General features: G+C 43.6%; 1 protein-coding gene across 1 annotated transcript; it reads right to left on the reverse strand.

Moving 5' to 3' along the window:
• Positions 1-7,536: 7,536 nt before the first annotated feature.
• LOC148534453 (alpha-1,4-N-acetylglucosaminyltransferase-like) lies at positions 7,537-87,572 on the reverse strand. Its single transcript, XM_088466871.1, has 3 exons — positions 87,487-87,572; positions 57,808-58,295; positions 7,537-10,414 (listed from the first exon to the last, which is right to left on the reverse strand). The coding sequence occupies exons 2-3, from the start codon at positions 58,273-58,275 to the stop codon at positions 9,824-9,826; spliced, it is 1,059 nt and encodes a 352-aa protein (XP_088322997.1). The 5' UTR covers positions 58,276-58,295; positions 87,487-87,572; the 3' UTR covers positions 7,537-9,823.
• Between the last annotated feature and the right edge of the window lie 56,607 nt (positions 87,573-144,179).

A 144,179-nucleotide genomic window follows, 5' to 3' on the forward strand; every position in this document is an offset into this window, starting at 1 on the left:
ACTTTGTTGATGCACGTGCGGCTACTGCGCACACAATTCACAAACACAGAAAATAATTTTTTTTTTTGTTTGGACTGGAGTGTACTTTGGGGGTAACAGCACCCTTTAACGGTCAAGCCAGCCGGCCCTTTACTTATGAGACAGGCGCACGCTTGGCACTACTTTGTTGATGCACGTGCGGCTACTCCGCACACAATTCACAAACACAGAAAATATTTTTTTTTTTTATTTGGACTGGAGTGTACTTTGGGGGTTACAGCACCCTTTAACGGTCAAGCCAGCCGGCCCTTTACTTATGACACAGGCGCACGCTTGGCACTACTTTGTTGATGCACGTGCAGCTACTGCGCACACAATTCACAAACACAGAAAATTATTTTTTTTTTGGTTTGGACTGGAGTGTACTTTGGGGGTTACAGCACCCTTTAATGGTCAAGCCAGCCGGCCCTTTACTTATGACACAGGCGCACGCTTGGCACTACTTTGTTGATGCACGTGCGGCTACTGCGCACACAATTCACAAACACAGAAAATAATTTTTTTTTTGGTTTGGACTGGAGTGTACTTTGGGGGTTACAGCACCCTTTAACGGTCGAGCCAGCCGGCCCTTTACTTATGACACAGGCGCACGCTTGGCACTACTTTGTTGATGCACGTGCGGCTACTGCGCACACAATTCACAAACACAGAAAATATATTATTTTTTTAGCACTTGGGGGGAGCACCCCCGATGGACAAAGCACCCCCTGGACAACACTACAGCACCCCTTTAGGACTGGGACACTGCACAGGACTTTGGAGTGGACACAGCCCCTATGGAGAACTGACTGCACAACACAGTCCAGCCAGCCCCTATGGACTTTGAAGTAGTGGACACAGCCCCTATTAACAACAGCAGCACAGCACAACACAGCCAGCCCCTATGGACTTTGAAGTAGTGGACAACAGCAGCACTACACTACACTACACAGCCCAGCCAGCCCTAACTCCCACCCTCCCTCTTCACTGTCCACAGCCGAGTGAGAAAATTGCGCCGACGCGGGTACCTTATATAGGATCCAAAACCCGCGAGACTCGGAAGGCGGGATGATGACGTTTTGCCTCGATTTCAGATCCGAGTCAGGCGGGAAAAGTCGAGCCTGACTCGGATCGGACTCGGATCGGGGGGGCTCGGAGGGGTTCGGATTTCAGAAATCCGAACCTGCTCACCCCTAATACACACACATATATATATATATACACACAAATATACACACACACACTGACATATACACACTGACATATATTCACAATGACACATATACACACACTGACATATACACATACATACACACTGACATATACACATACAGTACATACTGACACATAAACACACACTCAGGGCCGTAGGGAGGGTGGTGCGGCCGGTGCCTCCGCACAGGGCGGAATCCTCTAGCGGCACTGGCAATGAACTGCCCGACTCCAGAGAGGTCTGCAGAAAGTGACCTGCAGTGCTGCGTGGCGCACACCAGTGATGTCGGCAAAGATCCCCGTCCTCCACCCACCTCCGAGAGGAAAAGGTAAGCGCTCAGGGGGAGGATGGGGGTGGGGGTGAGCGAGAGGGACAGAAGTGCAGCACAGGGCGCACTGCCGTCCTGCTACAGCGCTGTACACACTGACATATACACATACACACACTGACATATATTCACACTGACACATATACACACACACTGACATACACACACTGACATATATTCACACTGACTCATATACGCACACACACTGACATATACACATACAGTACATACTGACACATATATACACACTGACATATACACATACAGCACATACTGACACATATACACACACTGACACATATACGCACACACACTGACATATACACAATGACATATACACATACAGCACATACTGACACATACACACACTGACACATATATACACACACACACTGACATATACACAAACATACACACTGACATATACACATACATATACACACTGACATATACACATACAGTACATACTGACACATATACACATACTGACATATACACAGACACACACAGACACATGCTGACACAGACGCATACAAACACACACAGACACACACACACACTGACACAGATACACACTAACACAGATACACACGCTGACACAGATACACACATGCTGACACAGATACATACATGCTGACAGTAACAGAAACACACATGCTGACACAGTTACACACATGTTGACACAGATACACACATGCTGACACAGATACACACATGCTGACACCGATACACACATGCTGACACATATATACACACGCTGATGCATATACACACATGCAAACACATATATACACACGCTCACATATATACACACACTGATGCATATACACACATGCTTACACATATATACACACACTGATGCATATACACACATGCTTACACAGATACACACACGCTGACAGTAACACAGATACACACATGCTGACACAGATACACACATGCTTACACAGATACATACATGCTGACAGTAACACAGATACACACATGCTGACACAGATACACACATGCTGACACAGATACACACATGCTGACACATATATACACACGCTGATGCATATACACACATGCTGACACAGATACACACATGCTGGCAGTAACACAGATACACACATTGTGACACAGATACACACATGCTGACACAGATACACACATGCTGACACATACATACACACGCTGATGCATATACACACATGCTGACACAGATACATACATGCTGGCAGTAACACAGATACACACATGCTGACACAGATACACACATGCTGACACAGATACATACATGCTGACACTGATACACACATGCACATGCTGAAACAGATACACACGCTGACACATATATACACATGCTGATGCATATATTTATATGCATATATAATTATATATATGATGCATCAGCACCCCCACCCCCCAATACTTACCAGTGGTGAAGCTGCAGAGAAGGAGAACTTTCACTATCCGTGTCACCCGGCGCCGGCAGCAGCTCTCAGCCTCTCAGGATCAGCAGCGTGCTGTAGAATACCAGGAGGACTGCCTTGGAGGGGCTGCGCGTCTCTGCTGCAGCTCCCCCTACAGTCAGCACCAGCAGCTTGCTGCTGTAGTAACTCACTACAGTGCACTGTGTAGTAGATTTCGTCGGGGAAAGCGCAGGGGGGAGCGGAGAGCGGGCGGTGCGGATAACAATGCCCTGGCTGGCGCCCCCCTCTGCTGGGCCTGCCACGTCGCCCAGGGCACAAACCCCGCTCGACCCCCCATAGTTACGCCACTGGCAGCTGCAAAAGATCTGTCAGAAAACTGGACCATGGAGGAGACCCCAGACCATGATTGACCACAGTGGATGCCCTTGCACTAGGCTGAACCCAGTAAGCATAACCATTATCCAACATGTGACAGTACTGCCTACTTTTAAAGGTGACCACTGGATACCCAATATGAGGTTTCTGGAGAGAATGAAAATGGAATTTTAAAATAGAATAAGAGAATAAACATTAGCAGCATCATTCCGAGGTCTTTCCCTTGTGCCATAACTTCTCCAGTCAGTTTAATATATTAGTTTTCCTTGAGAGACTCGTAAATCCAGAATTTGTAGGACTTTGAATTCCTCCACATGCTGAGTATGGATTTCTGGATAACTATTGTTTAAAGTGTAGAACCAATTAATAACCAAAGGAAATATGAAAACACTTAGGTGTCAGCCAAAGTTTGTAAGAAAGTGGATTAAGCCCTCAAGGGGTCCAATGTAGCATAGAGTAAATGTTATAGATGGAACTTTAGCCATATATAGCAAGTAGAGATCCATATTTTTTCTCCAGGTCTCAAGTTGGGGATTGATTTTTGTGTTTTTATCAGCATAGAACTTGTACCAAGGCTTTTTAAAGATTGCATTTGAAGTCTCAGAGTAAGGAATTTCTGAATGGAATGGCAAAAGTAGGTAGAGAGGGAGAAAAAGGGCATGATGATGAAGAACATAAACAATGTAGAATGAAATACAAGAGGAGGATTTTTGGTAATGATGTTTATGAGCAAACTCAGCACAGGGAAGAATTTAAACCCAATTGTTAAAGAGCTCCGTATTGAGAGGAAGAAGATACCATTTTTAATGTTTAATTGCCCCCTCTATTCAATACGGAGACAAAGTCCCCCATCCTTTATATTAAATAAAAAAATCCAGCACCAGCAAGGAAGGGGATGCAATCGGGAAACTGGCTAACGTGATCCCGACAGCCGGCTTCCCGACTGCTTTAACCGGGGCGTGGGTTAAATGACAGGCGTCTATATCTAGACGCCTGTCATTTTCCAGATGCCGTGAGCGGATAGCCGCGCGGGGGGGTTAGGTTTAGCGCACCCGGGGTTTAGGACCCATGGGTTAGGCACCCCCCCGGGAGGGTTAGGGTTAGGCTATGGGGAGAGAGGGTTAGGGTTAGGCACCCCCAGGGGGGACTTAGGGTTAGGCACCCCCCCGGGGACTTAGGTTTAGGCAGCGGAGAAGGGGGGGTTAGGGTTAGGCACTTACAGGGGGGATTAGGGTTAGGCACTTGAGGGGGAGGTTAGGGTTAGGCACACCTAAGAAGGGTTAGGGGGGTTAGGTTAGTATATACTTACCTGAGGACGATCTGGATTTCCAGTGCTGTCAGGCTGCCGGGATCTGTCCATCTGTCAGGCTGCCACTGCTGGGAATTGATTCCACAAGGAAGGTAGATGAGCAGATGAAGCCTTGCTGTAGATTTTCTTTAAACTATTCAGAATGACTTTAGTCTCCAAATGAGAGAGTGGATACATCCCTTTACCAAGGGGGAGCTTTTCTGTGAAGCAAATCGATGGTGCAGTCTAATTCCCGATGAGCAGCAAACCAAAAAGCATCCATACATACTGTAAGGATAAATCTTGCAGCGAGAGAATCAATTTCGCTTGGGTTGTCTCATGTTTTTCCAAATTTCTCACCAGGAACTGGACCTGATTAATATTTGATGTTAGTTTAGCAGCAAGATTAATTTCTAGGCCAGGACTTATTGTTATGCTGTACAGTGAATTCAAGGACCCTTATCCAATCTACCCTGAGTTAACACTACAGACCTGGAGGTGACAGAGTCTAATAAACTACCTGGTTTTCACCAAAAACCGACAAAAAATTAATACATTTTCTTAATTCACTGCTGTCACAAAAACACCTGCGGCTCCCCACCGCAGGCTCCTTTATCATCCGCTTCGGGTGTTCAGCTGCTGAGCAGGGGTCTCTCTGGGGATTTCCTTCCGCCAGCTATGGCCTCTGCTGCTTCTTCCTTTTCTCTCCAGTGTTTGTGCGCAGGGTTTGCTGCTTCCTCCAGGATTCTTTGTGTGACAGTTCTCACCGGCTTCTGGTACTGGGCGCCGTCATGTTCCTCTAACAGACTGTCCAATTGGAACCCAGATCCCAGCCACCTGACTCCAGCAACCAATCACCAGCCTGCAGCTGCTATTAAAGGATTTTCTGGAACTGCAGCAGTTTGCCAATGCAATGTCATTCACAGCCTGCACTGTGTGAAGATGTTCTGTGCTTCTCGGAGTATGCTCTTAGCTCCTGCTGATAGCTATCCTGATCTGCCTTCTATAACAGTTAGCAATTCTGGTTCCAGCCCGGATTCAGCCAATACCGGTCCCAGTCCGATTTCCTGCAGTCCCGGTTCTAGCCTGGATTCAGCCAATACCAGTCCCCATCTGTTTTCTTGCAGTTCCGGTTTCAGCTCAGATTCAGCTAATACCAGCCTCCGTCCAGTTTCCTGCAATTCTGGCTCCAGCTCGGATTCAGCCAATACCATTCCAAGTCCACTTTCCTGCAATTCATGTTCCAGCCTGGTTTCAGTCATTACTAGTCCCAGTCTGGTTCCCTGTAATTCTGGTTCCAGCCCAGATTCAGCCAGTACCGGTTCCAGTCCGGTTTTCTGCAATACCGGTTCCAGCCCAGATTCCAAAAGTCTCAGTACCAGCTCCTAACCCAAATCCTGTGGATCCAGGTTCTAAGACAGTCCTAGTTCTTCTCATTGCTCTCATTGCTACTCCCAGCATCTTTAACAAGTTGTTCCTTCTGTGTGCTACTCTTCTACCCTATCCAGCAATGCATGAGTAGAAACTTTATTAAGCCACCCAGCTTTGTTCACTTCACCTCCAACCCATCTGCAACCTCAGATTCCAGTCCAGGTACTGTACATCAAATTCTCAAGCCCTGACAATTGCAGACTGTGTCTATACATTCTACATTCTGCTGCAGCCACAGGTAATCCTGCAAGCATGCATATATTATCTATAGCATTCTCTAGCATCAATTTTTTGCTGCTAGTATATTTGCTTGAGGAACAGCATTATTAAACCACATAGCATCATCCACACTCCAGCTCATACAGCTAGCCCAAGGGTCCCCAACCCGAAACACCCCTAGTGCTGTGACAGGCATGACATAGGATGCACTGTGGACATGAGCTGCCACTAGAGCATTGGAGGTGAAGCTGGAACTTTGAGGAGTCACAAAGAGAATGGATATTCTCAAATGCTGAATAGATCAGCAATGCATGAGTCATAAGGCAATAGATCAGCAATGCATGAGTTATGGGCAGCACAGACGGTGTAATGGTAGCATTACTGCCTCACAGCACTGAGGTCGTTGGTTCGATACCCACTACGGCCCTAACTGTGTGGAGTTTGTATATTCTCCCTGTGCTTGCGTGGGTTTCCTCCGGGTACTCCGGTTTCCTCCCACACTCCAAAAATATACTGGTAGGTTAATTGACTCCTAACAAAATTACCCCTAGTGTGTGTATGTGTGTGTGTGCGCATGTGGTAGGGAATATAGATTGTAAGCTCCACTGGGCAGGGACGGATGTGAATGGCCGAATATTCTCTGTAAAGCGCTGCGGAATATGTGTGCGCTATATAAATAACTGGTAATAATAATAATAATAATAATAATAAGGCACCACAGAGAAGGACTAAAGCTGAATACACTCAGGGGCAGAACTATGGGAGACAATGGAGGCTCCAGCTCTGAAGGAGCACTTCCTCCATTTTCCACAGCATATTCACCCCACTTAGGGCTGTATCCGGAGTGTACCGTCATGGGTGCCAATACATGGCACCCCTTCCCGACACCTGAGAAGCCACCATACATTAGTGTAGAGCTCCATGTCCGACCATCAGCTGCTGCCTTCATCTATCTATAGCTTGTCTGCATGCGAATTGCTACATTACAGTGTCTGCAGCTGTGACTGGGGAGGCACCAAATTATAACTTGCCTCCAGGATGAACTTATGCCACTGAATACACTGAAACACATGGGACACATAGGCATCAGGTGTCTAAATATTATCTGATTTTTTTACACATCCTCTGTGATGGGAATATGTGGAAATCTTACAGTACTTGAGATATATATGGAACAAACCAGCCACACTACATATAGTAAACATTTTAATGAGCACAAATTCTAATGTGATGACAACATCAATATGCAAAATTGTGATACATGCAATATCGACAGTCCCAATAGGACCTTACTCTCCTGATTTAAATAATTTAGAAAAACGGGCCTAATGCACAGTATTTTAGTGTAAACATGGAAAAGCAGATGCCAGAAGCCCGACAGAGGAGAATATCGACGGAGCATGTAAGTACCCTAACCTTACCCTTCTTCACTCCTAACCCTCTCTTAGGGGTGCCTAACCCTAAAACTCCCGGGGTGGTGCCTAACCCTAAGTCCCCCCCACGGGTGCCTAAACCTAACCCTCCCCCCGCACCCTAAATATAACCCTCCCGGGGGGGTGCCTAAACCTAATCCCCCTCTTCCCTCGCGGCCAAGTGCTAAGGATGATCAGACTTACCTTGATCGTTCCGGCGTCCTTCGGCATTCCGGCGTCGGGATTAAGATAAGCATCGGTATTTCGATGCCTACCTTAAGCCCCTTGTCGGGCTTCTGCTGTCAGGATATAGGGCCTGATTCAGACTTGGGAATAGAGAGAGATATCTCTCTCAACTGTCAACCTGAACAAACCATATTGCAATGCAAGGGGTGTAAATACATACATTTTACATATGGGGTAAATACTGGCTGCTTTTGCATGTAGCCCACAAATACTGCACAGCTTTATTATTACTCTACAATTTAGATGATAGTTTGGAAACACTCCTCCAAAATCTAAATCTCTCTGCACATTTTAAATCTGTCCCACCTGCAGGTCAGCATGGTTTCACCAAGATGATCAGTTGAGAGAGATATTCCAAGTCTGAATCAGGCCCATAGACAGGTGGCATTTAGTTCATCAGTCTATAAACTACAGTACATCCTGTTATAAAAGTGAAAGCAGACAGGATGTTTACATTTCTAAGCATTTCTTTTGGACCCACAACCCGGAAGATAATCACACAAAGCCTGTGCCAATGGTTGAATGTTGACATGGCTTGTGCATGTTTTCTGCAGATAAATAGGCACATTAGCATATTATTGTCTTCTTGATGCCAACATCCAGTGTGGGACTGGGGCATGAAGGGCCCATCAGGGAAATGCAGTGGTAGGAGCCCATGCTTTAGGAGTGTGGCCAGCCACTAGAAGGGGTGTGGCCATCCACCGCATACGTTGGTTAACTATTAGAGAGTGCATGGTCTGGGCCCTTTAATAAATACATATATAGTATATACTGATGGTGCATGCATGATAATGTACCAAACTGATAACAGCAATGCACTATAGTGTATACACCAAAAGGTCTGGGAATGCAGTATAATATAACATGTGTATAGTAATTAAGTACTATAGAGTAACAATGTATAATTTTATTACACAGGGCCTGATTCAGCATGCTGCATAATCGCACGCAATTAAGCTACAAAAATATGATAATGTCTGCCACCGCGCAGCCAGCATAAAGACGCCCACTACTGCTTTCTCACATCCATAATACCTCGCAGTCCTGCGTATACACCTGTACCATTGGAGAACATCGGCCCCTCATGCACATTTACAGCAGGTCTGACCTGTCTCAGAATTTGCAAGTCTCGTCGCATGCAGTGAGTACTCACGCTGCGTAGGCAATCGCAGCAGCTAGTTTATGCATGCCCATGCAATGGCATTCAAATGGACAGGCATCCCTGCGTTTCTGTAACCACACCCCCGTCACCACCCCCAAAGGCTCACGACCTGTCACTCACTCTGTGATGGATTGCACAGTGCATCTGGAATCAAAGTGCAATTTTCACACACGCGCAGTGCGGTGCATACACATGCGCAGTAAGCAACAATCAGCCGATCTGCGTCTGTGGTTGCAATTGCGATCCATGCCAAATCAGGCTCACAGTCTGGATCCTGTACCCTAAGGCAGTGGGGCCCACCTGGGATTTCCCCTGTGGGCCAGTCCAACCCTGCCAACATCTCACAGGATTGATGGTGAGAGTTTGTCCTCAGTTAAAAGGAAAAAACAAGCTCGCTAGGATCATTTTGTAGGTAGGTAAATATAGACAGAAGAATGTAAGTAAGAGAATAATGCTTAGTGTAAGATTATATATGTATATTTGTACAATTAAGCCTGTATCAATCAAACTACAGTGAGAGACACAGTAAAGCCTTTAGTTATTTGCATGAATTCACTATATGGTTACTGTTACTGTTGCCAAATGAGCTTTATGTACAGTAAGTGACCATACAGTAATCGCTGTGACCAAGATCTATAGTTTCCTGTGCTGCCTCAGGGATATGTCCAAAAGGCTAACACGTGTCTAACATAAATTGGTAGCTGCTAAACGTGGTCTGTTTAAAGAGGATTTGTCTCATTCCTTAAAACAGCAGCATATATAGAAGGACAGTACTGTTGGTAGAGATGCTCCACCAATGTGTTACTGCCAGGAACCATTGTTTTTTTATGATTTGAATTCATGTAATTCCACAGGTGCAAACCGTAAGAGTTATTGAAGTTTGGCAATGTTTTCCACACCCTGTAATACATTTCCCAAGCTGGGTATGGAATTGGATAAAACCGCTGAGGATGAACGTAAGTGATGTTTCCACATATGTGATCGTTTTTGTCCATAAACTCAGTTGTGTTACAGAGTTGTTTTACAGCACGGGTAAAGAGAATCGGCCCTTGTTGTCCAAACACTTTGCTTTTATAGTACCGAACAAAATCTTCCAAACATTTCCTGGGAAAATAATGATGGGAAGAGAATCCAAAGGCACCATTGCTGGAGGACCCAGAATGCTCTGCAGCCAGAAAGATCTGATGTGGGATGGTCCGCACTGAGATGATGTCAGTATCCATATAAATGCCACCAAATTTCCATATCAGAGCCAACCTACAGCCATCAGATGCGACATGGACCCAATAGATTTCTTCTTTTAGATTGACCTGCAGGTAAAATAAAAACAAGAAAAGTGTCAGTATTTATTATATAAAGGTAAATGGAAATCAGGTGTTCTCTTGTTATGTATATAAGTGGATGTTAATCCATGTTATCATGGTTTAAAGAGAAGAACCATTTAATAACCAAAGGGAATATGAAAACATTTAGTAAGGTGTTATCAGAAGTTTTGTAAGAAAGTGGATTAAGGACTCAAAAGGTCCAATGTAGCAAGGAGTACATTTTATGGATGGAACTTTAGCTACAGATTGCAAGTAGAGATCCATATTTTATATCCAGGTCTCAAGTTCGAAATTGCTGCCTGTGTTTTTTTCTCAGCATAGAACTTGTACCAAGGCTTTTTTAAGTTTTTGTGGCTGGAATAGCAGGAGTAGGTAGAGAGGGAGAAGAAGGACATGATGATGAAGACCATAAACAATATAGAATGAAATAGAAGAGGAGGATTTTTGGAAATGATTAATATGAGCAAACTCAGCACAGAAGAAAAAATCAAATGGGATGCGCTGTCACAGAAGCTGCTGGTGCAAGAGGTAGACCCATCGCTTAAATAAATAAATTAAATACAGTGATGGACGGTTATATTCAAACAATAAAATTAATTAATATATTAATAAGTATATATTGCACCATATGATAAAAAATGGCATATTCCAAATAAGTAGATCCTGAGCAAAATGAATAAATAAAGTTTCTGTTCCTGTATAGAAATGGTATGAATAGGACCTAGGACTCCTTCCACTGTATCCATTAAGTGAGATTGAATGAGCAGCAAAGATAATTAAGCATAGGTATCAACACAGTCTATAGCATCCGAAGAGCAAAGATAAGGCTGTATATATTGTAATCCACCTGTATTGGTCTCCAACGCCGCACTCAATTAGATGAGGATAAGGAAGTCCAAATATCAGTCCAGTGCAAAACAGGAATGTTCAGTTAGAGGTCTCAACATGTTTTGCTGGGTAATTGTACACCCAGCTTCTTCAGGAGTATAGGATCTATGGGGCAAGAGGTGCTTTAAATACACTAAGGTAATTAGTCGATTGACAACACTTGTGATACATATTAATATAAAAATCGTCCATCAAACATGATTAAAAAACATATATAATAACAAGAAGGCAATCCTATTAATCCTCAACAAATAAAAATATTTTATTAGTAACAGTTTTAGAGCAATTCTACAGTCTTGAGGGAGAAATAATATGATACGTAGAGTCCGGATGTGATGTGACCCTATACCGATATCTAATTTCACAGAAAAGATCCCAATATCAACAGTTGTGTCACATGGTCCTCTATCACGTGACACCACAATGTTACCTGGCCATGACAGTTTGGAGTCTCTGTGTGCACCGTAATATGTCAGCAGTCACTACAGGTCACGTGTTTAACCATCCACACATGACGGAATGTGTTCCGATCACCTGACTGTATAGAGGCTGGTGAAAGGTCTCATGGGGGGTACAATATAGACTACAGTTACCGACAATCATCACTCATAGTCATGTGATGCTACAGTATGTCATATGGCTTTCAGCCGGATTGATCAAATTACTATGAAAAACACTACAGTACCCAGCATTCAACGTTCCGGTCATGTGACAAGAGTTTTATTATCACAAGTTAGATAATAAAAAGTTAATTAATAAACTTTATATCCAAAACAATTAATTTAAGGGTAATAAATTTCACAATTAGGAAAATAAATATAATATCCATATGAAAGTGTATTCAGATCAATAGATCTATATATCCCTATTGATATCCATTATGCTGGTTAAACTTAACTATGTACAAAAGCTCATGTTTATAATAATAATAATTATATCAGTATATTATAATATTGATCATATTTTGATTAACATTATTATATTTTTATTATTATTAAATGTTCATATATCAGAAAAATAAAGTAAAAAAATTCTCTCATAGTTGTAAAAAACGAGAAAGATATTATACAATCATACCATTAAATGTCTCAATATTAATATCCACAAAATAGACCCCTCCTAAGTTTAAACACAATTCCGAATAAAGGAAAGTGTATCTGTTTAAATGAGTCAGATTCTTTCAATCCTAACATATCAAAGCAGATAAAAGGTGACGTTCCCTACACAACATATGGACATAGTATACTGTGATCCATATTGGAAGATACCTATCTTAAGGATTATGGGCTCTATTTATTAACATTATTTTTACTAAAATAAAGTGAAAAAAGGTGTTTTCACACCCCTTTTCAAATTATTTTAGTTTCACCTAAAGTTACTAAAGGGCAATTGGAGTAGAATTCATAAAATTCTACTCCAACCCCTAAGTATCACTTATTTTTAGCAAGCAGATCGCACTTCCCATAATTTTAATGGGAAATGTGATCCAACCAAAGTTACTAAAAATAAATTGTAAAAAAATACTGGAGATTGCGATTGTGGGGGGCGGGGCTTAACAACGGGGGCTTAGCGCCGGGGGGTAGCAGCGGCAGCTGGTCGGCGCATGTGTGGGGCACTAGTCACGGTATTTTTTTGTGACAATCCCGTGACTAGTGTGCAGAGGGGATTCGCAGCGACAGAGCTTTCTCGCAAGCTCTGTCCCTGCAAGGGATTTGTAGTAATTCCCTGTGATATTGCCTGAATTCGCAATGCAAATTCAGTCGGTAATATCACACTACAATCTGCATTACAAATGCAGATTGTAGTAAATACAGCCCTATATGAGACATTAATTAATCACAGAGTTAAGTTTGATGGCCTCATTGAGACATCGGGGTAAAGGGAATTAAATCTAAGCATCCAATAGACTTCCCTAGTGCAAAGTCTATTGAATCTGTTCCCTCCTCTAGCAGTAGGTAAAATGGTTTCTAAACCTATGTTTTTAAGTCGAGAAGGGTCACTATTCTGTTTGTCAATAAAATGTTGTGAAACACTGTGTTTAATATTTTTGTTAATGATGTTACAGCGGTGTTCCATAAACCTAATTTCTAGAGATCTTATTGTGCATCCCACATAAAAGAGAGCACAGTCACATATCAGTAAATAAATAATAAATTTGGAGTAGCAGTTTATAAAAGAACTAATTTGTATTTTTCATTAGAAATTGGTATATCTATTTCAGTGGTACATCTTGCCATGTGGGAACACATGGTACACCTAGATTTTCCACATCTATAGAACCCATTAGGACTTTAAAAATAACCAACTGGTGTTTATCTCATTTGTTGAATTTTTATTTATGGTATTTATATTTTTCAAGTGACTTGGTGCGAGAATAGTTTTTAGTGATGTATTTTTTTGGATAGGTAATTATAGGTTTTGATGGTAGGATATCCCGTAAGATGTTGTCTTGTTTTAACACCCTATAATTTTTCACTATAATGTCTCTAATCTGCTGAAAGCTGTTTTTGTATTTACAAACAAAGGATATATCTCAGTTTTGATCTATCTCCTTTTGAGAGTGCTTAAACATATCTCTAGGTTTCAATAATTTTGTCTATCCATTTGAAGTACTTCTTGGAAAGATCTATCTAATAAGGTTTCTGGATAACCTCGCTGTTTAAAGGTATGTATCATGTCAGAAGCCTGTTTTGAAAAAGTCTCTACATCTGTACAGTTACGAAGCAAGTGCATAAACTGGCCTTTCAGTATGTTATATTTCCAAGGTGCATAGTGTGCACTATCGAAATGTAGATAAGCATTTGTGTTTATTGGTTTCATAAAATTAGATGTTATAATTAAATTATTTCTAATTTCGAGGGTCACATCCAGAAAGTCCATCTGGCTCTTGTGAAAGGTATGTGTAAAGTGAAGGTTGTGAGTATTAGTATTAAGAAAAGTGATGAAAAATGAAGCTCATAGTAAATCCCCATCGCAAATCATAAAAAGATCATCTATATAATGGCCATAGAAGACTAGGTTCACAGCCCAGTCACTCCTTCAAATATGGGTTTCCTCAAGGTCCTCTATATAGAGGTTAACATAACTAGGTGCGAACCTGGTCCTCATGGCCATTCCCATTACCTGTAAATAATAAGTGTCAAGAAAAAGAAAATAATTGTGAGAGAGAATAAATGAAATACAGTCCAGAAGTAATAATTTGTATTTTTCCCCCAGGTCATCATCAGGGTCCAACCATCTAGATATAGTGTCCCTACCGAGAGGGTGAGGGATATGTGTATATAATGCAGTTAAATCCAAGGTGAGAAATGCATATGAAGGTTTCCACTGTATCAACTGAATCTGATTAAGGAAGTGGGTTGTATCTTTGAGGTGTGACCTGAGGGAACTAACACAAGGTTGCAGATAGAAGTCAACATAAAATGAAAGATTAAAGGTAAGAGAGTTAACCACAGCACAGGGAAGAATTTCAACCCAATTGTTAAAGAGCTCTGTGATGAGAAAAAAAGAATATAATATTTTTAATGTTTAATTACCCCTTCTAATCAATACAGGGACAGAGTCTACCATCCTTATTAACTTAACAGAACCCAGCACCAGCAGGAAAGGTAGTTGGGCAGATACAGCCTTACTGTAGATTTTCTGTAAACTATTCCTAAATGACTTAAGTCTCTGAGAGAGACAGTGGATACTTCCATTTACCTAGTGGAAGTTTGTCTGTGAAGCAAATTCATGGGGCAGTCCAATTCCTGATGAGCAGGAAACCTGAAAAGCATCTATACATAAAGATAAATCTTGCAGGTAATGCATCAACTGTGCTAGGGTTGCCTCACATATTTTCCAATTTTTAATTGGACCCAATAAAAATTTGGAGTTGATTTAGAAGCAGGATTAATTTCTAGCCAGGATTTATTGTTATGCTGCACAGTGAATTCAAGGACCCTCATCCAATCTACCCTGATTTAACACTACTAACCTGGAGGTGATGGAGTCTCCTAGTTTTCACCAAAAACTGACAAAAAGTGACCACTGGATATCCAACATGCGGTTTCTGTGGTAACTGACAATGGATTTTTTAACTAGAATAGGAGAATGAACATTAGCAGCATTAATCCAGTGTCTTGCTGGATTTTCAGTGCTGGGAGTCTACAAGTTATCACAGGGTGAGACCAGTGAGGTACAAAGGGTAAAAGAAGGCTCCCTGAGATTGAATGGAGCAATGAGGTGTGAGGCATTGTTAAACATTGGAGGCCAGGTCCTTGTTACTGGGTCTGGCAGTGTCACCTTACTAGCATCTGTATTCCCACTGGTTGCCTGTGGCATCCCTAAGACTTGTGGTCACTCATCTTTAATGTTGAGTACCTGCTGTTATGCAAAATGGGTGCCACCATCTTGTAAAGTATCACATGATCCTCTCTTAACAGGGTCATTAAGAGCCAGTCTATGCCCGGGGGAAGGTGCGTGGCCTAATCATGGGAGGCATGGTCTCACCCCTTTGAAAAATTAGAATAAAAAAAATCTGATAGCTGGGGAGGGGGTGCTGTGAGCCCCTCAACCCTGTTCAAGTCCAGGGGGGGCATGATCAGTGTGATTGCTCCCCCCACAGGCAGGAGAAATTTCTGCTCAGCAGCGAGTAGTTTCCCACTGCAGCCGAGCACACAGCAGCATGTCCTGGGCTGCTGACAGGAAAGAGGAAGGGGAGGCGATATTGGACCTGGACCCTCGGTAATTAGTACCCACTCCCCCCCTCTCTGCACTCCTGTCTTTTATAAACTAATCTCCATCAACTCTGCTCACATGATTCATCCAGCCTATCAGTTCTAAGGGTACCCTGTTTAAACCAGGAACCTGCTGACTGCTCATTGCCTGAAAAACATCTCTCTGAAGATCAGCACCCTGACTCCTGGTTCAGTATCTGCACCAGTATTGCTTAACAGTATTCTATGCCAGACCTATTCAGAAAACCTGTTCCAGTATTGCTTCACAGCATTCATCTCCAGTGCTATCCAAAAAAACTCCAATATTGCTTTACTGTTTTCTGCTCCAGTGCTATCGAGAAAACCTGCTCCAATACCTCTTCAAAGCCTATTTCATTGCAGCCTGACTCAATTGTGCTTTTGGCACCCGGTTCCAATTAATTGCTATCACAAGATCACCTGTGGCTCCCCGCTGCAGGCTCCGTCAGCTGCAGAGCAGGAGTCTTTCTGGGGATTCCCTTCCTACAGCTATGGCTGTGGTCTCTGCTGCTTGTCCCTCTTCTCTCAAGTGTCTGTGTGCAGGGCTTGCTGCTTCCTCTGGCGTTCTATGTGTGGCAGTTCCCGCTGGCTTCTGGTACTGGGCACTACCATGTTTCTCACACAGCCTGTCCAATCATAACCCAGATCCCAGCCACCTGACTCCAGCAGCCTGCAGCTGCTATGAAAGGTTTTCCTGGAACTGCAGCAGTTTGCCAGGGTACTGTCAGTCACAGCCTGTGCTTTATGAAGATGTTCTGTGCTTCTCAGAGTATGCTCTTAGCTTCTGATGACAGTGATCCTGCTATGCCTTCTATACCAGTCAGCAATTCTGGTTTCAGCCAAGATTCAGACAATACTGGTCCCAGACCAGTTTCCTGCAATTCCGGTTCTAGCTCGGGTACAGCCAATACCGGATCCAGTCCGATTCCCTGCAATTTCTAATCGAGCCTGGATTCAGTCATTACCGGTCACAGTCTGGTTCCCTGCAATTCCAGTTCCAGCTTGGATTCAACCAATATCAGTTCTAGTCTGGGGCCCTGCAATTCTGGTTCCAGCCAGGTTTCAGTTATTACCGGTCCCAGTCTCGTGCCCTGCCATTCCTGTTCCAGCCTGGATTCAAGCAATAACGGTTGCAGTCCAGTTTCCTGCAATTCCAGTTCCAGCCCAGATTCCAAAAGTCTCAGTACCAGCTCCTAACCCAAATTCTGTGAAATCAAGGTTCTAAGACAGTCCTAGTTCTCCTCAGTGCTCTCACTGCTACTCCCAGCAGCTTTAACAAGTTCCTACTTTGTGCTACTCTTCCGCCCTATCCAGCATGAGTAGAAACTTTATTAAGCCATCAGCTTTGTTTACTTTACCTCCAATCCATCTTCAACCTCAGATTCCAGTCAGGGTACATCAAATTCTCAAGTCGTGACAATTGCAGACTGCCTCTGAATATTCTACATTCAGCTGCAGCCACAGGTAATCCTGCTAGTCTGCATATGTTCTCAATACCATTCTCCAGCATCAGTTTTCTGCTGCTAGTATATTTGCATGGGAAACAGAATTATTAACCCAATTAGCTTCATCCACACTCCAGCTCACACAGCTAGCCCAAGGGTCACAGACCCAAATAAACACACTCCTAGTGCTGTAACAAGCATGACATAGGATGCACTGCAGACAGGAGCTGACACTAGAGCATTCGAGGTGAAGTTGGAACATTGAGAAGTTACAAAGAGAATGGATATTCTCAAACACTGAATAGATCAGCAGTGCATGAGGCATAAGTCACCACAGAGAAGGACTGAAGCTGGATACACTGGAACACCTGGGACACACTGAAGATACTCAAAAACTAGGATTCAGCTTAAGACACCTGGGGGCCTATTCATCGAAACATAATTATCACATGTGATAATTATGGTTTGAACTCGCTGCGAGTTGAAACACAGTTTAGGAGGCACTCATCACGCCTCCTACCCCAACTATCACTTCCGAATAACTGCTATTTCTACGAAGCAGTTTTTCAGAAATGATAAACTTTTCTCCTGCAACTGGTCATTTTTCACTGCCTGTCTTCAAGCTGTTCATGCACAGCTTGAAGACAGGCTGCAAAGACTGAGCTGCAGCAGAAGAGACCTCCTTCTCCCTGCGTGTCTGCCTGCCCACCAACCCCACCAGTGTCTGTCTGTACTGTTTCCTACATCTTTGCTGTACCCACCACCGCTAAAGACTGTGCCCCCCCACCTACCTCAGACCTACAGCTCTGGTTCCCCATGTGGCTGTGCAGTGTCTGACACCCCTCTTCATCCTCTGCAATGCTCCTGCATCATTCGCCGCCACCTCTGGAGACTTGGGCCGCCCCCCTCCTCCCTCCGGTCAGACCTGCAGACCCATGCAGATCCATGGCTGCCACTGCTGTGCCCTCTCCTGGCTCCGGCTCACTGAAGGACTGTTCTGGGAGCCGGGAGGGAATTTGTTGAAGTAAGAGGACACAGCAGGGAGGAATCTTTTCAGATCCCTCTGCTGTATCAGATTCTGTGGGCCATCTTGGGGTAGTATACAGCATCACTGTCATGTTCTGAAAAAAATGCCTTTTCGGAACTTGATGAATTTCATAATTTCCACATCCACGTTTAGTATGGGTGCTGATATCTCCTGGACAATTGTAACCAGGAGATATCAGTGATATCTCCTGTGTTACATTAATGATGAATAGGGCGGACACTTAATTTAAAAATCTTAATTTTCACCAACTTTTGTAGAAATTGATGAATAGACCCCCTGAACACCAGAAAAAAACTAGAGACACAGGAAAACCAGAAGCCAGGGAACTGTATTTACAGAGGCTAAGAAAATGTTCTGAAAAAAAACAAATGCCAGAACTAAGGGCTGCCTACAGCAATGTACACCGGTGATCAGCCTGATTCAGTCACATAATTGGAGTTTACAAGGAAGAGAGGCAGCAGCTTCCTTGGGGATCAACAATATGGTGACCTGTATGTAAAGTAGCAATCCCACGGTGAGGGAGTAGAAGACCCACCATGCAGACCGGACCGCGATGGAGGCCCCCAGACCCCAATGGTCCACAGAGAAAGCCCTCACACTATGCCAGACCTAGTAAGAAGCACCTGCAGTCTGCCTTGTGACAGGTGACAAAGCAGCCAAATGTGTGCATGATACTTTGTGTTATCAGGCACCTATTTTTGTGGATTTGTATCTGTTTAAGTCAGAGGTGGGAAGCCTTTTTTCTGCAGAGGGCCATTTTGATTTTATATAACATTATTCACGGGCACGGTGCAGGCCATGTCCTATCCTTGTGATGTCATACGGGGACAGGGGTCAAAATTGCCAGTGATTACAGCAATGCCTGGAGCATCCTGTGGATGCTTCGGGGAGCTGTAAGGACAGCGGTGTGACCATCTGAAGCATCATGAGGATGCTCCAGATTGAACTGCTGCATAAATTCTGCCCGCAGGGTGCCATTATAGGCAACTTGCTATCCAGATGAGGAAGCAGAAAAAAGCTCTGAGGGCCAGACCGAATGATTCCGGAGGCCCCCGGCTCCCCATCCCTAGTTTAAATAAATGCAGTAAGTGATTGACTAAATGCATTACTATGGTGATATGTGGAGGATAAAAATCTTGTTTGTGAAACAATTTGTGTTTTTCTTTCTGAATTCAGACTATCTTCCTCAATTCCACTCTCTCCTTCACTCCTCGTGTAAAGCCATCCATCGTACTTGCTGCTCCCAACTCTGCAACATCAGCAGAATTTGTCCCTTATTTATCCCCAATGCCAACAAAACTCTTATTCACACTGTCATCATTTTCCACCTAGAATTTTGTAATTTCCTCCCTCTCTCGCATCACCACACTTTAATATATTCTTACCACCACTGGTCATCTCGCTTTCACCTCCTGCCATATGACTTCTGCCTCCCCCCCTGCAACTTACTTCTCTGGCTCACTATCTCAATAAAAAAAACTCACTTACTCCTCCACACCCTACAGCACTATCCTACTCTCTCTCTACACTCCCTCCCAACCATTCCATTCTTCTATGAACAATGCCTCTCATCCTCCCTGGTCAATTCTTCTCACACTCTCCTCCATTATTGTGATTGAGGTGCCACCATCTTCTGGAATTCATTCCCTTACCCAGTCATACTCTCACCAGTCTCCCCAGCTTTAACACACCCTTAAAATATACTTGTTTATTAAATCCCACTAACACCCATCATAATTATTATTATTCTCCACCCCCCACAATTTATGCTCAAGTTCACCCTCCAACTGTTCCCACCTCACCCTAAGTACTGTATGTAAGCTCTTAAGGGCAAGGCCCTCCTCTTTCTTGTTCTTTTCTAGCAAACTCCACTAGTGCTCTTCTTCCTTGTCTCCTTCTCCCCTTTCAGTGACCCACACTTTGCTCTACATTAAATTGAGTAAAGTACTGAATTGATCCCACCTGCGACTTGCCTCTGGGTATGATTCAAACCCGCTCGCAATCGCTATGCTCTCCCAAGCAGGTCGATGTTTGCCCCCTGTGCATGCGCCGCCTCCAACGCTATAGGTCTTGCACCAAAACGGGGTGGCTGTCGATGGTGATTGACAGCTCGCCGCATTTTGGAGTTGGGCTGGGGGGGTGGCTGGACAAACAGAGGTGTTCGTGAAGGAACGCTTCCCATTTGTGGGCGGCCCTACTGACATCACCAGTGATGTCAGTAGTGAACTTCCGGCTCTATTAGAGCCGGAAGCTTACTGGGGCTTGCGGCAGACGAGACCCTACCACAAGGGTCTCGTCGCAAGCCTGATGGTTGCGACCATCGTGACCAACATCTGGCCACTTTCAAAAGTTGTGGGTGGTCATCCAAAGCTTAGCAAGCGGCCAGGAGGCCAAGCAAAAAAAAAAGGCCGCCCAGATTCAGAGCAAGTGCTCTTAAAGAGCGTGCGGCTCTGAATCAGGCCCAGTGTACAGTATGTTCCTACTAGCTTCAGTGATCTGTCCTACCCATGCCCCAGTATCTATCCTATATGATATGTGGTGTGAAACTAATGTTTGGTACTTATGCTATGTTCTGCCAAAGTGTATTTTACTGTTGTTCTGATGGAATTGGTAGGTAATGCTGCTGGATTTATTCCCAGTAGATAAAATATAGATGCCGGAAGGCCGAAGCATGAAGATCCCGACTGGGGCAGGTAAGTACCTTAACCCTCCCTTAGTGGTGCCTAACCCTAAAACTCCCGGGCTGGTGCCTAACCTTAAGACTACCCAGTGGTGCTTAAACCAAACCCCACCTCCCCGCACCCTAAACCTTACCCTCCCGGGTGATTGCCTAACCCTAAGTTTGCCCAGGGGTGCCTAAACCTAACCCTCCTCCCCGTGGCTTCATGCTACGATACCCCGCTTACCTTCATTCGGGATGCTGGCCATTGGGATTTTGGCGTCTGGCTAAAGATAGGCATCAGGATTTAGATGCCTATCTTTAGTACCATGTCGGTCTTCCAGCTTCGGGATTCCAACAACCAACATTCCCGGACGCCGGTAATCGAACTGCATCCTGTTTTGATACCATTACTGTTTTTTATGTTTATTCTGTGCAACGCTGGATATACTTTATTAATAGCAATATAAATACAGTAGGATATTTCCTAACTTTTGAGTTCTGGTTTAAGATATTTAAATGCATTACCTGGGGCAAAGTTTGGCTTTTAGAAGGAATCTCCCACTTTCTCAGGTGTCTAACAATTATCTGATTATTTTTACACATCCTCTGTGATGGGAAGATGTGGAAATCCTATTGTACTTAAGATATACAGTATATGTAACAAATCAGCCACACTACATATAGTAAAGTACTGTATATTTTAATGAGCACAAATTCTAGTGTGATGACAACATCAATATGTAAAATTGTTATACATGCAATATCGACAGTCCCAATAGGACCTTACTCTCCTGATTTAGATCATTTAGAAAAAAGGCCCTAATGAGAAGTATTTTGGGAACATTTTTATTATGTTACAAAAGTGGTAGAAGGCAGGATGTTTACATTTCTGTGCATTTACTTTTGGGCCCACAACCCTGAACGTAGTCACACAAAGCCTCTGCACTTCCCAATGGTTGAATGTGGACATGGCTTTTGCATGTTGTCTTCTTATTATTGACTTCTTGATGCCACATCTCAGAGGATGGTCAGAGTTTGTCCCCAGTTAAAATGAAAATAAAATAGCTAGCTCGAAGCACTTTGTATGTTCCCCGTATTTTGGTTTTAGTTCTAATTCGTCGTCGAGTTTTGGTTTTGCCAAAATCGCCTTCACGTTTTGGTTTTGGATCTGTATTTTTTTTCAAAATCACTTAATTTGGATCCGCTTTTGCTTTTACAGTATAATTAACCTCAATAAAATTAATTTCCGATAATTTTCAGTCAATTTTGACCACCTCACAGCATGTTTGCAGAAGCCTGCACTGATCAGTGTGATCTGTGTAGTGCTTCTGTATTTAAAGAATTGAAAAACAAATGCACAGAGTCCTTCCCCCCCAAAGCTCAACCTGCACCGGGACTTTTTTGAGCTGGTCCTGGCTGTAAAATTACGGGGGGGGGAATGTAGGGATCCCATGTATTTTACACAACTAGCACCAGACTCCTGTGCCGGTACTGGTTGTGAAAATATGGGTAAAAATTACGTAGGGGTTCCCCGTATTTTACACAAACATCACCAGGCTCCTGAGCCAGTCCTGTTTCTGAAAATACAGGGGGAGTATTACTTAGGGGTCTCCTGTATTTTACACAACCAACACTGGACTCTTTCTATCAGGTGTGTAATGCCACAGCAGGAAGACACACTTCACTGGATTCCTCTGCCAAAGTGTTCAGCATCCCCTACTAGTCAGTGGAGGATAAGATTTCCTTGGGAAGTGTGGAACCCCCACTGAAGGGGTCCCCCAACCCGGGAACACCCCAGGCCCAGGCTGATAGCCTGGGGTTAAACTTGGAACCCCTGGTGGTGATGGGTGGCTAAGTTCATGGTGTAATAGAAAAAATACTTGTTTTTTACAGTGGACTACATGTCCCAGCAAGCCTGCCCAACTTGCCGGTACTTGGAGAACCACAAGTACCAGCATGTGGGACATTAAGGACCCACTGGTGTCTGTATTCCTCCTGTAAAAGAAATAGTCAAAAAAAGATAAGACACACACACCAAATATTGTATTATTTTATTAAACATTCACACACACACACACAATCACTCACTCACACACACTTGTGGTTCTCCAAGTAATGGCAAGCAGGGAATGCTTGCTAGGAACTATAGTCCCATGTAAAAGATGATAGAAAAAAAAAATCTTTTACACCATGAACTCAGCACCTACCACCACCAGGGGTGCCAAACATAGCTCTGGGCTATCGGCCTGGGCCTGGGGTGTCCCTGGGAGGGGGACCCCTTTATTGGTGGAAGTTCCTCACATCTTGAGGAATTCCTGGCCTAAGCTGACTAGTAGGGGGTGCTGAATGCTTTGCAAGGGGACCCAGTGAATCGTGACCTCCTGATATGGCATTACACCCCTAATAGAAAGAGCCCAGTGCTGCTTGTGTAAAATACGGGTGACCCCTAAGTCTTTTTTCCCCCATATTTTCACAACCAGGACTGGCTCAGGAGCCTGGTGCTGGTTGTGTAAAATACGGGTGACCCCTACATAATCTTCCCCCCTGTAATTTCACAACCAGGACTGGCTCAAAAAAGCACAGTGCTGGTTATGATTAGGATAGGGGGACCCCATGCCAATTAAAAAATATATATTTTGTGCAGGCTTGTGTGTCTGATGCAACCAGCAGTCGCTACCATGGTAACAGCCCACTGGTTGGCTGAGATGGGCCCATTGAAGTCTATGGGGACATGTTGATTTGCTGAGAGATTAGCCATTCTCAGCCAACCAGCGGCCTGTTGCCATGGTAGCGGCCGCTGGTTGGATCTGGCAGTCTGCACTCTGGGTCCATAAAATGGGAGATCCAACACCGTGAGAATGGTGCTTTGCCCCATTTTTGTTTCTGGAACTGGGGAGAAGATTCAAGCTGGGACCCGGAAGTATTTGGAACAGGTAAGTTTGGGTGTGTTCAGTTTCCAGGAAACTGAACCCACTCATCTCTACTGTGTAGGTAGGAAAATATAGATAAAAGAATGTACTTTGTACAATTATGCCTGCATCAATCAAACTACAGTGAGAGACATGGTAAAGCCTTTAGTTACTTGCATAATTTCACTATATAGTTACTGTTGCCAAATCAGCTTTATGTACAGTAAGTGACCATAAAGTAATCACTGTGACCAAGATCCATATTTTCCTGTGCTTCCTCAGGGATATGTCCAAAAGGCTAACACGTGTCTAACATAACTTGGTAGCTGCTAAATGTGGTCTCTTTGAAGAGGATTTGTGTCATTCCTTAAAACAGCAGCATATGTAGAAGGACAGTCCTGTAGGTAGAGATGCTCCACCAATGTGTTACTGCCAGGAACCATTGTTTTTTTATGATAAGAATTCATGTAATTCCACAGGTGCAAACCGTAAGAGTTATTGAAGGTTGGCAATGTTTTCCACACCTGGTAATACTTTTCCCAAGCTGTGTAAAATATAGGATAAAGCGGCTGAGGATGAAATTAAGTGATGTTTCCACATATGCGATCGTTTTTGGCCATAAACTTAGTTGTGTTACAGAGCTGTTTGACAGCACGGGTAAAGAGAATCGGCCCTTGTTGTCCATACACTTTGCTTTTATAGTACCAAACAAAATCTTCCAAACATTTCCTGGGAAAATAATGATGGGAAGAGAATCCAAAGGCAGCATTGCTGGAGGACCCAGAATGCTCTGCAGCCAGAAAGATCTGATATGGGATGGTCCGCACTGAGATGATGTCAGTAAACATATAAAGTAGGGATGTGCGCCGGACCATTTTTGCCGGATTTGGATTTGGTTCTAATTCGTCGTCCGGCTTTGGATTTGGATTTGCCAAACTGCGGTGACTGGCTTGGGATTTAGATTTTTTTACAAAAATTGACAAAAAAAGCTAAATTCACATAAATTGGTCCTTTTTTTCTTCTTAGAGTATCATTAACCTCAATAACATTAATTTCCAGTCATTTACAGTCAATTTAGACCACCTCACAGCTTATAATATTGTATTCAACATTATTGGCCAAAGGTTGCAGTGAGCTGACTGGTTACTAAGCGACAAAGTAGCGGCACAGACACCACAATTTAAAGCACATCTATTAAACATTGCCACACAGTGGCAGAAATGAAAAGTAGTGCACCCACCCAGTGGGGTATGGCCAGCAGAATCACAGTACTTGTTTACAAAGTGGGCTACAGCCCAAGGAGTTACAGTGCACAATCTTATTCACTTTACACCGCATATGGTGCCCCTGATTCACATTACACCATAAAGTAGTATCTCTTATTTATGTTATGACACACAGTAGTGCCCCTTTTACACAATGCCCACAGTAGTGCCCCTTTTACACAATGCCCACAGTAGTAACCCTTATACACAAAGCCCACAGTAGTAATGTCCCTTATACAATGCCCACAGTAGTAGGGCCACTTATACATTGTGGTGTCCCTTACACAATGGCCCCAGTAGTAGTGCCCCCATTAACATGCCCCCAGTAGTGGTATACCCCCCTTAGCAGGCCCCCAGTAGTAGTAGTGCCCCCAGTAGTAGTACCCCCAATAGTAGTGCCCCAATTAACATGCCCCCAGTAGTGGCATGCCCCCCTTAGCAGGCCCCCAGTAGTAGTAGTGCCCCCCTTAGCAGGCCCCTAGTAGTAGTATGCCCCCCATTAGCTGGCCCCCACTAGTAGTATGCCCCCCATTAGCAAGCCCCCACTTAGCAGGCCCCCAATAGTAGTATGCCCACCAGTAATGCCCCCTTACACACACACACACCTGAATCCCTGCTCCCGCCGCCCTCCGCTCTGCTGTAGAACGCGTGGAGGGAGCCGGAAGACGGATCTCATGAGTGAGCTCCAACCGGCTCCCTCCGTGCAGCAGCCAATGAGAGTCTGTGTGACTCGCATTGACTGCTATTACAAACACACAGCTGCCGCTGGTGGCTGTGTGTTTGATCTGTGTAGGGCAGACCGCTATCACAGCAGTCTGCCCACCACTAGAGGAGCCCTGACGTCGGATTCTCTCGCGAGAATCTGACATAAGGAGGCTGCTGCTCGGCCTCGAACGGGGATCCGAGTCAGGCAGGGAACACCCGAACAGCATTCGGGTGGACTCGGATCCCCAATGTTCGGAGCAGTTCGGATTCCACAGAATCCGAACCGCTCATCTCTAATATAAAGGCCACAAAATTTCCATATCAGGGCCAACCTACAGCCATTATAAGCAACATTGACCCAATGGATTTCTTCTTTTATGGTGCATACACACGATCAGATTTTTCCTTCAGATATGAACGATAACGATTTAAAAATCGTTCAGTCGTTCATATCTGAAGGAAAATCGTTCATATCTGACATGCCTGAACGATGGACGATCAACGATGCGCGTTCCCGTTTGTCAGATAACGATATCTGACATCTGATGGGTTTGCAGTCAGACTTGGACGATTCCATTCATTTTAATGCAGTCAAAAATCGTTCAATCGTTCAAATCGTTCAAATCGTTCAAAACTTTGGTAAAATCGTTCAATCGTTCAGATCGTTTAATCGTTCAATCGTTCATCTGACAAATCTGACAAGTCTGACAAATCTGACCGTGTGTACGCTCCATTAGATTGACCTGCAGGTAGAATAAAAACAAAGAAAAGCGTCAGTATTTAATATACTGTATAAAGGTAAGGGTGTGGATTAACAGTTAGACAGTAAAAAGGTCAACAGTGTCTAGATAGACACCATATGTTAGACAGTCAATAGGTTGACTGGGACAAAAGGTTAACATGGACAAATGGCCGACACACTAAAGGTAGGCAGACATGTAAAAAGGTCAACAAGTACACATGATCGACACAAAATTGGTCAACACATGATTTTTTATTTATTTTTAACCCTAACCCTCCCCTTGGTGTGTAACCCTAACCCTCCCTCCTGGTGCCTAACCCTAACCATCGGGGTAAGTGCATAACCATAACCATAGGGTAAGTGCTTAACCCTAACCTTACAGTAAGTGCCTAACCCTAAAAATAAAACAAAAAATGTGTCGACCATTATTGTGTCGACCATTTGTACCTGTCGACCTTCTTACATGTCTACCTTTAGTGTGTCTGCCTTTTCACTGTCTAACATTTGGTGTCTATCTAGACATTGTCGACTTTTTACTGTCTATCTATAGTCCGAAACACTACAGAAAAATGGAGATCAGATGTTCCCGTTATTTATATAAATGGATGTTAAATATAATTCTGACAAATAATTCTATACATATTTGCATATTTACAGGCTTTTAATTTCTAATGTCAATTGTTTATGGATACTTCTCCTTCCCTTCCAGTTTATTGGAAATGTGGGTAAAAATAAAGACCGATCTTTGTAAACCCATAGCAAAACACATATGTCTATATGCATGTTTACTTTTCTTGTGTGTTTTGATGTGCATTAAAAAATACATTTCATAAACCAGTCTAAGGGGCCTATTCATCATCACTTAATTTTCACAAAAGCAGGTAAAAATGCACATTTTCACCTGCAATTGTGAAAATTAAGTTATCGGGCCATTCATCAAGAAGATAAAGCAGGAGATATCACAGATATCTCCTACTTTCCTTCCTCTCGCGGAATGGCTTGCTGTCCCCATACACTAGTATCACAGATATTTCCTACTTACCTTCCTTTCGTGGAATGGCCCGCTGTCCCCATCAACTAGTATCACAGATATCTCCTACTTACCTTCCTCTGGTGGAATGGCTTGCTGTCCTCATACACTAGTATCACAGATATCTCCTACTTACCTTCCTGTGGCGGAATGGCCCACTGTCCCCATACAATAGTATTACAGATATCTCCTACTTACCTTCCTCTGGCGGAATGGCCCTCTGTCCCCATACACTAGTATGGGGACAGTATTCATCAAGCTCTGAAAATATAATATTTTCGGAGCTTAACTGCGGGAGCAATCGCCATCTTCAGACGGTGAATGCTCCTGCTTTGGCATCGCATCCTGCTTCTTCCCTATGAGAATAAGGTCCAGGTTGCGAAGAGGAATCCTTTAGGATCTCCCCGCCCGTGTCTGGCTCCTTCTGTCGGATGTCGGGTCACTTGTGCGCATGCGTGACCTGTAGGATTCACTGGTCCAAAAATGATCAGTGTAGCTGCTTGCGGGGGCAGCTGATTTCACATCAGCTGTCAGCATGCCGGAGCAATGATGAATTGCTCCGGCTGCCACGGTGAGTTAGGATGTTAATTAATTATCGGGGTCCATTCGGACCCCGATAAATTAACATAATGAAAACAGGTACTGCACCACATATACATAGAGGTACCTAAAACAGGTACTGCACCACAGTACCTAAAACAGGTACTGCACCACATATACATAGAGGTACCTAAAACAGGTACTGCACCACAGTACCTAAAACAGGTACTGCACCACATATACATAGAGAATTATCACCATGAACTAAAACAAGGGTATGCAAGGAAAGAGACACCATGCACCACTGGGAAAGATGAAGAAGAAAGTGCCAATAGCTGGAAGTGGCCAGAAGATGATACAGTATGTCAAGAGTATGCTGTTAGCAAAGGAGACAGTAGGGAAGAGCTATTACCTTTAGTCTGCTGTCTTCGATCCTGTATGGGACATATTTTCTTTTCTCAGTTGCAATCTCCATTCTCCTGCCCAAACCAGGCTATGCCCATAATTTAACATCAAATTGGCCCACACCTACTTCATAGGATATTACTCTTGTAGATTGAAATAGTTGTAGGCAATAGATACCTCCCCATGTTCCTCTGTAGTATGTTACCCATTAGTCAGGCCCCAATTAAAGTCAAGGTTTGGGTGTACCTGCTGTTCATTGCACATTGTTTTCTGCCTGTTCTCTGTTGTTGTACTTTCATTTGCATTGTACATGTTTCCATATTGTACAGTTCTGTACAAAGTTAAGGTTGCTTACCATAGTCTATGGCCTGATTCAGATATGATTGGTAATGCAACTGTGATTGCATACGCCCTCACAATAGTGCTTGTGGGAATATCGACATTTGTGGTAGCCTACAGTTAACATTAGCTACTCTCCTTAAATCCAATTAAACATGGCCTCCGAACCAATGGATGGCATCAGCATTCCTAATCACTTCCATGACACTGCCAAAACACACGCATGAAACAAACCCTTTTTGCGATCACTTTAGATCACCTCCTAGTCTCCTCTATGAATCACCCATGGATCGCGAACCTTTTCACAACTGTTAGCGATGCTGTATGCATTGTGAATGACATCAGACACTTCATGCGTGCATAGTGAGGGTTTTCAACACATTTTGTGCATGTGCAGTAGCAAAACATCAGCACTGCTTGCATCTCAGAATCTTACCCCTAGTTGGTTAGTTTGTAGTTGTGCAGTTGTACTGTATGGTCACATAGATGTTGCTTGTTAGGGTCAGCACCTTTTTAGACTGGAGTGGGTTGCACACATAGGGCCTGATTCAGAGCCGGACGCTCTGACCAGAGCGCTCGCTCTGAATCAGGGCCCTCCTCCATGAAAATGGAGCGGCCTCCCAGCGCTCGTATAGCTGTGGGTGACCACCCACAGCATATGCGAGCGGCCAAAAAGATGGTCGCAATGGTCTTGACCATCGCGACCATGGGACTTGTGACGGAGACCCTGCGGTAGGGTCTCCTGCCACAAGCCCTGGAGTGATTTTGGCTCTATCAGAGCCAAAATCACTCCAACTGACATCACTAGTGATGTCAGTGGGGCCGGCTTCAGACGGTAGGCGTTCCCATGGGAACGCCTCCGTTTGGCAGGCATGCCCCTGGCACGCCCCCCAAAGGGGGCGTGCTGTCAATCAACATCGACAGCACGCCCCCTTTGGTGCGAGACCCGGAGTGATGGAGAGCCCGTCGCTCCCTGGGTCTTGCGCATGCACACGACGGAGCTCCCTCCGTCGTGCGCATGCGCAGTGGGGAACATCAACCCGCTTGCAAGCGTACTGATGCTCACGAGCGGGTCTGAATGACCCCCATAATCCTGTGGGAGTGCATTGCATTGTATCATTTTCAGGATGTGCCAGGTGAGACAATAAGGATCAATCAAGATGACTCTGGGCCCTATTCAGCTTTGATCACTACTGCAATCTAAGCTGCGATTACGCATGCAGTTCATCTGCGATAGCATGCTAAATCATTGAGATCACTATGTCGCCGCAGCACTACATAAGGATGCCCACTTTACCTTGCACACATTCGTAATGTTTAGCAAGACTGTACTGCCCCGCACTAAGGGGGTCATTCAGACCCGCTCGCGAGCGGCAGTACACTCGCAAGCGGGTCGATGTTCCCCACTGCGCATGCGCACGACGGAGGGAGCGACGGGCTTTCCATCGCTCCGGGTCTCGCACCAAAGGGGGCGTGCTGTCGATGTTGATTGACAGCACGCCCCCTTTGGTGGGCGTACCGGGGGTGTGCCTGCCAGACAGAGGCGTTCGTCTGATCCAGTCAGATCTGAAGAACTGAGTTTATTCGATAGAGGAACTTGCATAGACAAGATAAGTAATATGATGATAAATGATGATATGACAAGTGATGTGAAGTAATGGCTAGTGATGTGAAGTAGTGGTGTTGGTAAAACTGAAAACAAACAATGAAAAGCAATTATTATATGTACATGGGAATGCAAGGCAAACATATACATAACATGGGATATGCAAACGACATGAAACATGCAGTATGCAAAGTAAAGGCTGCAATGTCACATAGTACAGCAAACATGCATTACTGACTAAACAGATCTATGGCACAGTTGAAGCTTAGAACTCACCATCGGATGCTGTACCAGGTTGAGCATATGTAATGATCACTGTCTCGGACCATGTGAAAAAGGAAATGGCTGCTTACAGCTCCTTTAGCCCAGAATGCACTGCTAGACTGCTATGGAATGCTAAGAAGGTCAAAATGGATCAGATTTAAACTGCTGCTGTCCTGACCACTAGGTGGGGCTGCTAATGTGAATTAGTGCAACATAACAAACCCTATGCTGAAGGCATGACAAAGACTGTGAAAACTTTGGTACAATCTAGTACCATCGCAGCCTCATGCACACTTGCACAAGGTCAGCCCTTACTCAGAAATTGTTAACTTCAGTACATGATATGAGGCTCAGGCTGCGTAGGGCATCAGTGGATAATTTTGCACGCCCATGCAATTGTGGTCAAACACACTGGAACACCTGCATTTCGCCAAACACCGCCCATCACCACCCACAAACGGCACTTTCTATCAATCACTCTGTGTAGTCACTGCGATCACTTACTGTTAATCACTGACAGTTTGCTGTTGCATTGCGTATCATCATGCAGGTCCCGTTTGGTACATGCGCAGAATGGGTCCTGTGCACGTGCAGATTCCCAATAATCGGGAATCTGCGTTAAGCGGTGCACTTGTGTACACTGCTGAATGAAGCCCAAAGGGGGCAGTTACTGCAGTGCGAAAGCCACATGCCAAAGTAAAGTTAGTAAAAAAATGTGAGGATATATGCGATTAAAGAAAAAAAATTCACCTGTAAGTGCCTCGCATACTTTTTTTTATCATTCGTGATGAAAGTTTTATCCCTTCTATTTCTTCTTAATTTCAAAACAGGTTATTGTATTTTGTAACAATGCATGTTTACAAAAGTTACTGAAAATTTTTAATAAACAGTAATTTTTTGCAGTGTACATATATGCTATGCTTTTTTCCTACTAGTATTTCCCAAACCATCATTGAATCTCGAAACAAGAGTCAAGAATGGAAGGAAAAAGCCAATGGTCAATTGACCCTAATAGGTAAAGGGAGGTATGATAATATATCTAGTAAAGGAAAGACCTTAAACCCCTAGGCTATAGGACAGCTGACCGTACAGCTGCATGGTTACTGGAGGGTTAATAAAAGTTTTGTTATTGTAGCTAACCAATGGTTGGATTAGGGGTGGTTTTAAAGGAGGAGCTGTAGATAACATAGGTAATTTCCCTACAGGAAACTGCCTCTTTTCAGATGTTTCTCCTGTGAGGAGAGTGCTGATACAGGCAAGTTGTTGAATTCATTTTCTTTCCTGTCTACTCTTTCTTCTTTAAACTGCCTTTCCTTTCCCCCTTTTTTTTTTCTCTTCCTTCTCTACTACTTTCTTGCTTATAACCCTATGCCTGCACCATGGGTCCTTGCCTATTTCTGGAAGTGTGCTGACTCCCTACAGCACAATATGTGCTGCCCTCTCAGCAGGACCAGTGTCCTTTGCAGCCAAGCTGTGGTGCTGTGCTGGGATGCTATAGTGTCATAGTGGGGAATGGTGGCTACTGCCTCCTCCATGATGGTGACAGAGGAAAAAGAAGTCACGCTGTGGTCGCCTCCCACTGCCACTGCTCCTCCATCAATGCTGGCACTGGGTATGAGCCCTGACAGTGGGTTGATTCACCCAGATGCACCGTTGGCTTTCAACTGATGTCCAGGGTGTTGCGGTTGCAGCCTCTGCCATGATCAAGATGGTGGCCGCATTCAAGATGGTGGCAGCAGCGATGCTGGTTTCCTCATTGCCATCCCTGGCTGTATAACGCTTGTGGTGAGTTCTTGTTAGTTACCTGTTAAGCGGGCTGTGTAATTTTGTTCTCCTCTTACAGTAGTCTGTGTATTGCATGCATAGGGTACATATAGTATTTGTGTATGTATAGTATCATACATATGTGTGTATATGTGATAGAGATGAATATGTACTATTATGTGTATTTATTTTTATATAGTCATTTATAATATAATTCAAATGTACACAGTATCTCCTGTATATGTAAAATTAAATAGGGTTCAATAATGCATATGTGTTGTGTAGCTGCGTGTATGTGTATTGGTTTATGTGTTGATATTAGAGATGAATGGGCTCGGTTTCCTGAAAACTAAACCCGCCCGAACTTATCTATACCAAGTATAGATAAGTAACTGCTCGGATCTCTGCGCAATTTTTTGGATTCCAAAACAAGATGTCATCTTCCTGGTGTTGGATCTCACGTGTTTTGGATAGAATATAAGTCCCTCCCATGATTCGGCATCAATTGTCTTAGGACTGCCTTAGGGGTAGGAGCTCAGGTTAGTTTGTGAAAGAGTTAGTTAGTGAGTGAGACAGAGTTCAGAACAGGTTCAGCGACACGGTGTTTGAAGTGCAGTGCCAACCACATTAATCCACCCCAGTAATAATGCCCAAGCTAGTTTTTTGGAAAGGCAGTCAGCAAATCATTGTTTTTTTTTATAGTGCAGGAAAGCAATTTATTAATATTACTAATAGTAATAATAATTACTTGTGTGTGCTTTAAAAAAAAGTGTTTTTTTTTGTTTAAAAAAAACTTCAGGCAGTAATACTGTGATATATAAAAGTAACGGTCAGTAGGTCAAGGACCGCCACCTTAATTTTATCTGTGCAGTGTGTCGTGGTCGGTGGACAATTTTTTTTTTAATTATTAAAAAACTTCAGGTGTTGATATGGAACATGATGATCAATCAATAGAACAGCAGGAGCAGCAGCCAAGCACTAGTTTTGCAGCTGCTGCCACCACCATACTACTACAACATCATCTACTCAAGGGCATAGAGGTTTTTAGTCATGGCTTCTAAAATCCCCCCAAAAATATTTTACTACATTGCCAAAGAAAAAACACCTTTTATAAAGGGAAAATTTCTGGCAGAAAAACATAAAATTGCCAACGCACTCAGTGGTAAGGATAGGCTCTCACTTGTCCTTTATTTCTGAGTGGAGGTTCTGCAGTTGCCTTCAGTCAGGCATCTTCATCTGCCTCACATGACGATGCAAGAGCATGCAAGAGTTTAGAAGTGTTGTCAAAAAATGAAAACCATAATATCAGTGGTGAGACAAACCATTTATACAGTAGAACAATCTTTGTATTGTTCACAAACATCACAAATCCCTGAGGAAAGTCTAAATGTGTTTGTGAATGCTATGTTTGAGCCTGACCTTTCTGATACTGCACTCATTGAGATGCCTCCTTCCACCATATCTGCACCTCTGCCAATGTGGGGATGAGCAGCACAAGTCAAGATGATACTGATCTAAACATTAAGGATGCTACGTTGGAAGTGCAACAGGATGAGGGTAATATTTGTGTAGCTGATGCCAGAGTTATTGAATATGTTGATGGTGAGGATGTTGATGATGAGGATGTTCTTTGTGTAAGTGAGGCATCAGTGGAAGCAATTCTTGCCCTTGATAAGTAGAAGGCCATTGTCATGCCTGAGCATAAGATGAAAAATCCACCTCTTATGTGTGGAATTATTACCTAAATCCTGACAACAATTGTCTTGCCAACTGTAACATTTGTAAAGCCACAGTATGTAGAGGTATGGGCTTTAACCATCTAGAAACCTCATCCCTGTTACATCATTTGCAGCACATTCATGAAAAGTTCTTCTCTAAATTAGAAACTTATGCTAAAAAAGTAACAACAAACAGTCCAGCGTCAGCTAACTCCCTTCTTTCTGCTAGACCCCAGTACCTACAATCTCCACCACCAACACCTTCATCCCAGTAGGGGACCAATAAGATTACTAGTAGTAGTTTAAAAAACAATTGACTGTCAAACAATCCTTTGCTAGTGGAAGTAAGTACAATATGACATCTCTCACCCAGTTGCACAGCATATCACTGATGGCATGACGTCTATGCTAATATTAGATCTGCGTCCAATATCTGCCATTAATGCAGTGGGTTTTAGACAGTTAATTGAGCTCCTGTGTTCCATCTACATAATTCATATAGATTAAATTTTACTAGAAAAGCAATTTCCCGCCTGTACATGGACGTTAAAAAAAACATAATTATTGGCCTACAAAATGCTTTGTACCCACTGTCCACTTAACTACAGGTATGTGGACAAGCAAAACTGGGCAAACTAAAATTACATGGCTGTGACATATCTCTGGGTGGGTGTATTGCCATACGCTCCGAGATTATGGAAATTCGGCTAAGTGACATCAAGGCTGCAGCTCGCAGGACAAGTCATAAGCACTCCCACTTTGTTTTGATGAGCAATCACTTTTTGTTTGTAGACACCCACCAGCATGTCTAAAGACGCCCACTTGCGTACGTCATCTCCAGGAAGTGCATGAAACCATTGGTACATCGAGCACCATCGGATGCGATTGCAGCACTTGAGGTTGACTATACCCTGCCACAAGCACTGCGAGCACTTCAGTGAATATTTCTAGCAAGTGATGTGTCCTAGGATGCTGGCTGTTAATTATGCATGCCTCTGAAACACTCAGGCATGCCTGCGTCTGCAACTCCACTCACCCGTTAACGGGCAGGGCAGTAGTAACACCAACAAATGGCCTCTCCTGTCACTCATTCTTCTGGGCTGTCTTTGTAGGGTGAGTGAGCATATCCCGATCACTCGTACTAGTTTGCACATGTGCACTGTGAACTGAATGCATGCACACATTTGAAAACATCGCCAGCAATGAGCGGTTGCTTGCTAGCGAGCAGGTCTGAATCAGGTCCAATATCCACCAGTGATTTTAAATAAAGCACTGGCGGACACTAGAAAACTAACACAAATTGTATATACGAAAAATAAGAGTCTCAAAAAGTCTCAAAACGTTCCTAGCACCTAGCTTTATTAAACTTATTGACAAAGAAGAGGATGTAGTCATATAGATAATAACAAGAACATAACATTCTCTAATGTAAATTCAGCAACAACAGTTGATATTAAACAATTTATCAATTGTGACATGGTGTTTATGTCCATGTTATCTTGTAGGTAGAACCACCAGACCTTTAAAGAGAAGATTTTAGAACACAGATGTAACATTCTAAAGAAAGCTGTAAACCATAGTGTTCCAAGACATTTCTTGGAACACCATGAGGGACAAATAAAAGATCTAAGGGTAATTGGCTTGGAACACATCCCCAATACTAATAGAGGTGGTGAAAGATATCTAAAACTATGTCAACAAGAAGTATATTGAATATATAACTTAAACACCTTGATTCCTGAAGGTCTGAATGAGGCAGTGGAGTTAAACATTATTAGGTGAGCAACTCGGCATAGGGGGGATTTTAGAGACTGTCTGGTCTCATCATCCCCTACCTGCCTCTCTCACCTGATGTTTTTTTGAACTCCCCCATAATCACAGACTAACACTTTTACTAGCCCTATCTGAACATGTCCCCCACTTGAGATACATCTTTTTCTGTTCTTTTTTCTTGTTCTTTATATGATACTTTATACAATTTATATGTATACACTGGAATAATATCATTATTACTGAGAGTATTCTCTCAGGTTTAATGTATATCAAACATATTGTCTCCTAATATAAGGGGGGTATAGAAAAGAATTATGTGACTTTATAATATAGTAACAAAGTGTAAGATAATTCTATCGCTTATAATACATATGTCACGCTGGGTGCTGAGGTATTGAAAGCCGAGGCCTTAGGTTGTGGGAAGAAATGAAGGCGAGGGGCCTGGATGTACGATCTCCGCATCCACAGGTCTTGGTCGTTGGCGAGACCTGGTCAATGGTGCGGATTCTAACTCACAGGGAGGTGTTCACCAGTGACCCCTCCAAGGGGGATATGGGCTTAGCTGTACCCTGCAAGCAGATCATGGTCCTTTGACCAGGTGTCTAAGACCAGCGGGGATAGAGGAACAAAGTATCCGTGGCCCGAAGGAGGTGCCTAACAAGGCACGTGCAAGGTAACTGGGTGATGCTCCTGTGACTCCAGGTTGGCACTTGAGGTGCTAGTAGATAGTGCGACTGGATGCACTCTTATACTACTTCCTGGTAAAAGAGTAACACAAACGGGGTGCGGCAGGAAGCACTTCATATATTGTTTGCTAGCAGGTGAGAGACACTATGGTAGTGTGGTGGGACGCACTATAGTGCAGGTTTCTGGCATACAGGTTAGGAAGTAGGACACACTGCTGCTATGAAGATGGTACAGAATAGGCACACATGCTGAGGTGGTGGAAGCACTGCTGCTATGAAGATGGTAGAGAATAGGCACACAGGCTGAAGTGTTGGACGCACTGCTGCTATGAAGATGGTAGAGAATGGGCACACGGGCTGAGGTGGTGGACGCACTGCTGCTATGAAGATTGTAGAGAATGGGCACAGAGGCTGAGGTGTTAGACGCTCTGCTGCTATGGAGAAACACACTAGTAATGGCTCACAAGAATCAAGGGGACCTGGAACGAAACTCCACTAGTTTGCACTAGAAGCAACAATTGTTGTTCAGGCAATTACCTGGAGCACAGGAGCCAGATATATACACCTGGGTGCCTGCTGATAGGTGAGCTAGGCCATCTGACCAACTGACCTATTCTGGGACGGAAGTACTGTTACATGGGGAGACTGTCATGGCGGAGCCCATGATGGGAACTCCGATCCTCGTCCCCGGACCACCCACTGATGCTCCAGCACAGAGGGCGAATCCTCAGCTCCTCCTCAGCCGCCGCACAGGCGCCCGACTGCCCAGGAAGACAGGGGAAGCCAGCGTGACGGTAAGGGACTGCCAATCCCCGGCTGAACCCTGACAACATATACTTATGTCTTGTCATGGATGAATTAGTGATTTAAATAAATTATGCAAATGAGAATGTTTTATTGTCATTTACGGTAGATATATATATATATATATATATATATATATATAGTGAGTGTCCCCAGCGCCAAAGAAGAGTGAGCAAACACCGTTTTGTCCCTTCCATTGATTTTTAAAAGTTTTTTTGTAAACAGTATCAGTGTAGTGCACTCCTTAATAAGTTTAAGTGTCAGCTCTAACAGCAAGATGAATGGTGGTGGCTAACCACCATATATAGTAAAAATAGTGTACACAGGGGTTGAAAGTGAGCGACCAAGGTACTTTATGCACAGTATCATTCCTTAGATAAACAATTCCAAAAGTGACAAGTGTCTTTAAAAATAAAATAAAATGAAATAGATTAATAATTGATTACTTATTATCTCACATAAAGTGCTTGGTGATTGAATGATATATCCAGGACAGTTGTCATACCTTCAGCATAGGATTTGTTATGTTACACTAATTCACATTAGCAGCCCCACCTAGTGGTCAGGACAGCAGCAGTTTAAATCTGATCTATTTTGTCCTTCTTAGCATTCCATAGCAGTCTAGCAATGCATTCTGGGCTAAAGGAGCTGTAAGCAGCCATTTTCCTTTTTACATGGTCCCAGAAAGTCATCATTACATATGCTCAACCTGGTACAGCATCTGAAGGTGAGTTCTAAGCTTCAACCTTGCCATCATATTGTAGATCTGCTTAGCCAGTTATGTTATGCATGTTAGCTGTACTATGTGACATTGCAGCCTGTACTTTGCATTAGGGGTGTGCACCGGCCACTTTTCGTGTTTTGTGTTTTGGTTTTGGATCTGGATCTTTCTCCGTGTTTTGGATCTGGATTGGTTTTGCCAAAACCACCCTTCCGTGTTTTGGGTTCTGGGTTTTGTGTTTTGGATCTGTATTTTTTTTAAAAAAAGCATAAAAACAGCTAAAATCACAGAATTTGTAGGTTTTTCTGCTCCTATGCTATTATTAACCTCAATAACCTTAATTTCCACTCATTTCCAGTCTATTCTGAACACCTCACACCTCACAATAGTGTTTTTATGTCCAAAACGTTGCACCGAGGTAGCTGGATGACTATGCTAAGCGACACGAGTGGGTGGCACAAACACGTGACCCATCTAGGCGTGAAACTGCAGTGGCAGACAGGATGGCAGTTTGAAAAACTAGGCCCCAAACTGTACATAATGCAAAGAAAAAAAAGAGGTGCAAGATGGAATTGTCCTTGGGCCCTCCCACCCACCCTTATGTTGTATAAACAGGACATGCACACTTTAACAAACCAATCATTTCAGCGCCAGGGTCTGCCACACAACTGTGGCTGAAATGATTGGTTCGTTTGGGCCCCCACAAAACAAGCTGGCAATTAATGTGTCCCTGCACAAACTGGCTCTATGGAGGCAAGATGTCATCCTCATCCTCCTCATCCACCGATTCCTCACCCTCTTCAGTGTGTACATCCTCATCCTCACAAAGTATTAACTCGTCCCCACTTGAATCCACCACCACAGGTCCCTCTGTACCTTCTGGAGGCTGGTCTCCCTGGAAGAGCTGATAATTCATTTTGATGAACATCATCTTCTCCACATTCTGTGGAAGCAACCTCCTACGCCTTTCGCTGACAAGGTTCCCGGCTGCACTAAACACTCTTTCGGAGTACACACTGGAGGGGGGGCAACTCAGGTAAAATAGAGCCAGTTTGTACAGGGGCCTCCAAATTGCCTCTTTTTCCTGCCAGTACAGGTATGGACTGTCTGCCATGCCTACTTGGATGCTGTCACCGATGTAATCCTCCACCATTCTGTCAATGGTGACAGTATCATATGCAGTGACAGTAGACATGTCAGAAATTGTTGCCAGGTCCTTCAGTCCGGACCAGATGTCCAAACTTGGTCCTGCCTGCCCTGCATCACCGCCAGCGGGTTGCTTAGGATACCTAAGTTTTTTCCTGGCAGCCCCAGTTGCAGGAGAAAATGAAGAAGGAGCCGTTGACGTGTCACGTTCCGCTTCAGCTGACAGTGTGTTCACCAGCAGGTCTTTGCACCTCTGCAGGCTTGTGTCGGCCGGAAAGAGAGACACCACATAGGCTTTAAACCTAGGATCGAGCACGGTGGCCAAAACGTAGTGGTCTGATTTCAACAGATTGACCACCCTGGAATCCTGACAAAGCGAATGAAGGGCTTCATCCACAAGTCCCACATGCCGAGCGGAATCGCTCCGTCTTAGCTCCTCCTTCACTTTCTCCAGCTGCTTCTGCAAAAGCCTGATGAGGGGAATGACCTGACTCAAGCTGGCAGTGTCTGAACTGACTTCACGTGTGGCAAGTTCGAAGGGCTGGAGAACCTTGCACAACACGGAAATCATTCTCCACTGCGCTTGAGTCAGGTGCATACCCCCTCCTTTGCCTATGTCATAGGTGGATGTATAGGCTTGTATGGCCTTTTGCTGCTCCTCCATCCTCTGAAGCATATAGAGGGTTGAGTTCCACCGCGTCACAACCTCTTGCTTCAGGTGATGGCGGGGCAGGTTCAAGAGTGTTTGCTGGCGCTCCAGTCTTCGGCACGCAGTCGCTGAATGGCGAAAGTGGCCAGAAATTTTTCGGGCCACCCAAAGCGTCTCCTGCACGCCCCTGTCGCTTTTCAGAAAATTCTGCACCACCAAGTTTATTGTGTGAGCAAAACATGGGACGTGCTGGAATTTGCCCAGATGTAATGCCCGCACAATATTGGTGGCGTTGTCAGATATCACAAATCCCCAGGAGAGTCTAAGTGGGGTAAGCCACTGGGCGATGATTTCCCTCAGTTTCTCTAAGAGGTTGTCGGCGGTGTGCCTCTTACTGAAACCGGTGATACACAGCGTAGCCTGCCTTGTAACGAGCTGGCATTTCTGAGATGCTGCTACTGGTGACGCTGCTGCTGTTGCTGCGTAAGGTGATACATCTACCCAGTGGGCTGTCACAGTCATATAGTCCTTAGTCTGCCCTGTTCCACTTGTCCACATGTCCGTGGTTAAGTGGACATTGTGTACAACGGCATTTTTCAGGACACTGAGGACACTTTTTCTGACGTTTCTGTACAGTCTCGGTATCGCCTGCCTAGTGAAGTGGAATCTAGACGGGATTTGGAACCGGGGACACACTACCTCCATCAATTGTCTAAATCCCACTGCACTAATGGCGGATACCGGACGCACGTCTAACACCAACATAGCAGTCAAGGCCTCAGTTATACGTTTTGCTTCAGGATGACTGCTGTCGTACTTCATCCTCCTCGCTAAGGACTGTTGGAGGGTCAATTGTTTAGTAAAAGTAGTGGTGTTCCTACTTCCTCTCTGGGATGATGAACGACTCGCAGCAACAGCAGCAGCGGCAGCAGTAGGCGTAGCAATGCAGGATCCTCCGGAGGAATCCCGGATAGGAGAGTCAGTCATGCCAGTGACATGGCCTGCAGGACTACTTCCGATCCTAACTAAGGAGGAAATTGACGAGGAGGGAGTTGACGGTGTGGTTTGCAGGCGCTTGGATACAACAGGACAACGGGATTTAGGTGTCCCTGGACTGCTTACGGTCTTAGCCAAAGTTTCTGAACTTGACAGTAACTTTTTATGAACGCGCTGCAGGTGCCGTATAAGGGAGGATGTTCCTAGGTGGTTGACGTCCCTACCCCTACTTATTTCACCTTTACATATGGTACATATGGCAAGACAGTTGTTGTCCGGATTTGGATAGAAATATTGCCAGACCAAAGAGGTGGAATGTTTGGTCTTCTGCCCAGGCATGACCGTGATGGGCTTTTTCATCCCACGGACAACAACTGTCTCCCCCGGAGCCTGATTTAAACAAACCACATCACCATCAGAATCCTCCTCGCCAACTTCCTCCTCAGCGCCAGCTACACCAGTATCCTCATCCTGTTGTACTTCAACAGTGACATCTTCAATTTGCATATCAGCAAGTGGACTGTGGGTGCTCCTTTCAGCACTTGCAGGGGGCGTGCAAATGGTGGAAAGAGCCACCTCTTCCCGTCCAGTGCTGGGAAGGTCAGGCATCGCAACCACCACCACACTTGGACTCTCCTTGGGGATTTGTGATATCTTCTTAGAAAGCACAGTTCTTCGCTGTGCTTTTGCCAGCTTAACTCTTTTGATTTTTTTAGTGGGAGGAGGGCTTCCATCGTCATGTGAAGCTGAACCACTAGTCATGAACATACTAGGGATCGACCTTAGCCGTTCCTTGCCACTCCGTGTCGTAAATGGCATATTGGCAAGTTTACGTTTCTCTTCAGCTGATTTAAATGTCTTTTTCAAGGTCATTTTCCTGAACTTTGCCATTTGGGATTGTATGTGCCCTCTACTATGACATTGGGCATCGGCCTTGGCAGACGACGTTGATGGCATGTTATCGTCTATGTCATGACTAGTGGCAGCAGCTTCAGCACTAGGAGGAAGTGGTTCTTGATCTTTCTCTATTTTATTTTTATCGGAGAAAGTTTGGTCCTCCATTTATGTTATATCGATTTGATATATACGTGCGGCTAAACACAGAAAATAATTTTTTTTTGGGTTTGGACTGGAGTGTACTTTGTGGGTTACAGCACCCTTTAACGGTCAAGCCAGCCGGCCCTTTACTTATGACACAGGCGCACGCTTGGCACTACTTTGTTGATGCACGTGCGGCTACTGCGCACACAATTCACAAACACAGAAAATAATTTTTTTTTGGTTTGGACTGGAGTGTACTTTCGGGGGTTACAGCACCCTTTAACGGTCAAGCCAGCCGGCCCTTTACTTATGACACAGGCGCACGCTTGGCACTACTTTGTTGATGCACGTGCGGCTACTGCGCACACAATTCACAAACACAGAAAATAATTTTTTTTTTGGTTTGGACTGGAGTGTACTTTCGGGGGTTACAGCACCCTTAACGGTCAAGCCAGCCGGCCCTTTACTTATGACACAGGTGCACGCTTGGCACTACTTTGTTGATGCACGTGCGGCTACTGCGCACACAATTCACAAACACAGAAAATAATTTTTTTTTGGTTTGGACTGGAGTGTACTTTCGGGGGTTACAGCACCCTTTAATGGTCAAGCCAGCCGGCCCTTTACTTATGACACAGGCGCACGCTTGGCACTACTTTGTTGATGCACGTGCGGCTACTGCGCACACAATTCACAAACACAGAAAATATTTTTTTTTTTGGTTTGGACTGGAGTGTACTTTGGGGGTTACAGCACCCTTTAACGGTCAAGCCAGCTGGCCCTTTACTTATGACACAGGCGCACGCTTGGCACTACTTTGTTGATGCACGTGCGGCTACTGCGCACACAATTCACAAACACAGAAAATAATTTTTTTTTTGGTTTGGACTGGAGTGTACTTTCGGGGGTTACAGCACCCTTAACGGTCAAGCCAGCCGGCCCTTTACTTATGACACAGGCGCACGCTTGGCACTACTTTGTTGATGCACGTGCGGCTACTGCGCACACAATTCACAAACACAGAAAATAATTTTTTTTTGGTTTGGACTGGAGTGTACTTTCGGGGGTTACAGCACCCTTTAATGGTCAAGCCAGCCGGCCCTTTACTTATGACACAGGTGCACGCTTGGCACTACTTTGTTGATGCACGTGCGGCTACTGCGCACACAATTCACAAACACAGAAAATAATTTTTTTTTTGGTTTGGACTGGAGTGTACTTTCGGGGGTTACAGCACCCTTAACGGTCAAGCCAGCCGGCCCTTTACTTATGACACAGGTGCACGCTTGGCACTACTTTGTTGATGCACGTGCGGCTACTGCGCACACAATTCACAAACACAGAAAATAATTTTTTTTTTGGTTTGGACTGGAGTGTACTTTCGGGGGTTACAGCACCCTTAACGGTCAAGCCAGCCGGCCCTTTACTTATGACACAGGCGCACGCTTGGCACTACTTTGTTGATGCACGTGCGGCTACTGCGCACACAATTCACAAACACAGAAAATAATTTTTTTTTGGTTTGGACTGGAGTGTACTTTCGGGGGTTACAGCACCCTTAACGGTCAAGCCAGCCGGCCCTTTACTTATGACACAGGCGCACGCTTGGCACTACTTTGTTGATGCACGTGCGGCTACTGCGCACACAATTCACAAACACAGAAAATAATTTTTTTTTTGGTTTGGACTGGAGTGTACTTTGGGGGTTACAGCACCCTTTAACGGTCAAGCCAGCCGGCCCTTTACTTATGACACAGGCGCACGCTTGGCACTACTTTGTTGATGCACGTGCGGCTACTGTACACACAATTCACAAACACACAAAAAATATTATTTTTTTAGCACTTGGGGGGAGCACCCCTGATGGACAGAGCACCCCCTGGACAACACTTCAGCACCTCTTTAGGACTGGGACACTGCACAGGACTTTGGAGTGGACACAGCCCCTATGGAGAACTGACTGCACAACACAGTCCAGCCAGCCCCTATGGACTTTGAAGTAGTGGACACAGCCCCTATTAACAACAGCAGCACAGCACAACACAGCCAGCCCCTATGGACTTTGAAGTAGTGGACAACAGCAGCACTACACTACACTACACTACACAGCCCTAACTCCCACCCTCCCTCTTCACTGTCCACAGCCGAGTGAGAAAATGGCGCCGACGTGGGTACCTTATATAGGATCCAAAACCCGCGAGACTCGGAAGGCGGGAAGATGACGTTTTGCCTCGATTTCAGAATCCGAGTCAGGCGGGAAAAGTCGAGCCTGACTCGGATCGGACTCGGATCGGGGGGGCTCGGGGGGGTTCGGATTTCAGAAATCCGAACCCGCTCACCCCTACTTTGCATACTGTATGTTTCATGTTGTTTGCATATCCCATGTTATGTATATGTTTGCCTTGCATTCCCATGTACATATAGTAATTGTTTTTTATTGTTTGTTTACAGTTTTACCACATCACTTGTCATATCATCACTTATCACATTACTTATCATTTCCACCCAAGTTCTTCTATCGAATAATAAACTCAGTTCTTCAGATCACATCTGACTGGATTATTGGAAGACAGAGTATTGGTTATACTGGCTGCTCCAAATTTGTCAGACACTTAGTGCAGTAAAACATTGCGCTCCCAGGGTGTGATGCATATATCTGACTTCGTCAGCAACATTTCTGTCAGCAAGTGGGATACATACCAACTCACAGATCTGTTACACTGCCAGCCAGAGCTATCTGCATATGACAGAACAAGAGTTTCTATACAGTCTAACCGTGGCAGCTTAGCAATTGACTACACAGGAATTTCACACTGTCAGTACAGCCACCTGCATATGGCAAGACAACAGTCCCTGCAAAGTCAAACAGCCTAAGAGTCCCAAGACCCTGACTACTCAGAGACCTGCTACAGTGTCAGCTCAGTTATCTGCACATTACAATACAGCAGCCTCTACAGTCAAGCATTTCCATTCCATCATCATGTCACAGAAAACAACATCTTCATACAAAACAAGGTCCCAAGTCTCTAGTTTCTCCAAATCTTTATCTATCAGCAATGCAGCCATAATGGCAGACACATAAGCAGAAGCTGCAATAGTGCGGGCCACCTTTGCCGAACAATAGATGCAATTTAAAATAGAAAAATCACGTTTAGAAGTAGAGAAAGGAATAGAGAGATCATGTCTGGATGCAGAGAGAACACGTCTGGATGCAAAAAGAGATATGGAGAGGTCACATCTGGATGCAGAAAGAACATATCTGGATGCAGAAAGAGATATGGAGAGGTCACGTCTGGATGCATTAAGAGATATGGTAGAGGTCATGTCTGGATGCAGAAAGAGTTATGGAGAAACAACACCTAGAAGCAATTAGTTAGAAGCTCACTGCAGAGAAGGAGGCAGCAGCTGCCATCACTGAAGCAGCATTCTTAGAATCTGTAGAACTTATTAATATAAGGAAGATCAATGTGCTTGATGCAGAGCTTGGATCGCAGAATTCATTGCAACGTACATCAGAATATGTCAATCAAGCATCCAAAATGAGGAGCAAACCTCAATCAGTACAAAGCATGCTTTCAGATTTCATCAGTGAAACAAGCCAAACACACAATGTAGTGCCCCCACTAGTCAACAGTGAACTGCCAACTTGCAAACAAGAAAATTCTAGACACAAGGAACCCATGAGGAACAACCTTCCCCCACACCAGGTGTCTGAATCTGCAAACTACCACAAAGGCACAACTACCCACACACAAAAGTGGTATGATACAAGCCAACAGTAACCATACAAACCTAACAGGTATGACCACGCACCATTTACTCACCATGTTAATGCACAAACAGCATCTCCTAGAGCCAATCAAGACACATTAGACTTTGCCAAGTTTCTTGCTCGCCATGAGCTGGTCACAAACGGACTCTCAAAGTTCAATGATCGGCCTGAGAGCTTCAAAGCCTGGCAATCCTTATTCCAAAATGTAATCAGAGGGTTAGACTTTTCACATAGCAAAGAGATAGACCTTTTAATTAAATGGCTTTGGAATTAATCCACTGAACACGCTAGAAGGATAAGAGTGATCAATATTAACCACCGTGAGAATGGCCTTAATAATATCTGGGATAGATTAAATGAGTGCTATGGCTCACCAGAGATAATAGAAAGTGCACTGTTCAAAAGAATTGATTATTTCCCTAGGTTACCTAACAAAAGCTACAATGCACCATTTCCGCCATTCTCTGTTTTTGTGGACTTCGTGCACCAACAAGCTAAGACCAGGAATGATCCTAGTTTTGCCTTTACACTGACCAGCTCAACCACTATTCTACCTAACCCCCGCAAAATGTCAGTCGCAGTTCACAAGACTAATGTGCATTATACAGATTCTTCCCACAGGTCTACTTATTCAACCCGTCAAGAGAACAAAGATAAAGATCCTGCCAAGCAGTGTCCCCTGCATAGCAAACCGCATCCTCTCTTGAAATGCAGAGCCTTCAGAGAAAAGTCCCTGGAGAACCGCAAAGCATTCCTAAGAGAAAACGGCATCTGCTACAAGTGCTGCTCTTCTACAACCCACCTTGCCAAGGATTGTAAGGTTAGTGTTAACTGCATAGAATGTCACAGCACAGAACACAACACAGCTCTACACCCTGCACCTTCCCCATTAACTTTACAACACAGTTATGGTGACACAGAGCATGGTGGGGAGCTCAGTGTGGAGCAAAGAGACACTACTGCAGTCATACCAGAGATAACTTCACAATGTACTGAAGTCTGCAAAGACACTATTAGTGGCAGATCTTGCTCCAAAATCTGTTTAGTCAGAGTCTACCCTAACTGCCAACCAGAGAAATCCGTCAAACTTTATGCAATCCTAGATGATCAAAGTAACAAGTCTCTAGCTAGATCAACCTTCTTTGAGACCTTTAATATCAAAGGACCCAGCACTCCATACTCCTTAAGGACTTGTGCAGGGAGTTTTGAGACAATGGGGAGAAGAGCAATCGGCTATCAAGTCAAGTCCTTAGATGGAAAGACATGCCTTCCTTTACCCACTATCACTGAATACAATGAGATCCCTGATAATAGGTCTGAAATCCCTACACCAGACTCAGATATCCATCATGCACATTTGAAACGTATAGCACATCTGATACCAGAACTGGACCCACTAGCCCAGATAATTCTACTCATTGGGAGAGATATCTTACGAGTCCACAAAGTCAGAAGTCAGATTAACAGTCCACACAATGCTCCTTATGCTCAAAGATTAGACCTAGGATGGGTCATAATTGGACAAGTATGTCTTGGAAATGTGATAAACCAGTTACTGTCAACAGCATGCTTACCTGTACTGTAGAAAATGAACGCCCTTCTCTATTTCAACCATGTCACAATTACTTCCTCATAAAGGAACTACCATGCTGCACTGTCATAGACTCTCCTAGTGACAACCACATCTGTGACAGCTACCAACAACATTTGGGGTGCACAGTCTTCCAAAGAACAAAAAGGGATGACGAAGTCGCAATGTCCATAGAGGACAATATATTCCAGGAAATAATGAAAAAGGGACTAGTCAAAGATGATGCCAACACCTGAGTTGCACCTCTACACTTTTAAACACACAGACAGCACTTAACAAGTATTCATTAAAACGCAACTTCCATAGGAAGCCAGAAATGATAGATCACTTCTTCTCTTTCATGGACAAAATATTTGAGAATGGTCATGCTGAGATAGCGCCCATTCTTAAAGACACAGATGAATGCTGGTACTTACCAATGTTTGGAGTATACCACCCAAAGAAACCAGGTCAGATCAGAGTCGAGTTTGATTCCAGTGCCAAGTTTGCAGGCATCTCCTTAAATTATGTTCTCCTGACAGGGCCAGACCTTAACAACAAACTTCTTGGAGTACTCATACGTTTCCGTAAGGACTCTATTGCCTTCACAGCTGACATTCAACAAATGTTTCATTGCTTCCTCATGAGGGAAAGTGACAGGAATTTCCTAAGATTCCTTTGGTTCAGAGACAACGACCCCTCTAAAGATATTGCAGAGTACCACATGAGGGTACACATCTTTGGTAACTGCCCTTCCCCTGCAGTTGCCATCTACGGACTCAGATGTTCAGCTCAAGAGGGCGAGCTAGAGTATGGTTCTGATGTTAGACAACTTGTGGAAAAAGATTTCTATGTAGATGACTGTTTAAAATCTATGCCAATGGATGAGACATCAATCAGCCTCCTCAAGAGAGCTCAGGAAATGTTGCCTGCTCTAATCTCAGGCTTCACAAAATAGCTTCCAACAGCAAAAGAGTGATGGAAGCCTTCCCTTCTCAAGATCATACCAGTGACATAAGGAGTTCAGATTTAGGAACTGATTCTCCACCAGCTCAACGTAGCCTTGGACTCTTATGGGACTTAAAATCTGACTCCTTTACCTTCCAAGTGAACAGTGGGGAAAGACCCTACACCCGCAGAGGTGTCTTGTCTGTTATAAACAGCTTGTATGGCCCTTAGGATTTGCTGCTCCTGTCACTATCCAAGGTAAAGCCTTGCTAAGAGACCTAACCTGCGAGTCATCTGACTGGGACGCGCCACTGTCTCCACAGAAAAGAGATTTGTGGGAGGAGTGGAAAAGTTCTCTGTCTACCTTAACCAACCTTTATATTACACATTCATATACTCCTGTGCCTTCTACAGAAGTACAAAACCAGAGACTATGTGTATTATCTGATGCTTCAATTCAAGCAATTGCCGCTGTTGCATATCTTAAAACTGTGGATATTAGAGGCCAGTGTCATATTGGGTTTGTCATGGGCAAAATGAACTTAGCACCACTTCCAGAGCATACCATACCCAGACTAGAACTTTGTGCTGCAGTGCTAGCTGTGACAACAATCCATACCATGATCTCACAATGTTAACTTGAGCCACACAGATTCCAAAGATTCTCAATTTGGAAATAATTTCTTAGAGCAATTACCTGCCTAATTCATATAGCCCGTTCATTTAAATGTGCCTCATCTCTAAGAGTGACTGAATGTATAGGTTGGCATCACTGTCAATATATTTACGCAACCAAAGAATTACAAATTCACTCAAACATCAACACTAAAGGTGTAGAGAGATACCTCAGTGAGCAAAGTTGTAAATGGACTTTCAACCCTCCTCATTCTTCTCATATGGGAGGTACATGGGAAAGGATGATTGGCATAATACGCAGAATCCTTGATTCCATATTCCTACAAGTAGGTACTGCAAGACTTACTCATGAGAGTTTAACAACTTTCATGGCTGAAGTCTCAGCTATCGTCAATGCTAGACTTTTGACTTGAGTTTCTAATGACCCAGAAGATCTGCTTCTACTTACTCCTGCTACTCTTCTTACTCAGAAGACCGGGACTATCTATGCTCCTTCTGGAGAGTTCACCAACAAAGACTTATTCAAACGACAATGGAGGCAAGTTCAAAGCCTAGCAAACACCTTTTGGGATAGGTGGAAAAGACAATATATCTCTACCAAGGACCAAGTGGCAAGGACCAAGTGGCAAGTTGCTAAACCCAACCAAAAACCTGGTGACATTGTGCTTGTCAGAGATTGTCAGTCACAACGCTACGAGTGGCCTTTGAGTATTGTCACCAAGACGTTCCCGAGCAAGGATGGAAAAGTTCGTAAGGTCGAAGTCAAGATCTGTAAGCAAGTAGAGACTAAGTTGTTTCACAGACCAGTGTCTGAACTGTTTTTACTGTTACCAACTTAGAGTTTAAATTTGTGGTATCAACGATACCAGACGGGGAGTGTCATGCCTTCAGCATAGGGTTTGTTATGTTACACTAATTCACTTTAGCAGGCCCACCTAGTGATCAGAACAACAGGAGTTTAAATCTGATCTATTTTGTCCTTCTTAGCATTCCATAGCAGTCTAGCAATGCATTCTGGGCTTAAAGGAGCTGTAAGCAGCCATTTTCCTTTTCACATGGTCCCAGACAGTCATCATTACATATGCTCAACCTGGCACAGCATCCAATGGTGAGTTCTAAGCTTCAACCTTTCAGTTTTACTAACACCACTTGCCATTACTTCACATCACTTGCCATTACTTCACATCACTTGTCATCACTTGTCATATCATCACTTATCACATTACTTATCATTTCCACGCAAGATCCTCTATCGAATAATAAACTCAGTTCTTCAGATCACATCTGACTGGATTAATGGAAAATAGAGTATTGGTTATGCTGGCTGCTCCAAACTTGTCAGACACTTAGTGCGGGGCAGTACAACAGTGCTTCAACTTAAATATAAAGTATAAATTAATTCATAATAATAACAATAATTTTAAATTAGTACATTTCAGATCACTTAAAAAATAACAAGGAGAAAAAATATACATAGATTTCATAGAAAATAAACTTAAAAAATAGAGGATAAATTTCAAAATGCTTATCTGTAAATAGAGAAGTTTGAAAAGATCATGGAGGTAGAATGGAGTAAACTTCCCTACACGTTTCGTCAGTTATATGACCAGCAAGGGAATATATTTCCAGTAGTGTGCTCCAGCTTTTAAACCCCACAAAAGAAGGTACCCCACAGTTTGTGATCCCTTCAGCTCTCCGGACCCAGAGCCCACTCCAGCACTATAGACCTCTGTTCCTCTGTAGTGCTCGAGTGGACTCTGTGTCCGGAGAGCTGAAGGGATCACAAACTTTGGGGTACCTTCTTTTGTGGGGTTTAAAAGCTGGAGCACACCACTGGCAATGTATTCCCTTGATGAAGTCATATAACTGACGAAACGTGTAGGGAAGTTCACTCCATTCTACCTCCGTGAACTTATCAAATTTCTTTATTTACAGATAAGCATGTTGATATTTATCCTCTATTTTTTACATTTTTATTTTCTATGAAACCAATGTATATTATTTCTCCTTGTTATTTATTATTTGATCTGAAATGTACTAGTTTTAAATTATTATTATGAATTAAATATATACTTTTAATTAAGTTAAAGAACTGTCCTGGATATATCATTCAATCACCAAGCACTTTATGTGAGATAATAAGTAATCAATTATTTATCTATTTCATTTCATTTTATTTTTAAAGACACTTAGCACTTTAGGAATTGGTTATTTAAGGAATAATACTGTGTATAAAGCACCTTGGTCACTCACTTTCAACCCCTGTGTACACTATATATATAAGTCCAAAATGGTCCACATTCACGACTAAAACTTCCATTTGCTGGGGTAGCTACCCATACCCATAGGGGATCACATGTATCTTCTGCATACAAAAAATAGAAAGAAAGGGGGTGCACTCACCAGTCTTCTAAAAATATTTCTTTATTTCATCTTAGTGAAAAATTACAGCATTCATATATATATATATATATATATATATATCAATTTATGTTGGCACTCCTTGAAATAATAAAAATAATTATAACAACTGCTCCGGTGCTCAATCCAAAAAAATTCATAGATTCCGCAGCTAAAAATTGGCACTCAGAGACTTTCATAAATACAAAATATATTGAAGGCAACTTTTCGGGGTGCAACTCCCTTTATCAAGCCACAATAGACAATGAAAAACATTGTCTATTGTGGCTTGATAAAGGGGGTTGTACTCCGAAAAGGTTGCCTTCAATATATTTTGTATTTATGGAAGTCTCTGAGTGGCGATTTTTTGCTGTGGAATCTATATATATATATATATATATATATATATAATTATATATATATAATTATATATATATATATATATATATATATATATATATTATATACAACTATTTATTTTTTTGGAGGAATCTATACTGTTATTTCTATGTAGGATATTATTATTTGATACAAATGAATGATTATAATATGGCATTGTTGGATTAGCTACATTGTAACATGTGTGTGAATACATCCAGTCAATCAGAACCTTACTAATATGGGTTTTAAATGATCAATGAGAGCTCTTTAGATAATAATCCTCATGATGATATTCCACCATACCCAAGCCGTTAGCATCATGACATGTAATCATGACGTGCCTGGAAAGTTGAAAAGAGGGCTTTCCCTTTTGCTCTCCATAGAAACAGAAGGTATGTTTGCTGTGACACGGCATGTGGGATTGGTATGATTTACAGTGACAGCCCGACAGAGGTGGAAATCCCGATCATCCATTAAGGTAAGTATACTAACGTAATTCCCCCCTAACCCTAACCTTCCCTTAGGAGTGCCTAACCCTAATCTCCCCCCAAAGTGCCTAACCCTAACCCCCCTCTAACCCCCTTCCCCTAGCCTAACCCTAACCTCCCGGGGGGTGCCTAACCCTAAGTCCTCCCCGGGAGCCCTAAACCTAACCATCCCCCCCACAGCTGTCCGTACCCGGCGCCCGGCATACCTTCGATCGGTATGCCGGGCATTTGGTTCCTTGCATAGATCTAATGACAGGCTTCAGGATTTTGACGCCTGTCAGTAGACACTTGCCAGGATTAGACAGTCGGGAAGGTGGCAGTTGGGATTCCGTCTGTCAGCCTCCCAACTGCTTCCCTGACATGTCACTATGCCAACTAGATATAAACATAACCTATAAGCTCTGACCACATGAAAATGTCACATGTAAAAATCACATGTCATTTTGTAATCTATTGAATACTTAATATAAAAGTAACCATTTTTAGATACAGAAGATAGAACATATCAAGAGACGTGTGGTCCATTTCTTTTTATTGTGTTTCGAATGTTTTATATGATATTTTTTTTTAATCATTATTTATATCTCTAATAAAATCAGGTGGCAATGATTATAGCAATTAAGAGGGGTATAAATATATACACACTAATGAGGAAATATATCCATTTGCCTCTGAGGAAGCTGTCATACGACAGGGAAACACGCTAGATGATACACCTGACAATGCTACTGGGACCTGTTTCCAATACCATGGAGGAACTTTTGTGAATTCCACAAGTCTTTTTTGGTTTCATTACAACCTTTACCTAGTGGTCCTTCTGCCCCATTGTGGGTGAATCCACTCCAGCTTATCGTGCACCAAGCTTCAGCATTTATATGCAATTGCGGATGTACCTCTAAGCATTATGATGAACTTTGTTCTGGACTTTTCTATTCGATATACAGCAAGAATGTCATCACTACCTATACCGCTGTAAAACTACTGGGGCCAACCTATACCAACTGTGGTAATTATACTAACATTTAAAACAACAGGCACTGTTTGATACATTTGATGCTGCTGATTTTATTCAAGCAATCTTTTGAATGAAGTAGCAGGTGTCAAGTGAAAATAAAACTTTCCAATATTTAGAAGCTTTTTGAAAGCTACAAATGTTTTATTTATAATATAATTAATTATATGTGATTTTAATTTGTGAAAATTAAATAATATAAATATTTTTATACAAGATCACATGGCTCTATATTGATTTTCTTTTTATATTATTTTTCTTCAAATAAGAAATATAAGCATATTGGTTATATAACTCACAATTGAACCAGATTACATTTTTAGCACCACTCTTTTTGTTTTGTATTCAGCCAGAAACCTTGTCAGCAATCGGAGTAGGAGGCTCCTTCCTCAAAATGTTGAAAAGATGATGTTCATCAAAAGGAACTACAAATTCCACTAGGAAGAATCTGTAATGGTGGATTGCAGCGGGGATGATTTAACATTGTGTGAAGATGATGTAAACACTAATGAGAATGACAATGACAATGACATCTTGCCTCTGTAGATATCATTGCCAGCAATGTCAGCTGCGCATTGTTAGCTTGTTTTGTGGGGGCCCAGACAAACTGATCACTTCAGCCACAAAAGTGGCAATCCCTGTCACTGAAATGATTGGTTTGGTAAACTGTGCATGTGCTTTATAATATACAGCATAAGGATGGGTGTGAGGGCCCAAGAACAACTCCATCTTGCACCACTTTTTCATTATGGGCTTTACCAAGATTGTGTGTGTTTTATTGGGAGTGTACCCTATATTCCATTACTTTACTGGGGCATTTATGTTCTGTTGTATCTTGCAATGCCATCCATCACTAGCTTCTAATCCAGGCATTTGGGTTCCTTTTCCTGTAACTTCATAGCAGATGCATATCGAATCCAAAACCCATGAAATCTGATATTGCTAATTTCCTGATGATGCCGCCAATACTTTTGAGAGGTGAAGAAATGCATAGAGTCTGTGAACAGCCGCGACTGTGATCAAATCACCTATACTGATTATTTAATGCTTCTAACAAACCATCTACTATAAATGGCAACATCGGTCTAGGAATCTTCCAAATATTTAACTGAAACATATAGGAATATTCCAGTAGCAAACAGGATAGAGCTATTATTTGTGAGTGTAGCACATTTCTTTATATAAAGATACCTGCCTTATTTAGAGCATAGGTAATTTATGCTCTCTCAATAAGAACCTGCAGATATTTAATGTTACAAACTTACCTTGCATAAAAGCACAATAACTAATTTGTTATAAAGTAATATATGTTGAACTAAAACAGAATGACTGATTTGTATCTGCCGGGACACTGTTGAGCTGCATGCGGAGCATTTAAACGTATTAATATATACAGGCTGTAGGAAAGCCGAGTTAAGGAATTTGTTAAGGAATTAATACAAGGAGGAAATGGTGTTTCTTATTCATGCCACCGGCAGAGAGTTTTCATACGGTTTAATACCTGCTACAATTATTGAGAACATAATATCAGGAGGAAACTGTGGACCTGATTCAGAACCAGTCGTTAGGATGCGTTCGCTCGTAGCTGGCCAATTTTTGCATTCTGCGCATGTGTACGTATCGCAGTGCACATGTGCAAACCAGTGCGAGAGATCGGTAAAGTGCTCATTCCCTGCGCATAGACAGCCCAGCAGAGTGAGTGACAGTAGAAGCTGTTTGTGGGTGGTGACAGGGGCTCACCATTAACAACAGGGGAGTGGAGGTGTGAACGCAGGCATGCCTGAGCGTCTTAACGCCACTTTAGAGGTGTGCATAAGTAACAGGCAGCGTCATAGTACACGTCACCTGGTTGTATTTTACACTGAAGTGATCGCAGTGCTTGCGGTAGGGTATAGTCAACCTCAAGTGCTGCATTCACTTCCGATGGTACCCAGTGTACAGATGGTTGCATACACTTCCTGGAGATGATGTGCGCAAGTGGACGTCTTAAGACAGGTTGGTGGGCATCTACATACACAAAGCGATCACATGCCAAGACATAGTGGGCGTGCTTGTGCCTTGACGTGCGATCGCCTGCCTTGCTGGGTGTATGCCAGATTTGCATACGCTGGGTGCTAATGTATCTAGCAAGTGGGATGGAATCAAGCCCTGTGCCTCTTACTTTTGCCTATAAATAAAACGTCTTCCGGGATTCAAGTAATCTAAAGGACCGAGTATATACTGTACATTGTAGCTATATGTGTTTGCATGCTAAATAGAATAGACCAGCTACACAGACGATTGTTTTTTAATCTATGTTTACGTATATATTTCTTTGGGGCATGTCTTTTAATATATTATATAATTATTGAGATATGGAATTTTTATGTGTCATTAAAATATTGATTATTCGGACAGCACACTTTTCTCTGCTATTTTCTGTTGTATGCATTTCTGAAAGGTTTAGTATTACCTATCCTGATTTTGAAGCGTCAGTCCAATATTTCTAAATAATTTGAATATTTTGTCATCTAAAAGCCAGCGCCATACTTTGCTATTTTCTGGTTTCCGATTTATAGATATGGATGTGGATTATTGATCATATAGAATAATATGCAAAAGGGATATTAAAAAATTTAAAAGAAGAATGTTGGATCGCTAATGAGTAGTCAGGCTATAATAGGAGCGATGGAATAACTATGCCACCCCTTGATGAGGTGTGAGACAGAGGATTGGCAGGGAAGAGGAGTTCACTGAAAGAGTGTGCATGAATCCATGACCAAAGAAATAATGGCCATGTGCAGGATGGACCTCTGATGTGCTAAAGGCTTTGTCATAGGCTTTTATGTATACTTCCAGGTATGTATTGACATATAATTAATATCCAGTACCTCCTCTTTATGTTTTGAATGATTTAAATGTTTTGCCCTAGAGGAGGGGCTATTTGGATTGCAGACTTTACTATTAGTTTTTGCAGCTTTGCAATGCAATCCTTGCAATCATGCAAATGCAGCAGGATGTGTACGACACCCCATTTTGCATTTGCGATCCCAGCACTGTGTCAGAGATTGCAGTGCTGGGATCACCATCGTGACCATTGTGGTCAGTGGTCATAATGGTGGTTGGAGTCAGGTGGCCTGCCAGCTGAGTAAGCCTCAGCTTACTCAGGCTGGCCATCTTGCGAGACCAGAAGACTGCATATGTCCACACAGTCTCTGGGCTGTCTACACCCAGAAAATGGGGCATTTCCAGGAACACCGGCTGACCCCACCCCTGCACCGCCCCTTAAATGCCTCTGCCTATCAATCAGGCAGAGACATTCAAGGGCTAGCATGCGTGTTAGCAGGACCCATTCTGCTCCCTCACAGAATGGGTCTTGTGCATGCGCAGATTCCCGAACATGTCCTCTTGTTGTAATAATTCTATTCTTTGAAGAATGTCTCCTTCCTTTTCCTTGTTAAAACCCTTTATATATTTGAATGTTTCTATCATGTCCCCCCCTTTCCCTTCTCTGCTCCAAACTATACATATTTTAGTCTTTCCTGGTACGATTTATGGTGTACACATTGCACCATTTTAGTTGCCCTTCTTTGTACAGTCTCTAATGTACTAATATCCTTCTGGAGATATGGCCTCCAGAACTGAACACAGTATTCGAGATGAGGACGTACCAATGACCTATACAGTGGTATTATCACTTCTTTCTTTCTGCTACTGATTCCTCTCCCTATGCAACCAAGCACCTGACTTACCTTCCTTGCCTTGCCTTCAACGCATATCTCTACTAACAGGTCATGTTTTGTGGATTTTCTTTAATCAAACACATGTGAGTTAATCTATTTTCTTGGGTCCGTAATTATCCCACCTGCTTCACAGAAAGAAAACATGACCTGTTTGGAAACCTTGAGGGTTGATGCTGAGAATCAGTGTTTTATAGCAAAGTATAATGAAAAATGAATTGAATAAGACTTTTCATGCCTGATCTATTCTTTCTGACGGGAAGTCACATAGGTGGGTAAAATTCTTTTACATTTTTTTCTAATGCAAAATGGTAAACAAGTGAATGAAGAAAAGCTAAAAATGTATTGTGTTTTTGCACATAAGAATAAGAAATGAATTGGCCCCTCAGGATTCAAAAATGTTAAAATCTTGGGAAACATTTGACCTGGGGTTTGGAAAATAAATGACAATGTACTGTAGAAAAGGACAATTTTCTAAATGGAATTTTTACATATTAGAGAGCACTGCATACAAAATTACTTTTTTTTCTCTACCTTCAAGGGATACATGAATAAAGTATGATGCTTTACCTTTTCATACCAAGCAAGAAGTGGCGTGTCTCTAAAAACCTCTTCATATCTCAAAGGGAAGTAATACACATTCTTAAAATTTGACAGTGTTGGAAAATATTTCTTTGCTGTGTCTTCAGAGTTTGTATTATTCAATCCTTTCATGAAGTAAATCACCGGTCTTTCACTATACACCCGAGCTGCAGACTCAATAGCACATAACACCAGTGAAGGTGGGTGCATCCTGTCTGTGGTCTCCAAGAAAATAATACTATCACCCCCTCCTAAAATGTCTGATGGATTTAGAGAATTGGAGCCGTCTTCTGTTATTTTATTGGAAAACAGTCTTTTTCTGAAGCTATTTAATATATCTCCTTCTGAGACGAAAGACTTGTAATGACGAACAAGCTGAACATTGTAGGTTCTGTAGAGGAAAAAGATGGCTACCAATAGAAGAAAGAAGGTCAGTCTCTTCCAGGCTTTTATCATTGTTGTAAATGGCAGTCAGACTGCAAGAGAAAGCACATTACTTTATGGTATGCTGAAACAATCTAATACAAGTTAACACAATTTAACATTGCAACAAAAATCTAAGGGGTCTATTTATCAAGCAGTGAAAAGGGTGGAGAAGAGGACCAGGGGAGAAGTTGCAAATAGCAACCAATCAGCTCCTACCTACTATTTATAGACTGTACTTGATAAATGCTACTTCAAAGCTGATTGGTTGCTATGGGCAACTTCTCCACACTTTTCACTGCTTGATAAATAGACCCCTAAGAAACTAAAGCAAAAGAAAATGTATCACATACAGTAATATGGGGATGTAGTTAATATCCTTGCAGTTGAAATGCTGGCGCTGAGAATTCCCGTGCCGGAATCCTGAAACCAGTCAGAAGCCCGGCGCCAGTAACCTGATCACCGGCATCCTGACAGTAAGTATTTGGAGGAGGGTTAGGTTTAGGCTGTGGGAGGTAGGGTTAGGTTTAGGGACAGGTTTTGGGGTACATGAAAATGGGTACTAGCATATTTTTAAGTCCCAAAACACTTTTTTTTTTAAATTCTGCAAAAATGCACCTGCCACGGCAATTTGAAACCCCAACTTCCTTTAGTAGTTAAAAATGGGGGTACCCATAGTAATCCCCCATGTCTACACATCTTTAGGGGGGTCCCTAGAATATTTCCCCAAAATTCCCATTGTGTTGTACCTGTAAAAAAAAGAAGTAAAAATTTTCAAAAAAAATGACATAATGTCCCCCCCAAAAGCCAAACCAGCCCCAGGCTTGCCAGCCAGTGGTGGTTTCTAAAAGTATGGGGAACAAAAAGTGTAGGGTTCCACCGTATTTTAGAAACCAACCCAAGACTGCAGGGACCAGTTCTGGTTTTAAATATAGGGGTAAAAAAACACGTGGGGATCCCCCTATATTTAAGACCAGCACCAGACCCAACCGACCGGGAGTGTTATGCCACAGCCCGGAGACCCAATCACTGGGGCTCCAGGTCCAAAGCATTAGCACCCCAAATCGGTCAGTGCAAGCCAGTGATCTTGGGGGAGTCAGGGACCCCCCAAAGAAGGGTCCCCCCCTCCCGAGCACCACAGGCTTACGCTGAAGCCCTGGGCTCTTCCCCATACCCCTGGCTTGGTGGGTATGGAGGTAATGGGGTGGCCAAATAATGTAAAACTATTGCGTTTTACAGTGGAACTACAAGTGCCAGCATGCCTGACATTTTGCACTTGTGGAACAACAAGTGCCATCAGACATGCGGCACCTGTAACTTCACTGTAAAATAAATAGTTAAAAAAAGACAAAACACACACACCGTGACAGTATAACTTTATTACACACACCTACCCATTCACACATACTTACCTATTCCAGATGAATCTGTCCCCTTCTCCAGTAGAATATTCTTAAAACATGGCACTGCAAAGAAGAATTCATACTCACCTATATCCTGGTCTCCGCAGCATCCCTGGGACTTGGCAAAACAAAAAAACGAGTTTACCCGATCCACGCAACAGCTATCAGTATGTGTGTGGCCACACATACTGATAGCTCCTGAATGACAGCTGCCGGGACTGAACGGGGCTTTGCAGTCCCATCAGCCAATCAGCGGCCGCGCTGACTGTAGAGCGGCCGCTGATTGGCTCTGGCTCCTGACAATTCCCATGTGGGCGAGTCACACAATGTGGGATGTGTCAGTAGTCGAAGCCAATCAGTGGCCGCTCTAGTCAGCATGGCTGCTGATTGGCTCTCAGGAATGCCAGCTCCGTGCATGTTCCGTCAGCTGGCATTCGGGAGCTATCAGTATGTGTGGCAACACACATGCTGATAGCTGTTGCATGGATTGGGTAAACTTGTTTTTTTGTTTTGCCAAGTCCTGGGGATGGTTTGGCTTTTGGGGGGGGACCTTATGTCATTTTTTTAGTAAATTTTTACCCCGTTTTTTTACAGGTTAAACAAAACGGGAATTTTCGGGAAATATTCTAGGGACCCCTATAAAGTAGTGTAGACATAGGGGAGGACAAAGGGTACCCCCATTTTTAACTCCTGAAGGAAGTCTGGGTTTCTAATAGCCGTGGCAGGTGCATAAATGCGGCTTTGAATAAGGTGATGCAGAAGAGTATTTAGAAGTTTTTTTAGTGCAAAACAACTATGGCCATCAAATTAGGGGTACTTGATAATGGGGTTCAGCATATTTTAAAGTTGCAAACACCTGCAATCAAAAAAACACTTGGGGACCCCCAGAGTCAAATTCACTATTTTTTAAGTTTGTACCCCAACTTTTTTTTTTCGCCCCCTTTATCAAAGTAAATTTTTGGGGTGTCCTTAATTTTTTTTTTTTTGACACAGATTACCTTTGGGGGACTGTCTGAAGGCTGCACGGGGGTTCCCGAAACGTTGCACCCCAAAACCCCAATTCTGCACTTTTTAATGCCTGCCATTCATAGGCGATACTTTACCGCCTATTACATTGCATTGACTTAACGCCTAGGCGGAAAGTCTTTCAAATTGAATACGGGGTAAAACTAAAACAGGCGATAATGACGTCATCGGTGGTAAATTACTGCGAATCCGGACTTAACGCCTCAAATTGAATACGGCCCTTAGTGCCTTAAGAACATTCTTCTTAACCGTTTAATACTCTTTCATTAAAATAAATAAATGAACAAGGACAACAGGAAACACTGGCACTTCATGTAAAATATGCAGGCTAGTTGACGTTTATTATTTTCAATATCTGCCAACCCATACGATCATTTTCTGTGTCCTCTGCTGCTGTATCGGCACATACAGTATAAGCATAACCCGGTCCATGATGGCTAGTGACTAGAGATGTGCGCCGACCCTCCGTGTTTTGGTTTTGGATCTGTATCTCCACTGGTTTTGGATTTGGATCTGGTTTTGATCTATTTCCTTGGTGTTTTGTTTTGAGGTTTTGGTTTTGGGTCTGTATTTTATTTTCTAAATGATATAAATAGGTAAAACCACATAATTTGGGCCTATTTTTGTTCCTACATTATTATTAACCTAAATAACAATCATTTTCGGGCATTTCCATGCATTTATAACCACCTCACAGCTCACAATATTGATTTCACTATTTTTCACTAATATAGGCCAAAGGCTGCAGCGAACTGACTGGCAAAATTAAGCAAAAGAGCAGCAGCACAAACGCACAGCAATTTAAAAAAAAGATAGGACATCTATGAAGCATTGCCACACAGCAGTGGCAGACAGGATGGCAGTTTAATAAACTATAATAATGTCAGTCGGCAATGCCCCAAATTGTGTACAATGTAAAGAAACAAGGTGCAAGATGGAATTGTCCCTCCAACCCACTCTTATATGGGATATTGAAGACATGCACAGTTTAACAAACCAAGCACTTTAGTGACTAGGACTGACACTTTTGGGACTGAACTTCTTGGTTTTTTTGGGCCCCCACAAAACATTTTTTTGAAGGACTACCTTCAATTAGTGGTGGAGATTGCATGTGCTGGTCGAAACTGCTGGTAGCTGATACTGGACTGCTTGTTATTAATTTACAAATTATTATAATTTTGTTAAACAAATTGCATGAACTCGCTGCAAATGACATAACAAGGAGGATGTGCCTAGAGGGTTAACATCCTTTCCTCTGCTAACTTTGGCTTTACAAATGGAATAGATGCCTTCACAACTGTTGTCAGAATGTAGATTAAAATAATTCCACACCCAAGATGTGGCTTTTCTGGCTTTCTTTTTAACATGAGCAAGAACTGCTGCCACTGGTGACTGATTACGCAAACCACATCCTCATCATCAACATCCTAATTAGTGTCAGATAGGACACAAATTTCCCCCTCATCCTCCTTTTGCACTTCCTCCACACTATCGTCCTCATTTTTTATTATTTCACCATCTAATACTAGCACAGCCATCATGGCGTCAGTGATCCGCTGTGAAACTGGGTGACAGCTGTAATACTTACTTCCTCTATCAAAGGACTTTTTAATAGTCAATTGTTTTTTAAAATTACTACTAATTGTAGTCTTCTTGGTCCCTTTCTGGGATGAAGATCCACCCCCAGCAGCAACAGGCGTAGCACTCAAGGATCCTTCTGAGGAATCACGGATAGAAGAGGAGTCAGTCATGTTTATGAAATTGGATGCAGAACTACTTCCGATCACAAATGAGAATGTTGATGATGATGCAGGTGTTGGTGGTGGAGATTGCAGGCGCTTGGATCCAGATAGAAGGGAGCAGCTAGGTGACACTGGATTGATAGTTGTTTGATTTTTTGTCCCCGAAGTTTTAGAATTTGAAATACCTTTTACAATTTGATGAATGCGCTGCAAGTGACGTAACAGGGAGGAGGTTCCAAGATGGTTAAGGTCCTTACCTCTACTCACTGTTACTTGGCAATGGTTACAAATGGCTTTGCAAAGGTTGTCCGGATTTGGATGGAAATAATTCCACACAATGGAAGTGGATTTTTTTGTCCTTTGCCCAGGCATGGCAGCAATAAGATTTTTCCCACCATGGGCAACAACTGTTGCCTGATTTACTTTTTACACAAAAATCCTCATCTTCATCAACATCCTCATCATCCTTGTTGTTATCTCCAACTACATAAATATCCTCCTCATCCTCCTCGTGCAATTCCACAGAAGCATCCTCAATATCTACATCAGCATGTTGACTTGTGCTGCTCATCTCCACATTTGCAGAGGGCAACTAATGGTGGAAGGAGGATCCTCTTCAAGTACAGTATTAAAAAGGTCAGGCTCACACATGGCAACCACGGACATGCTTGGACTCTCCTCTGGGATTTGTCATTTTTCGGAGCACACAGTTGGTTCCAGTGTGTTACTCGTCTTAACAATTTAAATTTTTTTTGTACCTCTCCTACAAGCAGAGGGACTTAAATCATCACTAGAATGACCAGTCATAAATAATAAAGGCCAAGGCCTTATCCTTTCCTTGACACTTTGTGTAGTGAATGGCATATTGCCAATTTTTTGTTTCTCTAAAGCTGACTTAGCTTTAAATTTTTTTTTCTTAACAGGGTAAAATTAGATTTTTTTTAGCCTGACTTTTTAGTCTGACTTAGGACCTCATTCAGAGTCGGTCATTGCGGCCGCATGGTCGTAAGGTAAAAGGGGCCAGATATGCAAATGAAGCACTCGCAAGTTGCGTCGTTAAGATGGGATCGTTAGCTTGACGAGCGAGGGGAGGATGCGGCCGCAAGACTAAAAATACGCCCCCTTCTCGTTCCCATTACACATCAACTCCGGGCATATAAGGATTAATCGAGACCATCGGGAACCATCGGAGCTGGTCATAGACCTTAAGGTTGACCATACCCTCTCTTAAGCACTACGATCAAGTCAGTGTAAAAACCTCCCATGTCACATGTGTCATGACACTACTTAGTTAATTATGCACTTCCATAAAACGCCGTTTGCATAGTCAGGCACGCCTACGTTCAGATCTCCACTCCCCCGTTCACAAGCACCTTCCCCTGTTACCACCCACAAATGCCTCATCCTGTCACTCAAACTAACGACCTGGCCAAGTTGAAGGAGAGAGCAATTTCTGATCATAATAGCTAGTTTGCGCACGCGCATTGTGAATTTTACGCATGCGCAGTTTAGCAAACATTGGTGGCGTACGACCGTGCGGCCGCAACGACCGACTCTGAATGAGGCCCTGGTACATCGGCCTTCATAGATGATGTTGACGGCCTTGCATTGTCATCATGACTGCTGCTGGCAGCTACAAGACTGGTATGTGGATCCTGCTCTCCTGTCATTTGACTGTCCTCCATACTCACTGCGGTCTTACAGCAGTGTCACCAAGCAAGTATAGCACAGCTAAGATGCGGCTAATGCACACGACCAACCACACACAAATTTTTTTTTTTTCACACTGGTGGTGTGGCAGGCTAACACGCACACACAAAAAATTGTTATTATTTGAACACTGGTAGTATGTGGCATTATAACACGCACACAAAAAAATTGTTATTAATGGAACACTGCTAGTGTGTGGCTGGCTAACACACACCCAACAAAAATTGTTTGATTCTTTCACACTGGGGGTGGGTGAAGAGCACCTCTGAAAGAGGCAGCAGCCCCTTGACAGACAGTGGCAGAGTACCCCTGCCCACCTACATTGATGATAGGTGTGGCTAACACGCACACACAATAAATTGTTTTTATTTGAACACTGGTAGTATGTGGCAGGCTAACACGCACACACAAAAAATAGTTTTTATTTAAACACTGGTAGTATGTGGCAGGCTAACACTCACACAAAAAAATTGTTATTGATTGAACACTGGTAGCCCCTATGGACAACAGCCAGCCAGCCCTTATGGACTACAGCCAGCCCCTATATATGAACAACAGACAGCCAGCCCCTATGGATGGACAGGACAACCTCAGTCACAAAAACAGCCGGCCAGCCCCTATATGGACAACAGCCAGCCCCTATGGACATTAAGCAACACAACTGTAGCCAGCCCTATGCACAGCAGCACAGCTCCCAGCCTCTTCACTCTCCACAGCCGGAATGAAAAATGGCGGCGATCGCGGAACCTTTATAGAATCCAAAACCTGTGGGAATCCGACAGCGGGATGATGATGTTTTGCCTCGTTTTCAGATCAAAGTCAGGTGGGAAAATCCGAGTTGATTCGGATCTGACTCGGATCCCCTAAGTTCGGGTGAGTTTGGTTCTCAGGGAACCAAACCCGCTCTTCTCTACTAGTGACACAGATGGGTCCTATGTGACTATTCAAACACTTTCTATGACTAATGTCCAAGGTAACATAAGAAAGAAAATGTTTATATGGGAATATAATGATAAGTGCAAGGGTTTACCTCAAGTTCCTTATTGCATCTGTAAATATTGTATTATGTATAAGATTATCTACAGTAACCAGCGCACAATTCTTACTGCAGCTAAGAAAGCAAATGGAAGGATAGCACCAATTCCCTATTATTAGATAATATTTAATTATCTCAGTGTAGTATATATTTCCAAATATGACAGTCAATGTGAAAACATATGTAAATGCATACAATATGGCATTATCCCAATATAATAAAAAATATACAAAAAAAACTGTCCATAGAAATATGAAAATTGATTTACTTATCCCAAAATTTATTTGAAAACGACTTGAATGCCTCCTGATTTTTATCTATCCATGTATGTGTGTCTATATATATATATATATATATATATACATATATATATATATATATATATATATATATATGGGGATGTAGTTGCCATCCCGTCATGCGAGATGCCGACGGTCTTAATACTGGCACCGGAATCCCGAAAGGTTGGGATCCCGGCACCAGTATCCCGACCGTCGGCATCCCAAAGGTAAGTATTGGTGTGCAGTGGGAGGGTTAGGCACTAGGGGGAGGGTTAGGGTTAGGCCTCGGGGAGGGAGGGTTAGGATTAGGGTGCGGGGAGGGGTAAGTTAGGTTTAGGCACTAGAGGAGGAGGTTAGGTTTAGGCACTGGGGAGGGAGGGTTAGAATTAGGGTGCGGGGAGGGGGAGGTTAGGTTTAGGTATTAGGGTAGGAGGTTAGGTTTAGGCACTGGGGAGGGGGTGTTAGGTTTAGGGTGCGGGGAAGGGGAGGTTAGGTTTAGGCACTAGAAGACGAGGCTACGGTTAGGCCCCGGGGAGGGAGGGTTAGGATTAGGGTGCAGGGAGGGGGAAGGTTAGGGTTAGGCACTAGGGGGAGGGTTAGGTTTAGGCACTGGGGAGGGAGGGTTAGGATTAGGGTGCAGGAAGGGGGAGGTTAGGTTTAGGCACTAGGGTAGGAGGTTAGGTTTAGGCAGTGAGGAGGGGGTGTTAGGTTTAGGGTGTGGGGAGGGGGAGGTTAGGTTTAGGCACTAGAGGAGGAGGTTAGGTTTAGGCACTGGGGAGGGGGTGTTAGGTTTAGGGTGCGGGTAGGGGGAGGTTAGAATTAGGCACTGGGGAGGGTGGGTTAGGGTAAGGGATAGAAAACTACTCACTGTTAGCTTTTATGGGTATTGAATTCTGGCTGTCGGGGTGCTGCTGTTGGTATTCTGACCAGCGGCATGCCGACAGCCGGGATATCATACCCAACACTATATATGTGTTGGATATGATATCCTGGCTGTTATATATATATATATATATATATATATATATAGATAATATATATATATATATCCACACAAAGATCAGTGAAGGGTGGTAATGATCAATAATCATCACCCTTCAGAGGTGTCGCAGAGCATGGATGGCAGCTGTGTCAGCCTCCTACATCAGCTCTGCTTCACTACAGTGCAGCCGCAGGCCCAATGTGTCTGTTGTGACACACTGGCTGTGGTACAAACAGTCTGGAGGGAGGTGGGAGTGAAGGATGGAGGAGTTAGGCGGAGATAGGGCTTTGCTGCATTATACAGATCTGCCAGCAGCTAGCTATCTGATTTATCCCATTTCAGGGACCATAGTGTATGGCTATGATGTTTTCTGTATTTTGTGGTGGTCGTTGGTGTTCTCTGTATTATATGGCACTCATGACAATGTTCTTTGTAGTGTATGGTGGTCGCTTGGACGCTTAGGGGTATATCCAATTAGCCATGGGGTTTCACCCACGTTTAATTGCCGGGCAACAGTCCCGCTGGGATTAGCTATTCAATGAAATAGCTTTTTCCCTGTGTCATTAAAAAGGGACTCATGCGTGAGAACACACTGATTCCTTGAGAACTGCACAATCAGTGTGTTATACCCTCTCGCACAAGGCCGAATAGGCCGGCTTCACATGGATTTTACCTCGCTTCTACATGAGGTGCAAGGTAAAATCTGACAGCGGGGACTCGCGCACGAGATCTAGGGTACACCCGCGTGTGGAATCCCCGCTAATTGAATCCCGACCAACGTGATAATTAGCCGCGGGTGATACCCCATGGCTAATTGGATATGCCCCTTAGTGTATTATATGATGGGCAATGATACACTGTATTATATGGCACTCACCGCGATTCTCTCTGTATTATATGGTGGTCTACTGTAATGCTCTGTATTATATGGTGGTCACTGTGATGCTCTGTACTATATGGCTGTCACTGTGATATTCATTGTGACAGAGGCCATGAATTATGAGTTATAACCGATCTGTGTGTAGTTTATATGTCTCCCATTTTCGTTTGTATGGGTTTCGCCACAGCACTTGTCACCCCCTGCAGCGGTACACAATAGGCCCTTCCTAAATTTCAGTTCCAGGCCCATGTAGACATTAATCTGGCACTGGCAGCGAGGACATGGATGCAGCGGCGGGGACAAAAGCGGCGGCGGGGACATCAGTGGCGGTGGCTGGTCGTGACTGTCAGTGGCAGCACGGGGGTGCAGGGCAGCGGCGGCAGGTCGCGGGTGTCGGCAGAGGGTCCGGCGGCGGCGGCGGTGGAGTGTCCAGTGGCGGGCCAGGATTCAAGAGGATCCAGTCCCTGCCAGCCAGTCTGCCAAATACGGCAGTGGTGCCCATTTCAAAAAGCCAATCATGGCTCGCGATGTCATCCCCCCACCCCCTCGGCTGGCTTAAATACAGCCAGCAGCGTGAGCCCCATCCATTCAGTCGACGGCCGGGGAGCTGGAGAGACCAGCTGCAGCATGAAGACACCGGGAAGCCTTGGATGGGCGGCGGCTGCGCAAAAGAGCTTAATGGCCACCGCCATCCACTTTTATCCCATCTGCACAGCTCTATTTTCTGCTTTGACCTCAGTTGCATAGACTGTATGTGTGTATTCCAATGAGCACATCATTCTTGGGACTAGCCCTCGACGGGTGACACCCGGGTGCGGCCCACATCCCCCTTGTGATGCTACTGCGTAGACAAGATATGTACATTCCAATGACAACTGGTTTCCATATAATGTTAGAAACCAGAAGTTCAGCATTTTGTTCTGCATTCCGCCTATTCAATGGGTGTAGTACACAGTGGCGTAAGTTCATCCCAGATACCCGGAGGCAAGTTATAATTTGGTGCCCCACCCCCCATCACAGCCGCTGACACTATAATGTAGCAATTTACATGCAGACAGGCTATAGATAGATGAAGACAGCAGCTGATGGTCTGACATGGAGCTCTCCATTAGTGTATGGTGGCTTCTCATGTGCCAGAAAGGAAGGGGTGCCATGTATTGGGCGGCCATGATGGCACACGCCAGGTCCACAACATAAGTGGGGTGAATATGTTGTGGACAATGGAGGAGGTGCCCCTTCAGAGCTGGAGCCCGGTGGCAGGTGCCTCCATTGTCTCCCATAGTTCTGCCCCTGGTAGTACATTGTGCGGGGAAACAGTGAACATAAATGTAAGTTCCACTTGCACATTGCAAAATAAAAAAATAGATGACAGTTTTTACTAAATTAGCAGTTATTGCATAATGACGTCATTGAAAGTTATAAACATCAGTACTTATCATAATAAGCCATTATATTTAGTACATATAAGAAATTCCATTGTTCACAATACACATTCCATATATAGACAATAGCATGTGTAATTATATATATATATATATATATATATATTATATATATATATATATATATATATATATATATATATATTCCATTAAGGTTTCTTAGACATGATCTGAAATTTCACAAGATTTACTGAATTTCTGCCACTTAAAAAAGCAATGAAATTCTGATCATTAAGGCGGGCGCCTTAAACGATGTGTTCGTTGCGCAATACAGATATGGAATGCTATCACACCCTGTGGTTAACTGCAGATTCAGCACTCTCACAGAGTGAGCTAAATTGTGGAACTACTGTATAAATCAAATGAGAAACAAAGGCATAGAATCAAGCAACCTAATAGCAATAAGAAAATGTAAATAACTGAAATAAACAAATCAGAAAAAAATAATAAATCCCCTCAAAAAACACATTAGTGCACCAAAGAAAACCTGTCATAACAAAAATATCAAGATAGAAATCAATTACACACTTTCAAAAAAAGGATATAAATAAATACAGTATGTGTATAGCAGCCCTTAAGGACAGCACTGAATGGTATGTTAGCCAATGTACAAAGAAAAACATTAAATGGTAGCTCCTCATTAAGCCCTCTAGGGCATACTGTCTGGAATCTGTGAATGAGTTTACATTCTTTCTGCAGTAGTTATTATTTAAATTCCACAGGCAACTGAAATTACGTAATTTATTTCATAATAGCCAGAGAGATTCAAAAGCATACTCCCATTTCCATATCCCCAGTGCTTTTGACCCCCCCTTGATCAAATGCCTCAATTGAGACATTCATGAGACTAATCAAATAGGATGTGATACCATCATTAAATAAACAAAAAATCTCTAATGTATTCTCTAATGTAACCAATAAGTAAAGATTGTCAATCCAACAACTGAAAAATAATAAATCGATCATCTTTCGCCCTGTCAATAAAGGTGGGGGCACAGTTGTAATGAATAAGAGTGATTACATCAGTGAGGTACATAGACAACTTGCAGACTCTACATGTTACAAGGTACTGAGGTTTGATCCCACTGGAGCATTTAAGCATGAGATTGATTTGATCATCCATATGGGTCTTTCCAATGACTGGCTGGATGAACACACTGTCAAATTTCTTGTGCAAGATCATCCGGTGATCCCGCTCCTATACATCTTACCCAAAGTACATAAATCTCTCATGAAACATCCGGGGAGGCCGATCATCTCTTCCCGGTGGTCTTTGTGTCAGACATTGTCACAATACATAGACTCTTTCCTCCAGCCAGTCGTTGGTAATACCCAAGGCATATTGAAGGACACCACAGACTTTCTACTCAAGTTGAAAGACTTTAGATCTCCACCAGAAGGTTGCCTGTTAGTGACCCTTCATATAGTTAATCTATATACTAACATTAACCATGATGAGGGGAACAATGCAATCAGAAAGGCCATTTCAAACAATATCTTGTATATGGGTCAACCTACTGAGATTTTTCTCATTTTGATTGATGTGATTCTACACAAAAATATTATTTTTGAAAATTCCATTTACTTCCAGCTACAGTGAATGGCTATTGGGTCGAATATGGCCACTAGCTTTGCTAATCTCTACATGTATGACTATGAGATATCACACATTTTGAATAATAGGTCATTCTCCAGGTATATTAAATTATACTGTAGATTCATTGACGATATTTTTTTATTTGGACGGGGAAGTGACAGCCTTGAGCAATTTATTTTGGTCCTTACTGGATTAGACAGCACCATCAGGTTCACCTGCTCTAGCAGCCCTCAAGCACTCAACTTTTTGGATGTCATGATAGCCATTAATAATCAGAATTTTGAGACTAGCATTTACAAGAAACTGAGAGACTTGAACATGGTTCTTCAGGTGGATAATGTTGACCCAAAGCCCCTAAAACAAGCAGCGAGAATCACTTCTAATAGTGACAAACTTCAGCAGATGCTTAAAAATATGGGGATTGATTTATTGCAATGTGGCTATAACCAGGTTGAGGTGGATGAAGCAATCCTAAAATGTTTTCCCTTAACAGGGAGTCCTTATGTAGGCCAAAGAATGGACCCATTCAACCACCCTGGCTCATTTTCCCAACCACATACTCCATTTCCTCGGGCAGGATGAGGGAGTCAGTCCTAAAACACTGGCATATCCTTCAATCTGATCCGATTCTTAAGGATTCATGCCATAATAGTCCTATTTTTGCCTACAAATGGAGTAGTAACTTAAAAGACCTGGTGACCAATGCTGATATTAGCCCGGGGATCATAAATGATAACTGGCTATCACTCAAGAGTGGTGCCTTCCACTGTAGTGGATGTGTCAAATGCAGGTTTCTTTTGATTGGAGATAATCTTGTATACCCTACCAATGGATTGCAGTTTCGTTTATGACAATGGCTTAATTGCGAGTGTAAATACGTGGTCTATGTGATCATATGTCCATGTCAGAAAATGTATATTGGCAAAACTACTTGCATGCTAAAGGAAAGGATGGCCATGCACCGTTCCTCTATTAAAAAAGCTCTTTCTACTGTAGAACACAGCACACCACCAGTTGTGAGACATTTTGTCGATACCGGTCATAACATCAAGGATTTTCATTTTATGGTACAAATTAAACCATCTAAAAGAGGGGGATACCGTGGTAAAAAACTACTGCAGAAAGAATGTGAACTCGTTTACAGATTCAGGACAGTACACCCTGGAGTGCTTAATGAGGAGCTAGCATTGGCTTACATAACGTTGAGTGCTATCCTTGAGGGCTGCTATACACATATATATTTAAATCCTTTTTTAAACAATTTTAATTGATTTCTATCTTGATATTTTTGTTATGACAGGTTTTCTTTGGTGCACTAATGTATGTTTTTCTTTGGGATTTATTCATTTTCTCTGATATGTTTATTTCAGTTATTTACGTTTTCTTATTGCTATTAGGTTGCTTGATTCTATGCCTTTGTTTCTCATTTGATTTATATATGGGAGTATTGGTGCCTGTCAGAGAGATTGGGTTTGTGCTCACCTATTACAATTATGGACCTTTCGATGCCATTATACAAGTGATTTACGATCTGTTTAATAATGATAGATTGTGTTTACACACCACATGTGCTTTTTATGCACTGGTGTGTAATTGGATAGTGGTCCTACGTCAGATCCCACCGGAGAGACCTGAGTGGGCGCTGTACCCAGCGCAACTCTGCATTTCCATGGTATGAGTTGATGACCCATCAGCACGCTGGTGTTGTTGAGTGGACCTGGCTGCAAGGGATAGCGGCGCAACAGGAGAGACTTATTCGCGCTGCTGATTAGGCACCTCTTCTCCCTTTTTAAATACTGTAGCTTGCTTGACTACTTCCGTGTGCTCATGATTAATGTGTTTGTACAATGAAATGGCTGTTGGGCCCGTGGCTGCTATGATTGGTCACCAGGCATTTGATAAGTAACAAAAAAATGTTTAAATAATATATTTCCTATTTGTATGCAAAATTGGTGTGCTGGTCTGTTTCTGGCCTCAGTGAGGTCTGGAGTGTTTCTTTGTAATTTTTATGTGACTACAGCACCTATCATCTATTTGAAGTGTGTGCGATTTTTCTCCTTTTTTCTAGAAATATATATATATAATGTGACTGGAACAGGCGGCACTCAGACGGCTTTCACAAAACTTCGTCAAACCCAGTTGTAAGGAACGTTTCAGAATATTTATTGATTCCTTCGTCAGGATAAGGAAACAAATACAAAGACACACCTTAAATACATAACACCAGGTGACATTGCCGGAAGTCTGTGTGCAACACAGCTTAACAGTGCAAAAATATCAAAAACTCATAAATCACTAACTACAAACAAGACATGATTCAAATGTAGCAGAATATCCATGCCCATGAATGAAACCCGAGCTGCAGATGATATGTTACAATCAGATACATTTGAAACAGGCAAAGCAACACAATAACACATGATGTGATGTCATCACTAGAACTTAGGAGGAATGCATAAGTGTGTGGGTTAGGCTAGGGGAAGGGGGGAGGGGGGGTAGGGTTAGGCACCCCCAGCGAGAGGTTAGGGATAGACACCCCTCCCGGGAGACTTAGGTTTAGGGTGTGGGGAAGGGGGGGTTAGGTTTAGGCACTTAGAGGGAGGTTAGGGTTGGGCACTTGGGGGGTGGTTATGGTTATGCTCCCCTAAGGGAGGGTTAGGGTAGGGAATTAGGTTAGCAGTACTTACCTTAATTAGCAGTCGGGATCTTCACCTCTGCGGCTGGCGGTAAATCAAACAAGGTTTTGTGAAAGCCGTCTGAGTGCCGCCTCATCCTGTCACATTAAATTGGTGCGCCCTTTGAGGTCTGGCACACAAGAGGAGGACAACAGACGTGGCTGTTTGTTCACAGCAGGGGAGTGCCGGCCATTGCATAGTTTCTACTTTGGATTGGGTCCAGTTCCCAGCACTGGTCTGATCGGCAAGGCTCAAGATTTTTTCACATATTCATCAGGTGGACATTTGTCTTTTTTGCTTTGACGTGTGTTGACATTAACAACACCAGCTGCAGTTTGAGCAGACATGGTTGATACCGAAGGCAATGATACACGGATTCAGCTTGATCTAGGTGACACATTCAGCTTTTTGGAGAGTGAAGCAGAATCTTTCGTAGATAACACTGTCACCTCCAATGAGAAATTTTTCAGGGAATGGATAAAATTAAAGAAGCGAGAAACAGAATTTTTGTATCATGGTATCACCCTTTCTGATTATTTTAAATGCAAAAAAATCCCAAGGGGGTTCAGAATCAAGAACGTCCCAACCATCGGGCGCCATAACATCGCATTCTGTAAGAAATGGGTGGCGATGTTAAATAAGTGTTACCTTGACCTCGTGCTATTGGTTACCGATGAGGCCAAGAGAGAATTGAACACGTGAGAGACAAATTAAGTGATTTTGAGGCCACTCACAAAGGGACTTTGGAGACAAACTGAATTCACAGGTGGCGCAATATACCGCGGAGCTGATCAAGTTCAAGAAAAATAAATTTAAGAAAGTAAATGAGGATTATGAGAAACAACATGTGTATGGGTGGCTGACTGGCTCTACTCAATATGCTACACGGTTTCAACGTACAACATACCAACAAAAACCTACTCCGTTTAATACTGCCTCACCGGGTAGTTCTTCAGTGCTGTTGAGTGACAGTGACGGTCACTCTGATTCCTCACTCATCGCTGTTAACCCTTTAGGAGCTTGCACAAGGGCACATCCCTCAGCCAAAGATAACCCAGATGAGGAGGTCAGGACAGTACAAGAGGCAGAAGGGCAGGTTCTCGCCCCCCTTACCAGCAGAGGTCTTAAGGCCTGATTCAGAGCCGAATGCAATTAGCGCTCGCTCGTTCAGAAAAAGGGGGTGGCTATTCAAATGAACCGTTCACTCCTTGCGGTCTATTGCCGCCTCCATGTCTGAACGAGCGAACAAAACATGCGGATGTTTATTTGAAAAATACGCCCCCTGGCCGCTCGCATCATAAGTCATGTGCGCTATTTATTAGATTAATCGAGTACATCGAACAGCGTATGAACTGCTCGCTATTCTTGTGGTTGTTTTTTCCTACCACTATATTGCGAGCAGTTCTGACTATAAAACAACCAAGTGACGTGGTCAATGACGCTGCTGTATTAATTATGCACACCCATAAAACACCCGCTTTGACCTTTAAGCACGCCTGTGTTCTGATCTCCACTCCCCGTTTTCAAGCACCTTCCCCTGTTACCACCCACATACGCCTCATTCTGTCACTCAAAATAGCAGGCCTTCGCTATATAGCGAACAAACGATTTTCGGCCGCACTGACTGGTTCGCGCATGCATATTAAAAACCGTACGCATGCGCAGATGGCCGAACATCGCTCGGAACGAGCGTACTACCGCTTACGAGCGGCTCTGAATCAGACTCTTAGTGTTTAATCTTTCCGATAGCATATTGACCAGTGATGAAATTAAGGTCCTCAATCGTGGTCTCTCCTTTGTTCCATATGTGGGCGTAGGTCATTTCCAATGGCAGGTTGAGAATGTCAAACTAAACAGAATGTTACGTTTGAAAGAATTCTTCAAGGAGAACAGACCCCCATGCCCTAACAACAGTGAGTACTTGTTACCTGAAAAGTTCAATCTAGATCGTGTTTTAAACCAACCTCTACTAACAGTTCGATTGAAACGTTTTCTCATTTACTTAATGATGGTGTACTCACTGATGTGTACAAGGAATGTGGATAGTGGTTCAGATACCCTAATTTATCTTATCCTGAAAGGAAAGCTCTGCATGATTTGTGTAAATATGAGGATATTGTTATCCGTCCCTCCGATAAATCAGATTATAAATTGGAGGTTTATCGTCAACTAGCAGATACTGACGCCTATGAGAAATTGAGGTTGAACCCAATCATGAGATTTAAATGTGAGCTAGATGACTTGCTAGCCATGGGGGTACAGGAGGGTTTCAATTCTGTTGAGACAAAAAAGGCCTTATCTATACAACACATTATTGTCCCCATTCTATATATCTTGCCCAAGGTACACAAGACACTGCACAAACTTCCAGGCCAACCGATCATTGCGGACAGAGGGTCGTTATATCATGCAGTGTCTGTATACCTGGATTGTCCTGTTCAGCCTTGCATTCAGAATGAATATACATACTTAAAGGATACTACAATGCTATTGAACACTTTAAATTGTTTACCTGTTTGCCGGTATTAGACAGTCAGGATGCTGACAGTCGGCATTTAGACCATTGGCATCCCAACTGCATACCGTTCTTTTACCTGTATTTTTGAACATTTAACTATATTCATCTACACTGCCTATATCACACAGCCTCCACTCCAGTTTTCATCTCATTTATTACCTCGTCCACAGCATGAACACCTTTACTTCAACCACCCCCCTTATTCAGTTCCCACATAATCCTCTACTCTATTGTACCTACTTTTTTCTCCCTTATCTGCCACCTTGCTGTTCCCCTTTTCTTCTCTTCCCAGTCTTCCTTCCAAACCTCTGCTTCTCTCCCCCACCTTTCTTGCTCCTCCACTCTCAACCACCTCCCTCCCTTTATTGCCTTGTTACCCTACCAGTAAGCCCCTTTCCCACCTGTCTCTGCCAGTCACCTCTGGAGCAGCCAAGAGCAATCCTGGGCCTGGGTACAGCAACATCCTGGGGCCCCCCTGGAGGGGTTGTGGCCACTGCATGTTGGGAATGACTGCACCCCTTTGTGAGTGAGTCTAGCATGTGAGAAGCACCCACCAGCAGCGTAACTAGGGTATTTGGAGAACAGGGCAAATTTAAAAATGGAGTTCCCCCCATGTGCGTGCACCTTCAGCCCCCGCTGCAAAAAGTGGGCATGGTCACTTAAAAATTGGGCGTGTCAACATGACATACCTCTTTATAATCACTCTGAACATTCCTTTCCATATGCACCTTAACCCCAGTAATGCCCCTTATACAGTACCCCCAGTATGCAATGTCCCCAGCTGTGGTCCTTCTTATGCAGGTCCATAGTAGTGCCCCTTACACAGTACTCCCAGTAGTGGTCCTCCTTATGCAGACCTCCATTAGTTCCCCTTATACTGTACCCCCAGTATGCAAATGCCCCCAGTAGTTGTCCCCCTTATACAGCCCCTCATTAGTTCCCCTTACTCAGTGCCCCCAATAGTGGTCGCCCATTATGCAGTGTCTCATGTAGTGGTCCCCCCTATGAAGTGCCCCCAGTAGTGGTCCCCCTTATGCAGTGCCCCTTATATAGCGCCCCCAGTAGCAGTCCCCCCAATGCAGTTCCCCCAGTAGTAGTACTCCCTTATGCAGTGCCCTTTATATAGTACCCCTAGTAGTAGTCCCTCCTATGCAGTGCCCCCAGTAGTGGTACCCTCTATGCAGTGCCCTTTATATATAGTGCCCCCAGCATTCAGGGGCTTAGAGAGCGCCACCGGACCCCAGTAAAGAGGGGGCATGGCATAATCGCGGGAGGCATGGCCACGCCCCTTGAGAAAAAAATGGGAAAAAACAAACATACGTGCTGTGAGCCCATCAGCCCAGTGCAAAGCCAGGGGCGCAATCAGTGTGATATGGCATAGAAAATTGCTGTGGCCGCAAGCAATCTGTCACTGCATTGAGTTCAATTTATCCACCTAATATTATAACCTGTCTGTTTGAGAAAATTGAACAAGAGAGCTATAATTTCTGTATTCTCATTGGTATGCATTATTAATTGCCTAATTGTATTTTTTGTAGTGTGATTCAGTTATCAATCCTTATCAATCCTTGATTTATCTGCATATACTACAATATCATTGTGTGTTTACATGAGACAACTGAATAGGAAAACCATTACTGTCTGTGTTTGCAATAGCATGCCCTACCAATTATTTGATTGTCCATCTATATAGTACGATCTAGCTATCCTCTTGATAGTATACTAATTATACTTATTTACTCTAACTACCATCATTTAGTGCTGTTCAACCACTTTTCTTCTATGCCACAGCATCCGTTGGGTTGCTGCGAGGGAAGGGGGGGGCGGCGCCGGACCCCTCTGGAAGCCTGGGCCTGGGTAAATTGTACCAGCTCCCTTCCCCCCTCGGCACCCCTGCCAGATGCAGTTCCCCCCCATGCAGTGACCCCAGTAATGGTCCCCCTTATGCAGGCCCCCAGAAGTGATCCCCCCTATCCAGTGCCCCTTATACAGTGCCCACTGTAGTGGTCCTCCCTATTTAGTGCCCCCAGTAGTGGTCCCCCCTTATGCAGACCCCCAGTAGTGATTCCCCCAATCCAGCCCTTATAAAGTGCCCCCAGTAGTGGTCCTCCCTATTTAGTGCCCTCAGTAGTGGTCCCCTAGTAGTAAGCCCCTTATATAGTGCCCCCAGTAGTAGTTCCCCCCTCCAGTAGTAGTCCACAGTAGAGGTTCCCCCTCCTGATGCAGTGCCCCCAATAGTAGCCCCCCCAGTTGTAGTCCCCAGTAGTACCCCCCCAGTAGAGGTCCCCCTCTGTAATGGCGCCTCCAGTAGTAGTAGTTCCCCCCCCATAATGCAGACACACAAGTTTACAAAAATATATACACTTACCTGAATCCACACTCCGGCTCCAGACAGTGCTCTCGCCGCTGCACGTCAGTCCTCCAGGGCTGGCGCGCTCTGCATTATGGGAGAGACGTCATGACATCTCTCCCATTACCCACTGCAAGAGCTGGAAGATAGAGCTCATGAGTGAGCTCCAGCCCGGTTCTTGCAGTGGGCGCCGTAGCAGTCAATGAGAGTCTGTCTGACTCTCATTGGCTGCTGGTTAACACACACAACGCTGCCTCGCTGGTGGTGATTGTGTGTTAAACTGCACAGCCTGAGCCTGCCTCCCACCCTCCTCCTGGCACTATTGGGTAAGCGCTCAGGGGGAGGGAAGGGACTCGGCTGTGCAGCACAGAACCAGTGCTAGGTGCAGGGAAGCCTAGCGCTGCTCCTGTGTAAATGTGTAGCGCTGGCCGCACACGCTGCGGTCAGCGATACACTGCCTAACGAGGACGGAACAGATCGTGGCCGGTGGCGCCCCACACACACACACCCGCACCGCCTGTGCTATGGTGCCCAGGGCAAATGCCCCACTCGCTCTGCACTAGTTACGCCACTGGCACCCACTCACAGAAACATGGCATAGCACCCAGCAGCAAGGACAAATGTATTCACTATACAGGATGGCAGGACAGTCCCATAATATCTGCATCTTTAGCTGGAAGTATTTAGATGCTATTATGTAACAGACAAAAATTAAAGTGCAAAAACTTTATTTTGTACAGTTTTCATGTAAACAACACATAAATAAAATCTATTTTTAATTATAGAGATAAATGAAAAAATTACTTAGGTTTGACATAACATAAGGTCATCTTAAAACACATATATTCTGCAGCATATATCCTAACCCACTGCTCCATGCTCCTTCCTCACTATCTGTCCTATCTGTGTTGCCCCTGTCTGTCTGCCCCTCCCTTTTAGAATGTAAGGTCTCGTGAGCAGGGCCCTCGTCCCTCATGTGCTTCTCTTTCCCCTACTTATACTATCATGTACTCATCATAACTCCCCAATTAGCACCTAACACTTGGTTGCTGATGCCCTGCTGCTTGTGTTATGCAGCAATGTTTATAAATCATGTCCTTGTCCTGCATTGTTTTGTACTTCTAATATCAGTTTTCTTGTGTGCTCATGTATGTACTGTGTAAGGCACTGCAGAACCTTTGTGGCACCATATAAATAAAGGATAATAATAATAGCTTAAAGTAAACCAGTGGTAGCCAACCCTGGTCATCAAGAGCTACCAACGGTGCATGTTTTGCAGGTCTCCTCACAGAATCACAAGTGATATAATTAGCTCCACCTGTGGATCTTATCAAATGTGTTAGTTAGTAATGAATACACCTGTGCACCTGCTAGGTGGTCTGGAAAATGTGAACTGTTGGTAGCTCACGAGGACCGAGGTTGGCTACCCCTGGCTTAAACCATAGTGCTGTTGCCTGGTCCATTCCAAGTGCATTGTTGTTCTGGTCTCCTGCTCTGCATATGCCCAGCTGTGTCTGGGTCTCATTCAGAGCCGCTCATAAGCGCCCGCTCGTTCGTTCCGAGCGATGTTCGCACATCTGCGCATGCGTATGGGTTTCAGTACGCATGCGCGAACCAGTCAGTGCGGTCAGAAATCGTGTGCTCGCAATATAGCGAATGCCTGCTATTTTGAGTGACAGAATGAGGCGTTTGTGGGTGGTAACAGGGGAGGGTGCTTGAAAACAGGGAGTGGAGATCCGAACGCAGGCGTGCCAAACGGTCAAAATGGGCGTTTAATGGGAGTGCATAATTAACAAAGCAGCATCATCGCCCACGTCAGTTGGGTGTCTTTTAGCCAGAACTGCTCGCATGATTGCGGTAGGAAAAACCAACCACAAGAATAGCGAGCAGTTCATATGCCATTCGATGTACTCGATTAATATAATAAATAGCGGACATGACGTATGATGCGAGCGGCCAGGGGGCATTTTTTACAAAAAAAAGTCTGCATGTTTTGTTTGCTCGTTCAGACCTAGAGGCGTCAACAGACCGCAAAGAGCGAACGGTTAATTTAAATAGCCACCCCCTTTTTCAGAACATCCATCCGCAAACAGCGTTCATCTCTGAATCAGACCCTCTGTTTCCAGTTTACTACACACTTGTAGAACTTTAATTATTGTTTAAACTAACTGCAAGTACTACCAAATCTACACAGGGAATCAGGGGCGTTTCTAGAGAGGAGGGGGCCTGTGTGCAGCCTCCGACACAGGCCCCCTCCTCTCTGTCCAGCGGCCAGCAGCGCACTGAGCTGCGCATGGCCAGCACCAGAGTTATAGACTCTGGGCACTAGAGTGCGCCCAGAGTTTGTAGAGTATGCGCTGGTCACCGGGAAAATGGCCGCGGCGACCATTTTCCCTGTACTGTGCATGCACAAACGAAGAGAAAATGGCCGCGGCGGCCATTTTCCAGTCGTTTTTACAGCGCCGGACCCCCGCATCGACGTGGGACTCCGGAAAGGTAAGTAATACTATGGGTGCAAGGTGTGCGGTGCGGGGCCCCCCTGGACCCATTATTGATAACACCTCCGCAGGGAATTCAATCTCTGCTGTTTTCCAACTGCAAGTTACTGTATATGTACCCTCGCTCACACAGTGATTATCATCTCTGGTGTTGTGTTTCTGCAAATACAAATATCTACCTTCCACAAGTGTATGTATATATATATATATATATATATATATATATGTATATATATATATATCCAAGCAGTTTATTTCTGGAAGTACAAAGCCTGGAATAGGTACTGTATGTATGACCGCAGGAAGTTAGGCCGGCGGTTGAAAGCCCGACGCCGGCAGCCCGATATGTGAAAATCCCGACAGCGGAGGGAAGTATGCTCTCTCTACACCTTTCCCACCCCCTAACCACTCTTAGGGGTTCCTAACTCTAAGCACTCCCCCCTAGTGTCTAACCTTAACCTCCCCCCAGGGGTGCCTAAACTTATACCCCTCTCCCCACACCCTAAAATTAACCCCCTGGGGGGGTGCCTAACCCTAATCCCCCACCAGGGGTGCCTAACCCTAACCCCCACTTCCCCTAGCCTAACCATACTGTGGGGGGTGCCTAAGCCTAAGTCCCACCGGGAGTCCCTAAACTTAACCCCCCCTACCACGGCTAAGAGGTCCCAACACCCGGCTTACCTTTATTCGGTAGGATTTCGGTGTGTGGATAATGATGCCGGGATTTGACAGTTGGGAAGCCGGCGGTCTGCATTTCGACTGCTGGCTTCCTGACTATATATCTAAAGCCTTAGTAAATGTTATTCTGCTAATTACCAACTTTGAGCTATAGTATTTCTGCCATTCAATATATATGTTTTGTTGGATTCTGTGCTGCTGCTGTATCTGCAAACCGTTCAATTTATATACTATGTTGGATTCTGTGTTTCTGTTACACCTACAAGCCTTGCTATTGTGGACAATTGTTGCTGTCTGCTAATTCACCTGTTCATTATCCAAACAGTCTGTCTTGCAATTAACCCTGTTGATGCTGGTTATGGTTCTGCAATTACCCTGACCTTGTGACTGCCTAAGTACAGGTGATTTTATTACACTCTATGGGAACATACGGGTTGCTGTTATAATCAGAAGATCTCAGTAGGAGGCTCTAGGGGTCTTATACATATGCAGGGGTGTTTCATAACAAAAGAATGTCATAAGATGTTGGATAATTTTAAAAGTATATGTAGGAATTGTGGCAGAATCCCAGAAAATTATTGTATCTATGGTGCTATGTAATGGACAAGTCAAATGTGCCCATGAGGAGTACTGATGGAAGTGAAAAGAGAGAGGTGACGGAAATCTAAAAAGACCAAGATTATTATGAAGAACCATATTACCCAGAAGAACTAAACAATTCAGTAGTAAGGGCTGAGGCATATGGAAAACACATGTTTATTGAATTGGCTACCACAGCCACATGGAGCAATGCGTTCTGTGTAGTACCATCTATGCCTGTAGGAGAGGCATATCAAGCTTGTTTTATTTGCATTCCAGTTTCTTTATGTGTAATAAACAATACAGGGTTGTTTCAGGGACTCAATGCGACATGTACAGACAAACCATACTTTCTTCTAGGACAGGCAGATTCACATGATAATTCTATAAGGTGTCATATTAGGAAGTATAAAATAGAATTACAACCCAGTGTCATGTTGGGATATCACTCATGAGCCACAAATTCCTAATTTAGGAGACAATTGTGTTGTGATCTCACAAACAGGGTACATGCTGTGTGTTATATGTTTACAGTATACCAAAATGTGTATTTGTGTAATATAGCAATTTCCCTGGACACTCATTAGGACTATGGGCCTAATTCAGAAGTATATGTAAACCCAATGGTTAGAGATCTGTGCAGGATCCATGTCCAGGTCTCTTCAGTGACTATGGTCGCAGTGCCCCTAACTTGCAACATGATTGACATGCTGCAGCCATTTGGGGGCAGGGACAGGGCAGCATTGGGCTGCACTCCTGAAAAGGGGGGTGTCTGCCCCATTTTCTGGGAGTGCCGAGGCCAGTGTCTGCATCTTCTGATGCATAGTTACATCATTGTGAGTAACCTGAGGGTAACTCAGATGGCCAATGTTCATGCAAGTGAGCCGATGCTTAATTGTCTCCCTGGCAGTGAAGTGCGATGAGGTAAATAGCTGGGGAGGCACTGGCTAGTATCAGAGCCAGATTTACACATACATATTGTATATGAACCCAGGAGTTCATCCAGGCATGATACAAACATGCAGCAGAATACAGTGCTGGAAATTTGGTGTGTTTTGATCAGGGATGTATGGAAATGGTAGGCAGGGGAGGCAGTGCCTCACTGCCATACACTTTTTACTCCAGAGTTTTGACTATAAAAATGTTTTGAATAATACAAAGAAGATATTTATAATATATATTTTTTTATGTTTCTTGCAATTTTTATAGTCAACACTCTGGAGAATAACAACAAAGAAAAAGGAACCAAGCGCCGAAAAAGTATTGTTGGGTAAACAAGTGTCCAAATGTGAAGGCTGCTGCTCACCACCTGGGAGTGATGACTTGACTCCCAAAAACACACAATTGTGAAGTAGTTAAAAGCAGGTGGAAAGAGCGCTGCACACACAAAGGTCACTGCAGAGGTTATAACATAAATAAATATTTAATGAATCTATTCAAATATTCACCAATATAAAATATAGCAATATTAGACGATGACAATCTGAATTGCATGCAGTCTATTCATAAAAAAGTAAACATGGATATCCACATAGTGTATATAAATAGTAAATAAAATGATAAGACAGGTTAAAAAAACATCTGTAATGTTCCACTAGGATGCAACAATGTAACTGCTATAGATCGTAGTAGAGATACATGCTGTCCAAAAGTTGAATAATGCAAAAAGAGTCAGTACTTGTATAAGAACAGTAATTAGAAGTGTAGCAGTGAAAAATAGTAATGACGGCACTAGGCTGGATAGAAGATGGTTCCCAACAGCATGGATAACAGATATTCCAATATATCCCTGTAGATGCATATTAATCAGTATAGAAAAGAAGCTATGTAGCCAGCAGATCCGTATCTGGCAGCACAGTGGGAACACCGCTCCTGCTAGCCAAGTAACTGCTGTGGCTATCTGCCTCACGGCTGTGTCTTTCCACCAGCCCTGTTGTAGAGCACCACGGTTAAAGCTCAAGCTTGGCTGCGGCTGGAGGGTTTGGTATGCACTAAGCCAATGTAGGGATGGTGTGGCCACAGTTCAAGAGTGGAAGTGGAAGAATCCAAATTGAAAGGCTAGTCCAGAAGTGCAGTCCTGGAGTATTCCTAAGTATGAAGGAAAGGCTCTGCCTCACCTCACCGCACATCACTGCTCCCTGGTCAGAGTGTCCAGCTTTTAGTATGTACAATGCTAAGGTTATAAATAGAGATGTGTGGGTCCTTTTCCCAGAGAACCGACAACAACCAAATTCATGGGTATTGAGTTCAGAATCACTTTGGGGTTCCGAGTTGATCTGAGTCCTGGTTCAGTTTGGAACTCAGAGGGGGGTGGCGCTGTGAGCCCCTTAGCCTTGGTCAAATCCTGGGGGGCACAATCAGTGTGATCACTCCCCCCCACAGGCAGAGTAGTGAGCAGTGGGCCTAATTCAGGTTGGATCACACGTCTGTGTTCGTACGCAGCCGGTCGAAGTTTGTGCTCTGCACACCAAGACTTAGGCACCCGTATCACGTGCGTGCGGCGAAGCTGCGCGTGACTGGAAAGGGAGTGTGGCCTAATAAACATAAGCCACACCCCCTAAATGAAGTTATTTGGAGGTCATACCCGCATGGCACGCCTCCCATGTAACGTCAGGCTGGGGGCGACCCCAGCACTCTGTCACTAGATAGACTTCCCCCAGCCCTATCCCTGCAGTGAATGGATGCCGCGTGCATGTGCACAGCATCCATTCAGCTTCTCCGGGGTCAGGCACCGCCACACATCTGTGGTGGTGGGGTGCCCAACCTCCGACCACCCACGGGACACTTTGACATAAGTGTGGAACAGCGGGACAGTGCCCGAAAAGTGGAACTATCACGCTGAAATCGGAATGTTGGGAGGGGTGCTCCCTCTATTGGGTGACACCCCTGTTTGAGTGCACTAGTCGAACATGCCTCGAGGCGGCCCTGGCTCTGCGCATGTGTATTCATCACAGTGCACGTGTGCGAACCGGCTGCTGCGATCGGGAACCAATTGCAGTGAGCATGCAGTCCAATAGCATAGTGATTGACATGAAGTGAATGTTTAGGGGTGGTCGGCGGAACATTTGAACGCCATTACAGAGGCATGCATAATTAAGCCCCTGTGATTGTATACGCTGGCAGAGATTTAGATGGCGACAGGTAGTTTAGCAGTTTGTGAAGTAGGATCAGGTCAAACACAACTGTGCGAATGGTTCCGATGTTACTTGGTGTTACTGATGTTTTCGCTGACTTGCAGATGCAGGTCATGGAAAGTGGGCAGCTTTATACAGTGATGGGCATCTTGGTATAGTGCTGCGATGGCCGTGAAATTGCAATCATTAGCATATTTTCACAGCAAGTGGGTGCATGCAAACGCAGCCGTGTGATCCAACCTGAATTAGGCCCAGTCTCCCACTGCAGCCCAGCACACAGCAACATGTGCTGTGCTGCTGACAGGCAAGAGGGACGGTGGGGCATCCAACAAGCCTGGGCCCGGGTAATTAGTACTTGCTCCCCCCTTCTTAGCACCTCTGCCCCTCAATGCTACTTGTACAGCAATCTCACTAATAAATCAAGAACTTACTGATGTTAGAAATAGAATGCCACAGAACAGGGATGTAGTAGATTTCCTATTACTCAGGGCAGGGATTGGATGTGAACATTTTAAAAGGAATGTGATACTTCAATATTTCAGACAATTATGATTCAATTGAAAAACATAAAACTAAAAAGAGCTATAGAATCTAGTAAGCAATAGGATTGCAATTGGAATATTTTTGGCAAGTTTGGACTAGGGTTTTCTAAATAGTTTACTCAAATCCCACACTACGTAATGATGGGACTGATAATAATCTTTAAAGTTTATATTAGTATTCAGTGCTTGCCTACTATTGTGCATGGCTTTAAGAGAATAAGTAAGTCAACTGCAAAAAACCAGCGCACTCGTAATGATAATGCATAAAGCTGACTCTCTAAAGACTGTCACTTACACAGTACATGTGTGAGACAATAAACATGAAAACAGACACACAAGAATAATAAATACACATATTACTCTCCCTCCTATTCTACAGTACTTATACTTTCCACACACACTAGAAACACAATGTAATCTCAGCAAGTCATGTGTCTCAGTCTACAGTATTACTGAAGTTTCTCTACCCTATCACGATCTCTTTTTACCAGCCCCAGATGGGATAGTGCGCTCCACACTGTCATTAATGGATCTCAGGCTGGCAAAATGCATCCAGGGCAGGTACTGTACACTTAAAACTTTGATTTCCTTATCCTATCACAATGCACTAACTGCAATATACAAATTGAACACACTAATAAGGTATTCAAGAAAAACATTTGATTATGAAGAATAATAAGTGTTAATTACATACTAAGGGGTGGGCTGATGATGTAAAATCAAATGTTTCTGTATTGCCTCAATGATCATGTATTTCAATGAATGTGTTATGTTAAGGCTGATTATTTGCAGTAACACCTGTTGTTACAGGGTTAATATGCACCAAAACACTTGGCCCGTATTCAATTAGTTGCGAAAAGTCGGAAACTTTTCGCCTATTGTACTTTCCGCCACATTTGCCTGTTTGAGACGCAAATTTGTGGCATGTGCGTCCCCGCAATCGCCCTATTCATTTACAGGACAGGCGAATACGCAAATAGGCGAATGCATAACAGGCTGAAAGTACTGAATAGATTGGGGAATAGATTGGAGAAATCAGTCTGTACCCCAAAATAAGATGCACTGACACTGGAAATCATTACAGATGTGTACTATTAGCCCTAATAAATGTACTTTGTGTCCTTAAGTTGTGTTAAAATCTTTCTAGAAACATATTTGTAAAAGTGGTGAAGAATGGTATAAAACAGTATTTTTTGTGGACAATAAATAGTCCTGTCAAATTTGGGGTACTTGAAAATGGGTGCTAGCATATTTATGTGTCTCTATAGTGCACTTTTAAAAAATGTAAAAGATCCACCTGCTGAATGCACCTGCAATCCTAAAAACACCTGACCCATCCATACATCCCCCCCCAAGAGACCTATTTTTCATCCTTGTCCCCCACTTTTTTCATGTTTGCCCCAAAAATGGCATGTCTCTTTTGGGGTGTTCTAAGGTTTTTATTTTTGGCTGATTTGTCCTTTGGGGTGGGGGGCAGCAAAGGGTTCTGAATCAATTCCCCACATTTGCACCCCAAAATAGTGATTTTGCACTTTTTTCCGCCTGCCATTCATTCTGCCTGTTTCAGTGGATTGTGTTTACGCTTAGGCGAATTGGCCCCGGAATTGAATATGGAGATAAGACGCAAACAGGTGAAAAGCAGCAATGGGCGAAACTTTTTTGCCGATCGCGGCTTTTCGCCTCTAATTGAGTTGCACTGCGCACGTGGCCCGATGGTTACCACCAAAAGATGCAGAACAAATTTGGATGCAAAGAGAAGCAATTTCGATGGGCATTTCTGGCTGGTAACAGAGGAGATATCTAGCCAGACGCAGGAGTGCCGTGGGCATGTCGTGGTCAGCAATTGCATTTTTTATCCCATTTGCATTGGCACTGGTGGCTTTGTCCAGACATACATACTGCAAATCCGTAGGGCTGGAGCAATCTCTGATGGTGCTACCAATGGTGCATCTTAGTGCTGCATGGTGCATCTTAGTGCTGCATAGGTCAGCTGTGGCATTAGCATAAAGACAAATGCAAAATATGCAATAGTGGCTCCAATAGTGGGCACCTCGCTCTGAATCAGACCCTCTGTATAAATGAAATTATGATTCATAATGGATCCTGGCCTTGCAGATTATAGGAAATGGAAAACAAATGATATTATGAAAGTCCTCAAGTATCGAACTTACCAGTGTCAGAAGGTTACTATCAAGATGGACCACGGACCCTCAGATATACTCATAAGAATTATTTGTTCAGGACCTGTTATGTTGAAAAGGTGCTCACACAATGTAGTCTATAAACTATGGCAACAACCTAGTTTCTAGAGTTCATAACGTACAACCCTAGACCTCCCAAGTCACTCCCTCATACCATGTATTAACAAAATAGGTATATACTGTAGCTCAGGTCATAATTGTAAAACACCTTTCTATAAATGGTGCATGTTAAATGCATGGTATTTTGCCCTGAAGGTAAAATTGTTATTACATTCTCTCTGTATTGACCTAAAGCACAGTGCACAGGTTATGGATGACAGAGGTCGTAACTAGACTTTTTGGTGCCCTGGCCAGGAAGAGCATTGGTGCCTCCTCACCCCGTTTTTCAAATAGGGATATAAGATGTGCGCCCAAAAAGTGGTGTGCCTCATGGGATGCCATCAGAAATTGCGGGGCAGATACTGTAGCTCCATGTGTAAGGTGTCTGACTGCCATGTGAGAGGTCACCACCAGCATCTCTCACTACAGCTACACGGAAACCTCGGGCTGCCACTCTTTGGACCCGTTACTTACACTCCAGGTATTGTACACTATAACTACTTTTAGAACGGGACATCAGTATGCAATAAGCCTATTTCATCTGCACCTTATTCAAACAATCACTTTTTACAATACCTCCGTGGTTTCCAGCAAGAGTGTTTAATTTATACAAAGTGCAGCTTGCACTGGCACTTTTTCAATCTCTGCGAATAGTCAAATTTGTTGCATTTATTTGTTACACTTCTCCCAGCTTACCATCAGGAAAGTGGATTAGTCATATATGGACAAAGATTTTTTGTTGGATTTTGTGTGTGTGTGTGTGTTACATTCTTCAGTGTTTTAATAAATGACTATATTTTCCACATAAAAATTTTTTTAGGCAAAAAAACCCCTCTCTCTCTTTACTTTCATATATTTTGAATGCATAAAAGCATGTAGGAATGTATATGTATGTACGAATGTATATATAAATATACAGTGTATATACAGTATATATATATAAATATATATATAAATCAAGAACAGCACACATTTGGTAGGTATTATTAATATTCAGGTGCTGCAATCCCATAATAGATAAATAGAAAAATATCCGGTGGCAATGCACAGAAAAGAAGACCAACACACTTCTTATAAAAGCAAAAAAGGCATAATAGTCATATTGTATTGTATAAAAGTATACAGTATGTAATAATCCTCTGAAGGCATGTCACTGTGTAACAAGGCAGCATTTATACTAACACAATGGTCAACCTAACACTTTGTTGCAAAAAACAATGACAGTGTGGACCAGCAAAGATGTGTAGTATACTTATCAATGGCCTGGTGACTTAGAATGCAGAAACAGTGGTAGATGGCCCGACGGCCATTTCGGTGTGTTTACACCTTCATCATGGGCACACTTACCCCAGAAAAATGTACTGTATAAATAGAAGAACGGGCACCAACCTGAAAATCAAGCAAAGACACTCAACTGTACCGTGAACCACGAGACTACGCGTCCCGGAAGTGTCTCACCGGACTCCTGCATGGAAGCGGCGTGCCGTGCCGCTGACATCATCACACCTCAGAGACAAATGCAGTGCTGGGACCAGCGCTGGCATGAGACTCAGGTGCATAGCGATGACGTAGCGGTAACCTAGGTGACCTTAATAAACTATATTCAGATCTAGCCCGGTGCAATCGTTGACACCAAAAGACAGTGTCCTGCTGGAAGTCTGGTTGACGCCCCTCATAAATTTTAAACACAACCATGACAATGAAAAAACAAACTAATTCTTAACCCCAAATAATATAAATACTACTGTATCAAAGAAAATTGAGAAAATAACTGAACATAAATAACCAATCTATGTAATAACTATACAACAAATAAAACAAAAGCATTTTAAAGATATTTTAGAAAAAAGAAAAAAAGAAACATAGAGCAGATTCTACCCCAAATATATAGAGCTAATGAGTTCATTAATAAATCATACACAAAAAAAGGAAAAATTTGTTATTAAAGAAATAAAGTCCAACAAAAACGCAGGAACTGAAGGCTGGGGAGTGTTTGTAATAATATAAATCATGAGCAAAAAACTATTACTATCATAAAAAAACACCAAATGAGATAATTTAACAGTATATAAACTTTTGGGACATGATGGATCTTGATGCCGGGGATTTGTTGGGAACAAAACGTTTTCCTGACAAAGATGTGTCAAAGAGTACTTTTTCCAACACTGCAACTTTGAACTTTGACTTGGATACACCAAATGAAGTCTTTTCAGACCTCGTTAAACTGAAAAAAATACAGGTTGAGCTTAACCTACACAGAGTTACACTCTCCCAGTACCACAAGGTAAAATTAATACCAATAGGTTTTCGTATTCGAAACCAACCGACTATTGGTCGGACTAATAAAGATTTTTGTAAACAGTGATGCTCTATATTAAATCAATGCAGCTTCGACCTGATGCTATTGGTAATCCAACAGGTCAACGCCGACCTTATGATCCTTGACAAAGAAATTTTAACATGTGAACATAAAGGTACCAGTGTTCTCAAGAGTGATGATTCTTGTGATTGGTTCACAAAATTGGATAATAATATTACCTAATTTAAGACTGAATTATTATCTTTTAAAAAAAATAAATATAAAAAGGTAAAAGATGATTACAAGGAACTAAAGGTTTATCCATGGGTTTTTTCCCAGGGAGGTAGACGACAGTGGAATACCACCCAAACTGGTAGAAAGAAATTTGACAAATCCTATATGGATTTGGAATCACAGACATCGGATTCTGATAATTCTGGCACAAGAGGTCAACCATTTTTAAGAGGAAGACCTTCCACACGCACCAGAAACAGAGAAAGCACTGTAGGAGGGGAAGAGGTAGTACCAGGTCCAAGTATATATGTGATACAAAGAGGTCAAAAGAAATAACAATTTATAACATTTCAGATTATAGACCCACAACGATTGAAATGACAGTATTATCAAAGGGCCTCTCATTTGTGAATACTCACAAGCAGAGGGCCTTTGATTGTGAAGTGGAACTTTACAAATTTCAGCGTCAGCTTTGACTTAAAGATTTCTTTCACAAATCAAACAAAGAGCTTAATGTCAATTCCCCGTTTCATGTCCCCAGTACCTTCGACCCGCCATGCTCTAATTCATCTATTGAGACTTTTTTTGGACTCGTTAGACAGGATGCAATACCCTATATCTAGTTCTAATATTACAAAGGATGAGCAGCAGGCTATTAAGAGTCTCAAAGAAAATAAATCAATCATTATATGACCAGCCGATAAGAGCGGCGGTATGGTGATAATGAACCGAGTTGATTATATCAAAGAGGTCCAATTACAGCTCTCTAATCAGACATGTTACAAAATACTCAGGTTTGACTCCACTATGCCCTACAAGAGAAAGGTTGATTCCATTATATCCCTAGGGTTTTATAGTGGGTGCCTGGATGAGCATACAGTAAAATTTCTTACACAGGACTTTCCAGTGATCCCTTTTTTGTATATTCTCCCTAAAGTTCATAAATCGATGACTAGGCCCCTGAGAGGCCAATTATTTAATCGAGGGGATCATTGTGTCAGCCATTGTCATAATTTGTTGTTTTTTTTATTCAGATGGTCAGTGATGTCACCTGGATTCTCGGGGATACCACTGATTTTCTGCTGAAACTTAACTCCTTCGGACCTCCACCAATAGGATGCCTCCTTGTTTCCCTTGATATAGTAAGCCTCTACACAAACATCAACCATGTAGATGGCATGGCGACCATTAGGAGAGTTATTTTGAATAGCTCAAAGTATACAGGCCCCCTAGTGAATTTCTATAACTTTTAATAGATGTGATCTTTCACAAGAACTATTTTCTCTTTGAGAATACTTTCTAACTGCAACTACAAGGCACGGCTATGGGATCAAACATGGCCCATAGCTAAGCTATCTTATACAGATGTGTCCACATACACCTTTCTGAAAACTGTGCCATGGCTCTCAATTTGGCATGACATCAATTCTCATATATTGTCATGCCGTGCTATCTGCAGTGCAGCAAAGGAGCAATTAATACTTTCACCACTGGGTGGCCAGTGTATCATGTAATGTAGCACTTAATAGTGTTCAACCTATGTAGCAAAGATACAGTAGTGGTCTCCTTTTTATTTTAATTTGAGGGCAAACAAGGAGTTTTGAGGAGTGTTTATGTTATGGTGCAATATGCATTTGCATCTAAATCACTGTACTAGCCGCTGAAACACTGTACTAGCACCAACAAAACTCACTAGGAAACTGTCATCTGTTCCTCAAAAGACTGATTCTGTACTTCCCATCCACCAGTATTGTGGCATAGTGGTAAAGTCACTGCACATCACTCTTGGCAGTTAGGGTTTGAATCCCAGTTAAACATTTTTTTTTTGCTCCAAAAATAAATTTATATAATTCAATAATATAATAATATCAATAATATTATTGTAATAACAATAAAACTTTTTAGAATAATATCATATTTCATCTAGAGGTTGTGGGGATCTGAGTCAGTGAGGATGGCGTGTGTGTGTAGTGATTTCTTACTGTAGAAATTTCCCCCTGAAAATATGGCTCGATATTTCATATACAGTACTGGTTCTAGATATACATTATAATTCAAAAACTGGCCATCAGTAATTTACAGTATGTTAATGTCCTTTTTCAGATTAACCCATTGCTTGTCTCAACACAGAGGTGGGAGGAGGAATTCTTTTGTATAGGCTGCACATTTTCAACAGACAACAAATCAAGTTTTCATTAGCCCTTCACCTGTGTTTTGTTTTGTTACTACTCATTAATGTTGCCCTTTTTGTATTGAGGCACTTTTGTACTTTTGGCCCATCCCTTCCTCCCAAAATAGTACTCATTTTCCATGGTTCTATTGGTTTGACCAGTAATGTAGCTAGAAGGAGTATACACAGTATGTCAGTAGCGCGCTCTCTCTCTCTCTCTCTCTCTCTCTCATGTGTGCCGACCCTCGTGTTTTGGTTTTCGATTTTTTCTTAAAATATCATAAAAACAGTTAGAATCACATAAAATGGGCCTGTTTTTGTTCCTACAGTATTATTAACCTCAATAACATTTATTTCCAGTAATTTCCAATCAATCTTAACCACCTCACAATATTATTTTTTCATCTAGTTAAGACCAAAAGGTTGCATCCAACTAGCTGGCTGACTATGCTAAGTGATACAGTTGACGGCACTAACATGTGGCAGTTCAGCTTCCAATTTCCAACATGGATACAGTGTGTTATACAGTGTGGGTTGGATACACCAATAGTGCTCTTACTATGACAGCAGTGTCGACAGAGCAGTGTGTCCTCAGTATATGGAATGGCAGTGCTGTGGTGCTGGCATTATCCTCAGTGCAGGGTACTGGTGTTATAAGTAGAGCAGGGGTGCCAGCGGTGTCTTTAGTGCAGGTTTGCTGGTTGTGTCGGCAGTGCAGGGAATGCTGATGGTGTCCTCAGTACATGGATTGGCGGTGCTGTGGTGCTGGCAGTGTCCTCAGTGAAGGGTACTGGCGATGTCTGCAGTGGTGGGGTGCCAGTGGTATCTTTGGTGCAGGTTTGCTGGCTGTGTCGGCAGTGCAGGGGTTGCTGACGGTGTCCTCAGTACATAGAATGGCTGTGCTGCGGTGCTGGCAGTGTCCTCAGTGTAGGGTACTGGCGATGTAGACAGTGCCAGTGGTTTCTTTAGTGCAGGTTTGCTGGCTGTGTCAGCAGTGCAGGGGTTGCTGACGGTGTCCTCAGTACATGGAATGGTAGTGGTGCAGTGCTGGCAGTGTCCTCAGTGTAGGGTACTGGCGATGTAGGCAGTGCCAGTGGTGTCTTTTGCGCAGGTTTGCTGGCTGTGTCGTCATTGCAGGGGTTGCTGACAGTGTCCTAAGTACATGGAATGGCAGTGCTGTGGTGCTGGCGGGGGTGCCAGCAGTGTCCTCATTGCAGGTTTGCTGACTGTGTAGGCAGTGCAGGGGAGTTCTCAATGCAGGTTTCCGGTGGTGTTGGCAGAGCAGGGGAGCCAGCAGTGTCCTTAGTGCATGTGTGCTGACAGTGTTGGCAGTGCAGGGGTGCTGGTGGTGTCCTCAGTGTGGGAGTGCCAGCAGTGTCAGCAGTGTGGGCATCGCTAACGGTGTCCTCAGTATGTGGGGTAGCAGTGCAGGGGTGCTGGCAGTATCGGCAGCGCTGGTGTCAGCAGTGGGGGATGCTGCCAGAGGGGTGCCGGCTGTGTCAGCAGTGATGGTGCAGGCGGTGTCATGTAGCGGGTGATGATGGGCTCCATCTTCTTTTGCTTCCTGTGTGCATATTAAATGGGCTTATATGCATTTACGGCTATATCACTGTATTAGCCAATGAAACACTGTACTAGCACCAAAAAAACTGTCACTAGAAAACTGTCATCAGTTCCTGAAAAGACTGATTCTGTACTTCCCATCCACCAGTATTGTGGCATAGTGGTAAAGTCACTGCACATCACACTTGGCAGTCAGGGTTTGAATCCCAGTGTAAAAATTTTTTTGTTGCTCCAAAAATAAATTTGTATAATTCAATAATATCAATAATATTATTGTAATAATAATAAAACTTTTTAGAATAATATCATATTTCATCTAGACGCTGTGAACACCATGTACACTATGTGGGGATCTGAGTCAGTAAGGACGGCGTGTGTGTGTAGTGATTTCTTAGTGCAGAAATTTCCCCCTGAAAATATGGCTCGATATTTTATATACAGTACTGGTTCTAGATATACATTATAATTCAAAAACTGCCCATCAGTAATTTACAGTGAGTTCATGTCCTTTTTCAGAATAACCCTGCCCATTGTTTGTCTCAACACAGAGGGGGAGGGAGGAGGAATTTATTTGTAAAGGCTGCACTTTTTACACAGACAACAAATCAAGGGGACGTACTAAAAGGAGTGACAAGCTGGTCTGCATAAATGGAATGCCAATTGACTATAATGGGAGCAGACTAAACTTTTATGTATATTTTAAAAAATCTTAAACCTATGAACTATATCTTCTGTACACTTCTTGCTAAGATGATTTCACATATTTTACATGTGGAATGACAAGGAATGACGCACGTTTACTACGGAATGACAGCTGTTCCGTTTGCCATCCCCAGGCAAATCTGTCATTAAAACAGTGCATATGTTCCATTTAAAGACTCCAATTTTTATATGATCCCTTCAGCACACAAACTTTTCCTTTTCTACATACATCCACCTATACCTGCACCCTACTATACATGTCACATAGTGCGGAATGACGCATGTTTACAATGGAATGACAGCTGTTCCGTTTGCCATCCCCAGGCAAATCTGTAATTAAAACAGTGCATATGTCCCATATAAAGACTCTGATTTTTATGTGATCCCTTCAGCGCACAAACTTTTCCTTTCCTACATGCATCCACCTATAAGTGTACCATACTATACATGTCGTATAATAAGGAATGACGCACGTTTACTATGGAATGACAGCTATTTTATTCGCCATCCCCGAACAATTCTGTCATTAAAACTATACATATATCCCATATAAAGACTCCATATAAAAATCAAGTTTTCATTAGCCCTCAGCCTGTGTGTTGTTACTACTCATTAATGTTGCCCTTTGTGTATTGAGACACTTTTGTACTTTCGATCCCTACCATCCTCCCAAAATAGTACTCATTTTCCATGGTTATATTGTACATTCATTGACCAGTAAAGTAGCTCAATGTTTTGTTTTCCACTTTGTTATTACAGTAAAGTATACACAGTATGCCAGCTTCTATATATATATATATATATATATATATATATATAAACTAGGGATGAGTGGGTTTGGTTCCCTGAGAACCGAACCCACCCGAACTTCGGGGATCTGGGGCGATCCGAGCCCAAGCTCGGATCTCCCTGTCTGCCCTGGATCCCTCTCCCGAGGCAAAACCTCGAGATCTGCTGTCGGATCTCGAGGTTTTGCCTCGAGCGGCCATATTAAAAAAAATGCCTTTGCCTTTAATGGGCAAAGTGCTGATTGGCTGACGGAGCCGTCTGTCACGGCTCTCAGCCAATCAGCATTATGGTGCTCATTTGCATGTAGCACGGACTCGTGAGATCCGTGCTACATGCATCTGTGTGATTGACAGTGACACAGAGCACAGATGGGTCAATGAGACCCGTCTGTGCTGCTGTGTATTTCAATGACACAGATGCACGCACGGACCAGGAGATCCGTGCTACTTGCATCTGTGTCATTGACACAGAGCACTGACGGGTCCGTGAGACCCGTCTATGCTGCTGTAGTAAAAAAAAAAAAAAACCTGTGTAAAAAAAGAAAATAATGGCGTGCCCCCCCCCCAAAAAGAGCAACCAGCCCCGGGCATTAGTGACCCAGTGCTGGGTGTGCTTAAGTACAGGGGAAAAACGATGTAGGGGTCCCCTGTACTTAAGCACAACCAGCACCAGGCTAGTCAGAACCAGCGCTGGTTGCCAAAATACGGGGGACAAACGACGTAGGGGTCCCCCGTATTCTGCGCAACCAGCTCTGGGCTCTGATCCGGTCCTGGTTCTGGAAATACAGGGGAAAAAAATTAGTAGGGTTCCCCTGTATGTTCCAGAACCAGCACTGGACTTTTTCTAGCGGGGGGCTGATGCCACAGCCAGGGGAGCCCTTTCACCGGGCCCCCCAGCCGCAGCATCAGCCCTGACCGCTAGTCAGGCCAGGCCGGGGATCCGTGGAGAGCTGGGGACCCCCCCAATAAAGGGGTCACCCTCTTCAGGGCACCCCAGGCCCAGGCTGATCGCCCGGGGCTATCCCCGCCACCCCTGGTGGCGGTGGGTGGCGTGTTGATTGTGTGGTGTGGTGTAAATAAAGAATATCAAACATTGTCTTTACAAGTAGAACTGCAAGTCCCAGCAAGCCTGCCCTGCATGCTGGTACTTGGAGAACCACAAGTACCAGCATGCAGGGCCTTAAGGGCCCACTAGTACCTGTAGTTCACCTGTAAAAAAATGTTTAAAAAAAACACAGGACACACACACCGTGACAGTATAAGTTTATTAAACATACATACACACACACACACACACATGTACACATACTTACCTATGTAACCCTGTAACATCGGTCCACTTGTCCGGTAAAGTATCCATAGGGGACCTGTGAAAAAAAACATACTCACCATCTCCTATGTGAGGTTCTGTCCTCTTCGTTCCAAAGTAGGCATCCCCGGACTTGGCAAAAAAAAAAAACGAAAACGCGATCCACGAACTTAGTACCGTTCTATAGAACGGTACTTCCCGAATGAGAGCTTAGCGGTGGGGTATCACCATGGCAACCCCACTGCTAAGCGTTCATTGGCTGAGAGAGGCCATCTCCCATCTCTCAGCCAATGAACGGCTCCCTCCATTGTAGTCAATGGTGGGAGCCGCAAGGTTATTAAAGTTTACCCTGCGGTTCCCACCATTGACCAGTGCACTGTGTCAATGACACAGATGCAAGTAGCACGGATCTCCCGGGTTCGTGCTACATGCAAATGGTCACCATAACGCTGATTGGCTTCCTGTCTGCCACTGCAGTGCCACTCCTAGATGGGCCAAATGTTTGTTCCGTCCACTTGTGTAGCGTAGCATAGTCATCCAGCTACCTCGGTGCATCCTTTTGGCCTAAAAACAATATTGTGAGGTGTGAGGTGTTCAGAATAGAGTGGAAATGAGTGGAAATTAATGTTATTGGGGTTATTAATAGTGTAGGAACAAAAAAAGGCCCATTTTATGTGATTTTAGCATTTTTTTTTATTTTTTAAGAAAAAATCCAGATCCAAAACACAAAACCCAGAACCCAAAACACGGAAGGGTGGTTTTGGCAAAACCAATCCAGATCCAAAACACGAAGAAAGATCCAGATCCAAAACCAAAACACAAAACACGAAAAGTGGCCGATGCACACCCCTAATATAAACTTGATAGCTCCCCCACATTTGTTGCCCTGGAATCCCCACAGACCTAAATTTGGCCCTGGGTAAGGGTTGCACACTGACCCACCACTGCGGTGTTCATAGAGGGGAAAGGAGAAGGAGGAGGTGAGCTGCTGCTGTTTCACTGTTGTGGGTGGGGGAGGGGGGCACACAGAACCAGTGATGCTGTTATCAGGGATGGGGGGAGGGGCAGAGCTGCTTGGAGTGTCTGCACTATGGATAGGACATAAAAAGACAACATCGAAAGTACTGTACCAATGTTTTTAACATTAATTACAAAACATTGTTTAGACCTAAACATTGGTTCTGAAACCCGATGGTTAGCGCACATCTCCGATGGTGGTAGGACTGAGCATGTGCAGCCCTCTGACTGTGAGTCCACTTGCAGTGTCTCCCGGCCACAGCCTGATTGACAGGTTGCGGTGTTTTGGAGGTGGAGCGGGGATGTTCCCTTGCAGTGTTCCCGGAAACAGGGGCGTGTTGCCCCATTTTTCAAGGAGGGGCGAGGGCAGAGTCCGTATGGGTGCACGCAGACTTTCTGGCCTCGCAAGCTGCCAGGACCCAGCCAGGCTGTGGGAAGTTTTAGCTCCCGCAGCCTGGCCTAAGGAACATCAGCAACCATCAGTCGCAATTGTTCTGATGGTGACACCAGGCTGCGGCCTCAGTCGCAGAGCTGAGATCATGCAAATGCAGAAAGGAGGTGTGCGATACCTCCTTCTGCATTTGCATTTTAAATGAACAGAATTGTACAGTCTCTTGTGTGCGCTTATGTGCGGCTCTGCAATTCCATCCAGGCCCCTTGTGTCCTTATATTTACCTCAAAATGATTACAACAAAAGGAAACAATCAAAGGCACCCATTTATTAACTAGTTTTATCACTAATACAAGTGACAAATGTCACTGTGTATGATAAATGTTGCTCCAGCCACTCAGCTCCCAACTGTCACTTTTCTAACAGTTGACAGTTGGGAGCTGATTGGCTGGAGCACCATTTATCATACACTGTGAAATGTTTCACTCGTTCTGGTGATAAAACTCCTTAATAAATGAGACCCATAGTGTAGTATTTTAAAATTATTGTTGATCCACCCAATGTGAGGGATTATTTATATCTGAAAAATAGGTGTTGATAGAACAGTCCCATCCACCTGATGTTCAAGGTACATACCTTTTGATATATTTAAAGCAAACACCTCTTATTACCCCTTCAGGTTTTAAGGTTACCTTATAATTTTCTTCACATAAAGAGGATTCAACAGCATACAGTAGATTTCAATAAAATCCTTTATTGCAACTCCAACAGATGATTTCCAGATGATATTTCATGCACTAACATAGAAGTAAATAGAGGTACAGTACATACAGTGCATCCGGAAAGTATTCACAACGCGTCACTTTTTTCACATTTTGTTATGTTACAGCCTTATTCCAAAATGGAATAAATTAAATTTTCTCCTCAAAATTCTACACCAAATACCCCATAATGACAACATGTAAAAGTTTTTTTTGAGATTTGTTCAAATTTAAATACTTTGTTGATGCACTTTGACAGCAATTACAGCCTCAAGTCTTTTTGAATATGATGCCACAAGCTTGGCACACCTATCTTTGCCCATTCCTCTTTGCAGCACCTCTCAAGCTCCATCAGGTTGGATGGGAAGCGTCGATGCACAGCCATTTTCAGATCTCTCCAGAGAAGTTCAATTGAATTCAAGTCTGGACTCTAGCTGGGCCACTCAAGGACATTCACAGAGTTGTTCTGAAGCCACTCCTTTGATATCTTGGCTGTGTGCTTAGGGTCGTTGTCCTGCTAAAAGATTAACCGTCGCCCCAGTCTGAGGTCAAGAGTGCTCTGGAGCAGGTTTTCATCCAGGATGTCTCTGTACACTGCTGCATTAATTTTTCCCTCTATCCTGACTAGTCTCCCAGTTTCTGCCACTGAAAAACATTCCCACAGCATGATGCTGCCACCACCATGCTTCACTGTAGGGTTGGCATTGGCCTGGTGATGAGCGGTGCCTGCTTTCCTCCAAATAGAATGCCTGGCATTCTTGCCAAAGAGTTCAATCTTTGTCTCTCATGGTCTGAGTGTCCTTCAGGTGCATTTTGGCAAATTCAAGGCGGGCTGCCATGTGCTTTTTACTAAGGAGTGGCTTCCATCTGGCTACTCTACCATACAGGCCCGATTGGTGGATTGCTGCAGAGATGGTTGTCCTTCTGGAAGGTTCTTGTGACCATCGGGTTCTCGGTCAGCTCCCTGACTAGGTCCCTTCTCCCCCGATCGCTCAGTTTAGATGGACAGCCAACTCTAGGAAGAGTCCTGGTGGTTCCAAACTTTTTCCATTTACGGATGATGGAGGCCACTGTGCTCATTGGGACATTCTAAGCAGCAGATATTTTTCTGTACACTTCACCAGATTTGTGCCTTGAGACAATCTTGTCTCGGAGGTCTACAGACAAATCCTTGGACTTCATGCTTGTTTTGTGCTCTGATATTCACTGTCAAGTGTGGGACCTTATATAGACAGGTGTATGCCTTTCCAAATCATGTCCAATCAAATGAATTTACCACAGGTGGACTCCAATTAAGCTGTAGGAACATCTCAAGGATGATCAGTGGAAAGAGGATGCACGTGAGCTCAATTTTGATCTTCATGACAAAGGCCGTGAATACTTATGTATATGTGATATCTTAGTGGGTTTTTTTTATTAGATTTGCAAAAATCTCAAAAAACTTTTTACATGTTGTCATTATGGGATATTGGACCTCATTCAGAGTCGGTCGTTGCGGCCGCACGGTCGTACGGGAAAAGGGGCAGGATATGCAAATGATTCCCTCGCAAGTTGCGTACCTAAGATCGGATCGGTAGCTGGCCGCCCAAGGAGAGGAAGCGGCTGGAAGACAAAAAATACGCCCCCTTCTCGTACGCATTACACGTCATCTCCGGGCATATAAGGATTAATCGAGACCATCAACAACCATCGGAACTGGTCGTAGAGCATAAGGTTGACCATACCCTCTCTTAAGCTCTACGATCATGTCAGTGTAAAAACCTCCCATGTCACATGTGCCATGACGCTACTTTGTTAATTATGCACTCCCATAAAACGTGGTTCACATAATTAGGCACGCCTGCGTTCGGATCTCCACTCCCCCATTTTCAAGCATCTTCCCCTGTTACCACCCACAAACGCCTCATTCTGTCACTCAAACTACCGACCTGGCTGTGATCAAGGAGAGAGAAATTTGTGATCGTAGCAGCTAGTTTGTGCATGCGCTTTGCGAACTTTACGCATGCGCTGTGTAGCGAGCATCAGTGGAGTACGACCGTGCAGCCGCTACGACCGACTCTGAATGAAGTCCATTGTGTGTAGAATTTTGAGGACAAAAATGAATTTATTCCATTTTGAAGTAAGGCTGTAACATAACAAAATGTGGAAAAAGTGATGCGCTGTGAATACTTTCCGGATGCACTGTAGCATAATACTGCTTCAATCAGCTATTTTATTAAAAATATTACAGATAGAAAACAGGACCTCTATATTTAATAACAAGTCCTGAAAATAAAAAAACACTAAGACTCGTTTGAATGAGGATGCCTACCATCCCACTGCCAGGGACCACCCCCGCTCTGCCTCCAAAATGCCACAGCCTGTCAATCAGGCTGCAGCCGGGAGAAAGTGCAAGTGGACTCAGGGCCAGAGGGCTGCACATGCGCAGTCCTCCCACCATCAGAGATGTGCCCTAGCTATTGGGTTAGCGTACATCTCTGAATCAGGCCCAAAGAGTGCCATTCCAAGGGAGTGATATACAGTATGTGGGACTATACATACTGTAAGCCCTCATAAATTAAATATAAAATATGTATGATTTCAGAAGTTTATTGGTGTTTTTTATGTTTAAGCACCTACAGGTACATTAAAAACTAGAAAAATTGGTTAACATCGATGTTCCAGAGCCAATGTTTAGGTCTAAACAATGTTTTGTAATCAACATTAAAAACTGTACAGTACTTTCAATGTTGACTTTTTATGTTTTATCCTTAGTGCACACACTCCAAGCAGTTCTCCCCCTCCCCCTATCCCTGATAACAGCATCAATGGCTCTGTGTACCCCCCTCCCCCACCCATAGCAGTGTAATGGTGCATACACACGTAGCAATCTGCCAGCAATACAATATCGCTGGCAGATCATACTGCACACTCCATGGTGTATATAGATCATCCAACACACCAATAACTTGCCAGCAACTATAGCGACCCGCAAACAGGTTGTGCAGCATGCAGGGACAATGGGCGATATCGCTATCATCCATAAGTGCCTGCACATTGCTGGTTGAAGGAAAGTTGGTAGGGTACATTAAAAAAGGATGATTTGATAGATAACGGTAATGATAATGATATCGATATAATTTAAATCGTATTTTTAAATTGCTACGTGTATGCACCTTTACATCAGCAGCTCTCCTCCTCCTTCCCCCTCTATGAACAGAGCAGCGGTGGCTCTGTGTGCCCCCCTCACCCATAGACACCACTGGCACTGCTGACATTGCCAGTACCCGTCACTGAGGACACTGCAGCACTGCCATTACATGTACCGAGGACACTGTCAGCAACCCCTGCACTGCCAACACAGCCAGAAAACCTGCACTGAAGACACCGCTGGCACCATGCAATGCCAACACCGCCAGTACCCTTCACTGAGGACACTGCCAGCACTACAGCACTGCCATCCCATGTACTGCAGACACCGTCTGCAACCCCCGCACTGCCAACACAGCCAGCAAACCTGCACTGAAGATACTGCTGGCACCCCCACACTGCCGACACCTCAGTTACCTGTCACTGAGGACACTGCCAACACTGCAGCACTGCCATCCCAGTATTCATATACAGTACTGGTTCTAGATATACATTGTAATTCAAAAACTGCCCATCAGTAATTTACAGTGTGTTCATGTCATTTTTCAGAATAACCCTGCCCATAGTTTGTCTCAACACAGAGGGGGAGGGAGGAGGAATTCATTTGTAAAGGCTGCAGTTTTTACACAGACAACAAATCTAGTTTTCATTAGCCCACACCCTGTGTGTTGTTACTACTCATTAATGTTGCCCTTTGTGTCTAGAGACACTTTTGTACTTTCAGTCCCTCCCTTCCTCCCAAAACTGTACTCATTTTCCATGGTTATATTGTACATTCATAGACCAGTAATGTAGGTGGAAGCACAATGTTTTGTGTTCCACTTTGTTATTACAGTGAAGTATACACAGTATGTCAGTTGCTATATATATATATATATATATATATATATATATATATATCTATATATATATATATTATATATATAATATATATATATATATATATATACATATATACATCTATATTATATATATAGAGAGAGAGAGAGAGAGAGATGTGCACCCACCATTGTGTTTTGGTTTTGGATCTGGATCTCCCCTGGTTTTGGATCTGAATCTGGTTTTGGATTTTTTTCTTTGGTGTTTTGTGTTTTGGTTTTGGATCTGGATATTTTCTTAAAATATCATAAAAACAGTTAAAATCACAATATGGGCTTGTTTTTGATCCTACAGTATTATTAACTTCAATAACATATATTTACAGTCATTTCCAATCAATTTTGATTACCTCACAATATTATATTTTTCATCTTGTTAAGGCCAAAAGGTTGCATTCAGCTAGCGCTAAGTGACACAGTGGGTGACACTAACATGTGGCAGTTCATCTTTCAATTTTCAACATGGATACAGTGTGTTATACAGTGTGGGTTGGATACACCAATAGTGCACATACTGTGACAGCAGTGATTGCATAGCAGGGTTGCTGATGGTATTCTCAGTACATTGAATGGCAGTGCATTGGTGTTAGCAGTGTCCTCAGTGAAGGGTACTGACAATGTCGGCAGTGCCAGTGGTGGCTTTAGTGCAGGTTTGCTGGCTGCATCGGCATTGTAGGGCTTGCTGACGGTGTCCTCAGCATGTGGTTTGGCCATGCTGCGGTGCTGACAGTGTCCTCAGTGTAGGGTACCAGTGATGTTGGCAGTGCGGTGGTGCCAGCAGTGTCCTCAGTGCAGTTTTGCTGACTATGTTGGCAGTACAGGGGTGTTCTTAATGCAGTGTGCTGTCGATGTCGGCAGAGTGGTGGTGCCAGTAGTGTACTCAGTGTAGATTTGCTGGCTGTGTCGGCAGTGCTGGGGTTGTAGGCGATGTCCTCAGTACATGGAATGACAGCGCTGTGGTGCTGGCAGTGTCCTCAGTGAAGGGTACCGGCGATGTCGGCAGTGCAAGGGTGCCTGCAGTGTCCTCAGTGCAGGTTTGCTGACTGTGTTGGCAGTGTAGGGGTGTTCGCATTGCAGGGTGATGGCAAATTTAGCAGAGCAGTGGTGCCAGCGGTGTCCTCAGTGCATGAGTGCTGACAGTGTCGGCAGTGCAGGGTTGCTGGTGGTGTACACAGTGTCAGCAGTGTGGGGTCGCTGACTGTGTCCTCAGTACGTGGGGCAGCAGTGCAGGAGTGTCGGCAGCAGTGGTGCCAGCAGCGGGCGATGCTGCCAGTGGGGTGCCGGCAATGTCGGCAGCGGGGGTGCAGGCGGTGTAGGGCAGCGGGGGATGGTGGGCGTCATCTTCTTTTGCTTCCTGTGTGCATATTAAATTGGCTTAACGCTGATTGCCTGAGAGCCGTGACGGAAGGCTCTCTCAGCCAATCAGTTTTAAACCTGCTCAATACAAAACCTCGTGACCCCACAACCTCATGACCCAAGAGTGGGATCGCATGGTTTTGCCTCAGGTTAGGGATCTGGGGCAGGCAGAGAGATCTGAGCACCCTCTATGGGTCGGCGCCCTTATTCGACCGCACTGGTCGAACATCCCAAGAGTTGGCTCAGATTAGGGGGTCCTTAGCTCCCCAGGGATCCCCGGCCTGGGCTGATTAGTGGTCAGGTTTAATGCTTTGACTGGGGAGCCCAGTGAAAGGGCTCCCCTGGCTGTGGCATTAGCCCCCTCACTAGAAAAAGTCTGGTGATGGTTCTGAATTTTACAGGGGGACCCTACTCATTTTTTCCCCCTGTATTTCCAAAAGCAGATCAGTGCCCAGTGCTAGTTGCGCACTGTCACTATGTCGTTTGTCCCCCATATTTTTGCAGCCAGAGCTGGTTCTGACTAGACCAGTGCTTGTTGTGCTTAAGTACAGGGGACCCATATTTCATTTGTCCCCTGTATTTAATCAAAACCAGCACTTGGTCACTAAAAGCTCAGGGCTCTTTTGTGGAGGGGGGGCATGCCATTTTTTATTTATTTGTTTTCACAGGGTTTTTTTTCTTACCACAGCAACACAGACAGGTCTCTCTGATCCCTTCTATGCTCCTGTGTCAATGTACAAAAGTGTCTTATGAAAATGTGGTTTGTTGTCTGTCTGTGGAAAATGTGCTGCCTTTACAAAATGAAGTCCTCCCCCCTCCCCTCTGTGTTGAGAAAAGCAAAGGGTTTACCTGGAGAAGGACATAAACAAATAGAATATAACTTATGGTCAGTTTTTGAATTATACTATATATATATTGAATCATAAAAATTTATTTTTGGAGAAAAAAATAGGTTTACACTAGATTCAAACCCTAATCTCCTGGTGTGATGTGCAGTCACCTTACCACTACGCTATAACACCTACAGGCAAATACTGAAGTCTTTTACCTCTTACAAAGTGAAAATGAACTGAAACTGACAGCTTCTGTTCTAGATCCAGCTAGAAATATAGCAATCATTTTTTTTAGTATATGAAATATGGTGCTATATTTCCAAGTGCTATTTTCTATTCTGTATGACTTTTTACTGTACATGTAGCCAAAGTATGCAGGAAATTTTGTAAGCCTGTCTGGCACTGCAATGGGAAGCAGCTTACTGTATTGGATCTTCCTCCCCAGCTTTCTACTTAGGCAGCCACAGTATACTTTTCTAAAAATGCCACCTGCTGTCTGAAAAGTGGTACTACATTATATTTCAGCCTCCTTACACATATCCCAACATGCATTGTATATCTTGGCAGGGCTGGTTATCTGATGCCATGAATGGGAGGCCATGGCTCAATTTTCACAAAGGTGTATGTGGACACATTTGTACATGTATGATTATGAGTGTACACACAATCTTAACAATGTAATTTTTTTCTAAATTTATTTCTTTATATGTCAGATTTATTGATGACATTTTCTTTCTGTGGACTGGGGGACTGGAAACACTTGAGGAGTTCATTGGGCAACTGAATAACATTACTATTACTATACGTTTCACATGCTCAAGCAGTCTCTGTACTCTTATTTTTTTGGATGTGGCAATTTCGATTGTGAATAACAAATTTGAGACCAACATTTTTAAGAAACCAACTTACTTAAACACAATTTTGATTGCTGAAAGCTTCCATCCTAAACCCTTTAAGAATGGTTTGCTTTTCTCTCAATTGATCCGAGTGGCCAGAATCACATCTAATATTGAGAATTTACCTAAAGCTCTAAGGATAATGGTTGATGATTTTGTAAAACGTGGATATGATGGTCGTGAGGTCGATGCAGCAATTCAATGGTGTATGGAGATGGACAGGAACTCACTACTTAAACCAAAATCTGCAGATACCAAACTTGATCGAGTAGTATTTCCGACTACTTTCTCAATCTCTTCACATAAAATGAGGGAATCGATCCTTCGTCATTGGCATATAATAAGGACAGACCCTATTCTTAGGGATTCCTGCCAGAATAAACATATTTTTGCCTACAAAAGGAGTAGCAATTTAAAGGACCTGGTGACAAATGCAGATGTGAGTATGAGACAGCCAAAGGAAAATTGGTTTACACCTAAAATTGGGGCGTTTTGTTGCAGGGGCTGTGTCTAACTGCTGATATCTTCTCATAGGTGAAACCTTTGTGCATCCTACCAATGGATTACGCCACTGGTTATGACACTGGATGACCTGTGAAAGCAGATTTGTCGTCTACCACATCACCTGTCCTTGTCATATGCTATACATCAGGAAGACCACGAGAATGTGAAAGAACGCATTGCTATGCATCGTTCCTCAGTCAAGAAAACCTCTACTCTAATCGATCACAGTAAACCTCCGGTTGCAAGACATTTTCATGATATGGACCATACTATCAAGGATTTTAATTTCATGCCACTGGATCAGATAAAACCTCCTAAAAGGGGTGGGGAGAGGGGGAAACTACTCCTACAGAGAGAATGTGAATTTATTTATAAATTTTAATCTTTACGACCAAAGGGGCTTAATGAAGAGATCTCATTCTGTGTTTTTTTATGATAGTAATAATTTTTTGCTCATGATTTATATTATCACAAACACTCCACCAGCCTTCGGTTCCTGCGTTTTTGTTGGACTTTATTTCTTTAATAAAAAGTTTTTACCTCTTTTTTGTGTATGTTTTTGAATTAACTCATTAGTTCTAAATATTTGGGGTTGAATCTGTTATATATTTCTATTTTTCATTTTTTCTAAAATATCTTAAAAATGCTTTTGTTTTATTTGTTGTATAGTTATTACATAGGTTAGTTATTTATGTTCAGTTATTTTCTCAATTTTTTTTGATACAGTAGTCTTTATATTATTTGGGGTTAAGAATTAGTTGTTTATGTCATTGTCATGTTTGTGTTTATAATTTATGAGGGACATCAACCAGACTTCCAGCAGGATACTGGACCTCATTCAGACCTGGTTGCAAGCGCTGAGTGCTCAAAACCAGGTCGATGTTTAGGCCCTGCGCGCGCACAGCGGCCACACTGCACGTGCGCAAGCCCCGGAGCGAGAGAGAAATTCTCTCGCTCTGGAGCTCACTACAAAAGGGGCAGCTGTCGATGTTGATCGACAGCTCGACCCATTTTGTAGGCATGGCAGGGGGTGGTTTCACAAACGGAGGCGTTCCTTAAGGAACGCCTGCCATTTTGTGGGCGGCCGCACTGACATCAGCAGTGGTGTCAGTGGGGAGCTTTCTGCTCGTTCAGAGCAGGAAGCTCCCTGGGGCTTGAAGTTGCCGAGACTAAAACCTTAGGGTCTTGTCGCAAGCCCAGATGGTCACGATGGTCTGGACCATCGTGACCATCAACCTGGTCAGTCGCTAAAGCTGTGGGTGGTAACCCACAACTTAGCTAGCAACCAGGAGGCAGCACTAGAAAATTCAAGCAGCAGCCCTCATTCAGAGAGAGCGCTTGCTTCTTGCGACCGCCTCTGAATGAGGGCCACTGTCTTTTGGTGTCAATGATTTCACCGGGCTAGAGCTGAATATAGTTTATTAAGGTCACCTAGGTTACTGCTACATCATCGCTATGCACCTGAGTCTCATGCCAGTGCTGGTCCCAGCACCACGTTTGTCTCTGAGGCATGATGACATCAGTGACATGACAAGCCGCTTCCATGCAGGAGTCTGGTGAGACACTTCCGGGAAGCATTGTCTCATGGTTCACAGTACAGGTGAGTGTCTTTGCTTGATTTTCAGGTTGGCACCCTTTCTTCTATTTATACAGTACATTTTTCTGGGGTAAGTGTGCCCATGATGAAGGTGTAAACACACCGAAATGGCCGTCTGGCCATCTACCACTGTTTCTGCATTCTAAGTCATCAGGTCATTGATAAGTATACTACATGTCTTTGCTGGTCTACACTGTCATTGTTTTTTGCAAAAAAGGGGGTTTGGGGTTTATGGTACCAGCGCACAATTATTAAAGATGGATGGCAATAGTAAAAATAAAAAAATTGACACTTTATTTCATAGAAAAATGTGCAAATAGCAAAATAGATGACAATATTCCATATACACTGATCCCAAATGGGCCACATAGATCTTGAATATGAAACTTAAATATAAAGTGACATAGTGCAACAATGGAATAAAAATCCCACATGGGCCACAAAAGATCTAAAATAAAGTGACATAGTACAGATGGAAAAAGACTTCCTTTTGGAAGATAATAAAAGTTCCAGTTGGTTAGAAAGAATGTTGTTTTCTCACCCCTCGTTGGTGCTGTGGTGGGCTAGCCTGCAAAGGCAGAGAGTCCTGAGCTGGAAAGCTCGGCACCACTGCAGTAGATTTTCCAACCTCAAATCCTGGGGGGAGTGCAAATCCTTTGATGTATGCTCCGTGCAACGCGTTTCGGTTATGAGACCTTTTTCAAGAACGGATAACGTACCTCAAGTCGATCAGGGATTTTATACCCCTCTTCTCATTGTTTCCTGTCCGGCTTATGCGTTCCATATGCAGCCCACCATGAGTGGTGAATGGACGTGAAGCATTCTGTCTATAACGTCACTTCCGGTTTCAGTCATCTCAGCTAGCGGCCGGATGTCACGCCTCTAGTTCATGATGCATCCTCAAGTTCCAGTCGCCATATTATAGGTTTCCTGACTGGATACTACAAAGCGCTCATGTGACCATGAGTCACGTGTATCTTTTAACGAGAAATTATTCAACGTCCTCCATTTTTATGATAACCAGTGTCTTCTATTGCCATCTTGGAATCTGGCAAAAACTTCATACTCATATAGTTCTTTCTGGAGCTGTATTTCCCAAACTTTCTTAAATCTTTTTGAATGAGCAGTACTCTCCTCTCTTCTAAATCTTTGATCTACTGTTGTACTTGGTATTCCCACAGAGTCTTACCCTATACCAGAGGAGAAGTTTTCCATACTCATTAAGAATCCATAAATACATGTAAAACAAAATAAAACATAAAAATTAGTATAATATAAAAATCACTCTTAAAACCATTTAATCTCAAAATCAACATTATGTCCCATTGGTTTTAATGAGCTTAGTTAAAAAAAACCACCTAATTTCTTTCTGGGCTAAAACTTTTTCTGCACTTTTAATTTTCCAATTTGTTTTTATTTGTTCTATCCCTATAAAGCGTTTGATATGACCTTCACATTTGGCATGTTTGAGGGCAAGATGTTCTGATAAGGGGTGTGATATTAACCCTTTTCTGATATTATATACATGTTCTGCAGATCTAATCTTTAAGGGTCTGGAAGTTTTTCCTACATAGAGGAGACAACAGTCGCATTCTAATACATATATTACATTACGCGAATGACAACTGATAAAACCAGATATTTTATTTTTTTTTCCATTTATTTCAAAATCTACCATTTTCCTTTCTATATTTGGTTTAGTGGTGGTTTTGCACATCAAACATGCTCCACACCTGTGGAATCCCTTACTGAGAACCATTCTAGTGGTATTATCCTGTAGAGTACTCCTTACTAGCTGATTTTTTTACGATTCTGCCTTTTTGTATATAAAAACCAGTTTTGAAGGTATATGTTGTCCTAGGATTGGATCATCCTGCAATATTCTCCAATTTTTTCTAATGATATGCTCAATATTTTTATAATGTGCTCCATATTTAGTAAGGAAGGCCCATTCATATGGAGTTTCACCCTTTTCAGTTTTTTGTTTTTCTTTCATGAGATCTTTCCTTTCAATTTCTTTTACTTTTTGTTTGGCCTCCAATAAAGTCTCTTGTTTGTATCCTTTCTCTGTAAACCTTTCCAAAATATCTTCTTTTTGTACCTCCAAGGTGGTTTCGTCAGTGCAGTTTCTTTTAAGCCGTTTAAATTGCCCTATAGGAATATTATTCAGCCATCTATAGTGATGTGAATGTATGAATTCGAATCAGAAGGTTTTCTGTGTGTTTTTGTACATATTTTTCCTTTCTGGATATATATATAACAAGGTCAAAAAAAGTAAATTCTATTTGGCTTATATTAAAAGTAAGATGAATATTATAAGAATTAGTATTGAGACTTTCACATATATTTCTCAGTGATTCCTCATAACCTCTCCATATAAAGAAATGTTGTAAATAAAACGCAACCAGCATACCAGGTTTGCCCCTGCTACTCTCATGGCCTCAATCGTAAGATGTTCCCAATAGGCCATGAATAAATTAGCATAGCTGGGGGCAAACCTGGAGTCCATCACGGTGCCCTTTTGTTGTAGATAATAGGAGCCATTAAAATAGAAATAATTGTTCATAAGTATAAAAGATATAGATTATAAAATGAATTCTTTCTGATTTTCCATATAGTTAATTTTTCTAGAGCAAACACAATGGCTTCCTTCCCCTGATTCCAATCTATAATAGTGTAAAAATGTACTTACATCTGCACTCAAAAGTGAGCAATCCGTATCCCAATTTGCACTCTCAAGTTTCCTCAAAATATCACCTGTATCTTTTAAGAATGATTTACTAACAGTTACTAATGGTTGAAGAAAGGAATCTATCATCGCTGAGAGGTTGGATGTGATGCTATTAGTTCCAGTTATAATGGGGCGTCCAGGAAGATTAGTGGAACTGTTATGCATCTTAGGTAATACGTAAATCGTCGGTGTTGAGGGATCCTTAATATTAATACATTCCATCTCCTCTTTAGATATTGTACCATTCTCCATTGCCTTGCTACTAAGTTCCAATAGTCTCTTAGTGATCCCTATAATGGGATCACCCCTTAGTTTTTATATGTTGTTTGGTCTCCCAATTGCCTTTCTATTTCTGCAATACAGTATAATCTGATTTATTTAACAGAACTACCGCTCTCCTTTATTGGCCGGTTTCAAAATTAATTCAGAATCCGCCTTTAAGGACTTTATAGCTAAAAATTATTTTTTAGTAATATTCATCTTTTTAGGTTTTGGAATATTTCTTAGTTCTTTACTGACAATCGAATTGAAGCAATCTATGCTTCCACCTTTTACATGTTTAGGATAAAACTTAAAGCGAGGTTTGAAATTGGTCTTTTTCTCAATATGTTGGCTCTCTTCCAACACCTGTTCCTTCAATAGGAAAAAATTCTTGACACTTAACTTCCTTATACATTTTTGGAGGTCTACAAAGATGTCAAAAAAAGTAGGGGTTGCTGAGGGCGCAAATTTTAGTACCTTAGTCAGAATACTAATTTCATCCTTATTAAGGATATGACTGCTAAGATTAAAGATCTTACTAGTGCTCACCCCTTCTTCTCTTTTGCATTCCTGGGTTCTTTTTGAGGAAATTTTCCCTTTCTTTTACTTTTTCTTCTCTTTCCCCCCTCTTTTTCCCCTTTTAGTTTTCCCCTTATCCTGGTTGGTCATTTCTAATCCCTCCTGGGGGACCAGGGGTCCCGCCTTAAAAAAGGCAGAGTGGGCTATCTTTCATTAACTTGCTGTTCATCCCTTAAACCTTCAAATCTATGATTGGTTGGTATCTGCAACCTTCTAGGTTCATATGATCTAGATGCTTCTCTTGGTGTGAACCTAATGTCTTCATGCTGTTTTAAATTTTCATTCCTTGGATATTGATATTTTCTTACTTTGTATCTATCCATTTGACGTCTTGCCCATGATGAAGGTGTAAACACACCGAAACGGCCGTCGGGCCATCTACCACTGTTTCTGCATTCTAAGTCACCAGGCCATTTATAAGTATACTACACATCTTTGCTGGTCCACACTGTCATTGTGTTTTGCAAAAAAGTGTTAGGTTGACCATTGTTTTAGTATACATGCTGCCTTGTTACACAGTGACATGCCTTTAGTGGATTATTACATACTGTATACGTTTATACAATACAATATGACTATTATATCTTTTCTGCATTTATAAGAAGTGTGCTGGTCTTTATTTCTGTACATTGCCACCGGATATATATATATATATATATGTATATATATATATATATATATATATATATATTCAGAATAAATTCAGGTGGCACTCAAGCAAAACATCAAGAATAAAACACTGAGCCTCCGCTCATCAACTTTTCAATTCTATTTGAAGAATTTTTGTCAGGACATATATATATATATATATATATTAGAAAGGGACATATATATATAATAGAGAGAGAGAGAGATTTATATGTATAGATATATACAATCGAAAGAGTGATATACATAGATATACATACACATTTAAAGTGAAGATATTTATTTATTGTAATGTTGTAGCCACTAAAAATTTTATTACATTTTCATATACATTATCTATTAGGACAATGCAGATGAGCTAGAAGAGGGCGTGTTTGGTGGCCACCCTCCCCTGCACACTCTTCCCACCATTCCTCCCCTACCTCCATTGCACACTCCTCCCATCATTCCTCCCCTACCTCCCCTCCACACTCTTCCCACCATTCCTCCCCTACCTCCCCTGCACACTCCTCCCATCATTCCTCCCCTACCTCCCCTGCACACTCTTCCCACCATTCCTCCCCTAACTCCACTGCACACTCTTCCAACCATTCTTCCCCTACCTCCCCTGAACACTCTTCCCACAATTCCTCTCCTACCTCTCCTGCACACTCCTTCCACCATTCTTCCCCTACCTCCCCTGCACACTCCTCCCACCATTCCTCCCGTACCTCCCTTGTACACTCCTCAAACCATTCCTCCCCTATGTCCCCTACACACTCCTCCCACTATTCCTTCCCTACCTCCCCTACACACTCCTCCCACCAATACTCCCCTACCTCTTCTGCATAATCCTCCCACCATTCCTAACCTACCTCCCCTCAGCACTGCTCCAGTCAATCCTCCCCTACTTCCCCTCAGCACCACTCCAGTCAATCCTCCCCTACCTCCCCTTAGCACCACTCCAGTTAATCCTCCACTACCTCCCCTAAGCACCACTCCAGTCAATCCTCCACTACCTCCCCTCAGCACCACTCCAGTCAATCCTCCACTACCTCTCCTCAGCACTGCTCCAGTCAATCCTCCACTACCTCCCCTCAGCACCACTCCAGTCAATCCTCCACTATCTCCCCTCAGCACCACTCCAGTCAATCCTCCACTACCTCCCCTTAGCACTACTCCAGTCAAACCTCCACTACCTCCCCCCATCACGCTCCAGTCAATCCTCCCTACCTCCCACAGAACTGCTCCAGTCAATCCTCCACTACCTCCCCTCAGCACCACTCCAGTCAATCCTCCACTACCTCTCCTCAGCACCACTCCAGTCAATCCTCCCCTACATCCCCCCATCACCGCTCCAGTCAATCCTCCCTACCTCCCTCAGAACTGCTCCAGTCAATCCTCCCCTACCTATCCTGAACAATCCCATTACCACCACTCCTCCCCTGGCCCAGCTTTATTGGAGTCTTCTGGGGGGTTTATTTATATAAAACCTCATAACTTGAAATGTATATGTTAACAATTTATTTAAAATATGCTAATGTTTCCAAAGTTTACCTGAGCATAGGGACGCCCACTGTTGCCTCCTCATATCCATCCAACATCATGCACCAGTGTAAACATTGACAGTGATGTGGGGTCAGGCGCCTTTACTGTCATATTTAGGTGTAATCCAAAGTTTTGACAATGAAAATTATAAGAAAAAACTACAGGAAAATAGTATAAATATCTTCTTTGTATTATTCTACTCATTTTTATAGTCAAAACTCTAAATCTTGGCGAGACTAATCTCCTTGAAAATCGAGACCATCTCTATTCTTAGTAAATTTACCCCCAAATCCCTCTCAAAAATTAACTTCAAATCCCCAAATGAATAGATCTGCTGCATGCTTTCAAGTTTAGCATGAGCAGGTCTGATTGACACAGTTGCATGCACAGAACAGTGAGATTTGTGCTTGCAACTGTGTGTAAAAGCTTCTAAAGTCATACAATTTGAAAGAAAAATGATGTGGGGTCCCCCCTAAAATCACAACCAGCCCTGGACTTTTCAGAGCCAGGCCTGGTCAGGGCCAGCGCTTCCATTATTTAGGCAACTTTAGGCAGCTGCCCAAGGGCGCCGGGACCTGAGGGGTGGCTGCTGACGCTGAAAAAAATTAAGGATGTCTTAAAGAGGCATTCTTCCTTCAGATGATGCTACGTAGTTGCCTACCCTCCGAGTGGGACAGGAGTGGGGGATATCGCAGAATAACAGCCAGCAGGGAGAGGAAGGGGGGAGAAGAGTGTTGCAGTTAGAAGTACTACTCACATGCTTGTATGCATCACAGTGACAACTCCTCCCCGTGGTGCCAGTGTGCACTAAGGGGTCTATTTACTAACACTACACATACCATGGAGTTATTGCAGCTCCTGCTTCGCCTGCTAGCGCTGCAAAGCATGAGACGGCTGCCGCACCTTTTACTAAGAAACCAGCTGATGAAAAGGGTGAATGTTAAGTTCACCCCTCAGCGGTTTCTGCCCCCTCCCTACCGCCTGTTCGTGTTACTGTGTGGTGGCGCATGTACCCCGTCAGCTAACGTGTGGTCAGCAAAGCTCAGCAGACTGGGAGAGTGGGAAGATGGCCGGGTGAAGCTGCAGCTGGTGACGGGTGCATGTACAGCAGCTATTTTCAACAGATGATTGTTTTTATGAGGGTGAGTCAGCAGCACTGACTCACCCAGCACTGTTTTGTTAAACCAACTTTATTCACATACAAAAAATGCAAACATCTTAGACTTCTGGGTTGCCTTAGTAGAGACAGGAAAGAAGACAGGAGTTACCAGCAGCCAGGGGACGCGATGTGGCGCGGGTGATGACTAGACGCGGTAAGCAGTAAAAAATGCTTGATAACTTCTGAGGCACTTAGCGCTACCATAGGAGCCTATGGCAGCATGATAAGACACCTCAAAATTAATGCTAGCAGCAGATTAGACCAGAACATCCATTAGTACATATCGAGAAGCGGTAGGTACTTGGATATTCTGTGCCTCTGAGCTCTTTGCACCCTTAACACCTGTTAGTAAATAGACCCCTAAGTCCCACTGCCCCATGACACTGCAGTACTGCTGCCCACCTCTTAGACTGTCCAGCAACCCCGCCCCCAGCCTCACATGCTCCTCCGGCTCCAAGCCTTCAACATAAAAGCTGATAGAACTGGAGCCAGGCAGACCCCAACGGCTGCTGCACTACGCTATCAGGGGAGAGGAAGAGATATGACTGGAGCCAGCACAGTTCTGTGGTGTATGTGTGACAGGGAGGTGGCTGGGGTATAAATGTGTAAGAGGTAGGTGAATGGGGCAGGGCTAGGGTATATATGTTAGAATGAAGTGGTTTGCGGAGGAGCATATTTATATGTGTGGGGTAGGTGGCTGGGGTAGGGCTGGGGTATATGTGCAGTGGCATAACTACTGCCCCTGCAGCCCCTACAGTGGCTTGGGGGTGTGGAGGGTTGTGGGGCATGGTGGCTGCAGATTCCATGTAGACTAGCCGTCCACATGAAATCTGCAGAGAACAGCCCTCCCAAAATGGGCACCGCCTAGGAGGAGACATATGCTAGAGGTCCTACTGGACCTCTAGCATCTGTTAGTCACCCAGGCAGGGTGGTAGTGTGGATGGCACATGTCGGATCGGGGATCAAGGTAAGCAGAGTTTTATTTTCTTTTCTTTGTGTGTGTGTGTCTTGCCAGGTGGGAGGCACTGCTGGGGGGACTACCACTAAGGGCACTGCTGGGGGGGGAGGATGGACTACTACTAAGGGCACTGGGGGAGAGGGGGGACTACTACCACTAAGGGCACTGCTGGGGGGGAGGACGGACTACTACTAAGGGCACTGGGGGACTACTACTACTACTACTAAGGGCAGTGCTATGGGGGAGGGCTACTACTAAGGGCACTGCTGGGGGGACTACTACCAAGGGCACTGCTGAGGGGGACTACTACTAGGGGCACTGCTGGGAGTACTACTAGGAGCACTGCACACTGGTGGGACCACTACTGTTGGACACTGCATAGAGGGGGACTACTACTCGGGGGCATTGTTGGGGGGGACTACAACTGGGGCATTGCTGGACTACTGGGGGGGACTACTAATGGGGGGCATTGCTGGGGTGGACTACTACTGGGGGCACTGCTGGGGGGACTACTACTGGGTGTAATCCTGGGGGGGCCACTGAGGGCATTGCTGGGGGGATTACTACTGGGAGAATTGCTGGGGGGCCATTACTGGGGGCATTGCTGTGGGGGGACTACAACTGGAGGCATTTCTGTGGGGGACTACTGGAGGTTTTGCTGGGGGGGACTACAACTGGGGGCACTGTACTGGTGGGACCACTACTTGGGGCACTGCACTGGTGGGACCACAACTGAGGGCACTGCATAGGTGGGGATTACTGCTAGGGGCACTGCATAGGTGGGGATTACTGGTGGGGGACTGCTACTGGGGGCATTGCTGGGAGAGGACTACTACTGGAGGCTCTGCTGGGAGGACTACTACTAGGGGCACTGCTGGGGGGTTAGGACTGGGGGCACTATATAAGGGGGATGACTACTGGGGGCATTATGTAAGGGGCACTACATAGGGGGACCACTACCTGGGGCACTGCATAGAGGGACCACTACTGGGGGCCCTGTATAAGGGGCACTACTGGGGGCACTGTACAATACCCCTGACAACGAGCAGAACATTTAAAAATAATTAGAAGCCTTACTGTGGGGCATAAAATGGTGTCAGGAGGCAAATATCTAAGTGGCACTTTGGTAATAGGCATTACAGTGTGTGGCATAATGTTTAATGGGCATTATGGTGTGTGGAATAATGTGTAAGGGGCATTATGGTGTGCGGCATAATGTGTAATGGGCATTACTACAAGGAGGAAAAATACTATAAACTGTCTAGGGCGGTGGGGGCACATTTTTAACTTTTGCACTGGGAGCCAAATTGCGTATAAATGGCCCTGTAATGATTTTACCAAAATGCCATGGGGGGCGCCAGTAACATTTTTGGCAGGGGGGAGGAGCAAAATTTATATTTACGCCACTGTATTTGTGTGAGTGTGAGGTGGCTGAGGCAGGGCTGGGGTATATATGGGTGTGAGAGGGAGGTGGATGGGGCAGTGCTGGGGTATATGTGTGAGAGGGAGATGGCTGGGGCAGGGCTGGGATATATACAGTAAGTGAAATGGAGATGTCTGAGGCAGGGCAGGGGTATATATGTGAGAGTGAGGTAGATGGGGCAGGGCAGGGGTATATGTGTGAAAGGGAGGTGGATGGGACAGGGCTGGGGTATATGTGTGAGAGAAAGGTGGATGGGACAGGTCTGGGGCATATGTGTGAGGTGGCTGGGACAGGGCTTGGTTAAATTTGTGAGAGTCAGGGGGCAGGACTGTGGTATATATGTGAGAGTGAGGTGGGTTGGGCAGGGCTGGGGTATATATGTGAGAGTGAGGTGGCTGGGGCAGGGCTGGGGTATATATGTGAGAGTGAGGTTGCTGGGGTATATATGTGAGAGTGAGGTGGCTTTGGTATATATATGTGAGAGTGAAGTGGCTAGGGTAGGCCAAGGCTATTTATGTGAGAGTGATTTGGCTTGGGTATATATGTGAATGGGAAGTGGCTGGGGCAGGAGCATATATGTGGGAGAGGTATGTGAATGTGGCAGGGCTGAGGTTAATGTGTATGAGAGGGAGTTGGCTGGGGGATGGGACTCAGACATGACTGTGATCCAGGTCAAGCAGGTGGAGCCACAAGTCAGGCAGCAGATGTCCAGACTGGTGGCACTGCTGGCCCGCTGCGGAGAGTATGGGCTGCCAGGGCCCTGCATGTGTAACTGGACTAGCTAGCGAGCAGTTCCGTGGCCCGGCTGTGGTCAGCTTTGACTCGGATGTTACAGAGAATAGCTCTGGTATGGAGAGTGATAGTAAAGAAACGACTCGGAGCTGGAGTGCCTGGTCTCAGGGTGAGTGCTGGCACTGCTCCATGTGGGTATAGGCTGGAATTGTCCCCTGCATGTATAGGCTGGCACTGCCCTCTTTTTGCCCAAACAGGGAAGATTTTAAAAATATTTTGTCGGAGGACTCATTTTGGTTGAGTCAATTAGTTTCACATACTGGGACTGATTCTGACTTGTACACAGTGTCAGTGATCACATAGTTTAGCAACATTTTATGACTGCACATGCCCATGCCATGTCATTACCCACTCCCAGCTTCCCTACAGGTGGGGGGGCAGGGGGCAGGTTGGGGCGGAGTAGGCTGAAGTTTTGCCTATGGTGTTGAGAAACCTTGCACCTGCCCTGGTCCTGGTTGTGTAAATACAGGGGACAAAATGACTAGGAGTTCCCTGTATTTTCCATAACCAGCACTTGACTCTTTCTAATGGGGGTGTAATGCAACAGCCAGGGGAAACCTTTCACAGGGAACCCCGGTCAAAGCATTATGCATGGCCACTAGTCATCCCAAGCCAGGGACCCCCCAATAAAGGGGTCCCCATCTCCAGGGCACCTCAGGCCTTGGCAGATAGCCCGAGGCTATCCCCGACACCCCTGGCCAGAGGGTGCATGGTTGAGTGTGTAAAGTGTGTGTATAAAAATATATAATAACATTTTCTTTTACAGTTGAACTACAGGTCTTAGCAAGCCACCCCTGCATGCTGGTACTTGGAGAACCACAAGTACCAGCATTCGGGGCATTAAGGGGCCACTGGTACCTTTAGTTCACCTGTAAATAAATGTTAAAATAAAGACAACACTCACACCATGAAAGTATAAGTTTATTTCACACATACTCTCCTACAATTCCTGGACAGGTCCTCTTGTCCAAGTAGGCATCCAGCATCTTTTTAAAACAAAAAAATTAGAAGACCGAACCACAAACTCGTTACCATCCTCTAAGACAGTACATCCCAAATTACAGGTCAGCCACTGCCGCCTCCACCTCTCAGCCAATGAACGGTTCCCACAATTGACTTCAATGGTAAGAACCGCTAGGTTACTAAAGTCTCAGAAATTCAGTTTAATACAAGAATGCGGCTGCCAGTAGCTTAAGGGATATACTGCAGTGGAGGGGTCTGAATTAACCCTAAGCCTTTATAGAGAAAATAAAGATTTTGATACTGTCCACTGGATATATTCGAGAGGTATTTCTCCTTCTTACCATGCTCCTGAAGTGCCGCTCACCAGGATTCACCTCCCTCTTATCTCCAGACTCTCTTCTTTGCACTAGGTAGTATGAACGGGGGCCTGGCTGCTGCTGCTGCTCCGATCTGTCTTGATCAACCCTTAGGTCTGGGCAAGTCAATGAAGCTGAACCTTTTGGAACTCTCCTTGTATTCTGGTTATATACAGAGGAGGTTGACATTAGCATGTAGCTCAGCCCGGGTCCACCTACAGCAAAGGGCAGTAGCCTTGGTCTCTCCATCTACAAGCTCCAGTCACAATCCCACCTGTCAGCGCTGCTCTGTCTCCCGGTATCGGACATCTATGATGAGAAAACGGTGAGTAAAGTTGCGCAGCTCCTCCATCAGACAGTCTTCTAAAAAGAAACAACAACGGTCCGGTACAGGGTCCTTTTTATAGCCTCCTCTCCTCTGTTCCAGCTGGATCTGCGTGCTGCTACAAATCTCCTCCAGTCACTTTGCACTTGGTTCCCCTTTTGTCCAAGCAGGGCTCCCCACTTTAAGTCCAATTGGTGGAGTTCCATTCTTGAGGCCTCCTTGCAGACCTGAATAGGCTAGGCGGTTCAATAGTTCTATACTGGAGGGGGTAGCGGAATAGTATAATGGCATGTACATAACAAAAATAATTAAAACATGGTATTAAATATATAAACCTCGATTTTTCTTATCTTTTTAATACTGTGTACATATACAGTATGAATTGACAGGTAATTAAACACACAGGATATTTAGCATAACAAGGAGGCTATGCAGCCTTGAGCAGCATTTCCCTATCAACTCATCCAGCTTCACTGGGGTGAAGAACAGAAGAACAGACGCCTACAGATGGGACCACACCAGAAAATAATGAGGCTGCATAAGAACGACGGCCTATGCAATGGCCAGTGCAAGGAAACCACCCAGAGCTGGGCATGGTTACCCTCTGTGGGATTCAGTTCACTTGGACAGACCAGAATATATAAAAAAATAAGGCTTTATTATGACATCACAACACCATAGGACATTTACATAGTACAGGGTAAACTGTAGCATAATCCCTCCAGCAGCTTCTTGCAATCACCACCCAAAAATAAGTTAACAATCTCTATAGGCTCCCACAGAGTTACCACTACTGTCAGCTAGGCAGTCCTGTGTCCCGCAGCCTGGGATACTGGCTCACACATTCTGTCCTAATAGGGTTTTCTCTGGCGGTACTGTGATACCTGGTTCAGAGGGTTTCATGATGATATCTTATATACCAGGATCCTCCATGACAGATTGTGCTCCATTGTGAAACTGCTCTCTTTATATAGTGCAGCGGTCGCCAACCCGTTGCTCGCGAGCAACTGGTGGCTGACGGGCACAATCTGAGTAGCTCGCCTTACGACGACAGCGATAGCATTGTGGGGTAGCTCACCTTATGGCTCTAACCTCACGGCGTGCAAGCCGCGCATAGGACATGCATGTCACATGGCACTGCGGCTGTCACTGCATGAAAGACACTGCCAGCAGGCTTGCTGCTGACCGCATTATGATAAACGCTGACTGGACACTGTTAAGTGGGAGTGAGGGACCAGGTCATCCACTATCCCAATTTCATAATCTATCCAGCAACACCCTGCTCCCCCTTTACAGCTATTGTGAGGGTCTATAATAAATTATAGAGTGTTTATTTAAAACATAAGATTCATCAGTACTTATGAGAAAAAGCCATTTTCCTTTACACAAATATCATGGGACTGAACCAGCAGCTGATATAGAGGAACAGCTGACAGCTCCCAAAATAGGATACTAAGGCCCTCATTCAGAGCCGGACGCAATTAGCGCTCACTCGTCCTGAAAATAGGGGTGGCTATTCAAATGAACCGTTCGCTGTTTGCGGTCTGTTCACGCCTCTAGGTCTGAACGAGCGAACAAAACTTGCGGTCGTTTTTTGGGAAACTACGCCCCCTGGCCGCTCGCATCCTACGTCATGTCCGCTATTTATTAGATTAATCAAGTACATCGAACAGGGTATGAACTGCTCGCTATTCTTGTGGTCGGTTTTTGCTACCACAATTTTGCGAGCAGTTCTGGCTATAAAATAACCCAGTGACGTGGTCAATGACGCTGCTGTTTTAATTATGCACACCCATAAAACGCCCGTTTTGACCTTTAAGCACGCCTGCGTTCTGATTTCCACTCCCCGTTTTCAAGCACCTTCCCTGTTACCACCCACATACGCCTCGTTCTGTCACTCAAATTAGCAGGCATTCGCTATTTTGCGAGCACATGAATTTCGACCGCACTGACTGGTTCGCGCATGCGTATAACTATCTGTACGCATGCGCAGTTGGCCAAACATCGCTCGGAGCGAACGAGCTGCCGCTTACGAGTGGCTCTGAATCAGGCCCTAAGTTTGGATTTCAAGGAGACAAGACAAAGTGAAGATCCTCTGACACATCCCATGTACTTTTTAACCAATCATATGTATACTTTTCTGTTAAACCATTTTTGGCAAATATACATAAAAGGATGTCTTGTGCTCCAAGATGGCGCTGGATATACAACTGGATGCAGAAAATACAGTAAAGATACTTAGTCCATATGTAGTAATTCCATATGAAAAGAAGTCCTTTCAGTCAGTTGTACTTTCAATATGGAAATCCCAAAAGTTCAAAGTGATCTCCGTTTTGTGCATATGTGAAAAAAACACAATATGGAGACAATTGCTAAAGCTGGCCATACACGCTACAATTATCGGGACGATCCGCCTGATATCGGCAGATCGCTGCGATAATTGTAGCGTGTGGGGGGGGCGACCGAGGGTTAAATACTGCTCGGTCGGGCATGCTGGATTGTCCAGCATGCCTGTCTGATGCGATATTTCCCGGTAAACTGTCGGCCGCATCGGGCAGTGTTTGCCCAAAGCAGCCGACAGACAGACATTTCCTGTGTTCCTTCCTATGGAAGGAACAGGGAAATGTCTCCTCCCCGGGGGCGGAGCGCAGATGTCTGCCAAATACACTGTGAGAGAAATCTCACAGTGTATGCTGGCAAATTCTGCGGCTGGCAGCCAGCCAGATAAAATGTCTGTCGGTCTGACAGACATTTTATCTGGTAGTGTATGCCCAGCATAAGCGATGATGCAGCATCATAATAAGTTCCCTTTAATCAAAACGCAGAATTCTTTTAAAACAATATATTAGTCCAAATATGTTCTCTAAGTGTAAGCGTATCCAAACTCACACGTAAAAATGTGGGAATATACACATCAAGGTTTCTCTAATGTTCAGTCTTCTAATAATGTATTCACATACAGTCCTTATATAAAAGCGTACCCAAACTCACAGGTCACACTGTAGAAGTAATCATATCAAGGTATCTTTAATCTTTAACTTCTGCAATCTCACAAAACAAGTACTTCAAATGGAGTTAATGTATAAGGTATGGCATACCTTACTCACATGTGTGGTGTAAACTTAAATGCTCATCAAGGTATCTTTCAGCCTCTTATGTCTACTTTCCAATGTTTTATGAACAGCTCCCATTCATCCTCGGTGGAAAAAAGGAAAGCAATATGTATAGTAAATTATATTTATTATACATATATAGAGACACAGCACTGAATGGTGCACAACAACAAATAGAAAAAGTCCAAAAAAAATAAAATAAAAATAATAGGTAGATGGTGACCTGATGTATCGGTGCGGTGGAGTGCGGAATCCACCGTGGCATGTTAAAATGGTCACCAATCCAACAGCAATAGAATGTCCCAATGTGCATCGAAAAGTCCCCTAAAATCAACGTGTTTGGATCCGTTTATCTTTGTCAAGGTGTAGGGGACAGCTACCAAAATGGTGCCTTAAATACCTAAAACAATTAGGCAATCAAACAATCATCCCCATAGATCCTCCCACAATACACATAACCCCTCCAATGGATACATAATACTAAAAGCCATAAGTCCCTCTAAATCCAATAGTTCCATCCATAATCCCTGGTTTGTGGATACACTTTCGTGTCTCATAGCACGAGTACACTTCCGGTAGCCACACTTCTGGTTCCGCCATACTCACGCAGCTCTTTGATGGAAGTCCTTTGGTCACAAGCTACCACGCGTCACTGGAACCCATGTGAACCAATCTATGTTCCTCTAAGGCTTCCGGATCAGACACACCATCAAGGTTCCTGGAACTTCCGGAAGTGACTTCTGCAATAGATGACGTACTTCCGGTGATAGTAAATAGGATGGAAAATGGTTCAATCAATTTCTATCTTTTCTCACGGGCTCCATCTTGGAGACCTGATCTTAACTAAAAATACCTATGAATAAGTGGAACACATATAAATAAGTACAAAAGTATATAAAAAAGCACTATTAGACATAAATAATCTTAACATACAGAATACATTAAGAAAATTTAAAAATATTAAATACTCAATAGCAATAACATTTATAAAAACCATTTTAATTCAAAGTCCTGATTAAGGCCGCCAGGAGTCAAAGTACGATATTTATATATGATTTTCATTTCTTCCTTTGCAATCATGGTCATATTATCCTTATACCTAATTGAACTTTTGACAAATTTTAGTCCTAAGAAATTCTTAATCTCATCTGTTGAACAATTATGCATAGTTTTAAAGTGGACTCATAGCGAATGGGACTCTAGACCTTTTTTAATGTTTCTAAGGTGTTCACCAATATGAGTTTTCAAATTCCTCATGGTGCATCCGATATAAAATAACCCACAGCTACACTCTATGGCATAGACCAAATTTTTTGAATTGCAGGTTATAAAATCCACTATTTTAAAGTCCTGTCCATTAATTGTTACTGTAGTGAATGCCTTTTCTTTACCTGGGTTTTTCACATTTCTACGCCCCAAGCACAGTGCACACCTGTGAAACCCCATAGGATTTGTTGGTAATGTGAGTATTATCTGAAGTCAAATGTGCATTCCTGACTAATTTCGTTTTGACATTAGCAGCTTTCCTATTTATATGCACAGGTTTCAGTGGAATAATTTTACCTAGAACCGGGTCGCTCTGTAGTATAGACCAATGTTTTCTAAAGGCCTTTTCCACCTCTCTATATTGGGAGTTGAAATCAGAAATAAATGCCCATTGAAATTTTTCGTCCTTAACCTTCTTAGGTTTAATACAAAGTAATAAATTCCGATCCATTTCCCTTGCAGATGAATGGTCTCCAAAACAGTTTCTCTTTTGTAACCACTTTTTAAAAAAAGCTTCATTCATTTTCTCTGCTTGATCATTGAATGATTCAAGACTGGAACAGTTTCTCTGGATCCTTTTAAACTGCCCTCCTGGTATGGAATTGAGCCACTGATAGTGATGGCAGCTCTCTGCATGTATATAGGAAAGGGAATCCATAGGTTTCTGATAAGATTTTGTTAGTATGTATCCTTCTTCCACATATACAGTGACATCCAGGAAATTGATCATTTCCAACTGGATATCAAAGGATAACTTGATCCCTCGGTCATTACTATTTAGTCTAGTGCAAAAATTCTCTAAATGGACCTATCCACTTTCCAGATAAAAAATATTTCATCTATGTAACAGCACCAGAGCACCAGGTTTGCCTCCTGGGGGTTGTGGTTCCAGATGTTTAAATCTTCCCACACCCCCATAAAGATATTGGCATAACTAGGGGCAAACCTAGTGCCCATAGCAGTGCCGACCTCCTGTAGATAAAAATTGTCTTTAAAAATGAAATAATTATGCCTTAAAATAAAATTGATCCATTGAACTAAAAAATTGTGAAGTTCTCCTTCCATATCTGAGCTTTGTAAGGCTAATGCTATGTCTTCTATGCCCTGTTCATGCCTTATTATAGTATAAAGGGAACTGACATCCGCACTCACCATTATAAAGTCATCTTCCCATTGTATATCTTTAATTCGATTTAAAAAATCCCTAGTGTCTTTTAAATGTGACTTATTCAAAAGAACTAAAGGCTACAGGTGAAAATCGATAAACTCCGATAGATTGCCCATCACCGAATTAATACTGGATACTATAGGCCTGCCTGGGGGATGAATGGGATCTTTATGTATTTTGGGTAGAACATAAATGACTGGTACAGTGCGTTTATCAACAATTAAAAACTTGGACTCTGCACTGGTTAATGTCCCTTTATTCGCAAATGTGTCTATCAACAGCTTTAAGTCTTTAGAAAAGCTCTCCGTAGGATCCTTCCTCAATTTTTTATATGTCTATGAGTCATTAAGTTGTCTCATTACCTCCTTTCCATAGTCAATAACGTCTAGGAGGACAATACCTCCTCCCTTATAAGCAGGCTTGTTAATTAATTCTTGTTTTCACTTAGTTCTTTTAATGCATTCCTTTCTCCCCGACTTAAATTAAATTTAACCTTTTTAGATTTTACATTTTTAACATCCTCTAGTACTTGAGTTGAAAAAGCATCAATAAAACTCCCTTTAAGGTGAGATGGGAAAAAGATCCTCCATTGCTTTGTCGCCATCTTTTATCAGAAAAATTTTTTTTACTGTCAATTTCCTGATATACTTTTGAACGTCAATATATAAGGTGAAGTCATTTATTTTTGCACTGGGGGCATATTCCAAGCCTTTACTCAGCACTGATTTTTCATTATGATTTAAAATATGCGTACTAAGATTGAAAATTGAGGAAGGATCCTACAGAGAGCTTTTCTAAAAACTTATAATAGAAGACATAGCATTAACCTTACAAAGCTCAGATATGGAAGGAGAACTTCACAATTTTTTAGTTCAAGGGATCAATTTTTTTTAAGGCATAATTATTTAATTTTTAAAGACAATTTTTATCTACAGGAGGTCGGCACCGCTATGGGTACTAGGTTTGCCCCTAGTTATGCCAATATCTTTATGGGGGTGTGGGAAGATTTAAACATCTTGAACCACAACCCCCAGGGGGCAAACCTGGTGCTCTGGTGCCATTACATAGACAACATATTTTTTTATCTGGAAAGGGGTAGGTCCATTTTAGATAATTTTTGCACTAGACTAAATAGTAATGACTGAGGGATCAAGTTATCCTTTGATATCCAGATGGAAACAATAAATTTCCTGGATGTCACTGTATATGTGGAAGAAGGATACATACTAAAAAATCTTAGCAGAAACCTATGGTTTCCGTTTCCTATATATATAGGCAGAGAGCTGCCATCACCATCCGTGGCTTAATACCATACCAGGAGGGCAGTTTAAAAGGATCCGGAGAAACTGTTCCAGTCTTGAATCATTCAATGATCAAGCAGAGAAAATGAAAGAAGCTTTTTTAAAAAGTGGTTACAAAAGAGAAACTGTTTTGGAGACCTTTCATCTGCAAGGGAAATGGATCAGAATGAATTACTTTGTATTAAACCTAATGGTGGGTACACACTGGGCGATTTTAATGAAAGATCAAGCGATTACGATATCGTAATCATTTGATTGTTCATAAATCGTTCAAACATCATTCAACACAATGTCAAAAATGACCAGCGATGCGTGCTCCCGCTGGTCGTTTTTGACATTGTTCATCGCGGCTACATGCAGCATGATTAGGATGATATCGTTATCATTTAATCGCTCAGCATGTAGTACATGTTTATTGCCAAACGATAAAGATAATGATTTGGCGCCGCGTGGAGAGCCAGACACACCCTTTCTGCTAGTGCAAGAAGAAGGAAGTTTGCTGCGCGTGGTCCTGCCAAAAAAAATGGTAAGTAAAGTCCCCCACTTTCCACCAATGTTTTTGGGGTCATTTTTAGAGAGGCATAAGGGGCAGCAGAAGTACTGGGGGCATTGCAGCAAAGAGGACTCTGCATAAGGGGCTTCAAAACTTTTGGGGGCATTGCACAGCATAGGAGGGGGGGCTGCAGTAATACTGGGGGCATTGTACAGCATGTGGGGGGGCAGAATTACTACAGGACCATTGCACAGCATGGGGGGCAGTATTACTATGGGGGGCATTGCACAGCATGTGGGGGGGCAGCATTACTACTGGGGGCATTGTACAGCATAGGGGGGCAGTATTACTACCGGGGGCATTGCACAGCATAGGAGGGGGGCTGCAGTAATACTGGGGGCATTGCACAGCATGTGGGTGGGGCAGCAAGGCCATTCCACAGCATGGGGGACAGCATTACTACTGAGGGCATTGCACAGCATAAGAGGGGGCTGCAATAATATTGGGGGCATTGCACAGTATGTGGGGGGGGCAGCAATACTTCTGGGGGCATTGCATAGCATTGGAAGGGGGGCTGCAGTAATACTGGGGGCATTGCACAGCATAGGGGGCAGCATTACTACTGGGGGCATTGCACAGCATAGGAGGGGGGCTGCAGTAATACTGGGGGTATTGCACAGCATGTGGGTGGGGAAGCATTACTACAGGGCCATTGCACAGCATGGGGGGGCAGCATTACTACGGGGGGCATTGCACAGCATAGGAGGGGGGGCTGCAATATTTTTGGGGGCATTGCACTGTATGTGGGGGGGTAGCATTACTACTGGGGGCATTGCACAGCATAAGGGGGCAGCATTACTACTGGGGGCATTGGACAGCATAGGAGGGGGGGCTGCAATAATTTTGGGGGCATTGCACTGTATGTGGGGGGGCAGCATTACTACTGGGGACATTGCACAGCATAGGAGGGGGGGCTGCAGTAATACTGGGGGCATTGCACAGCATGTGGGGGGGCAGCATTACTACAGGGCCATTGCACAGCATGGGGGGCAGAATTACTACGGGCACATTGCGCAGCAAAGGAGGGGGGGCTGCAATAATATTGGGGGCATTGCACAGTATGTGGGGGGGCAGCATTACTACTGGGGGCATTGCACAGCATACGGGGGCAGCATTACTACTGGGAGCATTGCACAGCATAGGAGGGCAGCATTACTACTGGGGGCATTGCACAGCATAGGAGGGGGGCTGCAGTAATACTGGGGGCATTGCACAGCATGTGGGTGGGGCAGCATTACTACAGGTCCATTGCACAGCATGGGGGGGCAGCATTACTACTGGAGGCATTGCACAGCATAGGAGGGGGGCTGCAATAATATTGGGGGCATTGCACAGTATGTGGGGGGCAGCATTACTACTGGGGGCATTGCACAGCATAGGAGGGGGGGCTGCAGTAATACTGGGAGCATTGCACAGCATAGGGGGGCAGCATTACTACTGGGGGCATATGTTTTATTTGTGTCTTAAAAAATTAATATTTCTTTTTTTTGTTATTATACAATTTTCAGACATGCCTTCATCAAAAGACACAGTTTTTTGGACAGGATTAATTGAGCTATATCAAGCTAATGAGTGCCTCTGGAGATTGAATAGTAAAGATTACATGAATAGAGTGATGAAAAATGAGGCATTTGAGAAACTACGCCAATACAGTACAGAATATAAGCCTGATGTGAACATTGAGTGGGTAAAGAACAGGATCCAGGGTCTGCATACTGTCTTTTTGAAGGAGCACAAAAAATACTTGGAATCACAAAGATCAGGAGCAGGGGCAGCTGAGGTGCGTAAGCCATCGCTATGGTACTACGACCTGCTGCTGTTTACCTTGGATAAAGAGCCAAGTCAAAGTTCCCGGAGTTCGCTTGTGCCACAATCACCTGATGTGGTGCCACAGGACACCGTGAGTCAGGATGCTGTACGTTTTTTATTAAAATTTATTTATTAAAAATTTCAACATTTTTAAAAATCAAAATGTAGTGCAGTTTTTTAAATAGAAATCAGTCGTGAAGCCGATGGTTGGAATGCCAACCATCGCCTTTCCAACTGTTTAAACCCTGCAGTGGATAAATGACAGGCATCGTAATCCCGATGCCTGACATTAAACCTACGCATGAGTCCAGACGCATGATATCCCGGTCACTGCTAAGCCGGGCAGGGATAGTTGTGGGGAGGAATGCTTGGTTAAGGGTTCCTGGGGGGAGGGGGGTTGGGGTGTTGGGGTCTTAGCGCACCGCCCTGGGAGGTATAGGGTAAGACTAGGGAAAGGGGAGCTTCAGGTTAGGCACCCTAAAGGAATGGTAAGGTGGGGTAATTGTAAAGGGTTTCTTACTAGTATAAGCATTTGACTTTTTAATCCTTGTTATTTTGGTTTTTTTATGATTTATGGCACCAGAAGTGCGGGAGTGGGTCATTTATGTTGAATTTAATTTAAGCATGTGTTAACCATATAATTAATTATGTAATATATTTTATTGGCATTTATTAGCATTATTTGGACCAGAGAGTTTAATATTTGCCAGGTTTGTGAGTAATTATTGTTAAAAAAAATAAAATTTTTTTAAATCCTTGCCTTTTTATTACAGCATAAATTTTTTTAATTTTCATATTGTTGATTATATATTTTTTTTTATCATTTATTTTAAGTTACTGCTGGCGGTAGAGGATCCTGACCCGGTGTCCTGCGAGCTCCAACAAGTGGAAGTCCCTGTGCATGTGGCCGAGACGCCATTCAAGGCCCCCGCTAAGAAGCGGAAAGGGACAAGCCACAAGCTTCCACTTCGGGAACATCAAGGAGTGATAAGTTTCTAAAACATGCGGAGGAGGTTCTTTCCAAACCCCCGGATGAAAATCAAATATTTGGCCTAAATCTCGCTAATGAAATGCTGACCATTCCTCCTGAACAGGTCAAGCCTTTAAAGCGTCTGGTCTATAAGGCTTTGGTACATGCTATTGAGGGGGACTTGAGTATGGCAAGTACCATAGTCTTAAATAACAGGCAGCAGCCCAACCCAACGGCTTCATCAGGCAACTTCACCGCCCCAGAAGAAACTTTCACGGATCCACAAAATGAAAACTCTTCTCCGTTACAGTCCCACCCCTTTTCTTTGTCGCGTACCCCCTCGCCCCCTACTACCTTTCCCAGTACTTCAGCCAGTGGTGTTCACTCAGCACTGGGCAGTGCTCACACCACTGTATTTGGCAATGATGAGATTTTAAATATGTAATTTGTTACATTTTGCGGTAGTTTATTTCCATTTTTTAAAAACTTATCACTCCTTGGGGCCTATTCATTATCACTTAATTTTCACAAAAGCTGGTGAAAATGCACATTTCCACCTGTAATTGTGAAAATTAAGTTATCGGGCCATTCATCAAAAAGATAAAGCAGGAGATATCACATATATCTCCTACTTACCTCCCTCTCGCGGAATGGCTCGCTGTCCCCATACACTAGCATCACAGATATCTCCTACTTACCTTCCTCTGGCGGAATGGCCCGCTGTCCCCATACACTAGTATCACAGATATCTCCTACTTACCTTCCTCTGGCGGAATGGCCCGCTGTCCCCATACACTAGTATCACAGATATCTCCTACTTACCTTCCTCTGGCAGAATGGCCTGCTGTCCCCATACACTAGTATCACAGATATCTCCTACTTACCTTCCTCTGGCAGAATGGGGACATGGGACAGTATTCATTAAGCTCCAAAAATATTATATTTTCGGAGCTTAACTGCGGGAGCATTTGCCATCTTCAGATGGCGAATGCTCCTGCTTCGGCATCGCATCCCACTTCTTCCCTATGGGAATAAGGTCCGGGTTGCGAAGAGGTATCCTTTAGGATCCCCCCGCCCCTATCCCTATCTCGGTCCTTCTGCTGGATGTCGGGGCACTTGTGCGCATGCGTGACCTGTAGGTCACACATGCGCACTCCAATCACTGCTCCGACAGGAGCAGTGAAAGGATTCACTGCTCCAAAAAGGAGCAGTGTAGCCACTTGCAGGGGCAGCTGATTTCGCATCAGCTGTCACCACGCCGGAGCAATGATGAATTGCTCCGGCAGCCGCGGTGAGTTAGGATGTTAATTATCGGGGTCCATTCGGATCCCGATAATTAACATAATGAATAGGCCCCTAAAACAGGTACTGCACCACATATACATAGAGAATTATCACCATGAACTAAAACAGGGGTATGCAAGGAAAGAGACACCATGCACCACTGGAAAAGTTGCCAGAGAAGAAGAAAGTGCCAATAGCTGGAAGTGGCCAGAAGATGATACAGTATGTCAAGAGTATGCTGTTAGCAAAGGAGACAGTAGGGAAGAGCTATTACCTTTAGTCTGCTGTCTTCGATTCTGTATGGGACACATTTTCTTTTCTTAGGTAGAACCAGAGTAAAGGGCCTCCTTAACACAATCAGGCCACCAGGTTGTGCCCCATTGCCCAAGCGTTCTGTTCAGTAGATGCCCATCTGCAGGCCACTAAAGCCCCAAAGACATCAGCTGGAATACCCCTTCACCTGCTTGGGCTTCAGAATTCACCCCATTAGATCACCAGGAAGTAGGCTGCATATACTGAGGGTGGTTTTGTAATACACCCTATTGTACTAGGCCAATTCATTTTGTTAGGAAAAGGGTCTGTTGACCCATTAGTAAATTGCAGGGAGTGTATTCAGGGCGGCACCTTGAGATTCCATTTTGCAGTCTCCATTTTCCCGCCCAAACTAGGCTATGCCCATAATTTAACATCAAATTGGCCCACACCTACTTCATAGGATATTACCCTGGTAGATTGAAATAGTTGTAGGCAATATAAATCTCCCCATGTCCCTCTGTAGTATGCTACCCATTAGTCAGGCCCCCATTAAAGTCAAGTTTTTGGTGTACCTGCTGTTCACTGCACATAGTTTTCTGCCTGTTCTCTGGTGTTTTACTTTCATTTGCATTGTACATGTTTCCATAATGTACAGTTCTGTAGAAAGTTAAGGTTGCTTACCATACCTACAGCCTGATTCAGATATGATTGGTAATGCAACTGCGATTGCATACGTTCTCGCAATCAGGCCCGCCAAGAGCCACGGTGGGACGGGTAACACGGGGCGTGCCCTAATCGCCCCCTTCGAAAAAAAAAAAGATTTTCATCGCTGGCGAAGGGGGCGCTCTGAACCTCCTCAGCCCAGCGCAATGCCAAGGGGGGCATGATCAGTGTAATCGCTCCCCCCCACAGGCATAGGAGACTGCTGTGTGCTGGGCTGCTGTGAGGGAGGGGGAGGGGGCGGTGCCAGACCCGGGTCCCCGCCGGGCCCCTAAGGAAGCCCGTGCCTGGGTCATTTGTACCCGCTCCTCCCCCTCTCGGCGCTCCTGCTTGTGCGAATATCAACATTTGTGGTAGCCTCCAGTTTACACTAGCTACTCTCCTTAAATCCAACTAAACATGGCCTCTGAAGCAGTGGATTTGCATTTGGAGTGCATCAGTATTCCTAATCACTTCCATGACACTGCCAAAACACATCCATGAAACGGACCTTTTTGCGATCACTTTAGATCACCTTCCAGTCTCCTCTATGAATCACCCATGGATCGCAAACCTTTTCACAACTGTTAGCGATGCTGTTTGCATTTGTGAATGCCATCAGACACTTCATGCATGTGTAGTGAGGGTTTTCAACACATTTGTGCATGTGCAGTAGCAAAACATCAGCACTCCTTGCATCTCAGAATCGTACCCCTGGCTGGTTAGTTTGTAGTTGTGCAGTTGTACTGTATGGCCACATAGATGTTGCTTGTTAGGGTCAGCACCTTGTTAGACTGGAGTGGGTTGCACACACAATCCTGTGGAAGTGCATTGCTGTCAGAGTTCAGCCGGGGATCGGCAGTCCCTTACCGTCCCGCCGGCTTCCTCTGAATTCCTGGGCAGTCGGGCGGCTGGCGCGGCGATGTGGGAGGAGCTGAGCATTCACCCTGTAGCTGTGGTGTCAGGTGACCCGGTGAGCGGGGATTGCAGTTTCTGTCATGGGCGCCGCCATGACACTTTTCCTATGTCAGTACTTCCTTCCCTGGGTGGCCTGGTTGGTCAGCTGACGCTGTGGGCCTATCAGCAGGTTTGCTGTGGTATATATCCGGCTCCTGTGCGCCAGGTAGTTGCCTGAACAATCATTGTCGCCGCTAGTGTAACTAGAGGAGTCTCGTTCCAGGTTCCCGTGCTTCCAGAGTGTTTCTTCCAGAAGCTTCTAAGCTATCTCACCACAGTGCCTTTACTATCAGCAGCCTGTGTGAAAGCTAACCTTCATCTCTCCACAGTGCCTTTACTAATCAACAGCCTGTGTGCAAGTTTAACCTCCATCTCTCCACAGTGCCTTTACTAAGCTACAGCCTGTGTGCAGGTTAACCCTCCATCCCACCACAGTGCTTTACCATCACAGCCTGTGTGCAAGTTAACCCTCCATCTCACCACAGTGCTTTACCATCACAGCTTGTGTGCTAGTTAACCCTTCATCTCATCACAGTGCTTTCGCCATCACAGCCTGTGTGCAAGTTAACCCTTCATCTCACCGCAGTGCTTTTATCGTAACAGCCTGTTTGCAAGTTAACCCTTCATCTCACCGCAGTGCTTTTACCATCACAACCTGTTTGCAAGTTAACCCTTCATCTCATTGCAGTCCTTTCACCATCACAGCCTGTGTGCAGGTTAACCCTTTGTCTCATTGCACCCTAGTGCATGATCTCCAGCCAGCAATCCGGCATATACTTCTTGGGATATCCAGCTGTTACCTCAGCCTACCAATAAATCTCCACACCTCTCTAGCCAGCACCTCAAGTGCCTTTCTCCAGCCAGGAGTTCTATCCAATTCCCCATGTGCCTATTCCAGGCATTACCCTTGGGCCACGGGTGTTTTGATTCTCTTTTCCCTGCAGGCCTTGGTCACTAAGTCAAAGGACAGCGACCTGCTTACAGGGAGCCGCACAAGCCCATATCCCGCATGGAGGGGTCACTGGCGAACACCTCCTTGTGAGTTAGACTAGGTCTAGCCAATGACCAAAACTTGTGGATGCGGAGATCATACGTCCAGGCCCCTCGCCTTCGCCTCCTCCCACAGCCTCAGACCTCGGCTTTCAAAAACCCGCCGCCCAGCATGACAATTGCATTGTATCATTTGCAGGACATGCCAGGTGAGACAATAAGCATCAATCAAGATGACTCTGGACCCTATTCAGCTTTGATCGCTATTGCGATCGAAGCTGCGATTACGCACGCAGTATAACTGTGATAGTATGCTAAATCATTGAGATCACTATGCCACCGCAGCACTACATAAGGATGCCCACTTTACCTTACACACATCCGTAATGTTTAGCAAGACTGTGAAAACATTGGTACCATCAAGTACCATCACAGCGTCACGCTCACTTGCACAAGGTCATACCTTACTCAGAAATTGCTAACTTCAGCGCATGATATGAGGCTCAGGCTGCGTAGGGCATTGCAGTGGATAAATTAGGCACACCCATGCAACGGTGGTCAAACTCACTGGAACGCCTGCGTTTCACCGACCACCCCCCATCACCACCCACAAACGGCACTTTCTGTCAATCACTCTGCGATGGGTCTGTGTAGTCACTGCGATCGCTGACTGTCAATCACTGACAGTCTGCTGTTGCACTGCGTACCATCATGCAGGACCCGTTTGGCACATGCACAGAATGCGTCCTTTGCACGTGCAGATTCACGATAATCGGGAATCTGCGTTCAGTGGTGCACTTGCGTACACTGCTGAATGAAGCCCAAAGGGGGCACTTACTGCAGTGCAAAAGCCACATGCCAAAGTAAAGTTTGCAAAACATGTGAAGATATATGCGATTAAAGAAAAAAAAATTCACCTGTAAGTGCCTCGCATACTTTTTTTTAATCATTTATGATGAAAGTTTTATCCCTTCTATTTCTTCTTGATTTCAAAACAGGTTTTTGTGTTTTGTAACAATGCATGTTTACAAAAGTTACTGAAAATTTTAAATAAACAGTAATTGTTTGCAGTGTACATATATGCTATGCTTTTTTCCTACCCATATTCCTCATCACCTCTAGAAACATGTAGTTTAACACTTGTATTTCCCAAACCATCATTGAATTTCGAAACAAGAGTCAACAATGGAAGGAAAAAGCCAATGGTCAACTGACCCCCATAGCTAAAGTGAGGTGTGGTAATATATCTAGTAAAGGAAAGACCTTAAACCCCTAGGCTATAGGACAGCTGACCATAAAGCTGCATGGTTAGTGGAGGGTTAATAAAGTTTTGTTACTGTAGCTAACCAATGGTTGGATTAGGGGTGGTTTTAAGGGAGGAGCTGTAGATAACATAGGTAATTTCCTTACGGGAAACTGCCTCTTTTCAGATTTTTCTCCTGTGAGGAGAGTGCTGATGCAGGCAAGTTTTTGAATTCATTTTCTGGCCTGTCTACTCTTTCTTCTTTAAACTGCCTTTCCTTTCCCCCTCTTTTTCTCCTCCTTCTCTTCTACTTTTTAGTCAGGGCTTCTAAAATCCCCCCCAAAATATTTTACTACATTGCCAAAGAAAAAAACACCTTTTATAAAGGGAAACTTTCTGGCAGAAAAACATAAAATTGCCAACACACTTAGTGGTAAGGATAGGCTCCCACCTTTATGAGTCTATCCTTACTTTAATTCTGAGTGGAGGTTCTGCAGTTGCCTTCAGTCAGGCATCTTCATCTGCCTCACATGACGATGCAAGAGCATCTCACTCTGAGTTTAGAAGTGGTGTCAAAAAATGAAAACCATAATATCAGTGGTGAGACAAACCATTTATGCAGTAGAACAATCTTTGTATTGTTCAGAAACATCACAAATCCCTGAGGAAAGTCTAAATGTGTTCATGAATGCTATGTGTGAGCCTGACCTTTCTGATACTGTACTCATAGAGAAGCCTCCTTCCATCATGTCTGGACCTCTGCCAATGTGGGGATGAGCAGCACAAGTCAAGACAATACTGATCTAAACATTGAGAATGCTATGTTGGAAGTGCAACAGGATGAGGGGAATATTTGTGTAGCTGATGCTGGAGTTATTGAGGATGTTGATTGTGAGGATGTTCTTTCTGTAAGTGAGGCATCAGTGGAAGCAATTATTGCCCTTGATAAGAAGAAGGCCATTGTCATGCCTGAGCATAAGATGAAAAATCCACCTCTTATGTGTGGAATTATTTTTACCCAAATCCTGGCAATAATTGTCTTGCCATCCGTAGCATTTGTAAAGCCACAGTATGTAGAGGTATGGACTTTAACCATCTAGGAACCTCATCCCTATTACATCATTTGCAGTGCATTCCTGTAAAGTTTTTCTCTAAATTAGAAACTTATGCTAATAAAGTAACAACAAACAGTCCAGCATCAGCTAACTCTCATCTTTCTGCTAAACCCCAGCACCTACAATCTCCACCACCAACACCTTTATCATCAATATCCTCAATAATGATTGAAAATAGTCCTGCATCCAATTTGATAAAACTATCTGACTCATCCCCTTTCCAGGATTCCTCAGAAGAATCCATGAGTACTAGGCCTGCCGCTGCTGTTGGGGGAGGATCTTCATCCCAGCAGGGGACCAATAAGATTACTAGTAGTAGTTTAAAAAACAATTGACTGTTAAACAATCCTTTGCTAGAGGAAGTAAGTACAATATGACATCTCTCACCCAGTTGCACAGCGTATCACTGATGGCATGATGTCCTTGCTAATATTAGATCTGCGTCCAATATCTGCCATTAATGCAGTGGGTTTTAGACAGTTAATTGAGGTCCAGTGTTCCCACTATATAATTCCATATAGATTAAATTTTACTAGAAAAGCAATTTCCCGTCTGTACATGGACGTTAAAAAAAACATAATTATTGGCCTACAAAATGCATTGTACCCACTGTCCACTTAACCACAGGTAGGTGGACAATCAAAACTGGGCAAACTAAAGATTACATGACTGTGACATCCCTTTGGGTGGGTGTATTGCCTTCAGCAGCACCAACAGGGGCAGCATCTAACAAATACAAGCTCATTCAGAGGCAGCCTACTCTCTGTCATCTTAACCTTTTAGAAAAACTCAGGGATGTCATTGCAAAATTGCTTATCTTGCTTGGACTCCTCTGGATTTGTGATTTCTGATAAAGCCACAACTATTGTAAGAGGATTTCAGGTGGGTGATTTTGAACACGTCCCATGTTTTGTTCACACAACCAATTTAATGGTGCAGAAATGACAGGTGCATGGAAGAGATGCTGTCTGTGGCCCAAAAAATGTTGGGACATTTTCAGCATTCAGCAGCTTCATGTAGAAGAGTGCAGCACCTGTAAGAACAGTTCAGTTTCCCCTGCCACCAGCTGAAGAAAGAGGTAGTAACAAGGTGGAATTCCACCTTTTATATGCTTCAGCCGAAAGAGTAAAAGCAAAAAGCCATCCAATGCTACATTACGAGCCGTAAGTCCAGTGCAGTGAATAATACTTTCTGTGTTGTGCAAAGTGCTGAAACCCTTCCAAGTAGTCATTTGTGAAGTTTGGTCAGACATTGCCATCTTGAGCCAGGTGATTGCCCTATTTAAACTTTTGGAAAAGCAGCTCAAGAAACTGAAGAGACTAAATGAAGAGATTCCGCTAAGTATGTTGGATTTGTAGATTAAGTCCTTTATTCGCTTCGCCAGTAAGAGTTGTCAACATCTTGAAATCGGATCAATACATTTTGGCGACCGTGCTTGATCTCAGGTTTAAGTCATGTGCCGTGTCTTTCTTTCCAAAGGACAGAGGGCCTGATTCACTACAGATCACTATTGCGATAACAGCTGCGATCTCACATCTGTAATACCTTGCAGTGCTTGCAGTGCTGCTTATACATTGGGAACATCAAGTAACAGCAGCCCTTCATGCACAATTACAATAGGTCCACCCTTGTTCTGAATTTGCTAACCTTGTTGCACACATTGAGTACTCAACCTGCATATGTTATCGCAGTGACTAATTTATGCATGCCTATGCAACAGCGTTCAAAAGAACAGGCACGCCTGCGTTTCTCCAATCACTTTCCCGTCACAACCCCCAAACGCTGACGTTTATAGCCAAATATAATGCAAAATATAATGAGGTTAAAAAAATAATTAACGATAACTACCCAATCTTATTAGGGGATATGCAATTGAGTAATCTTATTCCAATACAACCACAAATTGTATATAAGAAAAATAAGAGTCTCAAAAATGTCCTAGCACCTAGCTTTCTTAAACCTATTCACAAAGAAGAGGATGTAGTCATATAGATAATAACAAGACCGTAACATTCTCTAATGTAAATTCAGCAACAACAGTTGACATTAAACAATTTATCAATTGTGACACACATTTTGTTATCTATGTTCTATGGTGTTTATGTCCATGTTATCATGTAGGTAGAACCACCAGACCTTTAAAGAGAAGATTTTTAGAACATAGATATAACATTCTAAAGAAAGCTGTAAACCATAGCGTTCCAAGACATTTCTTGGAACATCATGAGGGACAAATAAAAGATCTAAGGGTAATTGGCTTGGAACACATCCCCAATACTAATAGAGGTGGTGACAGATATCTAAAACTGTCAACAAGAAGTATATTGAATGTATAAATTAAACACCTTGATTCCTGAAGGTCTGAATGAGGCAGTGGAGTTAAACACTATTAGGTGAGCAACTTGGCATAGGGGGGATTTTAGAGACTGTCTGGTCTCATCATCCCCTACCTGCCTCTCTCACCTGATGCTTTTTCGAACTCCCCCATTATCACAGACCAACACTTTTACTAGCCCTATCTGAACATATCCCCCACTTGAGATACATCTTTTTCTGTTATGTGATACTTTGGGCCTGATTCAGAGCCGCTCGCTCACGGTGGGCATTCGCAAGCGGCCCGATATTCTGTGTACGCGCATGTGCATGCATCGTTCTGTGCATGCGCGAACTACACACTGCGATCGCAACCCTCTCGCTCACCGATCAAAGGCAGCCCAGGGTAATGAGTAACAGGAGAGGCCTTTTGTGGGTGGCAACAGGGGCAGGACACTAATAACGGGGGGTTGGAGATGCGAACGCAGGCGTGCCTGAGTGTTTCAATGCCATTTAAGAGGCATGCATAATTAACAGGCAGCGTCATAGTACATGTCACTTACCTTTTTTTAACACTGATTTCCTCGCAATGCTTGCGGTAGGGTAAAGCTACCTTAAGCACTGCATTCACATCCGATGGTGCTCGATGTACCAATGTTTTAATACACTTCCTGGAGATGACGTGTTGCTGGTGGGTGGCTGGGACCTGTAGTACTACTGCAAAAGACAATAATTATATATTCATATGCACCACACAACATAAATCAACCCAGCACCCACCGCCCAGGGGTGCTGGGGATAGCCCCGAGCTATCAGCCTGGGCCTGGGGTGCCCTGAGGAGAGGGATCCCTTTATTGGGGGGATCCCAAATACCCAGGGATCCCCGGCCTGTGCTGACTAGCAGTCAGGGGTGATGCTGCGGCTGGGGGGCCCAGTGAAAGGGCTCCCCTGGCTGTGGCATCACCCGCCCGCTAGAAGGAGTCCGGTGCTGGTTCTGAGAAATACAGGGGGGCCCTTTGCATTTTTCCCCCTGTATTTCCAGAACGAGGACCGGCTCAGAGCCCTGTGCTGGTTGCGCTAAATAGAGGTGAACCCTACGTCATTTGTCCCCCGTATTTTGGCAACCAGGACAGGTTCTGAAAAGCCTGGTGCTGGTTGTGCTTAATACGGGGGACCCCTATGTTGTTTGTCCCCTGTATTAAGCACAACCAGTACTGGGAAGCCCGATGCTGGTTGTCCTCTAGGGGGCGGGGCTATACCTTTTTTTTTTTACACATTCAATTTTTAACCAGATGCGTAGATGGATCTCACTGCTGCATTCGTCCATCTGTGATTTATTGATTTGATTTTCTCAGGTGCATACGCACTACCAGTGAGTCCTCTGTTGCCCACTGATGCCCCCTTTGCACTGCACTGCTCCCACTGCTCTGCACCACTGCTGCTGCTGCTACCCCACATGCCTACAGCCGTCTCGCACTCTGCACCTCCCAAACCAACCTTCTGTGTGCTGTCCCCTGTTCCACTTGCGTTAGAGTACCATTTTTGTGCCCTTCTCCCCTGCAGGTGGCCTGGTTTGCTCATCCAAACCATTAGAGTTAATACATTTTAAAAAAGCTATGAAATTCCATAGACAAAAAACCTTACGGTTTCATATGTCCCATTAAGGCTGCTTAGACATCTGCACCACTCTGTCCACCCCAACTGTGCAACTCTGTCTCCTCCCCCACCCGCACTACTCTGTCTTCCTATCCATCCACACTAATCTGTCTTCCCCAATCCCTACTGTTGTGTGTTCTCCTATTTGTGCTAGTCTGTATTCCCTTATCCGCACCAATCTGTCTTTACCCATCTGCACTGCTCTGTCTTCCCATGTCCATGCCACTCTCTTCCCCCATCCACGTCGCTGTCCCCCCAAACCATGCCACTATGTTTCCCCCCATACGCACCACTGTGTTCCACCCATCTTCATTACTTTGGCTACCCCCCCTCTGAACTGCTTAACCTTTCCTCCTCTACATGCCTTTGTGTCTCACCTATCCATGCTGCTGTGACTCCTTCCCCCATCTACACCACTTTTATCCCATCTGCACAGCTCTATTTTCTGCTTTGACCTCAGTTGCATAGACTGCATGTGTGTATTCCAATGAGCACACAATTCTGTGAATTAGCAGCTCCACCATTTTGTGAGTGACAGCTATCTCATTCTGTGAGTGTACTGAATCCGCAGTTAACTACAGGGTGTGATGGCATACCATATCTGTATTGCGCAAGGAACACGTTTAATAAGGCGTCAGCCTTAATTATCATAATTTTATTGCTTTTTGAAGTTTGAGTGGCAGAAAATCAATAGGTTTTGTGAATTTTCAGATCCTGTCTAAGCAGCAATAATGGGACATGTGAAACCGTAAGGTTTTTTGTCTATGGAATATATATATAAATCCAAAATGTTCCACACTCATGTCTAAAGTTTCCAACTGCTGGGGTAGCTACCCATAGGGGATAACATGTATCCTCTGCATACAAAAAATAGAAAGGAAGGGGATGCACTCAAAAATATTTATTTATTTCATCTTAGTAAAAAATTACAGCATTTTATATATATATATATATATATATATACATACATATATATATATATTTATATATATATATATATATATATATATATTATAAACTACTATTTACTTTTTTGGAGGAATATATATAGTTGTTTCTATGTAGGATATTATTATTTGATACAAATAAAAGATTATTATATGACATTGTTAGATTAGCTACATTATAACGTGTGTGAATACATCCAGTCAATCAGAACCTTACTAATATGGGTTTTAAATGATCAATGAGAGCTCTTAAGATCATAATCATCATGATGATATTCCACCATACCCAAACCGTTAGTGTCATGACATGTAATCATGACATGCCTGGAAAGTTGAAAAGAGGGCTTTCCCTTTTGCTCTCCTTAGAAACAGAAGGTATGTTTGATGTGACACGACATGTGGGATTAGTATGATTTACAGTGACAGCCCGACAGAAATCGAATTCCCAATCATCCATTAAGGTAAGTATATAAACCTAATTCCCCCCTAACCCTAACCCTCCCTTAGGGGTGCTTAACCTCCCCCCCAAGTGGCTAACCCTAACCCCCCTCTAAGTGCCTAAACCGAAACCCCTCTTCCCCGCCGCCTAAGCCTATGTCCCCCAGGGGGGGTGCCTAACCCTAACCTCCCCCCTGGGGTGCCCATCCCTAAACCCCCTTCCCCTAGCCTAACCCTAACCTCCCGGGGGGTGTCTAACCCTAAGTCCCACCCAGGAGCCCTAAACCTAATACTCCCCCCCCCCGCCCAGTTGTCCGTGCAAGGCTTACCTTTGATCGGTATGCCATGTGTCGGGCTCCCGGCATAGGTCTAATGACAGGCGTCGGGATTTCGATGCCTGTCATTAGATACTTGCCGGGATTAGACAGTCAGGAAGTCGGCAGTCGGGATCCCGTCCGTCGGCTTCCCGACTGCTTCCCCGACATGTCGCTATGCCAACTAGATATAAACATAACCAATGAGCTCTGACCATGTGAAAATGTCACATGCAAAAATAACATGTCATTTTGTTATCTATTGAATACTTAATATAAAAGTAACCATTTTTAGGTACATAAGATAGAACATATCAAGAGACGTGTGGTCCATTTCTTTTTATTGTGTTTTGAAGGTTTTATATGATATTTTTTTAATCATTATTTATATCTTTAATAAAATCAGGTGACAATGATTATAGCAATTAAGAGGGGTATAAATATATGCACACTAATGAGGAAAGATATCCATTTGCCTCTGAGGAAGCTGTCATACGACAGGGAAATGCATTAGGCGATACATCTGACACTGCTACTGGGACCTGTTTCCAATACCACGGAGGAACTTTTGTGAATTCCACAAGTCTTTTTTGGTTTCATTACAACCTTTATCTAGCAGTTCTTCTGCCCCATTGTGGGTGAATCCACTCCAGCTCATCGTGCACCAAGCTTCAGCATTTATATGTAATTGCTGAGGTACCTCTAAGCATTTTGTTGAACTTTGTTCTGGACTTTTCTATGGGATATACAGCAAGAAGGTCATCACTACCAATACTGCTGTAAAACTACTGGGGCCAACCTATACCAACTGTGGTAATTATACTAACATTTAAAACAACAGGCACTGTTTGATAAATTTGATGCTGCTGATTTTATTCAAGCAATCTTTTGAGTGAAGTAGCAGATGTCAAGTGAAAATAACACTTTCCAATATTTAGAAGCTTTTTGAAAGCTACATATGTTTTATATATAATATGATTCATTATATGTGATTTTAATTTGTGAAAATTAAATAATATAAATATTTTTATACACGATCACACTGCTCTATATTGATTTTTTTTAATGTTATTTTTCTTCAAATAAGAAATATAAGCAGATTGGTTATATAGCTCGCCATTGAACCAGATTAAATTTTTAGCACCACATTTTTTGTTTTGTATTCAGCCAGAAACCTTATCAGCAATTGGAGTAGGAGGCTCCTTCCTCAAAATGATGAAAAGATGATGTTCATCAAAACGAACTACAAATTCCACTTGGAAGAACCTGTAATGCTGGATTGCAGTGGGGATAAATTAACAGTGTGTGAAGATGATGTAAACACTAATGAGAATGAGAATGTAAATGACATCTTGCCTCTGTAGAGATCACTGCCAGCAATGTCAGCTGCCCATTGTTAGCTTGTTTTGTGGGGGCCCAGACAAACTGATCACTTCAGCCACAAAAGTGGCAGTCCCTGTCGCTGAAGTGTTTGGTTTGGTAAACTGTCCATGTGCTTTATAATATACAACATAAGGGTGGGTGTGAGGGTCCAAGGACAACTCCATCTTGCACCACTTTTTCATTATGGACTTTACCAAGATTGTGTGTGTTTGATTGGGAGTATACCCTATATTCCTTTACTTTACTGTCGCATTTATGTTCTTTTGTATCTTGCAATGCCATCCATCACTAGCTTCTAATCCAGGCATTTGGGTTCCTTTTCCTGTAGCTTCTTAGCAGGTGCATATCGAATCCAAAACCCATGAAATCTGATATTGCTAATTTCCTGATGATGCCGCCGATACTTTTGAGAGGTGAAGAAACGCATAGAGTCTGTGAACAGCCGCAACTGTGATCACACCACCTATACTGATTATTTAATGCTTCTAGCAAGCCACTACTATAAATGGCAACATCTGCCTAAGAACCTTCCAAATATTCCACTGTAACTTATAGGAATATTCCAGTCGCAAACAGGATTGAGCAATTATATGTGAGTGCCCCACATTTCTTTATATAAAGATACCTGCCTTATTTAGAGC

This window comes from Taudactylus pleione, unplaced genomic scaffold, assembly GCF_031769625.1.
Source record: "Taudactylus pleione unplaced genomic scaffold, aTauple2 ptg000066l, whole genome shotgun sequence".
In the NCBI taxonomy this organism is placed as follows: Eukaryota; Metazoa; Chordata; class Amphibia; order Anura; family Myobatrachidae; genus Taudactylus; species Taudactylus pleione.

Excerpts from the sequence above, each read along its gene's own strand:
- LOC148534453 (XM_088466871.1), bottom strand. The coding sequence starts at position 58,275 with ATGATAAAAGCCTGGAAGAGACTGACCTTCTTTCTTCTATTGGTAGCC. Across the intron at positions 10,415-57,807 it reads TTCTTGCTTGGTATGAAAAG|GTCAATCTAAAAGAAGAAAT; the intron begins GTAAAGCATCAT and ends TTTTACCTGCAG.